Here is a 118,298-nt window from a genome sequence, read left to right as displayed (position 1 = left end):
GCCCAGCACCGCACAGTGCAGTCGCTCACCCAGCCCTGCACCGCACAGTGCAGTCGCTCACCCAGCCCAGCACCACACAGTGCAGTCACTCACCCAGCCCAGCACCGCACAGTGCAGTCGCTCACCCAGCCCAGCACCGCACAGAGCAGTCGCTCACCCAGCCCAGCACCACACAGTGCAGTCGCTCACCCAGCCCAGCACCACACAGTGCAGTCACTCACCCAGCCCAGCACCGCACAGTGCAGTCGCTCACCCAGCCCAGCACCGCACAGTGCAGTCACTCACCCAGCCCAGCACCGCACAGTGCAGTCACTCGCTCACCCAGCCCAGCACCACACAGTACAGTCGCTCACCCAGCCCAGCACCGCACAGTGCAGTCACTCGCTCACCCAGCCCAGCACCACACAGTGCAGTCGCTCACCCAGCCCAGCACCGCACAGTGCAGTCGCTCACCCAGCCCAGCACCACACAGTGCAGTCACTCACCCAGCCCAGCACCACACAGTGCAGTCACTCACCCAGCCCAGCACCACACAGTGCAGTCGCTCACCCAGCCCAGCACCACACAGTGCAGTCACTCACCCAGCCCAGCACCGCACAGTGCAGTCGCTCACCCAGCCCAGCACCGCACAGTGCAGTCACTCACCCAGCCCAGCACCACACAGTGCAGTCGCTCACCCAGCCCAGCACCGCACAGTGCAGTCACTCACCCAGCCCAGCACCGCACAGTGCAGTCACTCGCTCACCCAGCCCAGCACCGCACAGTGCAGTCACTCGCTCACCCAGCCCAGCACCACACAGTGCAGTCACTCACCCAGCCCAGCACCGCACAGTGCAGTCACTCGCTCACCCAGCCCAGCACCGCACAGTGCAGTCACTCACCCAGCCCAGCACCGCACAGTGCAGTCACTCACCCAGCCCAGCACCGCACAGTGCAGTCACTCACCCAGCCCAGCACCGCACAGTGCAGTCACTCACCCAGCCCAGCACCGCACAGTGCAGTCACTCACCCAGCCCAGCACCGCACAGTGCAGTCACTCACCCAGCCCAGCACCGCACAGTGCAGTCGCTCACCCAGCCCAGCACCGCACAGTGCAGTCACTCACCCAGCCCAGCACCGCACAGTGCAGTCACTCACCCAGCCCAGCACCACACAGTGCACTCGCTCACCCAGCCCAGCACCGCACAGTGCAGTCGCTCACCCAGCCCAGCACCGCACAGTGCAGTCGCTCACCCAGCCCAGCACCGCACAGTGCAGTCGCTCACCCAGCCCAGCACCGCACAGTGCAGTCACTCACCCAGCCCAGCACCGCACAGTGCAGTCGCTCACCCAGCCCAGCACCGCACAGTGCAGTCGCTCACCCAGCCCTGCACCGCACAGTGCAGTCGCTCACCCAGCCCAGCACCACACAGTGCAGTCGCTCACCCAGCCCAGCACCGCACAGTGCAGTCGCTCACCCAGCCCAGCACCGCACAGTGCAGTCACTCGCTCACCCAGCCCAGCACCGCACAGTGCAGTCACTCACCCAGCCCAGCACCACACAGTGCAGTCGCTCACCCAGCCCAGCACCGCACAGTGCAGTCGCTCACCCAGCCCAGCACCGCACAGTGCAGTCACTCACCCAGCCCAGCACCGCACAGTGCAGTCGCTCACCCAGCCCAGCACCACACAGTGCAGTCGCTCACCCAGCCCAGCACCGCACAGTGCAGTCGCTCACCCAGCCCCGCACCACACAGTGCAGTCACTCGCTCACCCAGCCCAGCACCGCACAGTGCAGTCACTCACCCAGCCCAGCACCACACAGTGCAGTCGCTCACCCAGCCCAGCACCGCACAGTGCAGTCGCTCACCCAGCCCAGCACCACACAGTGCAGTCGCTCACCCAGCCCAGCACCGCACAGTGCAGTCGCTCACCCAGCCCAGCACCACACAGTGCAGTCACTCGCTCACCCAGCCCAGCACCACACAGTGCAGTCGCTCACCCAGCCCAGCACCACACAGTGCAGTCGCTCACCCAGCCCAGCACCGCACAGTGCAGTCGCTCACCCAGCCCAGCACCACACAGTGCAGTCGCTCACCCAGCCCAGCACCACACAGTGCAGTCGCTCACCCAGCCCAGCACCACACAGTGCAGTCACTCACCCAGCCCAGCACCGCACAGTGCAGTCGCTCACCCAGCCCAGCACCGCACAGTGCAGTCGCTCACCCAGCCCAGCACCGCACAGTGCAGTCGCTCACCCAGCCCAGCACCACACAGTGCAGTCGCTCACCCAGCCCAGCACCACACAGTGCAGTCGCTCACCCAGCCCAGCACCGCACAGTGCAGTCGCTCACTCCTGCACCATACAATCTACATCAGGACACAGTGAAAGACAAAGAAATGTTTTTATCCTAGATCAGGATTTATTCCCATTCCTCGTTACCCTTCAGAAGGTGCTGGTGAGCTGCCTCCCTGAACCGCTGCCGTCCATGTGGTGTAGGTACACCCACTGTGCTGTCAGGAAGCTCCAGGATTTTGACCCAGTGACAGTGAAGGAACGGCGATATATTTCCAAGTCAGGATGGTGAGTGACTCGGAGGGGAACCTCCAGGTGGTGGTGTTCCCAGGTATCTGCTGCTCTTGTCCTTCTACCTGGCGGTGGTCGTGATTTTGGAAGGTGCTGTCGAAGGAGCCTTGGTGAGTTGCTGCAGTGCATCTTGTAGATGGTACACACGGCTGCCCCATGGAAGGAGTGGATGTTTGTGGATGGGGTGCCAATCAAGCGGGGCTGCTTTGTCCTGGATGGTGTCGAGCTTCTCGAGTGTTGTTGGAGCCGCACCATCCAGGCAAGTGGAGAGTATTCCATCACACTCCTGACAAATCAGAACAATATCAAAGTAAGCAAATTACTGCAGATGCTGGAATATGAAACAAAAACAGAAGATACTGGAAATAAACCAGGAGGTCTGGCAGCATCTGTAGAGAGAAAACAGAGTTAACATTTTGAGACTGTTTAACTCTTCATCAGAGCTAAAGACAGGGATAGTGTGTTGGTAATTCTGCACTGGGAGAGATTGCAACAAGATGTAGCAACCTTCAGAACAAGAGACAGATAGCTGTGTGTATGTGTGTGTGGGGGTGCTGGGGGAATGGGGGTGTGGGGAGAATGGGGGTACGGGGAGAATGGGGGTGCGGAGGGGATGGGGGTGCGGGAGGGATGGGGGTGCGGGAGGAATGGGGGTGTGGGGGGAATGGGGGTGCAGGGGGGAATGGGGGTGCAGGGGGGAATGGGGGTGCAGAGGGGAATGGGGGTGCTGGAGGAATGGGGGTGTGGGGGGAATGGGGGTGCAAGGGGGAATGGGGGTGCGGGGGGAATGGGGGTGGGGGGAATGGGGTATGGGGGGAATGGGAGTGCAGGGGGAATGGGGATGTGGGGGGAATGGGGGTGTAGGGGGAATGGGGATGTGGGGAGAATGGGGGTGCAAGGGTAATGGGGGTGCAGGGGGAATGGGGGTGTGGGGGGAATGGGGGTGCAGGAGGAATGGGAGTGCAGGGGGAATGGGGGTGCAGGGGGAATGGGGATGCAGGGGGAATGGGGGTGCAGGAGGAATGGGAGTGCAGGGGGAATAAGGGTGCAGGAGGAATGGGGGTGCAGGGGGAATGGGTGTGGGGGGAATGGGGGTGCAGGGGGAATGGGTGTGGGGGGAATGGGGATGCAAGGGTAATGGGGGTGCAGGCGGAATGGGTGTGGGGGGAATGGGGGTGCAGGGGGAATGGGGGTGCAGGGGGAATGGGTGTGGGGGGAATGGGGGTGCAAGGCTAATGGGGGTGCAGGGGGAATGGGGGTGCGGGGGAATGGGGGTGCAGGGGGAATGGGGGTGCAGAGGGAATGGGGGTGCAGGAGGAATGGGGGTGCAGGGGGAATGGGGGTGCAGGGGGAATGGGGATGCAGGGGAATGGGGGTGCAGGGGGAATGGGGGTGCAGGGGGAATGGGGGTGCAGGAGGAATGGGGGTGCGGGGGGAATGGGGGTGCAGAGGGAATGGGGGTGCAGGGGGAATGGGGGTGGGGGAATGGGGGTGCAGGGGGAATGGGGGTGCAGGGGGAATGGGAGTGCAGGGGGAATGGGTGTGCGGAGGGAATGGGGGTGCAGGGGGGATGGATGTGCGGGGGGAATGGGTGTGCGGGGGGAATGGGGGTGCGGGGGGAATGGGTGTGTGGGGGGAATGGGGGTGCAGGGGGAATGGGGGTGCGGAGGGAATGGGGGTGCGGGGGAATGGGGGTGCGGGAGGAATGGGGGTGCAGAGGGAATGGGTGTGTGGGGGGAATGGGGGTGCGGAGGGAATAGGGGTGCGGGGGGAATGGGGGTGCAGAGGGAATGGGTGTGCGGGGGGAATGGGGGTGCAGAGGGAATGGGGGTGCAGGGGGAATGGGGGTGCAGGGGGAATGGAGATGTGGGGGGAATAGGGGTGCGGGGGGAATGGGGATGCAGAGGGAGTGGGGGTGCGGGGGGAATGGGGGTGCAGAGGGAATGGGGGTGCAGGGGGAATGGGGGTGCAGGGGGAATGGCGATGCGGGGGAATGGGGGTGTGGGGGGAATGGGGGTGCGGGGGGAATGGGGGTGCGGGGGGAATGGGGGTGCAGGGGGAATGGGGGTGCAGGGGGAATGGGGATGCAGGGGGAATGGCGATGCGGGGGAATGGGGGTGCGGGGGAATGGGGGTGCGGGGGGAATGGGGGTGCGGGGGGAATGGGGGTGCGGGGGGAATGGGTGTGCAGGGGGAATGGGGGTGCGGGGGAATGGGGATGCAGGGGGAATGGGGATGCAGGGGGAATGGGGATGCAGGGGGAATGGGGATGCAGGGGGAATGGGGGTGCAGGGGGAATGGCGATGCGGGGGAATGGGGGTGCGGGGGGAATGGGGGTGCGGGGGGAATGGGGGTGCGGGGGGAATGGGTGTGCGGGGGGAATGGGGGTGCGGGGGGAATGGGGATGCAGGGGGAATGGGGATGCAGGGGGAATGGGGATGCGTGTGGTGAGGGTGCCGGGGATGGGGGGGGGCATCACATTGCTGATTGAAGAAGCAGTCACAGCTGTGAGGAGAGACAACCTGGAAGAAGAATCTTTAACCCAAGTGGTGCTGGTAATTCGATAGATCTCACCTGGTTTGAGAAAAGCACAAATCCATCAATAAAAGTTTGAAATGAGGGGAGAGCTGGTTTAGTGAAGGTTGATTCGTTCTGTGAAGGGAAATCAACATCTGAGTGTTTGAGGTGGAGATAGAGAGGGTTCAGAACTAATACATTCCTACAAAGTCAGAGTGGAGTTCCCAAATCTGGACCAGGCCTCCTCAACTCACCTCCCTCGCCCATCCCAGATGTGAAAGACATTCAGACCACCAACAACCTGTCCTGGTCCCTCCACACCTACACTCTAATGAAGAAAACCCACCAAGGCCTCCACTTTTCTAGAGGCTAAGGAAATTCAGCATATACACTGTGACTCTCACTAATTTTTGATCTATTAAGGAAGTAATCGCAGCATATTTGGAAAACCATAATCTAACCAAACAGAGTCAGAGCGGCTTCATGAAAGGGAAGTCGTGTCTGACTAATTTATTGAGTTTTTCGAGGCAGTCTCAACCAGAGTGGATACAAGGGAATCAGTCGATGTATTTGTATTTGAACTTGCAGAAGGCATTCGACAAGGTATGTCACAAAAGGTCTTAAGAGTCCATGGTGTTGGAGGTGGTATATTGGCATGGATAAAGAATCGGCTAATGGGCAGGAAACAGAGAGTGGGGATAAGGGGTTCTTTTCAGGTTGGCGACCTGTAACCAGTGGAGTTCCACAGGGACCAGTGCTGGGACCGCAACTGTTTACAATATATATCAATGACTTGGAGGAAGGAAGCAAATGTACTGTAGCCAAAAATAGGTGGAAAGGCAAGGTGTGGGAGAGATACAAACAGTTCACAGAGACGCGTTGATAGGTTCAGTAAGTGGGTAAAACATTGGCAACTGGAGTATGATGTGGGAAAGTGTGAAGTTGTTCATTTTGGAAAGGAGAACAAAAGAACAGAGTGTTATTTAAATAGAGAAAAACTGCAGAAAGCTGCAGCACAAAGGGACTCGGGGCGGCGGGGGGTGGGGGGGGGGGGGGGAGGGGGGGGGGACTTGTGCACAAAACACAGAAAGCTCGCACGCGGATACAGCAGGTAATCAGGAGGCTAGTGGAATGTTGGCCCTTATTTCAGGGGGGTTGGAGTATAAGGGTCAGGGAGTCTTGCTGCGACTGTACAAGGTGCTGGTGAGACCACATCTGGAGACTGAGAACAGATTGGTCCCTTTATTTCAGGAAAGGTATTTATTTCACTGGAGACAGTTCAGAGAAGGGTCACTGGGATGATCCCCAGGATGGAGGGATGGAGGGATGGAGGGATTGTCTTATGAGGAAAGGTTAAACAGGTTGGGACCCTACTGATTGGAATTTAGAAGAATGAGAGGAGATCCCATTGAAACATTGAGGATTCTGAAGGGGTTTGACAGGGTAAATGCTGAGGGGATGTTTCCCCCCATGGGAGAGTCCAGGACCAGAGGCAGAGTCTCAGAATAAAGGGGCACCAATTGAGGAGTTTCTTCTCTCAGAGGGTGAGAGTCTTTGGAACTCTTTGCCACAGAGAGCTGGGGGGGGGGGCAGAGTCCTCGTGTATATTTAAGGCCGAGATAGATTTTTGTTTAGTTAGGGAATCAAGGGTGACGGGGAAAGGGCAGGAAAGTGGACGTGAGGAATGTCGGATCAGCCACGATCCTATTGAATGGCGGGAAAGCCTACTCCGGTTCCTATTTTTTCTGGTGTTAAAATCTTTTTTGGAATTTGATTTGACTTATTATTGTCACATGTATTGGGGTACAGTGAAAAGTATTGTTTCTTGCGCACTATACAAAGCATACCGTTCATAGAGAGTGCAGAATGTAGTGTTACAGTTATAGCTAGGATGTGTGTGTTTAAAGCGCTTGTAACCCTCCCTCCTCACAACAGCCCATTGTGTGAGCGCAGCTCAGCAGCTTTGAGAGATTAGCAGCAGTGTGTCTCCTCAATTCTCATTGGCTGCTGTAGTTTCTCATCAATATGGTGATGACTGCTTCAGGTAAGTTGTCGCAGTGTTAACGTTGTGACTCACTTCACAGAGTGAACACATACAGAGGGCATTGCTGACCTTCTTGCAGATCATGGCCTGGTCAATCATGAGGCTAGTAGGTGCACGTGTAAATGCAGGACTCATCGTCACTGAGTGGTTGGACATCCCCTGAGATGGAAGGGAATGGCATTGAGGACTGGTAGAGATGTGGCCATGAGCCCTCACTTAACGTTACCCTTCCCGAAACTTGTCAGCTATTAAAGTATCACGGGCATGTCTCCCACACCTTCCTTCCTCCATGGCGACATCGAGATTCTGACCCTCAGCAGCCCCGAGCTCCCTGGGCATCCGGATCTTCATCCTCCGATGAGCTCTCATCCTCCTCCAATTCACTCTCCAGCAAGGCCTCACCTCTTTGCATTGCCAGGTTGTGAAGGGCACAGCGCACTGCGATGATGTGGAATCCCTATCCAGAGTTTATTGCAGAGAACCACCTGAGCGCTCCAAGCATCTGAAATGAATCTTCAGATTCCCTGTGGTCTGCTCGATTGGGGAGAATGAGGAGGTGTGAGCAGCCCCTCAATTCTCAGGCACCTGGAAGTGACTCAGAATGTAGGAGTCATGACAACTCCCAGGGTGCTGTGTTCCTGATGGTCTCACAGCAGTTGTACGTTGATGGAATGGTCGCCTTTATGGTTGATAAGAATTAGTGGCTGTTGCTATGAAGCCCTTACAGTCGAATTATACCTTGCATCGTGGGGAAGTCTGAGATAGCTGCAAAGCCATTGAATATCTGGCTATCTTCACTGAGGTGGGCAGAAAAGAGGCAAATGGAATTCAATCTGGAAAAGTGTGAGGTAGTATAAACAAGACAAGAGAACCCACAATAAATGGGATACTGAGAAGTGTTGAGGAACAGAGGGATCTTAGAGACTTTGTCCACAGATGCCAGAGATAGCAGGAAGGTAGAAAAGGTGGTTAAGAAAACATATGGAATACTTTCCTTTATTAACTGAGGTATAGAACTTAAGACTGATGGGACGGTAATTAACCGGGTTGGATTTGTCCTGCTTTTTGTGTACAGGACAGACCTGGGCAATTTTCCATATTGCTGGATAGATGCCAGTGTTGTAGCTGATCTGGAAGAGCTTGGCTAGGGGAGCAGCCAGTTCTGGAATACAAGTTTTCAGTACTATTGCTGGAATGTCAGAGCCCATAGCTGTATCCATGACCTTCAGATGTTTCTTGATATCATGTGGAGTGAATCAAATTGACTGAAGACTGGCATCTGTGATGCTGGGAAGCTCAGGAGGAAGCTGTGATGGATCATCTACTTGGTATTTCTGGCTGAAGATCGTTGTGAATATTTCAGCCTTATCTTTTGCGCTGATGTGCTGGGCTCCTCCTTCAGGGGATGGGATAATTTGAGGAGTCTCCTCCTCCAGTGAGTTTAACTGTCCGCCAGCATTCGTGACTGGATGTGGCAGGACTGCAGAGCTTCGAGCTGATCTGTTAGTTGCAGCATGGCGTCGCTGCTTACCTACATTGTTTATTTTGCATTTAGTCCAATATTGCAGCTTTGCTGGGCAGAGTATCTCAATTTTAGATATGGCCAGTGCTCTTCCTGGCAGCCTCTTGCACTCCTTACGACCGGGCCTGACAGTCCAGGACCAGCTTGCTCACTGGTGATAAATGAGTGATCTGCTGTCCTATGTACGCACAGTGCCATGGCTTCCCTCAACACTTCCTCCAAGAGCTGTGCAACATCTATGAGGATATAGAGGATTCTTCAGCTTGGGAGCAGAGTCAGTGAGAGATCAAATGCCCTTCACATTAACATAGGAAAAAACACCTCTCATCTGTCATGATGAGACATAATCATGTCCTCACATAATCATTCAAAATACTCTGAAAACTTTTCAGGTTTTTTCCTCAGTAACTGAAATTTCAATGTCCAAAAGGAGGTTTTTCTTAAATTACAATAATATTAAATATATAACATTGAATTTATTTTTTCTAGTATCTTTATTAAAATTTATAACAAAGACATCAGCCTCTGGCAAAAGCCTGTGTTTGGACTGAGTGATTTTAACTTTTCAAGTTATTAGGAATGGGAAGGATTGTGAAGCAGGGAGTTAAGCTGCTATCCCCAGGTTGCATTTACCCCCAGAGATACATCGCCAAGAATCAATCTCCAAATTCAACTTTTACAAAGATCCCTTTGAAAATGTAAATTTCTTCACTCAGAGGGTTGTGAACCTTGGGAATTCTCGACCCCAAAGGGTGTGGATGCTCCATCACTGAGAACATTTAAGACTGGGATAGAAAGATGTTTGCTCTCTATATGGGGAAGGGGCAGGAAAGTGGAGTTGAACCCAAGATCAGCCAGGATAGTATGAATGGCAGTGCAGGCGTGATAGGCCGTGTTCCTCTAGATATTTAAAGAAAAGCAGCGATTTAAACATGGCAAAAATGAGACGTTACTTTGGGCTGGTCAAACAATGGCTTTTAACTGGGGTCAAACAGTTCACAAATTCGGCTGACATCGGCTGAATGTATGAGAAATTTACCTGAGCAAATCCTGTCAGAAATGAGGGATATGAACAAGGCTTCTGAAAATCTGGGTCAGTCTGGCTGATTTACTGGAAGTCACTGGGTTGATGGATGAAGATTGCTCTGTAGTCTTTGCATAGTTGAACTTTCAAAAAAGCTGTTTATAAGATGCCAGATGTGGTCCTCGGGGATTAGACGGCAGATCCTGGGTTAAGTAAGAAACTCAAGAGATTTACAGGGTTGTCAGGAATTGGAGCAGACCCATACACTGACGAGTGGAGTTCTGCTGGGCTTATTTTGGAGACTGTTCCACCTCAATTTTCTGGCAAGGCACAGGGGAGACTACTCACTGTCCCTGGATTTCAGAAGACGCAAAAATCTGTGCTGGTGTCAGAATCCTTGAAGAGTATGAGATTAAAATGTGGTCTGTGATAGGAGTTAAAAGTACAGAAATGTAGTGTAATGCACGAGAGGGGATAACCCCAGGAATGCAGGGCTTTGAATGAAATTTTGTTGAGAGGGAATGAGGTAGGTGTTTTAGAGTCTATCACAGCGTTAACGTTCGGGGATACATTCTTCTTCTCATGTATCAATTTTAAATTGTATTTCATTTATAACTAGATAGGTGAGTGTATAACACAGGAGAAAGCAGAGAAGTAGAGTCAGTGAGAGTTTTGTCAGCATTCAAGCAGAGGAGCTGGAAAATGCATATCTGAATTATTATATCACTGCCACTGGTGGGAGGGTGTCATTACAGCGTGACAGGTTTACATAGCCAGTTTCCATTGTAAATGAAGAGGTTGGAATCTATTCAGATGTGAAATAAAAACCTGAAACAAGGTAAGATTTTGAAGATAGGTACTGGACAATTGATACAGATATTTCTGTACTATTACATTCCTGACATCTAATCGCATTTAGAAAAATGACTTTCCAACCCTGAGGCTTCCTCTGTTTGAAGAGGCAGACTCTCAGAGTCCAACCATCAATGGCTACACTCAGAGGAGCGATCGTGAGCCATGGCGGATGGGGAAGGGTAGGTGAGGTGTGGGCTAAAGTAGCAGGTTTCTTTTGGGGGTGGGGGTTGGAAATAAAGAGAACAATCTGTGTGGGGAAAGCTGAGTATGGACCCACCGGTTCCCAAACCAGTCGCTGGATGACGTAGAAACCACACGCACAACTGCCAGATATTTCATTTGTAGGTTTTTGTTTTATATATATATCACAGCTGTACAGTATTTATGTTCAACAAGTAACAATAAAGTTATTTCTTACAATATGGCCTATGCAGATGAATCATACACTATACATGAAAAGCTCGCACCTGTACATTTATACATCTGAGAAACTAAAAAAAGGAGCATTTTCTGATAAATATTTCAATAAAACCACTTCTTCCAAATTGTTTTGTTTTGTTCTGGTGGGGATGAAATGCTGATACTAAAGGAAAATGAACACTGACAGTTTGAGAATTTTCCCAGGAAGGTGTGTGTTATTTTTACAAAACAGAAACAGTCCATGCACTGGACGAGACTTAAAAACCAGGGCTCCTTTACCCCCCACCCCACCTCCCCCCTCACTACTTTGGAAAAAAAATAAAAGATAACTGGTGTCCGGAAGGAATGGTTCCTTCAAATACACTGTCACCATTCTTTCACCTCTCAATAATAAATATACATTAATTTGTGTTGCTGTACAGATAACAGAAAGGCTGCTGCTGCAACTACCTGGTGTAGGCCCTTTCCTTTTTGGATTTTTCCAGTGCTTTGTCCATGGTTTTCTCATTCTCTCCCCTGCATTTGGGACAGTACCATTTGCCCTTGGGCTTGTGGTTCAAACTCACACAGGAGAAGTGGAACCACTCGATGGGGCACTCCTCATTGTCGCAGCCAATCATCTCACCGTAGGAGACCTGGTTGCACAGGCAGTAAGTGGGCTCGTTGGGGTCAATGGGCAGGTCCGCCGGGGATGCTTCCCTCTCCGCCTTGGCTTTGGATCGCTTTTTCTTTTTGGAGGTCTTGGCTTTTTTCTCCTTTGGCATTCCGGCACTGGGCTCCTCGTGGTCGTGGTTGCTGGATGCGTTCTCTCGGTTCTCGTTGTTACGCTGCCTCCTGGATCTCTTGGCGCTGGGTTTCTCTGTTGGTGTGGTGCCCTCGTTCCTGGACCTGTCCAGCGAGGACTTGTTGTTGGCATCGTTGCTCTCTGCACAGTTTTCAAAGAGCTCCACATGGCTGTCCACCTGCCGGCTCCGGTTCTCCACCAGCTCCACCATCTGGTTAACAATCTGGATTTTCTCGTCACCAAGCTCTTGGCTCCGAATCAGAGCCCGCTGGATATAATGGAGAATCCGCCGGCGTTGAACCACATCCGTCTCTCTCTTGTGCTTCTCGTAATATTCATCCAGCTCCTTCAGGATGTCTGGAGAGAGAAGCAAAGACTTGCATTTATATAGCATCCCTCACATCGTTAAGAGACAACAAAACCTTTACAGACAATTAAATATTTGTGAAGTGTAACCACTGCAATATAGGAAAAAGAGCAGCTAATTTATACACAGCAAGATCCCACAAACAGCAATGTGATAATGATCAGATCATCTCTTTCACCGGTCAGTTAAGGTACAAACATTAGCCACAGGACAGCAGGGACAACTCGCCCAGATCTTCTTTGAAATACTGCCACCCAAGAGAGCAGATTGGACCATCTCATCTAAAATCAGCACATCTGTAAATGTGACACGCCCTCAGCGCTGACCCTCTGACAGTGTCGAGCTCCCTCAGCACTGACCCCAACCCTCTGACAGTACAGTGCTCCCTCAATACTGACCCTCCATCAATGCTAGCTGTGCTTGTAAATACTATCTGCCTTAGTACAAAATATTTTCCAAAGTAGGAACGTGTAACTCTGTATCTCAACCAAATGTTTATTATCCACTTTAACTGTTTTCTACATTGTGCTGACATCAGATTTTGATTCAAAATAGACCTTTCGTGTAAGGCACGTGGATTATTTACAAATATCCACAATTTGCAAACTAACTGGGGGCATAGTTTACGGTAAGGGGCAAGAGATTTAGAGGGGGTTTGAATCCAAAGGGTGACAGGAACTCACTGCCCTGAAAGTCTGGTAGAGGCGGGAATGGTGCAGCAGTTATGAAGCATTTAGATGAGCACTTGAAATGCCACAACGTACAGGGCTGTGGACCAAGCACTGGAAAGTGAGGTTAGAATAGATAGGCATTTGAATCATAGAATCCTTACAGTACAGAGGGAGGTCATTCAGGCCAGCAAGCCTGCACCGGCAACAATCCTATCCCCACAACGCCACGTATTTAACCTGCTAACCCCCCTGATACTAAGTGGCAATTTAGCATGGCCAATCCACCTAACCCACACATCTTTTGGACTGTGGGAGGAAACCAGAGCACCCGGGGAAACCCACACAGACACGAGGAGAACGTGCAGACTCCACACAATGACCCAAGCTGGGAATTGACCCCGGGTCCCTGGCGCTGTGAGGCAGCAGTGCTAACCACTGTGTGGCCCATTTGATGGGCAGCACAGACATGATGAGCTCAAGGGCCTGTTTGTGCGCTGTGACCCCACAGTCCAGCGCCCTGAAGCTTTCCTTCTCTGAGTGTTGAAGTTTGCAGTGGGCAGCCCTCCCTCTCGGCACCAGGAGACAGACAGCAGCCCCCCTGCTTCCCACGTAGCAGCTAGACCAGGCCCCGAGACACAGCGGGCCCCCATCCGGGCCTGGGGTGAGGGGATCCCGGCGCCCGCGGACTTCCCTCTTCCCACCGCCCGGCCCGAGTCCAAAATGGAGGCGGCGCCAGGAGGGGGCGGGGCCATCAGACAGGCACCGCCCACACCCGGGGTGACAGCTCGCCCAGCCAATCAGCATCTCAGACTCCCGCCTGGCTCAGCCAATCAGCGATCGAAGTCACGCCCCTCTCCCACGGTGATTGGCGGAGGCAGCGACCTATCAAGGAGCGCGCCTGTGAATCCGGAAGCAGGGATTGGCCAATGGGGGCGGAGAGGGGGCCGGGCTATGGTAATGAGGGAGGGGGCGGTATAAGTAGCGGCTCCAGCTTGGCCCTGCACACAGGGAGCTGGAGCCTCCGCCGGAGCGGATCGGGGCCGGCCAGAGCGCAGCGCCGCCCGGGCTGCAGCCCCCTCCCTCCCCGCACACACAGCTACACAACCCCGACTCCCTCTCCCTGGCACAGCCTGCCTTTACTCTCCCTCTGCTTTCCCCCCCTTTGAGGAGGCTCTAAACTCGGGCTGGGGGGAGAATCGCTGCCCGGGCTGGAACCCCTCACCCAGCCCGGGTGGAGGGAGGGTACTCCTGCCACCCTTTACCCGTCCCGCACAGCCGCCCGCCGGGTCCCCTCCTTTATTCCGCTTTCTGTCAAAATGGCTGTGTTGGGAAAGCTCATCTTTTGTTCCGCCCCGGCACCGAGGGCGCGCTGCCCCCCCGCCCTCCCCCCGCACACACACACAGGGGGGGGACGGAGCCGGGGCTCCCCCCGCGGATACACACACACAGGAAGGGGGGGGGGGGTATTAAATGTGTACCTTGGTATTTGGCATCGATTTCCCTCATCAGAGACACGTTCCTCTGGAGATCGAAAGGCAGCGACTCGATGGAATCCAGATAATCCTCCACATAGTTGGCCAGGTGGATGTGCTCTCCGTTCGCAGGGCTCAGCATCTTGGCCCAGCTACATTTGTTATTGCTTTGTGGCCGGGGGTGGGAGGGAGAGGGGGGGGGGGTAGAGGCTGACTTTCTGCCGGGGTGTCTGACTGTGAGAGGCGGCAGGGGGAGGAGGGTGAGGGTCCCTCCAGCCGCGGGGCTCCCGCTCCACACGGATCGCAGCCGCTGGTGTATTTTTCAGGGAAAGAGCGAGCGATGATTGAAGAAAAACAAGCGGCCGCCGCAGAGCTGCTGCTGGGGGTGTGTGTGTGTGTGGGGCGGAGGGGGGGATGGATGGGGAACCTCCTCCCGCTGCCCGGGCTGAGTGCGGGTGTTGCAGGGTGCACCCCCCTCTCTCTCTCTCGGGGCACAGTCCGATCCCAGTCTCTCTCTGCTCCAGCGTGGAAACCCGGAGCCCAGTTTGAAACACTTGGGAAAGACTGGCCGGCCACCGCGCATGCGTGCGCCCTCATTAGCATAGCCCCGACGTCACCGTTCCCGCCCCTCCCATTCAATTACTTTTTTTCTCCTTCTCCCCCTTCTCCTGCCGCCGGATTATCCGTCCGCCCGTCGCCCCCTGACGGAAAACTCCCTGGAAAAGTAATTTTAACCGCGCCGCCGCTCCGTCCTTCACTTTTCCTTGGTGATGGACGTGAGGCTCCGGCCAATCAGGCCTCGCGCCCGCCGAGTCCCGGCCAATTGTCACGGGCTCGGGGGGCGGGTTCTCCACGTCTCGGCCCCGCCCCCTCCGGACGGGTTGTCAACAGCCCGACCGCCCGCACTGCGCATGCGGGGGGCCGACGGGAGTTGTAGTTCCGCTGGCCGCCATGACAACCGCCGCCGGAAGGACTACAGCTCCCAGCGGGCTGCGCGCCAGCAGCTTGTCAAGTTTGAAATGAGCGGGTAAAAAGGCGGCTCGGGTCAAAGGTCAGCCCCAGTCGGGTTGGCGGTCAGGCTGTGGGGGAGGGGAGGTTGCTATGGAGCCGCCGGTTGCTAGGCTGCTCCCACATATCCCAGTCGGCAGCCACTTTATTCTCTCTCCGAGAGGTGGCCGTTCCCTCTCGGGCAGCCTCTCCCAACGCTCTGCCGGGCGGCGGCCACACCCGGGTTGTGCCTGAAAACGGAATAATGCGGACATTGCCAAAACCCAAATAAAAACAGACCATGCTGGATATCCCCAGCCTCTCAGGCAATGTCTGTAGAGAGAGAAACGGAATGAACGTTTCGATTCGAATCTGGGTCTTTGAACCGTTCACATTCGACTCCAAACCTTCACTGCTTTCCCTCTCAACAGGGAGCCGCGATGGACGGCCAGAGGGCGGGGCGGCCCGCGGCTGTGGGCGGGGTCTCAGAGAGGGCGGGGTCTCAGGGAAGGCGGAGACTCCGGCGGAGGCGGTTCCGTGGGGCGTGGCCTCTCTGGGGGCGGGCCCAGTCTGGCGATGGGCGGGGCTGATCCAGTACAAGCCCCCGCCCCTCGCGCTGCCTGGCAACCGCCGCCATTTCGAACCGGGGCCTATTTCGCATTCTGCAGCCGGCGGCGCTCGATTAACAGGCCGGCCAGGATGAGGGCGATGCTGGCGTGCCGCCGCGGTTGGAATTCCCGAGCCTGGCTCCCGGCCTGGCCGCGGAAGGTGTCCGGACGGTGCAGCAGCGATTGGCAGCAGCCGAGCGGCCACCCCGCCGGCCTGCGGGTCTACAACAGCCTGACACGGTGCAAAGAACCGCTGGTGCTCGCCAATCCGGCTACCGCCTCCTGGTATAGCACTGCTCACAATACCCTGAGAGCCAGGGCCTGGGGCACTGCCAGTCCCGGCTCAATGGGCAGCGCCGCACCCCACAAAACGACTGGGTTCAAAATAAGCCCACTCCCTGGATCCAAGACAAACCCTCTGACAGTGCGGCACTCCCTCAGTACTGACCCTCTGACAGTGCGGCACTCCCTCAGCACTGACCCTCTGACAGTGCGGCACTCCCTCAGCACTGACCCTCTGACAGTGCAGCACTCCCTCAGTACTGACCCTCTGACAGTGCGGCACTCCCTCAGCACTGACCCTCTGACAGTGCGGCACTCCCTCAGCACTGACCCTCTGACAGTGCAGCACTCCCTCAGCACTGACCCTCTGACAGTGCGGCACTCCCTCAGTACTGACCCTCTGACAGTGCGGCACTCCCTCAGTACTGACCCTCTGACAGTGCGGCACTCCCTCAGTACTGACCCTCTGACAGTGCGGCGCTCCCTCAATACTGACCCTCTGACAGTGCGGCACTCCCTCAGCACTGACCCTCTGACAGTGCGGCACTCCCTCAGCACTGACCCTCTGACAGTGCAGCACTCCCTCAGCACTGACCCTCTGACAGTGCGGCACTCCCTCAGTACTGACCCTCTGACAGTGCGGCACTCCCTCAGTACTGACCCTCTGACAGTGCGGCACTCCCTCAGTACTGACCCTCTGACAGTGCGGCGCTCCCTCAATACTGACCCTCTGACAGTGTGGCACTCCCTCAGTACTGACCCTCTGACAGTGCGGCACTCCCTCAGTACTGACCCTCTGACAGTGCGGCACTCCCTCAGTACTGACCCTCTGACAGTGCGGCACTCCCTCAGTACTGACCCTCTGACAGTGCGGCACTCCCTCAGTACTGACCCTCTGACAGTGCGGCACTCCCTCAGTACTGACTCTCTGACAGTGCGGCACTCCCTCAGTACTGACCCTCTGACAGTGCAGCACTCCCTCAATACTGACCCTCTGACAGTGCGGCACTCCCTCAGTACTGACCCTCTGACAGTGCGGCACTCCCTCAGTACCGACCCTCTGACAGTGCGGCACTCCCTCAGCACTGACCCTCTGACAGTGCAGCACTCCCTCAGTACTGACCCTCTGACAGTGCAGCACTCCCTCAGTACTGACTCTCTGACAGTGCGGCACTCCCTCAGTACTGACCCTCTGACAGTGCGGCACTCCCTCAGTACTGACCCTCTGACAGTGCGGCACTCCCTCAGTACTGACCCTCTGACAGTGCGGCACTCCCTCAGTACTGACCCTCTGACAGTGCAGCACTCCCTCAGCACTGACCCTCTGACAGTGCGGCACTCCCTCAGTACTGACCCTCTGACAGTGCGGCACTCCCTCAGTACTGACCCTCTGACAGTGCGGCACTCCCTCAGTACTGACTCTCTGACAGTGCGGCACTCCCTCAGTACTGACCCTCTGACAGTGCAGCACTCCCTCAATACTGACCCTCTGACAGTGCGGCACTCCCTCAGTACTGACCCTCTGACAGTGCGGCACTCCCTCAGTACCGATCCTCTGACAGTGCGGCACTCCCTCAGCACTGACCCTCTGACAGTGCAGCACTCCCTCAGTACTGACCCTCTGACAGTGCAGCACTCCCTCAGTACTGACTCTCTGACAGTGCGGCACTCCCTCAGTACTGACCCTCTGACAGTGCGGCACTCCCTCAGTACTGACCCTCTGACAGTGCGGCACTCCCTCAGTACCGAACCTCTGACAGTGCGGCACTCCCTCAGCACTGACCCTCTGACAGTGCAGCACTCCCTCAGTACTGACCCTCTGACAGTGCGGCACTCCCTCAGCACTGACCCCTCTGACAGTGCGGCACTCCCTCAGCACTGACCCCTCTGACAGTGCGGCACTCCCTCAGTACTGACCCTCTGACAGTGCGGCACTCCCTCAGTACTGACCCTCTGACTGTGCAGCACTCTCAGCACTGACCCTCTGACAGTGCAGCATTCCCTCAGCACTGACCATCTGACAGTGCGGCACTCCCTCAGCACTGACTCTCTGACAGTGCAGCACTCCCTCAGTACTGACCCTCTGACAGTGCAGCACTCTCAGCACTAACCATCTGACAGTGCAGCATTCCCTCAGCACTGACCCTCCGACAGTGCGGCACTCCCTCAGCACTGACCCTCTGACAGTGCGGCACACCCTCAGCACTGACTCTCTGACAGTACGGCACTCCCTCAATACTGACCCTCTGACAGTGCGGCACTCCCTCAGTATTGACCCTCTGACAGTGCGGCACTCCCTCAGTAGTGACCCTCTGACAGTGCGGCACTCCCTCAATACTGACCCTCTGACAGTGCGGCACTCCCTCAGTATTGACTCTCTGACAGTGCGGCACTCCCTCAGCACTGACCCTCTGACAGTGCAGCACTCCCTCAGTACTGACCCTCTGACAGTGCGGCACTCCCTCAATACTGACCCTCTGACAGTGCGGCACTCCCTCAATACTGACCCTCTGACAGTGCAACACTCCCTCAGTACTGACCCTCTGACAGTGCAGCACTCCCTCAGTACTGACCCTCTGACAGTGCGGCACTCCCTCAGTACTGACCCTCTGACAGTGCGGCACTCCCTCAGTACTGACCCTCTGACAGTGCAGCACTCCCTCAGTACTGACCCTCTGACAGTGCGGCACTCCCTCAATACTGACCCTCTGACAGTGCGGCACTCCCTCAATACTGACCCTCTGACAGTGCAACACTCCCTCAGTACTGACCCTCTGACAGTGCAGCACTCCCTCAGTACTGACCCTCTGACAGTGCGGCACTCCCTCAGTACTGACCCTCTGACAGTGCGGCACTCCCTCAGTACTGACCCTCTGACAGTGCAGCACTCCCTCAGTACTGACCCTCTGACAGTGCGGCACTCCCTCAATACTGACCCTCTGACAGTGCGGCACTCCCTCAATACTGACCCTCTGACAGTGCAGCACTCCCTCAGTACTGACCCTCTGACAGTGCAGCACTCCCTCAGTACTGACCCTCTGACAGTGCAGCACTCCCTCAGTACTGACCCTCTTACAGAGCGGCACTCCCTCAATACTGACCCTCTGACAGTGCGGCACTCCCTCAGTACTGACCCTCTGACAGTGCAGCACTCCCTCAGTACTGACCCCCAGACAGTGGAGCACTCCCTCAGTGCTGACCCTCTGACAGTGCAGCACTCCCTCAGTACTGACCCTCTGATAGTGCGGCACTCCCTCAGTACTGCCCCTTTGATGGTGCGGCACTCCATCAGTACTGCCCCTCTGACAGTGTGGCACTCCCTCAGTGCTGCCCCTCTGACTGTGTGGCACTCCCTCAGTGCTGACCCTCTGACAGTGCAGCACTCCCTCAGTACTGAGAGAGTGCCGCACTGACAGAGGGTCAGTACTGATGGTGCGGCACTCCCTCTCCATCGGGAGTGTTAGCTTATTTTACTGGATTGGGTCTCTGGTGTTGGTCTTGAAACCATGATCTCATATGAGGTCTACCCATTGAGCCACGATTGGTACTTGTCATAATTTATTTTGAGTAGATTTACATGTTGCTTTATTAAAGTTCATTTAGCCTTTTGTGAAATTTTATTTTGTTGTTTGGATCAAGGCAGTAGTTGTATACTTGTGCCATTGACGAACGCATCGGAAATACTTTCTTGTTTCAAAGCTAACGTGTGAAGGAGAGTGCAGTTTTGCTACTTGTTGAGATGACACTTTCTAGAAGCATCGGGAATGAATTGTTCAAATAGCATCACTTTTGTAGAGAATATTTCTACACTTTGTGTAATATCAAATAACTGTCTGCTTTGTCAGTTAATTTCTGTTCCAAATTATTCAGAGTGATTCGCTGGATTGTGTTACAGTTCTGCCTCATGGTCACAATTGCAATGATGATGAGGGTTAGGGAATAGAATGTTGCATCAACATTATCCAAGCTATCGACTAGGTTCTTTGAGGCTGTTTAGATGAGCACTTTTGAATAAAGTTAGAATAGTGAAAATGGTCTTGGGGCTATTTAGAGTTTTGTAGGTTAGGGATAATTGAAGTGTTGGTATGTCCAGGTAAAGCTGTTCCTGTGTCTTATTTTGTCTCTCTTTTGACAGGTATAGCTGTGGGCCTACTGTATATGACCACGCTCATATTGGGCATGCAAGGTAAATATGTTAAATTGCTGGCCAATAGACAATGTGATTGGAATTCGAGTATTGCGCTGTCAGGGGTATTGGTAAAGGACAGGCAGGAACATAAGTATTAGGAGCAGGAGTACTTTTTATGGCCCATTGAATCTCCACTACCAATCAGCAAGATCATGGCTGATGTTCTCCAACAAATCCAGTTTTCCCCAAAATCAAGTGATTTCCTTAGTGCCCAAAAACCAATCTTAGTCTTCAATTTACTCAGCAACTGAACAAAGAACAATACAGCACAGGAACAGGCCCTTCGGCCCTCCCTGGTCCAAACTAGACCATTCTTTTGTATCCCTCCATTCCTACTCCGAACATCTATAGCTCTCTGGTGTAGATGATACCAAAGATTCACAACCCTGTAGGTGATAAATGTTTCCATACCTCAGTCCTAACTGGCTCACTCCTTATTGTGAGCCTCTAGACTCTCCAGCCAGGGAAACAGCCTCTCACCTTCTACCCTGCCAAATCCTCTCAGAACTTTAAATGTTTCAAAGTGATAATCTCTCATTCTTCTAAACTCCAGAAAGGTTGGGCCTATTCTAAGTGATCTCTTCTGATTGGACAACCCTCTCATCCTAGGAATCAATCAAGTGAATCTTTGTTGCACCTCCATTCTTGGGTAAGGAAACTAAAACTGCTCAATATTCCAGGACGTGTACCCAATGGTGAGGTGAACTGTAAACTACAGCTGTAGTGGACGTAGCTCCTGCCTCAACTCATCTACTTCTCTCCACTCCTCCCACCACTTCTTCCCCTTCCTGCCGACAGCTTCTCCTTCACGACATCCTGCTGACTCTGAAATCTAGATTATTGGCCCAATGCCCGAACTGGAAGTTTATTCAGTGAATTGGGATTGTTGCAATTATGTATCAGCCTTTCATGTTTTCAGGACATGTATCACAACCAAATTGCTTTTGAATTGCAGGAAAGTGTATGTTGATATTTTGTGTGAGGAAGTTGTGTTTATTCCCTGTAGTTGAGAGCTCCCTGACTTCAGCCTAGCATTTCGCCCCCTGCCAGTTGGAACCTGTACTACTTTGCCTACCTTTTAATGTTAATTATTAGCTTGTGTTCTAATGCCCAGCCTCAGCATCTACCTGTAAATCCCTGGACAGGAAGACCGTGAATGTCTGATTCAGTGGGAGCACCCAGTGGGGGTGGGTTCAGGAAAATGTAGCAATTGCTGGAATTACAGAACCAGTTGGAGTAATTGTAACTGACAGACACACAAAGGGATAGAGTGACTGACACAGTATGTTTAATACACGGTAGGAGAGAGAATAAAGTACATGAGGGGAATAAGGTCAGAGAATTATGGAATTAGGTTCAGAAAGGAGAATTAATTACAGAGGGAAAGACAGTCTAGGTGTTGTTCTGATCCCATGGGATAAAATGAATCAGTAAACATTAAAATAGGCCAGAAGATTTGTATTTTTTATTCATCCTTTTGAATTTTCCAGGGGGTGCATTACCCCAAACACCTTAACAACAACTGACTATTTCAGCACAGTTTTTTTTAAAGCTAGTGTCACAAGTAGGCTTACATTAACACTGCAATGAAGTTACTGTGAAAATCCCCGAGTCGCCACACTCCGGCGCCTGTTCGGGTACACAGAGAGAATTTAGCATGGCCAATGCACCTAACCAGCACATCCTTCGGACTGTGGGAGGAAACAGGAGCAACCGGTGGAAACCCACGCAGACATGGGGAGAACATGCAAATTCCACACAGACAGTGACCCAAGCCGGGAATCGAACCCGGATCCCTGGCGCTGTGAGGCTGCAGCGCTATCCACTGTGCTGCCCACAGACTGGGTTTTAAGAGAGGAATGTGATGTATTTATCTTTGAGATCTCCTCATTACTAATTTTTAAGTGTGAATAGCCAAATACTTTCCAATCTTTCCTCAAAACCAAATACCCACTGCTAGACATGAACTTTGTTGGTTATTGTGTCCATTCCTGGAGCTGGAAAACCACCTTTGTGTTTTGGTGATTGCAATCTGTCAGTTGTGGTCTGATAATCCAAGGGACTATAGTATGGTTTAGACATTCATAAATTAAGGACTATCTCTTGCGATCACTACACACAGCTTCAACTGTCCGATGGGTGGACAGTTTTATACTCAGCATCTGCCAGTGTACCAGGGGCACACAATCAAATCACAATCACTTCCTAGCATTCAACAGAATCCATAGCACAGGAAAGGTCATTTGACCAAGTAGTCTGTGCTGGTGCGAGTGCATCACACATGACTCCTCCCATTCCGTCTGCCACATCTCATCTCTCTATTCCCTTTTCTTTCATTTACTCATCTTGTTTCCTTTTGAAAGCATTCAGGCTCTTTGCCTCAACCACTTCCTGAGGTAGTGAGTTCAACAAGAAGTTTCTCTGTTGGATTCATATTAGTAACTATCTGGTATTTATGACTCCTGGTTTTGGATTGCCTCACAGGACACAAGATTCTTTCCACGTCTGTCCTGTCCAACTCATTCTTCATTTTCAAAAGTTCCATCAGGATTCCTTGAAGACTTTTCTAAAGAAAATGCCCCAATTTGTTCAATCTTTTCTGATAGCTGCAGCTCTCAATTCTGGTACAGTCCCTGTGAATCTTTCATGACACTTTCTCCTGTGCTTCTATGCCCTTTCTATGGTATGAAGACAACAATTGTTCAGAGTACTCTGAGGCCTGACCAAGGTCCTCTACAAGTCTAATCTAACCTCACTACTTTTGAATTCCATGCTCCTAGAAATACATTTCAGAGTTTTGTTAACATTTTGAATTCCATTGCTAACTTGCAAAGCTGCTTTTAATTATTTGCCTCTATCCCTTTGCTCTTCTGCATCATAGCAAATAAATGAGGAAAATTATTCTATTTACTAAAGTGCGTCACCTCACCTTTATTAAGTTCATTTGCCACTGAACTACCACACAATCTGAGTTTTTAATACCTCCTTGTATTATGTTGCATATTATCCCTCAATTAATATTTCTCACCCCAGTCTTCTCAATGTTCTTGTGTTCAGTATATTGAAATCAGTAACGATGGATTCGGTTGAACTGTCAAACCACTTCACTGTCTCTTTTGTTTGAATCATTTTAATTTCTCATCCATCCACTGGATACATTAGAAACATAGAAAACTACAGCACAAAACAGGCCCTTCGGCCCCACAAATTGTGCCGAACCTATCCCTACCTTTTAGGCCTACCTATAACCCTCCATCCTATTAAGTCCCATGTACTCATCCAGGAGTCTCTTAAAAGACCCTATTGAGTTTGCCTCCACCACCACTGACGGCAGCCGATTCCACTCGCCTGTGTGAAAAACTTCCCCCTAACATTTCCCCTGTACTTACCCCCCAGCACCTTAAACCTGTGTCCTCTCGTAGCAGCCATTTTCACCCTGGGAAAAAGCCTCCGAGAGTCCACCTGATCTATGCCTCTCAACATCTTATACACCTCTATTAGGTCTCCTCTCATCTTAAGTCTCTCCAAGGAGAAAAGACCGAGCTCCCTCAGCCTATCCTCATAAGGCATGCCACTCAATCCAGGCAACATCCTTGTAAATCTCCTCTGCACCCTTTCAATCTTTTCCACATCCTTCCTGTAATGAGGCGACCAGAACTGAGCACAGTACTCCAAGTGGGGTCTGACGAGGGTCTTATATAGCTGCATCATTATCCCCGGACTCCTGAACTCAATCCCTCGATTGATAAAAGCCAGCCCACCATACGCCTTCTTAACCACCTCCTCCACCTGCGGGGCCGATTTTAGAGTCCTATGGACCCGGACCACAAGGTCCTTCTGATCCTCTACCGTACTGAGAGTCTTTCCCTTTATATTGTACTCCTTCATCCCATTTGACCTGCCAAAATGGACCACTACGCATTTATCTGGGTTGAAGTCCATCTGCCACTTCTCCGCCCAGTCTTGCATCCTATCTATGTCCCTCTTTAACTTCTGACATCCCTCCAGACTATCCACAACCCCACCAACCTTCGTGTCGTCGGCAAACTTACCAACCCATTCCTCCACTTCCTCATCCAGGTCATTTATGAAAATAACAAACAGCAAGGGTCCCAGAACAGATCCCTGGGGCACACCACTGGTGACTGACCTCCAATTAGAAAAAGACCCATCTATACACACTCTCTGCCTCCTTTGGGCAAGCTAGTTCTGGATCCACAGGGCAGCAGCCCCTTGGATCCCATGCCCTCTCACTTTTTCGAGAAGCCTTGCATGGGGGACCTTATCGAACGCCTTGCTAAAATCCATATAAACCACATCCACCGCTTTCCCTTCGTCAATGTGTTTAGTCACATTTTCGAAGAACTCCACCAGGCTCGTAAGGCACGATCTGCCTGTGATAAAGCCATACTGAGTATTCTTGAGCATGCTAAACCTCTCCAAATGCTCATAAATCTTGTCCCTTAGGATCTTCTCCATCAGCTTACCAACCACTGAGGTTAGACTCACCGGTCAGTAATTTCCTGGGCTATCCCTATTCCCCTTCTTGAAAATAGGAACCACATCTGCAATCCTCCAATCCTCCGGCACCTCTCCCATCTCCATCGACGATGCAAAGATCATCGCCAGAGGCTCTGCAATCTCTTCCCTCGCCTCCCACAGTAACCTGGGGTACATTCCATCCGGACCCGGCGACTTATCTATCTTGATGCCATTCAAAGATTCCAGCACAACCTCTTTGTTAAAGTCCACATACTCAATCTTTTCATTCCACCGCAAGCCCACAGTACATCCACCCATGTCCTTCTCCTCTGTGAAAACCGAGGCAAAATACTCATTAAGCACCTCTGCCATTTCTAATGGTTCCGTACTGATTTTCCCACCTTCACCTTTTATAGGCCCTATTACTTCACGTCTCATCCTTTTACTCTTCACATATTTATAGAACGCCATAGGGTTTTCCTTCATTCTACTTGCCAAGGCCTTCTCGTGACCCCTTCTGGCTCTCCTAATTTCCTTCTTTAGTCCCTTCCTACAAGCTGTATACTCATCTAGATCCCTATCTTCGCCAAGCTCTCTGAACCTTTTGTACGCTTTCCTTTTCTTCTCGACTAGGTCCTGCACGGCTTTCGTGCACCACGGTTCCTTTAACCTACCAACTCCTCCCTGTCTGCTCGGAACATTGTCCTGTAGAACCCTAGACAGACATACCCTGAAAAACTGCCACCTCTCTTCAGTAGATTTCCCCGAGAATACCTCCTTCCAATTTACTCCTCTAATTTGCTGCCTTATGTCTTCATATTTCCCCTTACTCCATATAAACGCTTTCCTAGCTTGCCTGATCCTCTCTTTTTCCAATGCAAGCATAAAGGAGATAGAGTTATGATCGCTATCCCCAAGATGCTCTCCCACTGAGAGATCTGACACCTGTCCAGGCTCATTGGTCAGTATCAGATCAAGTACAGCCTCTCCTCTTGTAGGCTTGTCCACATGCTGTGTCAGGAAACCCTCCTGAACACACCTAATGAACTCCTCCCCATCCAATCCTCTTACCCTAGGGATATTCCAATCTATGTTTGGGAAATTAAAGTCTCCCATCACAACAACTCTGCTATTATTGCAACTCTCCAGGATCTGTTTCCCTATCTGTTCCTCTACCTCCCTGTCACTATTGGGCGGCCTATAGAAAACTCCCGGCAAAGTGATCGACCCCTTCCCACTCCGAACTTCCTCCCACAGAGACTCTGTAGACAATCCCTCCAGAGCATACACCTTCTCTACAGCTGTGACACTATCCCTGATCAGCAGTGCCACTCCACCCCCTCTCTTGCCTCCCTCCCTGTCCTTCCTGAAACATCTGAATCCCGGCACCTGTAGTATCCAGTCCTGTCCCTGAGACATCCAAGTCTCCGTAATGGCCACCACATCACACTTCCAGGCATCGATCCACGCTCTGAGCTCATCCCCTTTATTCACTATGCTCCTGGCATTAAAGTAAACACATCTCAATCCTTTGGTCTGAGCTCTCCCCTTCTCTATCCCCGTCCATCCTCCCTCTTGCACCGTCTATAACCCTTCTCTGTTTGCGAGCTAACTTCCTCGCTCCCAGTCACCTCGTCTCGATCCCCTCCCCCCAACCTATCTAGTTTAAACTCTCCCCAGTAGCCTTAGCCAACCTTCCCGCCAGGATATTGGTCCCCCTGGGATTCAAGTGCCACCCGTTTATTGTGTACAGGTCACACCTGCCCCTAAAGAGGTCCCAATGGTCCAGGAACCTGAATCCCTGCCCCCTGCACCAGTCCCTCAGCCACACATTCATCCTCCACTTCACTCCATTCCTGCCCTCACCCTCCCGTGGCACAGGCAGCAATCCTGAGATTACTACCTTTGCTTTCCTCCTTCTCAGCAGCATCCCTAATTCCCTATACTCTCTTTTCATGACCGCTTCCCCCTTCCTTCCCACATCAGCGGTACCAATATGTACCGCTACCTCTGGCTCCTCTCCCTCCCCCCTCAGGATTTCTGGGAGTCGACCAGCGACATCCTGGATCCCAGCCCCAGGGAGGCAGACCACCATCCGAGACTCCCGCCTGCCTCCCCAAAAACGCCTGTCCGACCCCCTTACTGTCGAGCCCCCGATTAACACTGCCTTCCTCCCCTTTTCCTTAGCCCTCTGAGTGACAGGGCCGGACTCCACTCTGGAGACACGGCCACTGCTGCTTCCCCCAAGCGGGCTGTCCTCCCCAGCAGAACTCGGGCAGGAGTACTTGTTGTGTAGGGGCACTTGTGTAGGGGCACACCACATTCTTACATAATCAAATTTATAACTTAACTACATTAACTGATTTACAAAGAAACACTCCTGTCACTACAAGCGACGTATCTAACTCGCTGTTGTACTAAATTGATTAAAAATATATTTGTTTTAAAAACATGCTTGAAGTTTTTCACAAACCTGTGATGAAAAAACTGAAAAATATACAGGAAACCCATTGCTAAATGAACCTTAGGGTATGAATTAACTGACTGAAAAGACATATGAATTTGCAGCATTTATTAAAGCTGGTTTCAAGTGGCAAGCTATAAGTCTTGAAGCATTTTGCAATGTATGCATTAGAGCTGCATTTACATTAGCAGCTTAACATCAGTGGGAAGCACTGGCTCAAAGTTTGTTTAGTTGGAATTGACTAATAGGGCCCAAAGTGAGATTCTCCTGCAGATGGAGCACTGAAACTGCATTCTAACTGTATTGATGCTAACTGCTGCGGTTGTTGTGTATATCCACACGGCACACTGTAAAGCTGTGTCACAGTCTGCAATGCTGGCTTCAGCAAGTAAGTATGACATTTTCTTAAGCTGCTCTTTGATTTCTGGATGGTGGGAAAAAATATTTTCTAATGTGCAATCTTCTGACCACGTAACGCGAATGACAAGGGGAGGATATAAATCCCACACAAGCATGCGCAGACTATCTTAGGAAAGGCTTTAGAATTGCCAGATTCTAAGACAAGCAAGAGACCATGGTCGCACATGATGAGGTGAACTTGGCCATTCTACACAGTAGGTTGTCGTGAGTCAGGAATGTGCCATGTTCCTTAATAAAGAAATGTAAGTGCACACAATAGCTGCTTGCAGGTTCATGACTCATTGGGAAAATTGTTTCTTGGTATGGTCTCTGACTAGCCGTCTCCTTCCACCAACATTATTCATTTCAAAAATATTATCTAAACACACTACAGTCAAACCTATCATTTCAAAACTTCAGTCATATCTCTGCCCCTATCTACCACCATAAATAATACTCCTAAGGTTTGGAGCCTCTTATAAATAAATATTAAAAATGTTTAGTTTGAGGGACATCTTTGCACCCTAGTCTAGAGCCTCAGTATCAGATTCACAAATCATTAATGTCACAGTATAAGTCAATAATGTCATTAAAAAAACATCAAATACTTTTGTTCATTTATAAAGAGATGGAATTGAAAAGCAAAGGTCTTTCTAGGACCTTGATTAGACTGTGGTTGAAGCACTGTGATGATTCTGGTCTTCATACTATAAAAAGGGTATAGAGGGTACAGAAAAAATAATTATACAGGTGATCCGAGAACTGAGAGGTTATAACTATCAAGAAAGAATAGGCTAGGACCGTTTTCTCTCAGGATAAGGCTGAGAAGTGAGCCGATACAGGTTTTTAAAATCATGAAAGGGTTTGATAGGGTAGATTTACAGAAAGTATTTCCATTTGTGGGTGAAGCCAAGACTAGGAACCATAAATATAAGATTGGCACTAATAAATCCAACAGGGAATTCAGAGTTATTTACTCAGAGAGTGGTGAGAACGTGGAACTCACTACCACGAAGTATTGGAGGCGAATATTGATAAATTTAAGGGCACGATAGATAAATACTCCTGTCATTATAAGCAATATATCCTCCAACTGACTGTGAACAATGCCATTGGTGCACATAAATTGGTCAAATATAATTGTTTTAACAAATTTTATACAAGTTATATATTTAATATGTCAGGATAAAAGCCGAGGAGAAATGAGAAATGAACAATTGTTGAGATAGTTCTAACAAATGAAATCAGCCAGGCTTGGAGACAACATTATTTTGATGGCCCAATTTATGAGGAAGCTTTACCACAGTTCAACATAACTGATTGTTACTGATTTCAGTATAGAATCGTAGATATATAAGGATGAGAAGGATACGTTGATGGGGTTAGATGAAGAGGAATGGGAGGAGACTGGTGTGGAATATGAACATAAACACAGACAACTGAGGAAAATGGTGTAAAATTCTAATAGCCATCAGCAGTTTTGTCTTATTTTGACGATCTGCATTACTCAACTCCTTTATACAAATATGGTGTCTGTTAGCCTTGTACTTCATTGCCTAGCGATGTTCTCTGTAGTTGCCTCACCATTCAGTGAGTACTGTTTCATTTCTGTCTCACTTGGCAACTTGCAATGGGCATTTGAGCAAGGAGCAGACTAGCTAGGAGCTGCCCCGACACCGGGGGCTGTCCGGCTGTGGGAGCTGCCCTGACACTGGGGCTGTCCCGACACTGGGAGCTGCCCGGCTCTGTGTAGCAGCAGGACCCCCACAAAGAAAAGTACAGCACAGGAACAGGCCCTTCTGCCCTCCAAGCCTGTGCCGATCATGATGCCTGCCTAAACTAAAACTGTATGCACTCAGAGTCCATATCCTTCATTCCCATCCTATTCATGTATTTGTCTAGTTGCCCCTTAAATGTCGCTATTGTACCTACTCCCACCCCCTCCCCGCGTAGTGTGTTCCAGACGTTCAACACCCTCTGTAAAAAAAAAAAATTGCCTCGCACATCTCCTCTAAACTTTTCTCCACGGCACCTTATGCCCCAAGTACTTGACTTTTCTACTGTAGGAAAGAGCATCTGACTATCCACTCTGTCCATGCCCCTTGTAATCTTGTAAACCTCTATCAGGTCACCCCTCAGCCTCCGTCAATCCAGTGAGAACAAACTGAGTTTCTCCAACCTCTCCTCATAGCTAATACCCTCCAGTCCAGACAACATCCTGGTAAACCTCTTCTGTACTCTCTCTAATGCATCCACATCCTTCTGGTAGTGTGGCGAACAGAATTGTGCACAATATTCTAAATTCAGTGACATGAGCCTATTCACACACAATCAATTTTGTGATTATCTATTCTTGACATCCAGAAAAGGAAGTATTTTGATCAAAGCTGAGAAACTACAGAGATCTCTTCTAGGGAAAAGTGTGGGGGCAGCAGAAAGTGGGCAGGCCCCAGGTACAGTTGGGTGACATATGTCACCAAGCGGTTGCAGACAAGCTACAGTGAGTGTGTGAGGATGGAGAAAGATAGATGAGTGTGATGTACCGAGACAGCAGACTTCCTGGTAGGAGTGGCTGCAAGTAGTAACAGCAGAGAGTAAATATCATGTATGTTTGTAAATAGTACGCCTTTGTTTCTGTAGTCCTTTTTGCAAGAATTTGGTTAAATTGAAGTGGGAAATAGAATTGAAATTAATAAATAAGCCGATAGCAGTCTGGAATTAATAGTGGCCTTAGCAGAAAATTGGTATAAAATAAATCTAAATATCCCGTGACACAGTTTTACAAAATGGCCACCCCGCTCGACCCCCTGACCAGGCAAGCTGCAGTACTGCTTCTACAGTCACAATCTAAATGGGATTTACTCACATTTAAAAATACAGTGCCTTACCTTTCCTTTCATAAAGTGCACAGAATTTGAATTGTATCAGGCAATACTGAGCTTTTCCTCCTCGTTCTGGCTATGAAGCCCTTCATGTCATCGTCTGAGTCGAGAGCTCCTCATTGTCATACCACCTTCTACAAAATGCGCGCTATAGACAGAACATCCCGCTTTTCTTTTGAACAGGATCACAGAACATCTCGCAATGCTTTGAAAAGAACCACAACATCCCATGTCTTTAAAACAGGATACCTGGCGACCCATTTTCAGCATCCCCGTGACCAATGCATGGGTCACGATCCCCACTTTGAAAAACCCTGCATTAAATGACAGTGGCTGTTGTAGATATCTGGTTGTTGTATTTTTGTATCTTTGCATTCCTTCCACAGTGTGACATAGCGGAAGGAATCACAGGGAGATCATCAGTCTGACCGGCTGTTTGTGTGAATGCCCCTTCCAGAACCATCTACCAGCCCATAGAGGGTTAGTCTAGCATGGCAGGAAGGTTTTATGTGTTGCTACAAGCCTACATGATGAATTGATGGGAGTAGGAGGTTTATATCCAGACTCAGTGGACACGATGTAATGTAAATAAACTGCCAGTGCATAGGAAACGTTTGCCATGAGTCTGTTCTAGTTCAAAAAAATGTGGTGGAATTTTTAACAGCCACGTGAGCACATTGATGAGGCCTTAATTTAATGTCCCATCCAAATGAGCACACCTCCAACAGTGCGGCACTCCCTCAGTACTGACCCTCTGACAATGTGGCACTCCCTCAGTACTGACCCTCTGACAGTGCGGCACTCCCTCAGTACTGACCCTCTGACAGTGCGCCACTCCCTCAATACTGACCCTCTGACAGTGCGGCACTCCCTCAGTACTGTCCCTCTGGCAGTGCAGCACTCCCTCAATACTGACCCTCTGACAGTGCGGCACTCCCTCAGTACTGACCCTCTGACAATGCGGCACTCCCTCAGTACTGACCCTCTGACAGTGCGGCACTCCCTCAGTACTGACCCTCTGACAGTGCAGCACTCCCTCAGTACTGACCCTCTGACGGTGCAGCACTCCCTCAGTACTGACCCTCTGACAGTGCGGCACTCCCTCAGTACTGACCCTCTGACGGTGCAGCACTCCCTCAGTACTGACCCTCTGGCAGTGCGGCACTCCCTCAGTACTGACCCTCTGACAGTGCGGCACTCCCTCAGTACTGACCCTCTGACAGTGCAGCACTCCCTCAGTACTGACCCTCTGACGGTGCAGCACTCCCTCAGTACTGACCCTCTGACAGTGCGGCACTCCCTCAGTACTGACCCTCTGACGGTGCAGCACTCCCTCAGTACTGACCCTCTGGCAGTGCGGCACTCCCTCAGTACTGACCCTCTGACAGTGCGGCACTCCCTCAGTACTGACCCTCTGACAGTGCGGCACTCCCTCAGTACTGACCCTCTGACGGTGCAGCACTCCCTCAGTACTGATCCTCTGACAATGCGGCACTCCCTCAGTACTGACCCTCTGACGGTGCGGCACTCCCTCAGTACTGACCCTCTGACAGTGCGGCACTCCCTCAGCACTGACCCTCTGACAGTGCGGCACTCCCTCAGTACTGACCCTCTGACAGTGCGGCACTCCCTCAGTACTGACCCTCTGACAGTGCGGCACTCCCTCAGTACTGACCCTCTGACGGTGCAGCACTCCCTCAGTACTGATCCTCTGACAGTGCGGCACTCCCTCAGTACTGACCCTCTGACGGTGCAGCACTCCCTCAGTACTGATCCTCTGACAGTGCGGCACTCCCTCAGTACTGACCCTCTGACAGTGCGGCACTCCCTCAGCACTGATCCTCTGACAGTGCGGCACTCCCTCAGTACTGACCCTCTGACAGTGCAGCACTCCCTCAGTACTGACCCTCTGACAGTGCAGCACTCCCTCAGTACTGACCCTCTGACAGGGCACTACTCTATTGCCTTTGTACTGCTCCAATGATAGTGTTGCCTTTCTTCGGTAATGCACTGGGAGTGTCAGTATAGATGGTGTGTGTATGGATGAGTGGTTGGAATCTATGGCCTCCTGGTTCAGATGGTCAAAGCACAGCTGACACAGATTTATTAGTTATATACATTGCCATTTAGTATACCAGCTTCCTCCAACATTTTAAATTGAAAAACAGCAACCGTTTAGCCGATGGATTTCCCCCAGTATTAAATCCAGGGCAACTACTGTTATTTTTGGTAACCTGGTTTCCCCAGAACTAACTTATTAATAAAACAGAAACAGTTGTTTTGTCTGCATTCAGTTTGACCACCTTGAAGCAGTGGAAATAACCGGTAAATCAATTTATTAAAACACATAATTCAAAGCTGTCTCTGGTTTCTTTCCATGTTGAGTAAATAAAAAATCCAATGGGTTGCTTTTCCTGCAGATTTAATGCAATAAAAGTGCTTTTTGCTCCTTCAGACAAAGGTTAAAAGAATCCCAGAATTGGACAATAGAGAAAGAAGCCATTTGGCGTTGTGTGTCTTTGCAAGAGCTACTCAGCTCCTTCCTCTCCTCTGTCTTTTTGCCATATCCCTTCCAACCGCTTATCCAGTTCCATTCTGATATCCATGATTGAATCTGCCTCCCCCACACACTCTCGGACACGGCAGCCCTGATTCTAACCACTCGCTTTGTAAAAATGGTTCTCATCACATCACGGGTCAAAATCTGTGTCCTCAGCTTCCCAACCCTCCTGCCATTGGGAACAGCTTCTCCCTATCTCCTTTCTCAAATCTATTCATTCAAAAAAGGAATTATATTGAGATAGAATAGACCAATGAGAAGTTCCTGTAATGAAGGGGGTGTGTGGGGAAACTGCTGAAAATTGTCGAAGGTTGGCGAATGCGACTTCTAGGTGCAACCAAATGTAAATAAAACAAGTAGGAAGTGAGTACAAGGCACAAGACCTTTAATCCAGACCAGAGGCTCTTTTGTGATGTTGTACACAAGAATCTGGGTTAGCATGGTATACAGATCATCGGGAATAGAGCATGGAGGATAACTGAATCCAGGAGAGGATGTGGAAGGAATAAGGCAGGGAGAAAGACGAGTAAGGAGCAGAGCGGGACAGGAGGGTGTGAGAGGCTGAGAGAAACACAGAAATTGTCTTTTCCCATTACCTCCCCTCAGGCTCTGAGCTTTAACGGGGGTGCAGTGACAGGGGTGTCGACTGGAGTGCACCAGACCCCGTTTCCTCACAGTACAAGCTGGTGTTGGCACACTTTGCTGCAGTATAGGTTGGGAATGGGCCTTGGAATGCAGCCCTCAATCCATCACACAAACTACTGTATAAACATACAGTCACAATGGAGTCACTTTTTTAATAAATATTCTGACATTGGCCATGCATTCTGTCAAAAACATTTCTTTACAGAGCATTCTATATTCAGATATCCACACTTGCATTTCCTTGTGCTATCCAGTCATGGCATTGTGATCGCTACTTTCATGTAATTTTCACACTTTGTCCTACAGCCTTGTGGCTTCTCTAGAGCTCCATCTGCTGGATTGTTGTAATTCATTCTCAAATTTAAATTTTAATAAATTGCTTGGGGTTTTCGAACATTTAATTTTTGCTCCTCTTTCTCACAGCCAGCTGTGCTAGTTGTGTAGTTGTTACCGCTGCCCTGACCATCCCTGCTCCGTGCGTGTCCGCTGCCCTGACCAGCCTTGCTCCCTGTGTCTGCTGCCCTGACCAGCCCTGCTCTGTGTGTGTCCGCTGCCCTGACCAGCCCTGCTCTGTGTGTGTCCGCTGCCCTGACCAGCCCTGCTCTGTGTGTGTCCGCTGCCCTGACCAGCCCTGCTCTGTGTGTGTCCGCTGCCCTGACCAGCCCTGCTCTGTGTGTGTCCGCTGCCCTGACCATCCCTGCTCCGTGCGTGTCCGCTGCCCTGACCAGCCTTGCTCCCTGTGTCTGCTGCCCTGACCAGCCCTGCTCCTTGTGTCCGCTGCCCTGACCAGCCTTGCTCCCTGTGTCTGCTGCCCTGACCAGCCTTGCTCCCTGTGTCTGCTGCCCTGACCAGCCCTGCTCTGTGTGTGTCCGCTGCCCTGACCAGCCCTGCTTCGTCTGTGACCGCTGCCCTGACCATCCCTGTTCCATGTGTGTCCGCTGCCCTGACCAGCCTTGCTCCCTGTGTCTGCTGCCCTGACCATCCCTGCTCCATGTGTGTCCGCTGCCCTGACCAGCCCTGCTCCGTCTGTGACCGCTGCCCTGGCCATCCCTGCTCCATGTGTGTCCGCTGCCCTGACCAGCCCTGCTCCGTCTGTGACCGCTGCCCTGGCCATCCCTGCTCCATGTGTGTCCGCTGCCCTGACCAGCCGTGCTCCGTGTGTGTCCGCTGCCCTGACCAGCCCTGCTCCCTGTGTCCGCTGCCCTGACCAGCCGTGCTCCGTGTGTGTCCGCTGCCCTGACCAGCCCTGCTCTGTGTGTGTCCGCTGCCCTGACCAGCCCTGCTCCTTGTGCAATCTGTGTAGTCATTACCCTGAAACATTTAGATGGAATCTGGACAAGAGAGTCTGGCAATCCCAGCCAACCGTGTGGAATCCTTCACTTCACAACATCTGTGGACTGGTGCCAAAATTTGGGTGAGCTGTCCCACCCTTTGCCCTATTCCCATGCTCCCCAAGGCTAATCCACCTAACCAACACATCTTTAGATACTGAAGGGCAATTTAGCATGGCCAATCTGTCCTACCTGCACATCTTTGGACTGTGGGAGGAAACCAGAGCATCCAAAGGAAGCCCACGCAGACACGGGGAGAACGTGCAAACTCCACACAACAGTGACCCAAGACCAGAATCGAACCTGGGTCCTTGGTGTCATTCTCTTCAATTCTAAATTTGTCCAAATGTACCCTTAGTTTTCAGATTCTTCGTCTTTAACCAGGATTTGTCCTGTTTGGAACATAAAATGCCATTACATTTGTACATTCTCAGCTACACTCTAGCATTCTTCTTATTAAAGATATGTACACAATCATGGAATTGGAGCCTGCAGTCTTCACCAATCAGACCATGATATCTCTAGTAAAAACTCGGCTTGACTTATTCCAGTCCTGTCTGAAGCACTTTGGAAGTCTGGAATCCTGATCAGAACACTTCAAGGGAATTCATACTTGTCTTTGTTTTGGAAGTTGATTGTAATTGAAGCATCTTCAAGTATTAGTAACAGAATAGGGAATTCACAAGATTAAGGAGGTTACGCTGAATTTATACAAGACACTAGTTAGGAATAGGAACCTCAGCTGGAATATTGTGGACAGTTCTTGGAGCCACACTGAAGGATGGGAACATATTGGAGAGAATGCAGAGAAGGTTTACAAGAATGATTACAGGAGTGAGAAACTTTAGTGATGAGGATAGATTGGAGAGGTTGGGACTGTTCTCCTTGGAGAGAAGAAGGCTAAGAGGAGATTTGATAGAGATGTTCAAAATCATAAGAGGGCTGGACAGAGTAAACAGAGAGAAACTGTTCCTGCTCGGAAAAGGATCAAGAACCAGAGGCACAGATTTAAAATGATTTGCAAAAGAAGCAAATGTGATGTGAGAAAAAACATTTTCATACGATGAGTGGCTGGGCTCTAGAATGCACTGCCTGGAAGTGTGGTGGAGGCAGGTTCAATTAAGGCATTCAAGAGGGCATTGGAAGATTATTTGAATAGAAACAATATGCAGGAGTACGAGGAAGAGGGAAGGGAATGGAGCTAAGCAATGATGCTCCTTTGGAGAGCCAGTGCAGACACAATGGGCTGAATGGCCTCCTTCTGCACTGTAACAATTCTGTGAAATGTAGAAACAGTACTGGAAGAATAAAGGAGAAGGTTAGTAGGATTTTTTTTACACAAAGGGGTATTAAGATATGTTATCCTTTAAGTGGCTACTGGATTTGAGCCAATTGTGATATTTATGAAAGGGCTTTCATTTATGTAACACTTTTCGCAACTCAAAACGCCTCCAGCCAATTGTGTAAGTTTGAAGCTTCCGTATTGTTGTACTGTAGGGAAGCATGCCAGCTGATTTGTGGACAACAAGATCACACAAGTAGCTATGCGCCAATGCCCAGATAATCTGTTTTGGTTGTGGGATAAATAGATTGTTGAGCAAGACCCTACACTGGTACCCAGACTCAGAGCCAGGGTGCGACCCTGCACCCAGAAACAATTGACCCCACACATACTGCACACACCTTAAATTGGAAATATTACTAACTGCTTTCTCATTCACTCCTTTTTATTTTGTTTTCTAGCTCCTATGTTAGATTTGACATCTTAAGAAGAATATTGACCAAGATCTTTGGCATTGATGTCATTATGGTGATGGTTATCACAGATATTGATGATAAAATAATCCAAAGAGCCACTGAGGTAAATTACATGATCGTCTATCAGCAAGCATTTAAATCAAAACCACAAAACTGATATTTGGTAACTATTATTTTCTGGGTTTCAGTATAATATTTCGACTACAATGCTTTCTCGCATGTATGAAGAAGATTTCAAGCAAGATATGGCAAGCTTAAAGGTACAATTAATATTTCCTTGCAATTATAACGAGGAAGATATGTTTGTGTAACTTCAAACCATTCATAACGTTTTAATTCAGCTTTAGTTATGTGGAGAGACTGGAGAAGCTCCTTAGAGCAGTGAAGATTGAGGGAATACTTAATAGAGGTGTTAAAATCATGAATGGTGTTGCTAAAGTTTTTTAAAGTTTATTTATCAGTCACAAGTAAGGCTTACATTAACACTGCAATGAAGTTACTGTGAAATTCCCCTTGTCGCCACATTCCGGTGCCTGTTCAGGTCAATGCATCTAACCTAGTAGAGTGTAAATAAGGAGCATTCCTTTCCACTGGGAGAAGGGTGGGTAACCATTGGTGGGCATTCATTTTGGATCATTGGCAAAGAATCCGAGAGGAGATGGGGAGATTTCTTTTACACGGCGAGTTGCCGTGATCTGGAAGTGGTTGTCTGAAAGGGCGGGAAGCAGGTTCAGTGGTAGCTTTCAAAAGGGGAATTGGATAAAGTTGACAGAAAATTGCAGGACTATGGAAAAGGACAGGAGCGTGGGACTAATTGGCGAGCTCTTTCAAAGAGTGGGTTGAATTGCCTGCTTCTGTGCTGTACAATTCAATGATATGTTATATGATTAAAATTTACAATTGGGTTGCAAAGTTTTCTTGGTTAGTGGAGTAGTCACATTGAAATGATTTACCAATCATTTTGGTAAAAATGGGCTGACGAATGGCAGATGGAGTTTAATTTAGACAAATGCAAGGTGATGCATTTTGGTAGATTGAACCAGGGCAGGACTTACTCAGTTAATGGTAGGGCGTTGGGGAGAGTTACAGAACAAAGAGATCTAGGGGTACAGGTTCATAGCTCCTTGAAAGTGGAGTCACAAGTGGACAGAGTGGTGAAGAAGGCATTCGGCATGCTTGGTTTCATCGGTCAGTACATTGAATAGAGGAGTTGGAATGTCTTGTTGAAGCTGTACAAGACATTGGTAAGGCCACACTTGGAATACTGTGTGCAATTCTGGTCACCCTATTATAGAAAGGATATTATTAAACTAGAAAGAGTGCAGAAAAGATTTACTAGGATGCTACTGGAACTTGATGGATTGAGTTATAAGGAGAGGTTGGATAGACTGGGACTTTTTTCTCTGGAACGTAGGAGGCTGAGGGGTGACCTTATAGAGGTCTATAAAATAATGAGGTGCACAGATCAGCTCGATAGTCAATATCTTTTCCCAAAGGTAGGGGAGTCTAAAACTAGAGGGCATAGGTTTAAGGTGAGAGGGGAGAGATACAAAAGTGTTCAGAGTGAGCAATTTTTTCACACAGAGGGTGGTGAGTGTCTGGAACAAGCTGCCAGAGGTAGTAGTAGAGGCGGGTACAATTTTGTCTTTTGAAAAGCATTTAGATTGTAACATGGGTGCGATGGGTATAGAGGGATATGGGCCAAACACGGGCAATTGGGATTAGCTTAGGGGTTTAAAAAAAAAAATGGGCGGCAAGGACAAGTTGGGCTGAAGGGCCTGTTTCCATGCTGTAAACCTCTATGACTACTGTGATTGTTTCGTAACAAATACAACAACCCAGCTACGGTAATTGCATCCTGGCACTGGAGGAGATGAATTGGGAGAAGATGATTGCCAGCAAGAGCAGGAGACATAGAATAATATATCACAGGCCATTCGGGCCCTCAAGCCTCTTCTGTCATTTGGTTAGATCATGGATTTTAAAAATGTGTTCGTGGGATGTGGGCGTCACTGGCTGGGCCAGTATTTATTGCCCATCTCTGATTGCCCTTGAGAACGAAGTGCTGAGCTGCCTTCTTGAACTGCTGCAGTCAGTGTGGTGTAGGTACATCCGCTGTGCTGTAAGGGAGGGAATTCCAGGATCTTGATCCAGTGACAGTGAAGGAACAGTGGTATATTTCCAAGTCAGAATGGTGGGTGGTTTAGAGGGGAATTTCCAGGTGGTTGTATTCCCATGTATATGCTACCCTTGTCCCTCTATATCAGTGGTTCCCAAACTTTTTTCACTGGGCCGCACTTTCGGAATAAAAATTTGCTCGTGCCACACCAAATTTTTTATTGATAAGAAATACATTCAAAAACAAAAAAAAACTCCTAGCAGTGCTTGATTCATAACATCGAACGCAACTACTTTATAATATGATCGTGGGACATCCAGAAAGTATAAAACAATCACTTTGGAAAAATATCTAATCCTTGTTTAAATGTTTCTTTGATTGTCCTTGAATCTTCCCGCCACACTTGCCATCCTCTCTTGCCGCACCAGTGTGGCGTGCCGCACCATTTGGGAACCACTGCTCTATATGGTGGTGGTCTGTAGGTTTGGAAGGTGCTGTCTGAGGAGCCTTGGTGAGTTCTTGCAGTGCATCTTGTATTCTGCTGCAACCAGTGGAAGGAGTGACCGTTTGCTAATCAAGCGGGTTGCTTTGTCCTAATGGTGTCAAACGTCTTGAGTGTTGTTCAAGCTGCATTCATCTAGGCTAGTGGAGAGTTTTCCACCACATTCCTGACCTGTGCCTTGTAGATGCTGGTCAGGCTTTGGGGAGTAAGGAGGTGAGTTACTCTCCGCAGTATTCTTTTCTTCTGACTTGCTCTTGTAACCACAGTATTTACATGGCTGTTCCAGATTAGTTTCTGGTCACTGGTATTCCCCAGGATGTTGATAGTGGGGGATTCAGCAATGGTAATGCCATTGAATGTCAAGGGGCGATATTTAGATTCTCTCGCTGGAAATGGTCATTGCCTGGCACTTGTGTGGCACAATTGTTAATTGCCATTTGTCAGCCCAAACCTGAATATTGTTCAGGTCTTGCTGCTTCAGTATCTGAGGAGTCGCGAATGGTGCTGAACATTGTGCAGTCATCAGTGAACATCCTCACTTCTGACCTTATGGTGGAAGGAAGGTCATTGCTGAATGAAGCGGCTGAAGATGGTTGGGTCGAGGACACTCCCCTGAGGGACTCCTGTAGTGATGTCCTTGAACTGAGATGATTGACCTACAACAACCACAACCATAGAAATCATAGAATCCCTACAGTACAGAAAGAGGCCATTTAGCCCATCGAGTCTGCACCGACCACAATCCCACCCAGGCCCTAGCCCCATATCCCTACATAGTTACCCACTAATCCCTCTAACCTACACATCTCAGGACACTAAGGGCAATTTAGAATGGCCAATCAACCTAACCCGCACATCTTTGGACTGTGGGAGGAAACCGGAGCACCCGGAGAAAACCCACGCAGACACGAGGAGAATGTGCAAACTCCACACAGACAGTGACCCAAGCCGGGAATCGAACCCAGGTCCCTGAAGCTGTGAAGCAGCAGTGCTAACCACTGTGCTACCGTGCCGCCCCATCTTCCTTTGTGCCATGTATGACTCCAACCAGTGGAGAGAGTTCCCCCTGATTCAATTGACTCCAGTTTTGCTGGGGCTCCTTGATGCCACACTCGGTCAAATGCTGCATTGATGTCAGGGGCTGTCACTCTCACCTCACCTCTGGAATTCAGCTCTTTTGTCCATGTTTGTACTAAGGCTGTAATGAGGTCAGGAGCTGAGTGACCCTGGCAGAACCCAAACTGGGCGTCACTGAGCAGGTTATTGCTAAGCAGATGCCACTTGATAGCTCTGTTAATGGCCCCATCACTTCACTGATGATTGAGAGTAGACTGATGGGGAGGGGTAATTGGCTGGTTTGGATTTATCCTGTTTTGTTTGTACAGGACATACCTGGGCAATTTTCCACATTGCTGATAGATGCCAGTTGTAGCTGCATTGGAACAGCTTGGCTAGGGCACAGCAAGTTTTGGAGCACAGGTCTTCAGTACTATTGCCAGAATACTGTCAGGGCCCACAGTCTTTGCAGGATCCCTGACAAGGCTGATTGATCTGAATCTTAACTCCAGCTGCCTGCCTTGTTTCCATAAGTCTCAACACTTTTGCCTAACAGAAATCTAACAATCCAAGTCTTGAAATTTTCAGTTGGCCTCCAGCCTTATTAAAGCTTAGCAGCTGGCATATTGACTGAAAAGGGAGGGAATGAACCCAAGCCTTGACTCAGATAGGAGTTAGGAAAGATTTGTGCTGTGAATCGTTAGAAGTGTTAGGTTTAAAGAAAAAATTAACTTCCATTTCTGGAACACCTTTCACAACCTCAGGATGTCCCAAAGCCATTGCAGCCAATGAAGCAATTTTAAACTGATGTAATGTAGGAAATATGGCAACCAGTTTGTGCACAGCAAGCTCCCACACAGAGCAGTGAGATAATGAACGAACAAAGAAATTACAGCACAGGAACAGGCCCTTCAGCCCTCCAAGCCTGCATCGACCATGCTGCCCGACTTAACTAAAACCCCCTACCCTTCCGGGGACCATATCCCTCTATTCCCATCCGATTCACGTACTTGTCAAGGCGCCCCTTAAAAGTCATTACCGTATCCGCTTCCACTACCTCCCCCAGCAACGAGTTCCAGGCACCCACTACTCTCTGTGTAAAAAAATCTGCCTTGTATATCTCCTTTAAACCTTGCACCTTAAACCTATGCCCCCTAGTAATTGACTCTTCCATCCTGGGAAAAAGCTTCTGACTATCCACTCTGTCCATGCCTCTCATAATCTTGTAGACTTCTATCAGGTCTCCCCTCAACCTCCGTCGCTCCAGTGAGAACAAACCAAGTTTCTCCAACCTCTCCTCATAGCTAATGCCCTCCATACCAGGCAACATCCTGGTAAATCTTTTCTGTACCCTCTCCAAAGCCTCCACATCCTTCTGGTAGTGTGGCGACCAGAATTGAACACTATATTCCAGGTGCGGCCTAACTAAGGTTCTATAAAGCTGCAACATGACTTGCCAATTTTTAAACTCAATACCCTGGTCGATGAAGGCAAGCATGCCGTATGCCTTCTTGACTACCTTCTCCACCTGTATTGCCACTTAGTGACCTGTGTACCTGTACACCCAGATCCCTTTGCCTTTCAATACTCTTAAGGGTTCTGCCATTTACTGTATATTTCCTATCTGTATTAGACCTTCCAAAATGCATTACCTCACATTTGTCCGGATTAAACTCCATCTGCCATCTCTCCGCCCAAGTCTCCAACTGATCTATATCCTGCTGTATCCTCTGATGGTCCTCATTGCTATCCGCAAATCCATCAACCTTTGTGTCGTCCGCAAACTTACTAATCAATCCAGTTACATTTTTCTCCAAATCATTTGTATATGTTACAAACAGCAAAGGTCCTAGCACTGATCCCTGAGGAACACCACTTGTCATGGCCCTCCATTAAGAAACACACCCTTCCACTGCTACCCTCTGTCTTCTTTGACCGAGCTAGTTTTGTATCCAATGATCAGATATTCTGAAGCATAAATATTGGCCACAATAGGGTAAGGGACTTCTTTGCTCTTTTTTGAAATCTTTTGTGGGATCTTTAAAACTCACCTAAGGGGGCATGAGGCCTCAGTTCAGCACCTTTCCTAAAAGACGGCACTTCCTTGCCTTCTTTGCATGCTTGCCTTCATCGGCCGGGATATTGAGTTTAAAAATTTGCAAGTCATGTTGCAGTTTTATAGAACCTTAGTTAGGCCGCACTTGGAATATAGTGTTCAATACTGGTCGCCACACTACCAGAAGGATGTGGAGGCTTTGGAGAGGGTACAGAAAAGATTTACCAGGATGTTGCCTGGTATGGAGGGCATTAGCTATGAGGAGAGGTTGGAGAGACTTGGTTTGTTCTCACTGGAGCAACGGAGGTTGAGGGGCGACCTGATAGAAGTCTACAAGATTATGAGGGGCATGGACAGAGTAGATAGTCAGAAGCTTTTTCCCAGGGTGGTAGAGTCAATTACTAGGGGGCACAGGTTTAAGGTGCGAGGGGCAAGGTTTAAAGGAGATGTACGAGGCAGATTTTTTACACAGAGAGTAGTGGGTGCCTGGAACTCGTTGCCGGGGGAGGTAGTGGAAGCGGATGCGGGAGTGACTTTTAAGGGGCGTCTTGACAAGTACATGAATAGAGGGATATGGTCCCCGGAAGGATAGGGGGTTTAGTTAAGTCGGGCAGCATGGTCGGTGCAGGCGTAGAGGGCCGAAGGGCCTGTTCCTGTGCTGTAATTTTCTTTGTTCTTTGTTCCAACAATGCAGTACTCTTGGTACTGCCCCTCCGAGAGTTCACTTTCAATGTCATTTGCTGCTTTTCCTGACAGTCGTGGGGTTCAAACTAAGCAGAATCAAGTGCTTTCAAGGGAAAGGTTTTAGGACACCTATGCTAGAAAATTTCAAAATCAAAAGTAAGTACTGAAAAGTGCTATCCACAGAAATGAGTGAGGGCAGTAGCCATAGCTGCCGACAGCAACTGAACTTTTACAGTGCTTTTTTAAAAAAAGTCGTAGAATCAATGAATCATTAAAGGACAAAAGAATAGCTTTTCGACTTATGGTGTCCGTTTTGGTTCCCTGTCACAGCAGCTCAGCTAGGCCAGTCTCCCACCTCTTTCCAATATCTCTGCAGATGTTTTCTCTTCAGATAATTACCCAATTCCCTTTCAAAACCCTGATTTTTATCTTTCTCTGTCTCATTCTTAGCGCATTTCAAATCCTAACCACTTCCTGCACAGAAAGAAAAATTCCTCATTTGCCATTGGTTCTTTTGCCAAATACATTAAACCTGTGTTCTCTGATTCTCCACCTCTTCACCAGTGGAAACAGTTTCTCCCCAGTTAATCTGCTTAGTCCCCTTGTGATTTTGAATGTTTGATCAAATCTCTCCTCAACTTTCTCTGCGCTAAGGAGAACATCCTCAGTTTTGGCAATCTATCCTCATAACTAACCCTCCTCCCTGGAACCATTCTCGTATAGCATTTCTGAACCCTCTCCAATGCCTTCCCATCCTTCCTAAAACACGGTGCAGTGGCACAGTGGTTAGCACTGCTGCCTCACAGTATTAGGGACCCAGGTTCGATTCTCAGCTTGGGTCACTGTGTGTGTGTGGAATTTGCATGTTCTCCCCGTGTCTGCGTGGGTTTCCTCCGGGTGCTCCGGTTTCCTCCTACAGTCCAAAAGATGTGCGGGTTAGGTGCATTGGCCATGCTAAATTGCCCCTTAGTGTCTTGGAATGCGTAGGTTAGAGGGATTAGCAGGGTAAATATGTTGGTTTATGGGGATAGGGCCTGGGTAGGATTGTTGTCAGAGCAGACTCGATGGGCTGAATGGTCTTTTTCTGCACTGTAGGGATTCTATGGTTCAGACATAATCCAGCAGTTAAAGCGGAACCTGTGTTTCATAAAGGTTCATTATAACTCCCTTGCTTTTGTGCTCTTGCCTCTATTTATAAAGCCCAGGATCCACTTTCTCAAACTGCCCTGTTACCTCAACAATTTATGCAGATATTCCCCAGGGTGTCTCTGTTCCTGTACCCAATTAGCATCATATACTTTTGTTTAGATTGTTTCTCCCTGTTTTTCCTACCAAAATATATCACATCACACACTTCCATACATTGTTATTTGGACATTGCGAAGACCCCATATTTTGGGAGAATAGAAATTTCCTGTCAATGTTTATAGGAGGGGTAATATCATTCTGCCATCCTGATGGTCTTCATCTATTTTGAGCCCTCCGATAGCCCAGATACTCTATCCTGTGTATTGGTGGGCAGTGATTCTGCCATCGAATGTAATACTGAGGACACAAGCCTCATGTCCTCCATAAGGCAGGATGATTGTGACTCTGTGATGGCAACCCTGTTTTATACCTCTCCTGTTTTTATTTCCATTGCCAATTTGCTGTCACCTAGCTTCTACTATTGCAGAAAGTCAATATCTATCCCACTGAGTTCAACAATTACTTTTTATTTTTAAAGAAAGCTTGTTGGACTTGTTAGAAGGGCTCGTGTCATAGATGATTGTAAAGGTTTTCAAAATTGTAGATTTGATGTAATCTGGTCTATTTTGGAGTTGTTTTCAGCTCGAGTACCTGTAATATTTAATTACATACCCTGTACTTCTGTTATGCAGACAGAACACAAGAGAGGGCAGTAATTTATTGTAGAAAGTCATAGAAATTATACTGCAGAGATATTTCTGAACCTGCCTCTGCATTAAGCTATTTAAATATGTGAAAAAGTTAATTTTGGGTTTGAATGATCCTTTGGTGTCTAATTATTCCCCTCCCCAAAACATCATAGTTTTATTTGTGAGTCAAAGTAGGAACTTGGGTTCATCAAATCCTGAATAGTGTTTTCATTGTTGTTTCTGTAGGTTCTTCCACCTACAGTTTACATGCGAGTGACCGATAACATTCCTCAGATTGTGGCATTTATAGAAAGAATCATTCACAATGGTCATGCCTATTCTACTTCGACAGGTGAGTTTGTGCAGTCCCATCAGAGAGTGTCAGCTGTGCTTTTATTAATAAAAGGAATTTTTAACCTTATGGAGACAAAATGTTCATTTTAGTTCATGGAAATACAACTTTAGTCAACTCACAGCCCATCCTTAAATTAATCCTGGACCTTTTAGACTGACTGGCAATCTTATTTGATGTCTATTAAAATAAAATTTTGCATGTGACTATGATGAGCCAGGTGCTGGGTCCCTTTCAGACAAAAGTTGTATTCTAAAAGAGGGTTCATTGGTTTTTTGATTGCAATATAATTAGGTTCCAAGAAGTGCCTCTGTGACTTGGGGGATGGTAAGGGGATGAACAGCTAAGAGGCAAAGAGTAAATAAGAAAGAAAATTCCAGTGGGATTGGGTTTTAGCCTGAGATTTCTGTTTGGGAGTTAAGAACACACTGAGAATTTGTGTAAAGAGGAAGGAAGCAAAGTTCTCTCTGAATGGAGCGTTTTTTTTTGTTTGACAGATCAGACCACACTGAGAATTTGGATGAGAAAAAAGAAGCAAAATGCTCTCCTATTTGAATGGAAGTATTTTCTGAGTGAACAGCATTGAAGCAAGCCTCTGAGAATAGTGCAGATACTGTGTGTTATACAGTTAGAAAGAGCAGAGGGCTGAAGACTGGAAGGACAAAGGATTGTGGATTGGACAAGACCCATGGCTGCTGGTTCAGTGTTCCAATAACCCACTGGACCATTTAAAGGGTTCAGAGAAAGCAGCGTCTGGGGATTCTGCACCATCAGCTCTGTCATGATAGGGAGTTTGGAGATGTACGACTTGTCAATGTCAGGGACTTTGGATGGAATACAGCTATGGTGGATGTGACTAATAGAGTGGGCAATGAGAGATTCTACATGGTGGAGACCGAGTTGGAAAGCCTATGAGAATTCTCCTGGTCTGACATTAAAGTAAAGTAAAGAGTAAAGTTTATTTATTAGTCACAAGTAGGCTTACATTCACACTGTAATGAAGTTACTGTGAAAATCCCCTAGACATTTGTGCAGGAAGTAATGCAAGTACTTTATTATGTGAAGCATGATAACTACGTGAGGTATATCTTTCTTATATCAACTATTTAAAATTAAATTTACTTTTTATTTGAAATATCCTTTGCTTTTAATTAGTTCTTTGAATTAAGTTGATTCTAAGTTGGTTTGTCACAGTAAACGTTATAAAAAGTGTAATCTTGTCCAGCAATTTTCTTTCTCTTGGTGTTGTGGGCATAACTTTCTTTTTAAAATATTATTGGTTTCCAATGGGACCGTAACAGACGCGTTGGTGCGACTGTGTGGTTTAAGTGGGGCGGTGGGGGAGCTTATTCCAGGACCATTTCACCATGTGGAAGTAGCCTGTTTTGAAAATAAATACAATTTAACATTTCAGTGTTACTCAGAAAATTGAAGCCAAGTTAGTTTAATTTGTTCCAAAGAATATAGTAACAATAACTCTCATTTTTGAGGGGAGATTTAATAGAAGTAAATAATGAAAGTTTTAATAGAGGGGGAGAAACTGTTTCCATTGGCAGGATGGTTAGTAATAGGAGGATATAGATTTAGAATAATTTGCAAAAAACCAGGGGGACGTTAGAATTATTTTAATACAGTGATTGTTATGATTAAGAATGTGTTGGCGACAGGGACAGTGGCAAAAGATTCAATTGTAACTCTTAGAAAGGAATTGGACTTTCTATACTAGAGGAAGAAAAATATTGCAGGGTTATGGGGAAAGAGTAAGGGGAATGGAACTAATATGATAACTATTTCAAAGAGCTAGCCAGTGGGCTGACGAATGGCAGATGGAGTTTATTTTAGACAAATGCGAGGTGATGCATTTTGGTAGATTGAACCAGGGCAGGATTTACTCAGTTAATGGTAGGGTGTTGGGGAGAGTTACAGAACAAAGAGATCTAGGGGTACATGTTCATAGCTCCTTGAAAGTGGAGTCACAGGTGGACAGAGTGGTGAAGAAGGCATTCAGCATGCTTGGTTTCATTGGTCAGAACATTGAATACAGGAGTTGGGGCGTCTTGTTAAAGTTGTCCAAGACATTGGTAAGGCCAGACTTGGAATACTGTGTGCAATTCTGGTCACCCTATTATAGAAAGGATATTATTAAACTAGAAAGAGTGCAGAAAATATTTACTAGGATGCTACCGGGACTTGATGGTTTGAGTTATAAGGAGAGGCTGGATAGACTGGGACTTTTTTCTCTGGAGCGTCGGAGGCTGAGGGGTGACCTTATAGAGGTCTATAAAATAATGAGGGGCATAGACAAGGTAGATAGTCAATATCTTTTCCCAAAGGTAGGGGAGTCTAAAACTAGAGGGCATAGGTTTAAGGTGAGAGGAGAGAGATACAAAAGTGTCCAGAGGGGCAATTTTTTCACACAGAGGATGACGAGTGTCTGGAACAAGCTGCCAGAGGTAGTAGTAGAGGTGGGTACAATTTTATCTTTTAAAAAGCATTTAGATAGTTACATGGGTACGATGGGTATAGAGGGATATGGGACAAATGCGGGCAATTGGGATTAGCTTGGGGGTTTAAAAAATAAGGGCGGCATGGACAAGTTGGGCCGAAGGGCCTGTTTCCATGCTGTAAACCTCTATGACTCTATGATGGGCCAAATGGCCTCCACATGTGCTATATCATTCTGTGATTCACAGTGATTTCAGCAACTGTATGTAGTTCAGTATCACTTAGTCCTGGTATAAATGAGGTATTAATCTTACGACTTACAAATAAATTCTTATGCAAACCTGGTTTGATTTCAGAACATAGGTTTTTATTTATTAAGCAAAACACTTGCTTTTTCTGAAACTTTTCAGGAAATGTATATTTTGACATCCAGTCTATTGGTGGTCGGTATGGGAAATTCGTTGGGATGTGTGCTGACCGTGTTGGAGAAACAAGTATGTATTTACAGTTTTATTAACTACTTCACTGTTTGGGTTGTTACCATTAACATTTTTCTGGAGGTCATGGCCTGAGTTTCTGTGGGTAGACTGGGTCTCAGGCTGGAAGCTATGCCTTTAATCCCTGCAACGTAAGGGTCAGTGTCAGTCAGTTCGACAATTGTCCCTAAATTGTGGTAATGTGCTGTCCCCATTCTCCCTGGTCATCTCAGAAAATGACAAAATAACACGTGGTTAAATGGCCAAACAGGTATATTTAAAATAAAGATAAAATAAATGTTTCAGTTCAGTGGTGGTGGTTGGGAGGCGGGATGCTGTGGAGATTGGGTATAAGTAAACTATTTGGGAGAAATCCCCCTCCATAATATTTTGATGTGTTAAAACGCAAAAGTATTTCAAATGTTTGATTTGCTAATCCTTTATTGCTAGATGCTGGTGATAAAAGGCATGTCAGAGACTTTGCCCTGTGGAAAGCGTCAAAACTACATGAGCCATCTTGGGTGTCCCCCTGGGGTAAGGGTCGACCTGGTTGGCACATTGAGTGTTCAACAGTCGCAAGGTTCGTGGCTTGTATTTCTTGTTGAACTGTACGTAACTTGACAGAAGTTGACCTGGGACTTGCACTGTTCTGAAAGCAGAATCACATTAATGAGGACCTATTTAACTATAATGCTCAGCTGATCTGATAACAATAGCATTTTCTCTGATAGTTCTTTGACCATATATTCCTGTATGGAGAGTCCTCGTGCTGGTATTAAAGGAGTGAAGGTGGAATAATTTTGTTGCCATGGGTTGATTTTTGGCCAAAACCAGTTTTTTTTTGCCTTTCTGCACCTGTGTTTTTGCATGCTGTCACTCAACAACAGCAGCTTGCATTTATAAAGCACCTTTAATATAGTAAAATATCCCAAGGAGTGGTATCCAAAATGATTTTTTGAAGAGGTGACCAGGTGTGTAGATGAGAGTAGTGCAGTCGATGTAGTTTATATGGATTTCAGCAAAGTCTTTGACAAGGTTCCACATGGAAGACTTGTAAAGAAGGTAAGTTCACATGGGATACAGGGTGATTTGATAAAGTGGATTCAAAATTGGCTCACTTATAGGAGACAGAAGGTTGCTTTAGTGACTGGAAGCCAGTGTCCAGTGACGTACCACTGGGATCTGTGTTGGGCCCCCTTATTATTTCGAATTTATGTAAATGACATTGATGACTATGTGGGGGGTAGGATTAGTAAGTTTGTGGATGACACAAAGATTGGCTGGGTGGTTAACAGTGAGGCGGAGTGTCTTGGGCTACAAGAAGATATAGATGGAATGGTCAAATGGGCGGATAAGTGGCAGATGGAATTTATCCCTGAGAAGTGTGAGGTGATACACTTTGAAGGAGTAATTTAACAAAAAAGTATTCAATGAATGGTAGGACACTCAGAAGTTCTGTGGAACAAAGGGACCTTGGCGCGTTTGTCCACAGATCTCTGAAAGCAGAAGGGCATGTTAGTAGGGTGGTGAAAAAGGCATGTGGGACGCTTGCCTTTATCAATCGAGGCATAGATTACAAAAGCAGGAAAGTCATGTTGGAGTTGTATAGAACTTTAGTGAGTACTGGAGTACTGTGTGCAGTTCTGGTCGCCACATTATAGGAAGGATGTGATTGCACTGGAGGGAGTGCAGAGGAGATTCACCAGGATGCTGCCTGGGATGGAACATTTAAGTTATGAAGAGAGGTTGGATAGGCTTGGGTTGTTTTTGTTGGAGCAGAGAGGACTGAGGGGCGACCTGATCGAGGTGTACAAGATTATGAGAGACATGGACAGAGTGAATAGGGAGCAGCTGTTCCCCTTAGTTGAAGGGTCAGTCACGAGGGGCATAGGTTCAAGGTGAGGGGCAGGAGGTTTAGGGGAAATATGAAGAAAAGCTTTTTTACCCAGAGGGTGGTGACGGTCTGGAATGTGCTGTCTGGGAGGGTGGTGGAGGTGGGTTGCCTCACATCCTTTAAAAAGTATCTGGATGAGCACTTGGCACATCATAACATTCAGGGCTATGGGCCAAGGGCTGGCAGATGGGATCAGGTGGGCATTCAGATGTTTCTAATGTGTTGGTGTGGACTCGATGGGCCGGAGGGCCTCTTCTGCACTATATGATTCTATGATTTGACATGGGACCACAGAAAGAAACATTAGGAAAGGTGACCTAAAGCTTAGTCAATGAGCTACGTTTCAAGAAGCATTTTAAAGAAAGAGAGAGATGTAGAGAGATTTAGGAAGAGAATTCCAGAGCTTAAGGTCCAGACAGCTGAAGGCACGGCCGTCAGTGGTGGAGTGATAGAAATCATGGATGCGCAAGATGTTTGGATTGGAGGAGTGTTGAGATCTTGAAAGGTTATCAGGCTTTTAAGATGGTGGTTGGGGGGGTGGGGGGGGGCAGGGCAATGGAGGACAAAGGTGGGAATTTTAAAATTAAGATGTTGCCAGACTGAGTCACCATCCCATCTATTTTTGATTATTACATATTTTATTTTATTTCTAGTTAACTCCCTGGTAGACACTAGTATTGCTCACTCGTAGGCTTGTCCAAAACCCTTTATTATTGCAGTGTGCTGATTTGACGAAGAAGATAGTTTTACACTTTGCATTGTAACAAATGGCGAGCTTAACTGTGTGCCATTTCCAGCTCTGTTTTTGGAAATAAACTGGACATCCATTCGGGTGGAATAGACCTGGCCTTTCCCCATCACGAGAACGAGATTGCTCAATGTGAGTCTTACCACAAGTGTGAACAATGGGGCAACTACTTTTTACACTCAGGTATGTATTTGTTGGGCATTGGAGAAAGGACAGCTGGAATTCAAAGTAAGACAGTAACCAATGTTAGATAGTATTAATGAGTTGTTGATACTTGAGTGTTTAGTAGTAAAATATAGTGTAATTTTTCTATTGCGAGGGATGATCTATCTGGTAATCTATGTAATTTTCTGATCATCAATTTTTATTATGCAGTTTCGTAGTATGTCCTCTGGAGGGAAAGATGCAAAACACAGAGTATGTAATTGGAAATCTTCTCCATTATGTTTCTAAATGATTTGTAAACAGAGACATCATAATAACCAACTTCCAGTCTGGATCAAAATCCCTGTGTAGTTTGGATGTTCGCTTGTTCAGTTCTCCTCCAAGTCTCTCGATTGTAAAAGATGAAGTGTATACAGTGGCCATTTATTAATTGGCCTCATTGGGAAACGAGCTTTCAGCCTCGCGATGAGGAAAGTTGTTTTGTGGTTTAGTAATGAGCAGAATGAATGTAATTGACTGCAAGCCCTGCAGTGCATCGTAACCCCTGTTAAGATGGTGTTACGTTTTTTGAGAGCATTTCATCAACAACAGCGAATTGTTTGCTGGCAGAGGGATTTGTTTAGCTGCTTAAACTGTCAGCATGTTGAGTCTCTTGATTTGAGTTTGTAATTCTTGAATTTCCATTAAGAGGCAACAATCCAAGCTTTTTAGTTTTTGATTTGTGAAATTGGAATTCTGTAGGCCGAAGGTTTTTAGTTCCAGTAGTTCTGCTAACTCATTGCGCAGTAGTGGAACCATTAATATGAAGCTTTAAAACACTTATTTTGTTTAGCTAGATTTATGTCTCTGCTATCATTTATTTGTATTTAACCAGGGAATCTAGACATTTTTAACTAATCTGTTCCCTCTTCCCTGTCCTTAACTTTGGCCTTTCATGAGATGACCTGTCCCATACCCCTGCTTTCTCTCCAGACCGTTTATTCTACATTATACGTGTCAATTACAAGGGGGCACAGGTTCAAGGTGAGAGGAGGAAAGTTTAAGGGTGATGTGCGGGGGAGGTTCTTTACGCAGAGTGGTCGGTGCCTGGAACGCGCTGCCAGAGGAGGTGGTGGAAGCAGGCACATTAGCAACATTTAAGAGGCATCTGGATGGGTGTGTCCTGAGAGAGGAAATAGAGGGATACGGTCCAAGTAGGGACAGAAGGCTTTTAGTTTAGTTAGGGCATCGTGCTCGGCACAGGCTTGGAGGGCCGAGGGGCCTGTTCCTGTGTTGTACTTCTTTCTGTTTTTATTCTTTCAGTAATTATCTATACTTACTGAATGCGGCCTTTAATTTTCATCATTTGTGGCCATGCATTCCACATCCCAATGACCTTTTCTGAAAGTGTTTCTTCTATCTTCCCCTTTTTCTGTTGAGTGATTACACAGAGATCAGGGCCAGTGGCTGGGGGTTTGAAATTGGTCTTTGACAGTAACAGGAAGCAGGTGCTATTGAACTGGCTGCCTCTTTTACATTCAGGCTGGTCTTTTCTATGAAAGGTGAAGGTAAAGGAAAGGGCTGCAGTGTAAAATGGATGGCAGATCTATCATCGCCCATTTCACACTACCTCCAAAGACTAACTTCAGCCCTGCTTGACTTCAGCAGTGGAGAAAGCACATCTTTATCTTGTATGCAAACATATGAAATAGAAGAAGGCCATTCGGCCCCTCATGGCTGCTTTACCATTCAATAAGATCATGGCTGATCTGTTTATGTTGAGTTCCACATTCCCCAGCTACCCCAGTGACCTTTGATTCCCTTACATGGCATTACATAAAATCATGGATTTTAGTAAGGCGTTTGATAAGGTCCCCCATGGTCGGCTCATGAAGAAAGTAAGGAGGTGTGGGATAGAGGGAAAGTTGGCCGATTGGATAAGTAACTGGCTATCTCATAGAACACAGTAAGAGTTTAAACAACACCAGGTTAAAGTCCAACAGGTTTATTTGGTAGCAAATACCGTTCGCTTTCGGAGCGCTGCTCCTTCGTCAGATAGAGTGGAAATGTGCTCTCAAACAGGGCACAGAGACACAAAAATCAAGTTGCAGAATACTGATTAGAATGTGAATCCCTACAACCAGCCAGATCTTAAAGATACAGATAATGTGGGTGGAGGGAGCATTAAGCACAGGTGCTCCCTCCACCCACATTGCTCCCTCCACCCACATTGTCTGTATCTTTAAGATCTGGCTGGTTGTAGGGATTCGTATTCTAATCAGTATTCTGTAACTTGATGTTGTGTCTCTGTGCACTGTTTGAGAGCACATTTCCACTCCATCTGACGAAGGAGCAGCGCTCTGAAAGCTAATGGTATTTGCGACCAAATAAACCTGTTGGACTTTAACCTGGTGTTGTTTAAACTCTTACTGTGTTCACCCCAGTTCAACGCCGGCATCTCCACATCATATCTCATAGAAGACAGAGGGTGGTGGTGGATGGAAAATTTTCAGACTGGAGACCAGTTACCAGCGGTGTACCACAGGGATCAGTGCTGGGTCCTCTGCTATTTGTGATTTTTATCAATGACTTGGAGGAGGGGGCTGAAGGGTGGGTCAGTAAATTTTCTGATGACACCAAGATTGGTGGAGTAGTGGATGAGGTGGAGGGCTGTTGTAGGCTGCAAAGAGAATTGATAGGATGCAGAGCTGGGCCGAAAAATGGCAGATGGAGTTTAACCCTGATAAGTGCGAGGTGATTCATTTTGGTAGGACAAATTTGAATGCGGATTACAGGGTCAACGGTAGGGTTCTGAGGAATGTGGAGGGACAGAGAGATCTTGGGGTTCATATCCACAGATCTCTGAAGGTTGCCACTCAAGTGGATAGAGCCGTGAAGAAGGCCTACAGTGTGTTAGCGTTTATTAACAGGGGGATTGAGTTTAAGAGCTGTGGGGTTATGTTGCAACTGTACAGGACCTTGGTGAGACCACATTTGGAATATTGTGTGCAGTTCTGGTCACCTCACTATAAGAAGGATGTGGAAGCGCTGGAAAGAGTGCAGAGGAGATTTACCAGGATGCTGCCTGGTTTGGAGGGTAGGTCTTATGAGGAAAGGTTGAGGGAGCTAGGGCTTTTCTCTTTAGAGCGGAGGAGGTTGAGAGGCGACTTAATAGAGGTTTATAAAATGATGAGGGGGATAGATAGAGTGGACGATCAGAGACTATTTCCTCGGGTGGATGTAGATGTTACTAGGGGCATAACTATATGGTTCATGGTGGGAGATATAGGAGGGATGTCCGAGGTAGGTTCTTTACTCAGAGAGTGGTTGGGGTGTGGAATGGACTGCCTGCTGTGATACTGGAGTCGGACACTTTATGGACTTTCAAGCGGTTATTGGATAGGCACATGGAGCACACCAGGATGATAGGGAGTGGGATAGCTTGATCTTGGTTTCGGACAAAGCTCAGCACAACATCGAGTGCCGAAGGGCCTGTACTGTGCTGTACTGTTCTACGTTTCTATGTTACCCAACCTCTGCCTTAAAAATATTCAGTGACCCGCTCCCACATCATTCTGAGGCAAAGAGTTCCAAATTCATACAACCATCTGAAGAAAAAATTCTCCTCATCTCTGTCAGGTAAGGGTGACCCCTAATGTGAAAATACTGCCCCCCTAGTTCCATATTGATAGAATTATACAGCACAAAAAGCTGCCCTTCATGTCTGTGCCAACCATCAAGAACTTATCTATTCTAATCGCATTTTCCATAGCCTTATTTGCTGTGGCCTTTCAAGTGCTCATTTAAATGCTGCTTAAATGTGAGGGTTCTCGCTGCTCCCATTCTTCCAGGCAGTGAGTTCCAGATTCTCAACACCCGCTGGGTGAAAAAGATTTTCCTCAAATCCCCTCTAAATCTCCTGCCCCTTACCTTAAATCTATGCCCCCTAGTTTTTGGCCCCTCTATTAAGGGGAAAAGTTCCTTCCTATCCGCCCTATCTGTGTTTCCCATAATTTTGTTCACCTCTATCAGGTCCCCTTCAGCCTTCTCTGTCCGAAGGAAAACAGCTCCAGCCTATCCGGTCTCAATGCTCCAGCCCAGGCAGCATGAGGTGCTGTGCAATCTCATCTTTCCTGCAATGTGGCAACCAGAATGGCGCACAGTACTTTAGCTGTGGCCTAACAGTTATATACAGCTCCACCATAGCCGCCTCCTTCTGATATTCTGTGCCTCAGCCAATAAAGACAAGTATCCCATATGTTTTCTTAACCACCTTATCTATCTGTCCTGCTGTCTTCAGAGATCTATGGACATGCACCCCAAGGTCTCTTTGGTCCTCTATACTTCCTAGCGTCCGATTGTTCACTGTGTATTCCCTTGTCTTATTAGCCCCCCATTTCTCAGGGTTAGAATCCATTTGCTACTGTTCGATCTATCTGACCTATTTATGCATGCTCTCCCTTTTCTGCCAGCCAGACAATCTTCAATGCAGGCTAATATGTTACCCCCTACACCATGAGCTTTTATCTTGTTAGCATTTCTTTTCTTCAGGGCATTTGCATTTGAAAGGAAGTGAAGAAAAAATGTCAAAATCTTTGAAAAATTACATCACAATTAAGGTAACTATCCACTTGTATCCCACCTGCTTACTGTTCCCACTGTTCCTTTAAAAAACATTTTTTCCAATGAAAGCTGTTAGGCTGCCATAAAAATCTAACAGGTTCACTAAAGCTTGGCAGGAAGAGTACCTGCACCCTTACTCAGAACTATGGGTGAGTGTCGTTCTTTACCAATTGATTAGCTCATATTAGCTTTGGGGCAGTTAGGACCAGCAATGCAGGTTGTCCACATTCCAACAGGAAAAGCTCTTGTGGCCTTGTGTTTCCCATTTGGATGTCCTTCAGACATTCCCTACTGGAATATAGTTTTCAGAGTATCTGGAGCACAGGCGAAGAATACATTTGACCAGGGTCTTCCATCACCAACTGTTAACTGGATGAAGGAAACCAATATACTTATTCTAACCTGGGACTGAAAGATTGCAGGTTATTTTGTACAGTGGGCTGCAGGTGTGGTGGCTGAATGAGTTTAGTCTTGACTCTCCAACTCACTCTTGTTTCAAGCAAACAGCTTTACACAATAACCTCTGGTAGACTTGCTGAAGAGCAATGCAGCCAGTCTCCTACTGTTCGGACCAATTGATAAATAAACAGTGCTATCCAATGTGCTGATGCCATCAAGCTTTCAGATCAGTCTGACCAATTTGAGAAAAAGAAGCTTCCTGGAATCTAGCTGAGTAACTCTTACAGTGAGTTGGCATGGACACAATGGGTGGAATGATCTCCTCCTATGCTGTAACCATTCTATGATTCTATAAATGTTGACTGCATCTGTACAAGTATGTTATTGCCCAAAGGTCACAGCGGTAATAAAGTGCACTAAAATTTCAAAAGATTATAGCTTAGAGCCATTGTATGAAATAAATTCTGTGACCCTGGGTGATGGTTACTCCGTGAGCTTTTAATAGCTGTTCCTTCAGTATTGGAAAATAACAGCATTACTGCTGAAAGCTGACATGTATGCTGTGTTCATCCTCCACAGGACAGAAGAAATCATGAGAGAGACTGAACAGCCTGGGGTTTTTATTCTAGAACAGAGAAGGCTGAGGGCTAACCTCAGAATTGTCTTTAAAATTCTGAAGAGGATTTAGTCATAGAGGTTTACAGCTTGGAAACAGACCCTTCGGCCCAACCTGTCCATGCTGCCCTTTTAAAAAAAAAAAATCCCTAAACTAATCCCAATTGCCCGCATTTGGCCCATATCCCTCTGTACACATTGTACCCATGTAACTATCTAAATGCTTTTTAAAAGACAAAATTGTACCCGCCTCTACTACTACCTCTGGCAGCTTGTTCCAGACACTCGCAACCCCCTGTGTGAAAAAAATTGCCCCTCTGGATACTTTTGTATCTCTCCCCTCTCACCTTAAACCTATGCCCTCTAGTTTTAGACTCCCCTACCTTTGGGAAAAGATGTTGACTATCTCGCTGATCTGTGCCCCTCACTATTTTATATCTCTATAAGATCACCCCTCAGCCTCCTATGCTCCAGAGAAAAAAGTCCCAGTCTATCCAGCCTCTCCTTATAACTCAATCCATCAAGTCCCAGTAGCATCCCAGTAAATCTTTTCTGCACTCTTTCTAGTTTAATAATATCCTTTCTATAATAGGGTGACCAGAATTGCACACAGTATTCCAAGTGTGGCCTTACCAATGTCTTGTACAACTTCAACAAGACGTCCCAACTCCTGTATTCAATGTTCTCACCGATGAAACCAAGCATGCCAAATGCCTTCTTCACCACTCTGTCCACCTGTGACTCCACTTTCAAGGAGCTATGAACATGTACCCCTAGATCTCTTTGTTCTGTAACTCTCCCCAACGCCCTACCATTAACTGAGTAAGTCCTGCCCTGGTTCAATCTACGAAAATGCATCACCTCGCATTTGTTTAAATTAAACTCCATCTGCCATTCGTCAGCCCACTGGCCCAATTGATCAAGATCCCATTGCAATTGGAGATAACTTTCTTCACTGTCCGCTATGCCACCAATCTTAGTGTCATCTGCAAACTTACGAACCATGCCTCCTATATTCCCATCCAAATCATTAATATAAATGACAAATAACAGTGGATCCAGCACTGATCCCTGAGGCACACCGCTGGTGAGGCCTCCAGTTTGAAAAACAATTCTCTACAACCACCATCTGGCTTCTGTCAAGAAGCCAATTTTGTATCCATTTAGATACCTCACCCTGGATCCCGTGAGATTTAACCTTATGCAACAACCTACCATGCGGTACCTTGTCAAAGGCCTTGCTAAAGTCCATGTTGACAACATCAACTGCACTGCCCTCATCTACCTTCTTGGTTACCCCTTCAAAAAACTCAATCAAATTTGTGAGACATGATTTTCCACTGACAAAGCCATGCTGACTGTCCCTAATCAGTCTTTGCGTCTCTAAATGCCTGTAGATCCTGTCTCTCAAAATACCTTCCAACAATTTACCCACCACAGATGTGAGGCTCACTGGCCTGTAATTCCCAGGCTTTTTCCTGCAGCCCTTTTTAAACAAAGGCACAACATTTGCCACCCTCCAATCTTCAGGCACCTCGCCCGTGACTATCAATGATTCAAATATCTCTGCTAGGGGACCCGCAATTTCCTCCCTAGCCTCCCACAATGTCCTGGGATACACTTCATCAGGTCCCGGGGATTTATCTACCTTGATGTGCTTTAAGGCTTCCAGCACCACCACCTCTGTAATATGTACACTCCTCAAGACATCACTATTTTTTTCCCCAAGTTCCCTAACATCCATGATTTGATGATGTAGACATAGAGAAGAAGAGATCAAAACAAATGTCTTAAATGTACTGAAACTTGTACAGACGGTGCCAGAAATTATCACTTGCTGACAGTCCCAAATAACTTGCATTATCATGAATAGAAACTGCCCCTTGAAATCGCAGACACTTACAAATTCCAAACTAATCTCACCCAGTGTGTCACCAAATCCATTTGTAACTGAAAACATGGGATATGCAGTTAAATACAAGGCAGTGAAAGGTGAAAGAAATGGTTTTTGTGAAATGGAGAGAACTTGGGAGCCAGTGGATGTGGTTTATTTGGACTTTCAGAAAGCTTTCGACAAGATCCCATACAAGAGATAAGCGTGTAAAATTAAAGGCGCATGGGATATGGGGTAATGTATTGAGATGGATAGAACACTGAATGGCAGAAGGAAACAAAGAGTAGGAATAAACGGCTATTTTACCACGTGTCAGGCAGTGACTGATGAGGTACTGCACAGATCAGTGCTCGGACCCCAGCTATTCACAATATAAGTGATTTAGATAAGGGAACTAAATATAATATCTCCACATTCACAGATGACACAAAGCTAGCTTGGAAAGTAAGCTGTGAGGAGGATGCAGAGATGCCTCAGTGTGATTTGGGCATATTGAGTGACTGGGTATATGAATGGCAGCTGCAGTATAATTTGGATAAATGTGAGGTTATTGCAAAAACAGAAAGCTTATCATTGTGGTACATATATAATGCAAAAATTATAACATTTTACTTTATCTGATTGTTAACCAGAGTCTCTTGGAAAACTTTTCTGCAAATCATTTTCGAATGTTTTGTCTTCTATCAAAATACAGATCAGGTATGAAAGCTTTAGCAGTTTGAAAAAAGAGTTGATGTGATGGGAAGAGCTTGCTGAATGTGTATTCTCTTTGAACTGCAGCAGTGGAATACAGTGATACAAGCATGGCAGAAGCTGGAAACCTTCTCCACTCCATTTCAGCTTTCATCAATGATGCGTCTGCCTACATGAGAGGACAGTTGATCTGCCCATCGATCGATGAAACTTTGTTATGGGAAAGGTACGGTAGAAAAATAGAAATACTGGCATTTCTATAACATCTTTCACAATCTTCGGTTATCCCAAAGTGCTTTACAACCAATAAAGGAGTTTTGAAGCGTAATTATTTTAGGGATTGCAGTGTCAGTTTGCACAAAGCAAGCTTCTACAAAGGGAGATCCTGTGGTGCAGTGGGTAGCGTCCCTGCCTCTGAGCCAGACGTTTTGGGTTCGAGTCCCACCCCAGGACTTGATAGCCAAGGAAGGTGCGTTCATAACAGACCGACAGGTTGAGTATCAAGCCATGAACCTCTGGCGACAAGTTAGCGACCTGTTCTGGGAAAAGATACCTCGCACTGGGAACTAATGAAAGTCTGCCTTATCGCACCACTACGTAAGGGAAGAGAAACAACAACAAACTCCTACAAATAACAATGTGATAATGACCTGATAATGACCTGCACGGTAGCACAGTGGTTAGCACTGCTGCTTCACAGCTCCAGGGACCTGGGTTCGATTCCTGGCTTGGGTCACTGTCGGTGTGGAGTTTGCACATTCTCCTCGTGTCTGCGTGGGTTTCCTCCGGGTGCTCCGGATTCCTCCCACAGTCCAAAGATGTGCGGGTTAGGTTGATTGGCCATGCTGAATTGCCCCTTAGTGTCCTGAGATGCGTAGGTTGGAGGGATTAGTGGGTAAATATGTAGGGATATGGGGGGATTGCGGTCGGTGCAGACTCGATGGGCCGAATGGCCTCTTTCTGTACTGTAGGGTTTCGATGATTTCGATTCGATGATTTCTATAATCTGTTTGAGGTGCGGTTAAGGGATAAATATTGGCTATGAAACTGGGGAAACCTGCCACCTGCTCTTTGAGATAGATTTCATCCAAAAACTAACCCCTCCTGCAATACCATGCACTCTCTGTACAACCTTGATTTGTCTGCTCAGCTGTCAAGTGAGAATGACCTGCTGACTTTAGGATGAGAGTGCTACCCACTGAGTCAAGGCTAACATTTGTTTGACTTGTAAACACTGTTGTGTGCTGCTACTCTCAAATTGTGACCCCCTCAGACTTTTAAAAATCATGTTATCAGGAAATAGGCTTGTCAAATGGCTAGAAATTCTCCTTGTCACCATTCTGCTGGTGTACATTGCACGCTGTCTCACAAAGCTGAGTTGTTGCAGCAGACAGCAACATTTTCTAAAAAGAATAATTTTCTGCAAATGCCTTATGATGTAATGATGAGCCGGTATAAATTGGCTGGCATATTGATCAGAAAGTAGCCATGGTGAGGGTTTGACTGTGTGATTCAGTGCTGTCGAGTGGGGAAGTGGGTTCTCTGAGAGCACCTGCAATTTTCCATTTCAATCAAAACAAAAGCCATTGGCAGCAGTGCCCAGTTTCCCTGAGAGCTGTGTACCCTGCTGGGAGTGCAGGATCACACAATTATCCCTCTGGTTTCATTCTTTAGGCCGCAACTGCATCAGCTGCTTCCAATAACAATCATTTTATGGTGCCTTTATTGTTGTGACTCAAAAAATGTATAGGGTTTTTCTTCCTTTATTTTTAAAGTGTAAATCCTGTGTTCTCTGCTCTTTTGTTTTGTATCCAGGTTAAATGCAACTAAAGTCAATGTGCAGGCTGCCTTTGCTGATGATTTTGACACCCCAGGGGCTACTGATTCAATTATGAACCTCATTCACCATGGCAACAGACAGCTTCAAGCAGTTACCAAGGTAACCCATTAGGATTTCACAATCCCTCTGAAGGTAGTGCATTATTCAGGGTAAAGCCACGATGAGTGCGGTAGATTTTTCAAGACCATCATTAGGTTCGTTGAGGTGAGGTGGGGGTTTGCACTGTGCTTTGATAGTTCATGTTGCAGCTCTCTTGGGAAGGAGTGAGAAAGATGAGAGACTCGGGAACATTAAGTCTCATTATGTTTACTAATCGGAAACAAACTCTTGTTTTTCAGCTTAAGATCTCATTTGGTGCAAAACATAACTTTGCTACGCTGGTGAAAGGGATTGCTGGTCTTTTCGAAGGCACCACATGCCATGGTTTGAGTGAATAGTATAGCTGCATTAAAGGGGAAGCTATATAACTCATGATTGACAGTCTGGGTCTCTTCTCTCCAGAGAAGGCAGAGGGTGAAACGTTTTAATAGAGCCGATACAGAGATAATGGTTTCCCTTGTGGGGAAGAGCATAACTAGGAGCCATCAATGTAAGATAGTGACCGAGAATTCCAGTAGGGTATTCAGAAGAAGCTTCTTTACCCAAATAGATTTTGGAAGATTGAACCAGGGCAGGACTTAGTCAGTTAATGGTAGGGCGTTGGGGAGAGTTACAGAACAAAGAGATCTAGGGGTACATGTTCATAGCTCCTTGAAAGTGGAGTCACAGGTGGACAGAGTGGTGAAGAAGGCATTCGGCATGCTTGGTTTCATCGGTCAGAACATTGAATACAGGAGTTGGGACGTCTTGTTGAAGTTGTACAAGACATTGGTAAGGCCACACTTGGAATACTGTGTGCAATTCTGGTCACCCTATTATAGAAAGGATATTATTAAACTAGAAAGAGTGCAGAAGAGATTTACTAGGATGCTACCGGGACTTGATGGTTTGAGTTATAAGGAGAGGCTGGATAGACTGGGACTTTTTTCTCTGGAGCGTAGAAGGCTGAGGGGTGATCTTATAGAGGTCTATAAAATCATGAGGGGCACAGATCAGCGAGATAGTCAATATCTTTTCCCAAATGTAGGGGAGTCTAAAACTAAAGGGCATAGGTTTAAGGTGAGAGGGGAGAGATACAAAAGTGTCCAGGGGGGCAATGTTTCCACACAGAGGGTGGTGAGTGTCTGGAACAAGCTGCTGGTAGTAGTAGAGGCGGGTGCAATTTTATGTTTTAAAAAGCATTTAGATAGTTTCATGGGCACGATGGGGTTAGAGGGATATGGGCCAAATGTGGGAAATTAGGATTAATTTAGGGGTTTTAAAAAAAAGGGTGGCATGGTCACGTTGGGCCGAAGGGCCTGTTTCCATGCTGTAAACCTCTATGACTCTATGAGTGGTGAGGCTGTGGAACTTGCTACCTCACATAGTGGTTGAAGCATATTGTATAGATACACTGAAGGGGAAACTAGGCAAGCATTAGAGGCAGAAGGGAACGGAGTGCCGCACTGTCAGAGGGTCACTACTGAGGGAGTGCCACACTGTCAGAGTGTCAGTACCGAGGGAGTGCCGCACTGTCAGAGGGTCAGTACTGAGGGAGTGCCGCACTGTCAGAGGGTCAGTACTGAGGGAGTGCCGCACTGTCAGAGGGTCAGTACTGAGGGAGTGCCACACTGTCAGAGGGTCAGTACCGTGGGAGTGCTGCACTGTCAGAGAGTCAGTACTGAGGGAGTGCTGCACTGTCAGAGGGTCAGTACTGAGGGAGTGCCGCACTGTCAGAGGGTCAGTACTGAGGGAGTGCCACACTGTCAGAGGGTCAGTACTAAGGGAGTGCCGCACTGTCAGAGGGTCAGTACTGAGGGAGTGCCGCACTGTCAGAGGGTCAGTACTGAGGGAGTGCCGCACTGTCAGAGTGTCAGTACCGAGGGAGTGCCGCACAGTCAGAGGGTCAGTACTGAGGGAGTGCCACACTGTCAGAGGGTCAGTACTGAGGGAGTGCCGCACTGTCAGAGGGTCAGTACTGAGGGAGTGCCGCACTGTCAGAGGGTCAGTACTGAGGGAGTGCCACACTGTCAGAGGGTCAGTACTGAGGGAGTGCCGCACTGTCAGAGGGTCAGTACTGAGGGAGTGCCGCACTTTCAGAGGGTCAGTACTGAGGGAGTGCCACACTGTCAGAGGGTCAGTACCGTGGGAGTGCTGCACTGTCAGAGAGTCAGTACTGAGGGAGTGCTGCACTGTCAGAGGGTCAGTACTGAGGGAGTGCTGCACTGTCAGAGAGTCAGTATTGAGGGAGTGCTGCACTGTCAGAGGGTCAGTACTGAGGGAGTGCCGCACTGTAAGAGGGGCAGTACTGAGGGAGTGCTGCACTGTCAGAGGGTCAGTACTGAGGGAGTGCCACACTGTCAGAGGGTCAGTACCGTGGGAGTGCCGCACTGTCAGAGGGTCAGTACTGAGGGAGTGCCGCACTGTCAGAGGGTCAGTACTGAGGGAGTGCCGCACTGTCAGAGGGTCAGTACTGAGGGAGTGCCGCACTGTCAGTGGGTCCGTACTGAGGGAGTGCTGCACTGTCAGAGGGTCAGTACTGAGGGAGTGCCGCACTGTCAGAGGGTCAGTACTGAGGGAATGCTGCAGTGTCAGAGGGTCAGCACTGAGGGAGTGCTGCAGTGTCAGAGGGTCAGTACTGAGGGAGTGCTGCACTGTCAGAGCGTCAGCACTGAGGGAGTGCCGCACTGTCAGAGGGTCAGTAGTGAGGGAGTGCTCCATTGTCAGAGGGTCAGTACTGAGGGAGCGCCGCACTGTCAGAGGGTCCGTACTGAGGGAGTGCTGCACTGTCAGAGGGTCAGTACTGAGGGAGTGCCGCACTGTCAGAGGGTCAATACTGAGGGAATGCTGCAGTGTCAGAGGGTCAGCACTGAGGGAGTGCTGCAGTGTCAGAGGGTCAGCACTGAGGGAGTGCCGCACTGTCAGAGCGTCAGCACTGAGGGAGTGCCGCACTGTCAGAGGGTCAGTAGTGAGGGAGTGCTCCATTGTCAGAGGGTCAGTACTGAGGGAGTGCCACACTGTCAGAGGGTCAGTACTGAGGGAGTGCCGCACTGTCAGAGGGTCAGTACTGAGGGAGTGCCGCACTGTCAGTGGGTCACTACTGAGGGAGTGCCGCACTGTCAGAGGGTCAGTACTGAGGGAGTGCTGCACTGTCAGAGGGTCAGTACTGAGGGAGTGCTGCACTGTCAGAGAGTCAGTATTGTGGGAGTGCCGCACTGTCAGAGGGTCAGTACTGAGGGAGTGCCGCACTGTCAGAGGGGCAGTACTGAGGGAGTGCTGCACTGTCGGAGGGTCAGTACTGAGGGAATGCCGCACTGTCAGAGGGTCAGTACTGAGGGAGTGCCGCACTGTCAGAGGGTCAGTACTGAGGGAGTGCCACACTGTCAGAGGGTCAGTACTGAGGGAGTGCCGCACTGTCAGAGGGTCAGTACTGAGGGAGTGCCGCACTGTCAGAGGGTCCGTACTGAGGGAGTGCCGCACTGTCAGAGGGTCAGTACTGAGGGAGTGCTGCACTGTCAGAGGGTCAGTACTGAGGGAGTGCCGCACTGTCAGAGGGTCAGTACTGAGGGAGTGCTGCAGTGTCAGAGGGTCAGCACTGAGGGAGTGCTGCAGTGTCAGAGGGTCAGTACTGAGGGAGTGCCGCACTGTCAGAGGGTCAGCACTGAGGGAGTGCCGCACTGTCAGAGGGTCAGTAGTGAGGGAGTGCTCCATTGTCAGAGGGTCAGTAGTGAGGGAGCGCTGCACTGTCAGAGGGTCAGTCCTGAGGGAGCGCCGCACTGTCAGAGGGTCAGTACTGAGGGAGTGCCGCACTGTCAGAGGGTCAGTACTGAGGGAGTGCTGCACTGTCAGTGGGCCAGTACTGAGGGAGTGCCGCATGTCAGAGGGTCAGCACTGAGGGAGTGATCAATTGGACCAGTGGGCTGACGAATGGCAGAAGGAGTGTAATTTAGATAAGTGCGAGGTGATGCATTTTGGTGGATTGAACCAGGGCAGGACTTACTCCGTTAATGGTAGGGCATTGGGGAGAGTTACAGAACAGAGACATCCTGGGGTACATGTTCATAGCTCCTTGAAAGTGGAGTCACAGGTGGACAGAGTGGTTGAGAAGGCATTCGGCATGCTTGGTTTCATCGGTCAGAACACTGAATACAGGAGTTGGAATGTCTTGTTGAAGTTGTCCATTACATTGGGAAGGCCACACTTGGAATACTGTGTACAGTTCTGGTCACCCTATTATAGAAAGGATATTATTATCTAGAAAGAGTGCAGAAGAGATTTACTAGCTGGCTACCGGGACTTGATGGTTTGAGTTATAAGGAGAGGCTGGATAGACTGGGACTTTTTTCTCTGGTGCGTAGGAGGCTGAGGGGTGAACTTATAGAGATCTATAAAATAATGAGGGGCACAGATCAGCTCGATAGTCAATATCTTTTCCCAAAGGTAGGGGAGTCTAAAACTAGAGGGCATAGGTTTAAGGTGCGAGGGGAGAGATACAAAAGTGTCTCGAGGGGCAATTTTTTCACACAGAGGGTGGTGAGTGTCAGGAACAAGCTGTCAGAGGTAGTAGTAGAGGCAGGTACAGTTTTATCTTTTAAAAAGCATTTAGATAGTTACATGGGTAAGATGGGTATAGAGGGATATGGGTCAAATGTGGGCAATTGGGGCTAACTTAGGGGTTTTAATAAAAGGGTGGCATGGACAAGATGGGCCGAAGGGCCTGTTTCCATGCTGTAAACCTCTCTGACTCTATGAGTGCCGCACTGTCAGAGAGTCAGCACTGAGGGTGTGCTACAGGTATTCATGATGTGGAGATGCCGGCGTTGGACTGGGGTAAACACAGTAAGAAGTCTAACAACACCAGGTTAAAGTCCAACAGGTTTATTTGGTAGCAAAAGCCACTTTTGCTACCAAATAAACCTGTTGGACTTTAACCTGGTGTTGTTAGACTTCTTACTGTGTGCTACAGTGTCGGGGTGCTGTTGGATGACATCCTGAACCGAGGCACAATCTGTCCTCGGGTGGACATAAAATATCCTATTGGACAATTCAGAGAAAGCTGATTTCAAAAGCTGAGACGATTGGTGTTCATTCTGCGATCAGTGAGCAATGAGAATGAATTTTGCTGAAATTTGAGCAGTGCAGCGAACCTAACAATCAGTGTTTTATGTTTATGGCAGGAGGGAGGCTACCCTCGGAGTCCTGTTGTGTTTGGGGCGATAATCTCCTACATCGAGCGGTTCCTGAATGTTGTTGGTATTTCTCTTGGCGAAAGTCAGGTGAGGAACTGCAGTGCAGAAAGTCTTGCACACTTTCCATGTGTTGCAAAGTCGGTTTCGTCTTTGCATAAAGTCTGAGTCGACTGAGGCAGTCTCTTGTATAGGTCCGCATATTGGCTTCCAGGAGAACGATATTCCATCAGCATTTACTCCAGGCTATGCCTGAGGCAGCCACAATTTTCAATTATTTTTCAGCTGATGAGGATTTTCAATCTGAGTTCTAGGTGATCTTCACTGCCATGTATTATACCTGTTAGCAGATTGAATCCAATGGGCAAGGCAGTGCCTTTGTCTGCTTCATAATGCTGATGTCAATGTTCTCCACACCCGGTATTTACCATTTGCTCAAGTGGAGGTTAAATGCTAGCAGGAACTGGATGGGCAGAGTGACCTGTTTCCATGTTGTAGGTTTTGTTTACAAGGTGGCTGGATTGACAGTGGATCCACAGAGAGAGAATGATGGAGGAAAGCACAGCGCTGAGTGATGGCTGTTCGAGCACACAATTCTTTGAAGTTTCCACATTGCAACTGTGACTAAACTGCAAAAGGACTTCATTGACTGCAAAGTGATTTGAGACAGCTTGAGCTTGTGAAAGGCGCTATATTAATGCAAGTTTGTCCATCTTTACGAACACAAAGAATATCTGAAATTATTAAACCCACTGGGAATTGATGGGATTTTTATTAATCCACCTGAACCTCTGTAATCTTTGATAATGCAGCACTCCCTCAGTACTGACCCTCTGACAGTGCAGCACTCCCTCAGTACTGACCCTCTGACAGTGCGGCACTCCCTCAGTACTGACCCTCTGACAGTGTGGTACTCCCTCAGTACTGACCCTCTGACAGTGCAACACTCTCTCAGGACCGACTCTCTGACAGTGCAGTACCCCCTCAATACTGACCCTCCGACAGTGCGGCACTCTCTCAATACTGACACTCTGACAGTGCGGCACTCCCTCAGTACTGACCCTCTGACAGTGCAGCACTCCCTCAGTACTGACCCTCTGACAGTGCAGCACTCCCTCAGTGCTGACCTCCTGACAGTGCAGCACTCACTCAGTACGGACCCTCTGACAGTGCAGCACTCCCTCAGTACTAACTCTCTGACAGTGCAACACTCCCTCAGCACGGACCCTCTGACAGTGCAGCACTCCCTCAGTACTGACCCTCTGATAGTGCAGCACTGCCTCAGTACTGATGCTCTGACAGTGCGGCACTCCCTCAGTACTGATCGTCTGACAGTGCGGCACTCCCTCAGTACTGATTTTTTTTTTAATTTCAAAAATATACTTTATTCAAAAAAAACTCACAGATAAAACATTACAAACGACAGATCCAAAAGTTACAAACAGTGCAAAAAAAAGAATCATTTTTACAGTACAATACAGTGCTTATTTACAAAAACATTACATTCATTACATTTCATTACTTAAAACTATGTACACACATCAGAGTTTACTGTGTGCCGTTATTTTTCAGGTTGGCACACAGTTACGCAGGCCGAGGGTATTCTGCAGTTACCCGGCCCTCGGTCTGCCTCGGTTGAGACGCTTTACACGGTGGCCTTTCCCCATTGTGCCTTGGCGGCGGCTGCCCCAAGCTTGAGCGCGTCCCTGAGCACGTAGTCCTGGACCTTGGAATGTGCCAGTCTGCAACACTCGGTCGAGGACAATTCTTTCAGCTGGAAGATCAGCAAGTTTCGGGCGGACCAAAGCGCGTCCTTCACTGAGTTGATGACCCTCCAGCAGCAGTTGATATTTGTCTCGGTGTGCGTCCCCGGAAACAGCCCGTAGAGCACAGAGTCCTGCGTCACCGAGCTGCTCGGGATGAACCGCGACAAATACCACTGCATCTCCCTCAGTACTGATGCTCTGACAGTGCAGACTCCCTCAGATGAACTCACAACTGAGAATTTAATTTGTTTTGCTTAGAGCAAGCTTTAGCTAGTCACATTCTGGTGCAGGATTTAACTAATCGGATATTAGAATGTCGCTCAAAATTACACGAGTGTGCTGCTGTGCTTTGTCAGTTGAGTACCCAAAGAACCTTGGCATAATCTGTAATCATGTTATTGGTACTTGGTTTTAAAAACATCCTTTTCTTAATTTGACAACTGCAGGTACAAGCATGCTGCTGCAAAATGTCCAGTTGCAGGGAGTGTGTAAGATTCCATTTATATGGTGCCTGTCATGACCCCAGGATGTTCCCAAGTGCTTGACCATCAATAAAGTACTTCTGAAGTGTAGTCACTGTTTTCCTGTTGGAAACAAGGTGGCAAATCTGTGCACAGAAAGATCCCACAAATGGATATGAGATATTGGCCGCATAATCTGTTATTGGTGATAATTGAGGAATTTGTATTCCCTGGGATAATGGAGAGATTTCAACTGATGTTCTTCAAAATAGTGGCTGTGGGATCTTTGACATCGTCTTGGGAACGCAACGAGGCCTCGGGTTAACACTTAAAGACATAGTTTCCTGTTTCTAATTTGACATTTCTTTGACACTTTAATGAACAAGGATGATAATTTAATTCCTACAGTACAATTTGTCTATATGTTTTGAATTCATAGGAAGGAGGAGTAGTTAGGAGGAGTAGGCCATTCAGCCCCTTCAGCCTACTCTGCCATTCAATGTGATCATGGCTGATAATCTACCTCGATGCCGTTTTCGTGCACTATCCCCGGATCCCTCGATATCTTTAATAAATCTGTCAATCTCTGTCTCGAACATACTCGACGACTGAGCCTGCCCAGCCCTTGGGAGTAGAGAATTTTAAAGATTCATCACCCTCCTTGTAAAGAAATGTTTCCTCATCTCAGCCCTAAATGACTCAGCCTTATTCTCAGACTGTGTCCCCTGGTTCTAGGCCACTGCCCCCACACAAGCCAGGGGAAACATCCTGCTTCCATCCTGTTGAGCCCTGTAAGAATGTTGTTTATTTCAATGAGATCACCTCTAATTTTCCTCAACTCTAGACAATACAGGCTCAGTTTTCCCAATCTCTCCTCATAAGACCATCATGCTTTCTCAGGAATTAGTCTGGTGAACGTTTGTTACACTCCCTCCTTCCAGGGGCGGCACAGTGGGTTAGCACTGCTGCCTCACAGCGACATGGTGGCACAGTGGTTAGCACTGCTGCCTCACAGCGACATGGTGGCACAGTGGTTAGCACTGCTGCCTCACAGCGACATGGTGGCACAGTGGTTAGCACTGCTGCCTCACAGCGACATGGTGGCACAGTGGTTAGCACTGCTGCCTCACAGCGACATGGTGGCACAGTGGTTAGCACTGCTGCCTCACAGTGACACGGTGACACAGTGGGTTAACACTGCTGCCTCACAGCGACATGGTGGCACAGTGGTTAACACTGCTGCCTCACAGTGACACGGTGACACAGTGGGTTAACACTGCTGCCTCACAGCGACATGGTGGCACAGTGGTTAACACTGCTGCCTCACAGTGACACGGTGACACAGTGGGTTAACACTGCTGCCTCACAGTGACACGGTGACACAGTGGTTAACACTGCTGCCTCACAGCGACATGGTGGCACAGTGGTTAGCACTGCTGCCTCACAGTGACACGGTGGCACAGTGGTTAGCACTGCTGCCTCACAGTGACACGGTGGCACAGTGGTTAGCACTGCTGCCTCACAGCGACATGGTGGCACAGTGGTTAGCACTGCTGCCTCACAGCGACATGGTGGCACAGTGGTTAGCACTGCTGCCTCACAGCGACATGGTGGCACAGTGGTTAGCACTGCTGCCTCACAGCGACATGGTGGCACAGTGGTTAGCACTGCTGCCTCACAGCGACATGGTGGCACAGTGGTTAGCACTGCTGCCTCACAGCGACATGGTGGCACAGTGGTTAGCACTGCTGCCTCACAGCGACATGGTGGCACAGTGGTTAGCACTGCTGCCTCACAGCGACATGGTGGCACAGTGGTTAGCACTGCTGCCTCAGCGCCAGGGACGGGTTCAATTCCTGGCTTGGGTCACTGTCTGTGCCAAGTGTGCACATTCTCCCTGTGTCTGCGTGGGTTTTCTCCAGGTGCTCCGGTTTCCTCCCATAGTCTGAAAGACATGCTGGTTAGGTGCATTGGCCATGCTAAATTCTCCCTTAGTGTACCCGAACAGGCGCCAGAGTTGACAACTAGGGGATTTTCACAGTAACTTCATTGCAGTATTAATGTAAACCTACTTGTGACCCTGATAAATAAACTTTAAACCATGGCATGTATGTCCTTCCTTCGGTCAGGAGACCAAAATTGTTCGCAATACTCCGAGTACAATCTCAGCAAAGTTCTCTACAATTACAGCAGGATCTCTTCATTCCTCTTAAAGTTTAAAGTTTATTTATTAGTGTCATAAATACGCTTACATTAACACTGCAATGAAGTTACTGTGAAAATGCCCTTACCATAGAGGCCAACTCACCATTTGCCTTCTGATTTGCTTGTTGTACCGTGAGCTTTCAGTGACTCATGAACAGGGCATTCCGGTCCCTTTGGAAATTCACACTTCCCAATCTCTCCCATTTAAGAAATACCCTGCATTTCTGCTTTTCCTCGCAAAGTGAATAACTTCACATTTTTCCACATTATGTTCCATCTGCTATGTTCTTGCTCATGCACTGAGCCTGTCTAAATCCCCCTGACGCCTTTTAATATCCTTCTCACAACTCAGGAGAACCTGTTTCCAGTGGCAGAGGGTTATCGGTAAGACACAGATAAAGATGGTAAAGACACAGATTTCAGGTGGTTTACAAAAGGATCAGAGGTGACAAGAAGGAACAAATTTTGAAGCAGCGAGTTGTGATCTGAAATGCATGAAAAGGCATTGGAAAGAGATTCAATTATAACGTTAAAAGTGAATTGGATAAATGCCAGTAGGATGAAATTTTACATTGTATTGGGGAAAAAGCAAGGAGTGGGATTAATTGAACAGCTCTTTCAAAGGGCCAGTACAGGCACGATGGGCTGAATGGTCTCCTTTGGTGCAGTAATATATAGTTCTATATATGCCTCCTGCCTGCTCCCCAATTTTCTAGTTTTGATTTTCCTCCTGTTCTCCCATCTCTGGTCTGGTTTTAATTCCCTTGCTTTGATTTAGTAATGAGATTGTGATTCTGGTGCGATTGTTTCAGCTGGGCTAGAACCAGCTGACTGACAGCAAGTTCCTAACACTGCAGTTGTGATTCCGGGTTTGGATGTTTTGGTGCTATCAGTTTGCATGGGGAGGCTGGACTAACTGGAATTTCGTATGCTGTGCAGATAATCTATCTCTCCATCCAGCAGAAGCGTAACATCTCTTTCAGTGTTCCCATTGTAGTAATCATTTGACAATGATTCGACAGGCAAACATTTCAAAATTTAGTTTATAGAGTGGAGAAATTGCTTGCTTTGTTCTATGTTTCTATTCTGCTGACCCTCTGGTCCTCAGTCAGGGTGAAAGTTGAACAGACACTTGAGGGAAATAAACTTGAAGGGCTTCAGGGGACTGGGGCTGACTGGATTGCTCTACAGAGAGCTTGCATGGATTCAATAGACTGAATGGCCTTTTTCTGTGCGTATTAATTGTATGACTGGGCAACACAGGAATGGTGTCCAACATCCCGGACACACCTCCCACTGGTGGATTGTAAATAAGAGGGAACCTTCTGCTGAGACTATTGCTTCAATTGCAGACCCAAGCTGAAATGTGAATGGAACAACGTATTAATGCCCTCTTTGGCTTGGACTCCAGTTAAAACAGAAAGTGCTAGAAATCTGCAGCAGAATCAGTTTGTTGCGCTTGTATTTTTATGAAAGGCTCTCCCAACCAGAATGTTGGCCTTTTGTTCTCCTTCAAGCATTGAGCTATCTGTTGAATGTTTCGAACAGATTCTGCTTCCACCTCAGATTTTTACCACTTCCTTTTTGTTATGTATTCCTTTAACATATTTTTGATGTCATTGTTCTACAACAACCTCTTGCTTTTGGCCACCCACTCTTACAAGCAGGCCAGTGAGGCCCTTTGCAGGTTGGGCAAGACAATTTGTGATATTCTCTGTGTCTTGAGGAGCCTGGACTCCTTCAGTGTGTGGAGTTTGAGGCTTTCTGAGGCCAGCAATACAGTCAGATTGTTTGCATGGTTTACGGTTCTGTTGCTGGGGGTCTTGCTCACAAGTACTTTCTCAGTTAAACTGCAGAGAACTTTCAACTGAATAAGTTGGCTCCTGGTGTTCCAGACTTGGCAATTCTGACAGACAGGATCACATGAGATTCCACTGTGAGGCAGACACAGCTAATTATATTTTACTAAATATTAGATTTTGCATGTTTTGTGGTGTGCATAGTTGACTGGAATTGAGACAGGGATTGGTTTGCTTTCCCTCTTGTTGGCACAGCTTGCGAATTGCTCCTACTTTATTCAGAACATTTGCATGTCCTCCTTGTTGGCATTTTCCGAAATTCCTTTCTCTGTTTTCTAAAACAGATGTTGTCCTAACTGCTAATTTATTGCTTTCTAACTGAGACATTGTGCTTTATATAAGGAGCACCTCATATGTGTGTTTGCGTGTGTCATATTGTGCAGCATGATGTCTATCTACTGGATCAACTATTATAATGTTAGTGTGGCAAGGCGGTGGGGGTTTCGGAGCTATGGGATTTTGGGATGGGTGGGTTAGGGGTGTTCGGTTGTGGCAGGAGGGCAGAGACACGCAAATTCAAAGACAGCATTTGTAAATAAATATCTCAGTCTTTTTGACTGGTTCCTGGAAAATTAACAACTGTCCCTTATCAATTGTGATTGGATAAAAAAGTAGTTAGCTGACCTGCAATGAGGAAATCTTTCTGTGAACAATCTATTATTTCACACTCAGTCTAAGGAAGGTAGAATAGAATCCTTACAGTGCAGAATGAAGCCATTCAGCCCATCAAATCTGCACAGACTCTCTGATAGAGTATCTTACCCAGGCCCTGTCCCCTGTCCTATCTCCATAACTCTGCACATTCACCATGGCTAATCCATCTAACATACACATCTTTGGAGTGTGGGAGGAAACCGGAGCACCGGAGGAAATCCACGCCGAGGAAATCCACGCCTAACCACTGTGCTGTAACAGGTAGTTGCTCAAATCACCAGCAGCATTCGGGTGGCACGGTGACACAGTGGTTAGCACTGCTGCCTCACAGCGCCAAGGTCCGAGTTCGATTCCAGGCTTGGGTCACTGCCTGTATGGAATCGGCACGTTCTCCCCGTGTCTGCGTGGGTTTCCTCCGGGTGCTCCGGTTTCCTCCCACAGTCCAAAGATGTGCGGGTTAGGTTGATTGGCTATGCTAAATTAACCCAGCTCCAGGGGGATTAGCAGGGTAAATATGTGGGGTTACGGGGATAGGGCCTGGGTGGGATTGTTGTTCTGCACTGTAGGGATTCTATGTTTCTCGTAACTGAAAAACAAGCTTTAATCAGTTATCGAAGGTCAATTTTATATAATTTGGAAAAATAAACTCATGAATGCTGTTGTTGCTCAAGGAATGATTCAGATTTTGATGTGTGAAAAGTAAATAATTCTTTAAACAATGAATGTCTTTAAATCCATGAAGCAAAACCAAGCATGTGTCTTCCAAATATTCTCATTATTTTCTTTTTAAAAAAAAACTACCAAAATATTCTTCCTCTGAAAAGGTTCTGAAATTGATGGTGCTGCTTCTGTTTGTTATTTTGAAATTAAGTAAATGTAAAACTGTTCTAGCCTGAGGAGAGACATGTATGGAGCTGAGCTATCCTATTGATTTATAATGGCAATTCTCCAGGCCTCAGACAGCAACACAGAAAGAACAGGTTTCTAGATGACTAATCTTGCTGTTGTGAAATGTGGGATTTTTAATCTCTCTCCGCCTGTTAGAAATCTTACTTTGAGCCCAGGATATTTGAGTTTGTGGATTTGAGAAGGCAAACAGAAAGGAAGTAGGGGAAAGAAAAGAATTTGGAGGATTTTTCCTGTTTTAGAGTAGTTCTCCATTAGTTTTCCTCTGTAAGGTTCTGATTTGCAAAGATTTGAATCAATCAGTGGTACAGCATTGTGTACAAAAAGGATGATGTTGGAATGTGATGAGAACACACACAGTGGTACCATTTATAACTCATTGTCATTTGGTATATTTAATCTCCCATAGCAGGACACTATATGGAGAAAAATCATCTATTCCTGTAATACACTCAGCTTGTCCAGGCTCAGATTTCTTCTTTCAAGTCATATTTTCTTCCTTTCTCATTTTCTTTCTTCTCACTTATGTCTTTTATCCCTGGGTGTGTTTCAGATTCCCTTGCGTTTGCTGTGCAGGGTCTCTATTGACTTTCCTGCTCATTTTATGTGGCTGGCCTCTAATTTCTAGCAGTCTTGTACGATCTTTCTCCGAAGGTATCTTTCTTTTGTTGTTTCTGTACCTCTGTTATTGTTGTCCCTCTTGTACCTTTTTCTATGCATCACCAGAGCACTGGGAAAGATTGTGACATTGTGGGGACTTGGGCAGAATGCATTGCAAACATGGCGTGCTCTTCTGGTCCCTCAGGCATTTGAGTTTTCATAAAAGTCAGAAGTTTGGTTGGTTGTTAGTTTTGCTGAGTGAGGATATTGAAGGATTTGGAACCAAGGTGAACACAGGGCATTCAGTCACAGACTAACCAGATTTAGAGTCTGTCAACTTCAGCCACTCAGTATGGTTGGCAGATACAACTGGTTTAACCTTTGTTAGTGTTTATTCTGTTGGCATGTGTGATGCCTCCATAATCTGATACAACAGATGTCTGACTTTTTAAACTCTCTAATAACAAGGCGTCTTTAGGATAAAAGGGATAAATTTATTTGTGCATGTCATACAGTTGAGAGTACACTGGCTTATTAAAGTACTCAGTTGGTTCTTTAATTCACCCGTCCCCCTCCCCAACTTTTATCCATCAGTTCTACCATGAAAGATGTGCTAATTGTGTGATAAATTTTGAGTGTTACTTCACAGACTGCATTCCGAGACAGGATAAACTTAACTTCTGTTCACTAAAAATGCAAGTGTATAATGGCTAGAGAAAATGGCACGTGTTAATGTCTGTCTTCCTGACCATTTTAACCTGCCTTTAGTTTCCTTTAGTCGTATCTCTTAGTGACTTAGTAATGTGGATATTGTCCAGCCTCTGTTTTACAATATTAAACTTAGTTCAAGCATCAAGCTAAAAGTCTTTTTAAAAAATGACCAACATTTTAACAAACCTTTGAATAAATTATGCTGCAATTTGTTTCCAAGTTACTACTGAACAATACTCACTGATACCTATCAACTATTGTTTTATTGATCAAACTGGGGCAATGAGTTGAGTGTGCCTCAGTTTTCCACTTATTATTTGAAGTCAAAGAAAATAAACAGAAAATATGTCAGCTTTGAATGCTGAACATGTTTCTGAAAGTGATCATTTTTTAAATAGCAAGTTAAATTGCCTTGGTAAAATTGAGGTCAGAAATATTGGGGTAAGATGAGAGAGGGTGGGAAGAGAATCGTAAACTGGCATGGACCTGTAGGGCTGAATGGCCTTTATCTGTCCAGTACATTGTACGTAACTCTGAGCCCTCCTCTCTCTGCTCCTTGTACCGTCATCCTCCCATCGACCCCCTCTTCACACTCGCTGTTCAAGTCTCCCATTTGCTTTCTATGTGTCGCATCTTGCTCCACTATTCTAAGAGAGAGGCAGTGATTACTCACTATCTCCAGAGTGCCCACAAATGGAGCTTAAACGAACTCCTCCCCTCTTCTCGCCACTGATTCAGTTTCCACTTTTCCTTCCAATGTAATTCTGCTTTAATGTACACCAATATATCGAGGATTCCTCAAAGCTGTATCTTGCAAAGCCAGCGGTTTAGCTGATAGGATGAACATTGCAGGCAGACTGAAGACTCATTTGGGTGATACCAGGAACCAGAGGTTGTAGTTAGGAAGAAAGTGGGGCTTTTTCTCACTGGTCAAGGGAGAATTTAATAGAAAATTTCAGAATTTTGAGAGGGTAAGAGAGTGACGTACTCTTGATGGGAATCAGTAACTTGAAAAGACACTGAGGCTGATCACCGAGATAATCAAACACGCACAGTTTAAGAAATATTTTCACATTAAGGGTTCCTAGAGCATGGGTACTTTGCCACAAGGGTAATTGAGAGATTGTGACAGCATTTCCAGAGGGATTAGATCAGTATCTGAAAAGAAAGAGTATAAAAGAATCCTGGGAATGATAACAGTTGACAGACCAAGTTTCAGCTCCATCATTGGTTCGATAGGCTGAATGGCCACCCCCTATAGCTTCAATGGTCAGTTTTTGTTTTTGTCTGGTTTTCTCAACTAGCGGGCACAAATAATTAATCTCAGTGATTATTAATGGCTGAAGTTAAGCTTGCCATGTGCTGAGTATATAGAGCATTGGGTAGCCTCGCTATTGTTATCCGGGCTGTGGTGTTTTGTTTGACAGGTTTATTTTTGTTTGTTTTCCAGGTACTGGCAGTAGACCAATCTGCAGCCACCCTTCGCAGTGTTTCTGAACAGCTGGTTAGTTTTCGGCAGGAAGTACGAAAGTATGCCCTGGCAGTGGATGACCAGGGGCTGGTGGCGAGTGAAGGCACGGAGCTGTCCAAGGAAGAGAAACAGCAGCTGAGGGAGAGGCGTAGGCAGCTGCTGAGAGAGCGGCAGCCTCTTCTCCAGGCCTGTGACTCGCTGCGGCAGAATCTCAGCGCTGTAGGAATAAATATAAAGGTTAGTGGCAGATGTGTGATCGATGCAGAGAGATTTGGAAAAGGATGCATAAAAACTCGCTGGTATATACAGTCCTGGTGTAACTGCTACACAGAATTATCCACAACCTCTTGCCATGTTTCCCATTAATTACACCCCTTGAGGATAGGATAAACCAGAAATAAAGTAACTCATCCTAAAACTGAAGTTGATGATGAAAGGGATATATGCTGAGGGCAGCTTGCATAGACTGGGCTTGTATTCCCCTGAATATCGACAATAAATGGGTGAGATGATTTAGGTGGTTACAGAATTTGATAGGGTTGGTAGTGGAGGGGTGGGGGGGAGGGGGGGGGGCGGTGCGCGCAGGGAGCACTTCCTCACACAGGGGAGAGTGGAAATCTGGAACTCTCTCCCCAATAAAAAAGCTGCTGAGGCTGAGAGTCAGTTAGAGATTTCAAAACGGAGATTGCTGGATATTTGTTACCAAGGTATTAAGGGATATGAGGAAAAGATGTGGTCACAAATCAGCCACAGACTAATTAAATGGGGGAACATAAAGGTCTTCCTATTCCTATGACAGGTTATGTTAAATAGTTCCATAAATAGGCTAAAAACCTCAGAGGAGGAAGATGGCCGGGCAGGAAAGGGTTTAGGAGAGGGAGAGAGAGACAGACTAAATTATTTAAACTGGGAAACTGGGTTTAGTTGAAGCATAAGGCATTGACACTCTGCATGCAATACAATGCATGAAGCCTCCACAATGTTTAGTGATTAACAAGTCACAGTGTCATGTAATACACAATGCACAGGCATTAAATACTAACAAAGAACAATACAGCACAGGAACAGGCCCTTCGGCCCTCCAAGCCCGCGCCGCTCCCTGGTCCAAACTGGACCATTCTTTTGTATCCCTCCATTCCCACTCCGTTCATGTGGCTATCTAGATAAGTCTTAAACATTCCCAGTGTGTCCGCCTCCACCACCTTGCCCGGCAGCGCATTCCAGGCCCCCATCACCCTCTGTGTAAAATACGTCCTTCTGATATCCGTGTAAACCTCCCCCCCCCCTCACCTTGAACCTATGACCCCTCGTGAACGTCACCACCGATCTGGGAAAAAGCTTCCCACCGTTCACCCTATCTATGCCTTTTATAATTTTATACATCTCTATTAGGTTACCCCTCATCCTCCGTCTTTCCAGTGAGAACAACCCCAGTTTACCCAATCTCTCCTCATAACTAAGCCCCTCCATACCAGGCAACATCCTGGTAAACCTTCTCTGTACTCTCTTCAAAGCCTTCACGTCCTTCTGGTAGTGTGGCGACCAGAACTGGACGCAGTATTCCAAATGTGGCCTAACCATTGTTCTATACAGCTGCAACATCATATGCCAACTTTTATATTCTATGCCCCGTCCAATAAAGGCAAGCATGCCATATGCCTTCTTCACCACCCTCTCCACCTGTGCTGCCACCTTTAAGGATCTGTGGACTTGTACACCTAGGTCCCTCTGTGTGTCTATACTCCTGATGGTTCTGCCATTTATTGTATAGCTCCCCCTTTACATTAGATCTACCGAAATGCATCACTTCGCATTTATCTGGATTAAATTCCATCTGCCATTTCTCCGCCCAATGTTCCAGCCAATCTATATCCTGCTGTATTCTCTGACAATGTTCATCACTATTCACAACTCCAGCAATCTTCGTGTCGTCCGCAAACTTACTGATCACACCAGTTACATCTTCCTCCAAATCATTTATATATTATCACACACAGCAGAGGTCCCAGTACAGAGCCCTGCGGAACACCACTAGTCACAGACCTCCAACCGGAAAAAGACCCCTCCACTGCTACCCTCTGTCTTCTATGGCTAAGCCAGTTCTCCACCCATCTAGCTAGCTCACCTTTTATCCCGTGAGATTTAACCTTTTGCACCAGCCTACCATGAGGGACCTTGTCAAACACTTTACTAAAATCCATACAGACGACATCCACAGCCCTTCCCTCGTCAATCGTTTTTGTCACCTCCTCAAAAAACTCAACCAAATTTGTGAGGCATGACCTCCCTCGTACAAAACCATGCTGTCTATCGCTAATGAGATTATTCAGTTCTAAATGTGCATATATCCTATCTTTAAGAATCTTCTCCAACAACTTCCCTACCACGGACGTCAAGCTCACCGACCTATAATTACCCAGGTTACCCTTGCTACCCTTCTTAAATAACGGGACCACATTTGCTATCCTCCAATCCTCTGGGACCTCACCTGTATCCAGTGAAGAGACACAGATTTCTGTTAGAGGCCCAGCAATTGCATCTCTTGCCTCCCTGAGCAGTCTAGGATAGATGCCATCCGGCCCTGGGGATTTGTCTGTCTTAATGTTTCCTAAAAAACCTAACACTTCCTCCCTTATAATTGAGATTTTTTCTAACGGGTCAACACATCTCTCTAAGACAATACCAGTCAACATGTCCCTCTCCTTTGTGAATACTGATGCAAAGTATTCGTTTAGGATCTCACCTACTTCCTTTGGTTCTAAGCATAATTCCCCTCCTTTGTCCCTGAGAGGTCCAATTCTTTCCCTAACAACCCTCTTGTTCCTAACGTATGTATAAAATGTCTTCGGATTCTCCTTAATCCTGTCTGCCAAGGACATTTCGTGACCCCTTTTTGCCCTTCTAAGTCCCTGTTTGAGTTCTTTTCTACTTTCTCTGTATTCCTCCAGTGCTCCATCTGTTTTTAGCTGCATGGACCTCATGTATGCCTCTTTTTTCTTTTTGATTAGACCCACAATTTCACTGGTTATCCACAGCTCTCGAATCCTACCTTTCCTATCCTTCCTCTTCCCAGGCACATGCCTGTCCTGCAGTCCTATCAACTGCTCCTTAAAAGACTCCCACATGCCAGATGTGGATTTACCCTCGAACAGCCTCTCCCAATCACCAGCCACCAAATCCTGCCTAATCGGCTGTAGTTAGCCTTCCCCCAATTCAGCACCTTACCCATAGGACAACACTCATCTTTTTCCATTACTATCCTAAAGTTTACAGAATTGTGGTCACTATTTGCCACATGTTCCCCTACTGCAACTTTGATGACCTGACCGGGCTCATTCCCCAGTACTAGGTCCAGTATAGCCCCCTCTCTAGTTGGACTGTCAACATATTGTGCCAAAGAGCCTTCCTGTACGCATTTTATAAATTCTTCCCCGTCCAGGCCCCCAGCCCTAAGCGATTTCCAGTCTATGTGAGGGAAATTAAAGTCTCCCACTGCAACAACACTATTTTTTCTGCACCTGTCCAGAATCTCCTTACATATCCGTTCCTCAACTTCCCGTGGGCTGTTGGGAGGCCTGTAGTATACCCCCAACATAGTGACTGCGCCCTTCCTGTTTCTGAGCTGCACCCACAGTGACTCGTTACCTGACCCTTCCATATTGTCCACCCTCTGTACCGCTGTAATATGCTCCCTAACCAGCATTGCTACTCCCCCACCTCTCCTCGCCTCTCCTCTGTCTCGCCTAAAACACTTATACCCCGGAATATTCAGCTGCCAGTCCTGTCCTTCTTTTAACCAAGTCTCTGTCACTGTAACCACATCCAAGTTCCGCGCAAGCATTAAGGCTCTAAGCTCGTCTGTCTTGCCCGTGACGCTCCTTGCATTGAAGCAGATGCACTCCTGACCTCCAGGCCCACTGAGGTCATCCTCGCCCAGAATGCTCTTCCTCTTAGATAGCCTTGTCTTGGCCCCAACCTCGTCCCCAGCCTCTATGCTTATTGACGTATTGTTCTGATCCCCACCCCCCTGCCGCATTAGTTTAAACCCACCCGAATCACACTAGCAAAACTCCCAGCTAGGATATTTGTACCCCTCCAGTTTAGGTGCAACCCGTCCTTCTCGTACAGGTGCCATCCTCTCTTGAAGACTTCCCAGTGATCCACGAATTCGAAACCCTCCCTCCTGCACCAGTCCTTTAGCCACGCGTTCAGCTGTGCAGTCTCCCTGTTCCTAGCCTCACTAGTTTGTGGCACTGGGAGTAGTCCAGAGATCGCTACCCTAGAGGCCCTGCTTTTTAGCCAATACCCAACTCCCTGAATTGCTCTCGCAGGAGCTCCCTGCTCTTTCTGCCTACGTCATTTGCACCAATGTGGACAATGACGTCTGTCTGGTTACCTGTCTTTTTTAGGATGCTTCCTACCCGCTCAGAGACATCCAGGACCCCGGCACCAGGGAGGCAGACTACCATCCTGGAGTCTCGTTCATGCCCACAGAACTGCCTGTCTGTGCCTCTAACCATTTCATCCCCCACTACTATTGCTCTCCTGGTTCCCCTCTTTCCCTTCTGAGCCACAGAGCCCGATTCCATGCCAGTGACCTGGTCACCGTGGCTTACCCCTGGAGGGTCATTCCCCCCCCACAATATCCAAAATGGTATACTTATTTTGGAGAGGGACAACCACAGGGGATCCCATCACTGACTGCTCTCTCCCCTCCTCTCTCCTGTCTGTCACCCATCCCTTACTGTTAAGGGGGACAACCACCGGGGTACTCTCTGGTACGTGACCTTTACCCTTCCTAACCGTGACCCACGTGCCTTCCTCCCGTGGCCCTGGTGTGATGACCTGCCTGTAACTTCTCTCTATTAACCTCTCATTTTCCCTGACTAGACTAAGGTCATCGAGGCGCAGCTCCAGTTCCCTAACGCAGTCTCTCAGGAGCTGCAGTTCGACACACCTGGTGCAGATATGGACTTCCGGGAGGCTAGGCGACTCCATCAACTCCCACATCCGACACAGACAGCAACAAACTGGCCTCCCACTCATAATTACCCCTTTATTTAAATTACTGGATGAACGAGGAACAGAACCTACCCTGCCTCTGCCTGTTTACGCCGAAGCCCGATGAGCCAAAGCCCTTTAGCTCTCACTCTGCTCCCTGCTCACTCCACTGCCCGCTAACGACGCTGCCCGCTGGATAGTGCGGCCTGCTTTTAAACCTCCCGCGCGCTTAAAAAATAACAAATTTTCTTCCCAGGTCGCCCCGCGGTCGGCCTACTTCCGTTTTTCCCTTAAACTACTAGACTAAGAAACCTCGCAAAAAAGTAAGTAAAATAAAGGCAATCTCTTACCCTTTCACTCTCACCACCAGTCGCTCCTCTCTGCTCGGGTTGAACAATGAACAGGCTGTCACTTCCCTCTGCTGCCCAAAGTAGAGATTACACCACAGCCTTGCTGCATTGCACCCTGCACTGTTTATCAGCAGAATGTCCTTGTTGAATCAGGGCTTTCCAGGACAACATTCAATCTTCCTGTGGGATCCTTGGTCAGGACTGGGTCATGGCTGTATCAGCTGCTTCGATTCATTTGACTTTAGCGCTATCCCTTTCAGAAAAGCTTTAATACTTAGAGAAAGTTACATTAGTTTTGAGAAGTAAGCAAGTCATCCACAACCCTGAGGGGACTGCCTCAGAAGAAGAAAAATAAATCGGTGAAAGAAAATGCAGAATACCCCATAAAGAATCATACACAGTCTCGGGAATGTATAAACAACTCATTAAAAAATTAGCTCCTGGAAGTAGCTTTTAACAACAAATCGCTTGTGGTTGCGGGTTTATTCATGAAATGAAACTTTCCGCTCTGTCGCACCTTTCACGATCACCGAATGTCCCAAAGCACTTTACAGCCAGTGAAGTATTTTTCAACTGTAGTCATTATTGTAATGTAGAAATGCAGCAGCCAGTTTATGAACAGCAAGATCCCACAGGCAGCAGTGTGATGACGATCAGATAATCTGTTTTTGTGATGCTGGTTGAGGTATAAATATTAGCACAGTAGACCCAGCAGAATTCCCCCACTCTTTGTCAAAACACTGCTATAGGATCTTTACATTCACCACAGATGAGGTGCCTGAATATTGGAGGGTGGTAAATGTTGTGCCTTTGTTTAAGAAGGGCTGCAGGGAAAAGCCTGGGAACTACAGACCAGTGAGCCCCACATCTGTAGTGGGTAAATTGTTGGAAGGTATTCTGGGAGACAGGATCTACCGGCATTCAGAGACGCAAGGACTGATTAGGGACAGTCAGCATGGCTTTGTGAGTAGAAAATCATGTCTCACAAATTTGATTTGAGTTTTTTGAAGGGGTAATCAAGAAGGTAGTTGAGGGCAGTGCAGTTGATGTTGTCTACATGGACTTTCGCAAGGCTTTTGATAAGGTACCGCATGGTAGATTGTTGCATAATGTTTAAATACACGGGATTCAGGGTGAGGTAGCCAATTGGATACAAAATTGGCCTGATGACAGAAGACAAGAGGGTGGTTGTAGAGGGTTATTTTTCAAGCTGGAGGCCTGTGACCAGTGGTGTGCCTCAGGGATCAGTGCTGGGTCCACTGTTATTTGTCATTTATATTAATGATTTGGATGAGAATTTAGGAGGCATGGTTAGCGAGTTTGCAGATGACACCAAGATTGGTGGCATAGTGGACCATGAAGAAGGTTATCTAGGATTGCAGTGGGATCTTGATCAATTGGACAAGTGGGCTGACGAATGGCAGATGGAGTTTAATTTAGATAAATGCGAGGTGATGCATTTTGGTAGATCGAACCAAGGCAGGATTTACTCAGTTATTGCTAGGGCGTTGAGGAGAGTTACAAAACAAAGAGATTTAGGGATACAGGTTCATAGCTCCTTGAAAGTGGAGTCACAGGTGGACAGAGTGGTGAAGAAGGCATTCGGCATTCTTGGTTTCATTGGTCAGAACATTGAATACAGGAGTTGGGACGTCTAGTTGAAGTTGTACAAGACATTGGTAAGGTCACACTTGGAATACTGTGTGCAATTCGGGTCATCCTATTGTAGAAAGGATATTATTAAAATAGAAAGAGTGCAGAAAAGATTTACTAGGGTGCTACCAGGACTTGATGGATTGAGTTATAAGGAGAGGCTGGATAGACTGGGACTTTTTTCTTTGGAGCGTAGGAGGCTGAGGGGTGACCTTATAGAGGTCTATAAAATAATGAGGGGCATAGATCAGACAGATAGTCAATATCTTTTCCCAAAGGTAGGGGAGTCTAAAACTAGAGGGCATAGGTTTAAGGTGAGAGGGGAGAGATATAAAAGTGTCCAGAGGGGCAACGTTTTCCACACACAGCGTGGTGAGTGTCTGGAACAAGCTGCCAGAGATAGTCGTAGAGGCGGGTACAATTTTGTCTTTTAAAAAGCATTTAGACAGTTACATGGGTAAGATGGGCACAGAGGAATATGGGCCAAATGCGGGCAATGGGACTAGCTTAATGGTAAAAAGTGGACGGCATGGACAAATTGGGCCGAAGGGCCTGTTTCCATGCTGTAGAGGACTGAGAGGGCCTCAGTTTAATGTCTCATCCAAATGATGGCCTTCTTAACCTGCATCAGTACTTTGTGATTTCTGTGTCTGTACTTCCAGATTCCTCAGGTTTACTGGTTATTGAGGCATTTTTGTTGTTGATGATTTTTGGAGAAACTATCTAAGCTCGTTAGTATTCACCACCTTTCATCCTAATGCTTTTGTTAACTTACCTCAAAGACAATAAACGGAAAAGTAACCACTTGGCTTATCCCTGCTGTTCTATCACAGGGACAATAGATCAAAACAACCTCATTGGCTTTAAAGTGCAGTATGGGATTGCAACTCTTTCCTTAACTGTCCAATTTTAAAAATTCTTTGATGGGATGTGAGCGGCAGTAGCTCAGCCAGTATTTATTGCCCATCTCTAATCGTCCTAGAGAACTTTGCTGAGATGCCTCCTGAATAATCTGTCACACACTGATCATCTGGAACTGCTTAAGTAAATGTTCCTTTTAAGTGAATTGCCGTGGACCTTTCTAACCCATTGGGTTTCTCTAGCTAACTATAACAATCAGATATCCTACAGTTCTGCGACTAGATCTTTGTACGTTCCACTCAGTGTTTTCTGTTGCTGGTTAAGTATTTATGTGTGCGCTTCTGGCTTTAGGTCCCAAGCTGCAAAAACAGCAAAGATTTCCAATGAGTGTCCTATCTATTCAGTCCATGTGTGAAAATGCCAAGAGGGTGCTACAAGTCATTCCAGCCAACTTCTCTGTTCTACCATACCTGACCAATAATCACCACCCCTGCAAATGTTTAGTTTCAGCTGGCTTTAACAGAATTCTCCTGTGCCAAGTTACGGACTAGAGGACCCCAGTCCCATCCTGTTTGGCAGCAACCTTTCTCCGCCAGTCCCTGCTCCTATTTCTCCTGTCTTGTGCCATCACTGATTCTCCCTTTTCTCTCCTTCCAACTCACAATGGCCGTGCATCGACTGATCGGCTTCCTCGTCCTTTACCAAATTTTGACAATCCTTCAACTGAATTCAGCATCAGCGACTGCTCCCGAAGCCCCCCACCCCCGTTCCTCCCGCCCCCCCAACGTAAACTGCATGCATCCATATACATTGTCAAGGTAAATGTAGTGAGACTCCAGGATTGAACTCGAGCACAACTCACCTCAGACTGACTCAGATACATTAGAACATAGAACATTACAGCGCAGTACAGGCCCTTCGGCCCTCGATGTTGCGCCGACCAGTTGAACCAATCTAAAGCCCCTCTAATCTACACTATTCCAATATCATCCATATGTTTATCCAATAACCATTTGAATGCTCTTAATGTTGATGAGTCCACTGCTGCTGCAGGCAGGGCATTCCACGCCCTTACTACTCTCTGAGTAAAGAACCTACCTCTAACATCTGTCCTATATCTCTCACCCCTCAATTTAAAGCTATGTCCCCTCGTGCTAGCCAACACCATCCGAGGAAAAAGGCTCTCACTATCCACCCTATCTAATCCTCTGATCAGGAGGATTATTCAACATCCTTTTAAAGATAGCCAGAAACACAGCTTTCAACAGCTGCAACTCTCATAACTACCTAAGAACAGCAGCCATTTATAACACTGGCTATTTGTCCACACCAATAAGTTTACCACTGCAGCATTTTAAAGCACAAATTCAACAGAACGACATCTAAAGCAGGAAGGCTTGGATGGAGCGGTCCGTTGGAGTCAGCCTGTGATGTAACATACAGAAAGGCTGAGCAGGAACAAAGGTGTGTCTTTGGTTCAATGACTCTCATTTTCCCTGTAAACAGACTCCATCTGGCTTATTTGAACAACAATAATGTGCATTTATATAGCCTCTTCAGTTTAGAAAAAGGTCCCAAGGCACTTTATAGGAGCATTATCAAACAAAATTTGACACAGACATATAGGTAATATCAGAACAGGTGAGCAAAAACTTGGTGGAAGAGTTAGGTTTCAAAAAGCATCCTAAAGGAGGCAGGAGAGAGAGGCGGAGAGACAAAAGTGTTTAGAGGGGGAATTCCAGAGCTTAACAGCTGAAAATTGAAATTCATCCAGACTCAAAATGTTGGCTCTATTCTCTCTCCACAGATGCTGTCAGACTTGCTGAGATTTTCCAGCATTTTCTGTTTTGAAATTTGTGAGTTGCCTGCACTGCCGAATGGACTATTGTGTAATCTGGGGCCCTCTTGTGATCTGACCAGCATGTTGTGTATTCTGAAGAGGCCTCACTGGAGTCCTGCTCTGTTTAAGTAGATGGATTAATGGTGTTTTAGTGAGTCGAGGCCAGATACAAGGCAGCACAGCGGCACAGTGGTTAGCACTGCTGCTTCACAGCATCAGGGACCCAGGTTTGATTCCTGGCTTGGGTCACTGTCTGTGCGGAGTCAGCACGTTCTCCCCGTGTCTGCATGGGTTTCCTCCGGGTGCTCCAGTTTCTTCCCACAGTCCAAAAGACGTGCAGGTTAGGTGCATTGGCCATGTTAAATTCGCCCTCAGTGTACCCAAACAGGCAGCGGACTGTGGCGACTAGGGGATTTTCACAGTAATTTCATTGCAGTGTTAATGTAAGTCTTACTTGTGACTAATAAACTTTAAATCATTAAGCTGCTTTAATTTACAAACAGTAAGAGAATTTACAGAGTAACAGACATGTTCAAACCCCACTGTACTTCATTACAAGAATTTCCTTATGAACGGGACAAATGAATACACATCACCCACACAGGGTTTGAGTTTTGGCTAATAGTTGAAGCAATGCATCTCCTGCAAGTAGATCATCAACGGTGGCATTTTCCACAGGTTGAACTGACAGCCCACGCTTTGGTCATGGGTTCATCTGTGATGGTTCCATCCACCAGGGCAGCTTGAGATTGAAGATCTGTTGGAGAGATTCTGAAGATTTCTAGTGAAGGGTTTGAATGATGGTTGTACAGGTCACAGGATTAATTTTGCATTGTTTGATGTCATGATTCCCCAGAATCTGTGTGCAAATCTCCTACGTTTTACTCTTTGCAGGATCGAGGGGCAACTTCATCGTGGGAGCTGACAGAGCAACTTACCAAGGAAAACAAAAGTGAACCCTGATCGTCCACTTCAGTTTTACAGACACCAATATTGGGGAGTTGGGGAACCCACTGATAGTCACGGAGAAGTATGTGTTATCTTTGGGTTGAATTGTTCATTGGTATCACAAATTGAAGGGATCCAATATTAGCTGCAGCGGCAATGCTGGACTCAGAGGGCTCGGGTTCAGAGTTCATGTTCCAGCCTGGACTGGCATAGCTGAGACCTCTCCGTGTGTAACACTGGCCAGAGGATTAGTGACATGCAGCGTGTCCTTTGGATCAGGCCTGTCAATGTCCGCTTCTGCTGGTCAGTCACAGTTACACCAAGTGACGGTGAGAGAAACTGACGGAGACCATTCCAGCCAAAGGATGAATCAGGATCACCAACAACAAATTATAAATGATCATGGATTAGATAACTAATTTACACCTTGTTCATTGTTCATTGTTTCTCGTATATCATCAATTAAACAAAATGACTCTTGCTGCATTCAACAAGTTGCGGAAAGTTTTGAAAACTAAGAGTTTGCATTCAGTGAAGTAACAGCTGGTCACATCCTCAGACTGGGCGGACATTTTGGAATAAGCTGTTCAAGCAGCAGTGAGCACTTGGTCTGTTTCTGACAGGATTGGTGTGTGGAGGGGAGAGCGGTGAGGAACGAGGAGAGTGGAGGTGGGATAGGAGATAGTGTGGGAATGAAGGGGAAAGGGACTGACAAGGAGAAGTGAATGTGGGGAACCTGGGCTCAGACCATTGAAGAATATCGCTCTATTAAATTAGCACCATCCATAAAAACGCATTAGGACACGTTTCAAACTGATTGCCCAAAGTTGCAAAGTTCCACGATGGGTGCAACTTTGCAGTGAGCAATGTTTTGTTTTCCATGTTGTAAACAGTTTATGAATACATGGAGCCTGTGTTCAGGATGAGGTTACTAATTGTGGTAACATTCTGCAGCAAGACATTGACTCCCCACATAGTATTTGGGTCTGATTATTCCCTGTTCATTAGACCATAAGACATAGGAGCAGAATTAGGCCACTCGGCCCATCAAGTCTGCTCCGCCATTCAATCATGGCTGATATTTTTCTCATCCCCATTCTCCTGCCTTTCCCCCATAACCCCTGATCCCCTTATTAATCAAGAACGTATCTATCTCTGTCTTAAAGACACTCAGTGACCCGGCCTCCACAGCCTTCTGCGGTAAAGAGTTCCACACATTCACCACTCTCTGGCTGAAGAAATTCCTCTCATCTCTTTAGCCTGAGGTTGTGCCCTCTGGTTCTATGTTTTCCTGGTAGTGGAAACATCCTCTCCACGTCCACTCTATCCCGGCCTCGCAGTGTCCTGATGGTAATTTACAGTTTACTAGTGTGTACAGTTCTGGTGACCCTATTTTTTTTTTATTGATTCATGGAACATGGGCGTCACTGGCTGGCCAGCATTTATTGCCCCTCCCTCGTCTTAAAGACACTTGAACTGAGTGGCTTGCTAGACCATTTCAGAGGGGCAGTTGAGAGTCAACTACATTGCTGTGTCTCTGGATCACATGTAGGCCAGACCAGGAAAGGACAGCAGATTTCCTTCCATAGAACCATAGAAAATTACAGCTCAGAAACAGGCCTTTTGGCCCTTCTTGTCTGTGCCGAACCATTTTTTGCCTAGTCCCACTGACCTGCACTTGGACCATATCCCTCCACACCCCTCTCATCCATGAACCCGTCCAGGTTTTTCTTAAATGTTAAAAGTGACCCCGCATTTACCACTTTATCCAGCAGCTCATTCCACACTCCCACCACTCTCTGCGTGAAGAAGCCCCCACCTAATATTCCCTTTAAACTTTTCTCCTTTCACCCTTAACCCATGCCCTCTGGTTTTTTTCTCCCCTAGCCTCTGTGGAAAAAGCCTGCTTGCATTCACTCTATCTATACCCATCAAAATCTTATACACCTCTATCAAATCTCCCCTCATTCTTCTACGCTCCAGGGAATAAAGTCCCAACCTATTCAATCTCTCTCTGTAACTCAGCTTCTCAAGTCCCAGCAACATCCTTGTGAACCTTCTTTGCACTCTTTCAACCTTATTTACATCCTTCCTGTAACTAGGTGACCAAAACTGTACACAATACTCTAAATTCGGCCTCACCAATGCCTTATATAACCTTACCATAACACTCCAACTTTTATACAATTTTTTTTGAGGAAGAGAAGGTGTTACAAGCTAATAGGCTGGAAGAAATAAATGTTTGGAGGGAGGATGTACTGGCAGTTTTGAATAAACTGAAGGTCAATAAGTCCCCTGGGCCTGATGAAATATATCCTAGGATTCTTTGGGAGGCAAGGGATGAGATTGCAGAGGCTTTGATCTTTGGGTCCTCACTGTCCACGGGGATGGTGCCAGAGGACTGGAGAGTGGCGAATGTTGTTCCTCTGTTTAAGAAAGGGAATAGAAATGACCCTGGTAATTATAGACCGGTTAGTCTTACTTCGGTGGTTGGTAAATTGATGGAAAAGGTCCTTAGGGATGGGATTTACGACCATTTAGAAAGATGCGGATTAATCCGGGATAGTCAGCACGGATTTGTGAAGGGCAAGTCGTGCCTCACAAATTTGATAGAATTTTTTGAGGAAGTAGCTAAGTGTGTTGATGAAGGTAGGGCAGTTGATGTCATATACATGGATTTTAGTAAGGCATTTGATAAGGTCCCCATGGTCGGCTTATGATGAAAGTAAGGAGGTGTGGGATAGAGGGAAAGTTGGCCGATTAGATAGGTAACTGGCTATCTGATCGAAGACAGAGGGTGGTGATGGATGGAAAATTTTCGGACTGGAGGCAGGTTGCTAGCGGAGTGCCACAGGGATCAGTGCTTGGTCCTCTGCTCTTTGTGATTTTTATTAATGACTTAGAGGAGGGGGCTGAAGGGTGGATCAGTAAATTTGCTGATGACACCAAGATTGGTGGAGTAGTGGATGAGGTGGAGGGCTGTTGTAGGCTGCAAAGAGACATAGATAGGATGCAAAGCTGGGCTGAAAAATGGCAAATGGAGTTTAACCCTGATAAATGTGAGGTGATTCATTTTGGTAGGACCAATTTAAATGTGGATTACAGGGTCAAAGGTAGGGTTCTGAAGACTGTGGAGGAACAGAGAGATCTTGGGGTCCATATCCACAGATCTCTAAAGGTTGCCACTCAAGTGGATAGAGCTGTGAAGAAGGCCTATGGTGTGTTGGCTTTTATTAACAGGGGGTTGGAGTTTAGGAGCCGTGGGGTTATGCTGCAACTGTACAGGACCTTGGTGAGACCACATTTGGAATATTGTGTGCAGTTCTGGTCACCTCACTATAAGAAGGATGTGGAAGCGCTGGAAAGAGTGCAGAGGAGATTTACCAGGATGCTGCCTGGTTTGGAGGGTAGGTCTTATGAGGAAAGGTTGAGGGAGCTAGGGCTGTTCTCTCTGGAGCGGAGGAGGCTGAGGGGAGACTTAATAGAGGTTTATAAAATGATGAAGGGGATAGATAGAGTGAACGTTCAAAGACTATTTCCTCGGGTGGATGGAGCTATTACAAGGGGGCATAACTATAGGGTTCATGGTGGGAGATATAGGAAGGATATCAGAGGTAGGGTCTTAACGCAGAGAGTGGTTGGGGTGTGGAATGGACTGCCTTCAGTGATAGTGGAGTCAGACACTTTAGGAACATTTAAGCGGTTATTGGATAGGCACATGGAGCACACCAGGATGATAGGGAGTGGGATAGCTTGATCTTGGTTTCAGATAAAGCTCGGCACAACATCGTGAACCGAAGGGCCTGTTGTGTGCTGTACTGTTCTATGTTCTATGTTCTATACTCAATACTCCGATTTATTAAGGCCAATGTACCAAAGGCACTCTTTACGACCCTATCCACCTGTGATGTCACTTTTAGGGAATTCTGTACCTGTATTCCCAGATCCCTCTGTTCAACTGCACTCTTCAGAGTCCTACCATTTACCGAGTACGTTCTACTTTGGTTTGTCCTTCCAAAGTGCAATATCTCACACTTGTCTGCGTTAAATTCCATTTGCCATTTTTCAGCCCATTTTTCTAGTTGGTTCAAATCCCTCTGCAAGCTTTGAAAACCTTCCCCACTGTCCACTACACCTCCAATCTTTGTATCATCAGCAAATTTGCTGATCCAATTTACCACATTATCATCCAGATCATTGATATAGATGACAAACAGCAATGGACCCAACGTCGATCCCTGCGGCACACCACTAGTCACAGGCCTCCACTCAGAGAAGCAATCCTCCACAACCACTCTCTGGCTTTTCCCATTGAGCCAGTGTCTAATCCAATTTACTACCTTCCCATGTATACCCAGCGACTGAACCTTCCTAACTAACCTCCCATGAGGGACCTTGTCAAAGGCCTTGCTGAAATCCAGGTAGACAACATCCACCTCCTTCCCTTCATCCACTTTCCTGGTAACCTCCTCGAAAAACTCTAATAGATTGGTCAGACATGACCTACCACGCACAAAGCCATGTTGACTCTCCCTAATAAGTCCCTGTCTATCCAAATATTTGTAGATCCTGTCTCTTATCACACCTTCCAATAACTTGCCCACCACCGACGTCAAACTTACTGGCCTATAATTTCCCGCATTTCTTTTGGAACCTTTTTTAAACAACGGAACAACATGAGCCACCCTCCAATCATCCGGCACCTCCCCTGTGAATACTGACATTTTAAATATGTCTGCCAGGCCCCTGCAAGTTCAACACTCGGTTCCCTCAAGGTCCGTGGGAATACCCCGTCTGGTCCTTGGAATTTATCCACTCTGATTTGCCTCAAGACAGCGAGCACCTCCTCCCCTTTAATCTGTAAAGGTTCCATGACCTCCCTACCAGTTTGCCCTATTTCCGTAGACTCCATGCCCGTTTCCTCAGTAAATACGGATGCAAAAAAACCATTTAGTATCTCCCCCATCTCTTTTGGTTCCATACACAGTCTGCCACTCTGGTCTTCAAGAGGACCAATTTTGTCCCTCACTATCCTTTTGCTCCTAAGATACCTGTAGAAGCTCTTTAGATTTTCCTTCACTCTGTCTGCCAAAGCAACCTCATGTCTTCTTTTAGCCCTCCTGATTTCCCTCTTAAGTAGCTTCTTGCACTTTTCATACTCCTCGAGCATCTGATCTGTTCCTTGCTGCCTGTACATTTCATACAACTCTCTCTTCCTCTTAATCAGTGTTACAATCTCCCTCGAGAACCAAGGTTCCTTATTCCTATTTACTTTGCCTTTAATCCTGACAGGAACATACAAACTCTGCACTCTCAATATTTCTCCTTTGAAGGCCTCCCACTTTCCATTTACATCCTTACCAGAGAACAGCCTGTGCCAATCCACACTTCCCAGATCCCTTCTCATTTCATCAAATTTGGCCTTTTTCCAGTTCAGAACTTCAACCCGAGGACCACATCTATCCTTATCCATGATCAGGTTGAAACTAATGGCATTATGATCACTGGATCCAAAGTGTTCCCTCACACTCACATCCATCATTCCCTAAAGGACATTAGTGAACCAGATGGGTTTTTCCGACAATCGACAATGGTTTCATGGTCATCCGTAGATTCTTAGTTCCAGAAATTTTTTTATTGAATTCAAATTCCACCATCTGCTGTGTTGGGATTCAAACCCGGGTCCCCAGAACATTAGTTGAGTTTCTGGATTAATAGTCCAGTGATGATACCACTAGGCCATCATCTCCCCCTATTATAGAAAGGATATTATTAAACTAGAAAGAGTGCAGAAAAGATTTACTAGGATGCTACCGGGACTTGATGGATTGAGTTATAAGGAGAGGCTGGATAGACTGGGACTTTTTTCTCTGGAGCATAGGAGGCTTAGGGGTGATCTTATAGAGGTCTATCAAATAATGAGGGGCATAGATTAGTTAGATAGTCAACATCTTTTCCCAAAGGTAGGGGAGTCTAAAACTAGAGGGCATAGGTTTAAGGTGAGAGGGGAGAGATACAAAAGGGTCCAGAGGGCAATTTTTTCACACAGAGGGTGCTGAGTGTCTGGAACAAGCTGCCAGAGGTAGTAGTAGAGGCGGGTACAATTTTATCTTTTAAAAAGCATTTAGACAGTTGCATGGTTTAGATGGGTATAGACGGATATGGGCCAAATGTGGACAATTGGGACAAGCTCAGTGGTTAAAAACTGGACAAGTTGGGCCAAAGGGCCTGTTTCCATGCTGTAAACCTCTATGACTCAATGTTAACTCTATTTCTCTCCCCATAGATGCTGCCTGACCTACTGAGTGCTTTCAGCATTCTCTGTTTCTATTGCTAGTGGCAACTGTGTTTTAAAAGCAATTGAAGGTTGAATTCAATCCTTCATTTACTCATCGGTTGAGAGGAACCTTTTGCTTTTAATTTAGCATTACTGATAAAAATAATTCCTTGCACACAGCTCAGCCTTATTTCCCTAGAAATGAGTGGTATCGAAACAACTACAGATTTCTCACTCATTTCTGCTGAGACGGAACTGACCTTATCCCATCATCATTTTAAAATAAATTGTAAATTCTCCTGGTAGAATATTCATCACAACCCATCGGTCGGACGCAGCACTAACAGTTAGTTCCACTTTGCATGCTGAGTCTTCATCCATTCACTCTTAATGTTTTGTGCTAGTAACACATTTTAAGGCTTATAAGATCTCTATGTATAATTATCATAATCTTACCAGTTTGGTTTAATCCTTACTTTTCCCTTGCTGAGTTTTCAAATGTCTGGCTTGTGTTTGGATACTGTAAGTTAGAACATAGAACATAGAACATTACAGCGCAGAACAGGCCCTTCGGCCCACGATGTTGCACCGACCAGTTAAAAAAAAAAACTGTGACCCTCCAACCTAAACCAATTTCTTTTCGTCCATGAACCTATCTACGGATCTCTTAAACGCCCCCAAACTAGGCGCATTTACTACTGATGCTGGCAGGGCATTCCAATCCCTCACCACCCTCTGGGTAAAGAACCTACCCCTGACATCGGTTCTATAACTACCCCCCCTCAATTTAAAGCCATGCCCCCTCGTGCTGGATTTCTCCATCAGAGGAAAAAGGCTATCACTATCCACCCTATCTAAACCTCTAATCATCTTATATGTTTCAATAAGATCCCCTCTTAGCCGCCGCCTTTCCAGCGAAAACAATCCCAAATCCCTCAGCCTCTCCTCATAGGATCTCCCCTCCATACCAGGCAACATCCTGGTAAACCTCCTCTGCACCCTCTCCAAAGCCTCCACATCCTTCCTGTAATGTGGGGACCAGAACTGCACACAGTACTCCAAGTGCGGCCGCACCAGAGTTGTGTACAGTTGCAACATAACGCTACGACTCCTAAATTCAATCCCCCTACCAATAAACGCCAAGACACCATATGCCTTCTTAACAACCTTATCTACTTGATTCCCAACTTTCAGGGATCTATGCACACATACACCTAGATCCCTCTGCTCCTCCACACTATTCAAAGTCCTCCCGTTAGCCCTATACTCAACACATCTGTTATTCCTACCAAAGTGAATTACCTCACACTTCTCCGCATTAAACTCCATCCGCCACCTCTCGGCCCAACTTTGCAACCTGTCTAAGTCTTCCTGCAAACTACGACACCCTTCCTCACTGTCTACCACACCACCGACTTTGGTGTCATCAGCAAATTTGCTAATCCACCCAACTATACCCTCATCCAGATCATTAATAAATATTACAAACAGCAGTGGCCCCAAAACAGATCCTTGAGGTACACCACTTGTAACCGCACTCCATGATGAATATTTACTATCAACCACCACCCTCTGTTTCCTATCCGCTAGCCAATTCCTGATCCAATTTCCTAGATCACCCCCAATCCCATACATCTGCATTTTCTGCAGAAGCCTACCATGGTGAACCTTATCAAACGCCTTACTAAAATCCATATATACCACGTCCACTGCCTTGCCCCCATCCACCTCCTTGGTCACTTTCTCAAAAAACTCAATAAGGTTAGTAAGGCACGACCTACCTGCCACAAAACCATGCTGACTATCACCTATCAATTCATTACTCTCCAAATAACTATAAATCCTATCCCTTATAATTTTTTCCAACATCTTGCCGACAACAGAAGTGAGACTCACCGGTCTATAATTCCCGGGGAAGTCTCTGTTCCCCTCCTTAAACAATGGGACAACATTCGCTAACCTCCAATCTTCTGGTACTATACCAGAGGCCAACGACGACCTGAAGATCAGAGCCAGAGGCTCTGCAATCACTTCTCTTGCCTCCCAGAGAATCCTTGGATAAATCCCATCCGGACCAGGGGATTTATCTATTTTCAGACCCTCCAGAATATCCTGCACATCCTCCTTATCAACTGTAATACTGTCTATTCTACTCCCTTGCAACCCAGTGTCCTCCTCAGCTATATTCATGTCCCCTTGCGTGAACACCGAAGAGAAATATTGGTTCAATGCTTCACCAATCTCCTCCGGTTCCACACATAACTTCCCTCTGCCATCTATAACTGGCCCTAAACTTGCCCTAACCAACCTTCTGTTCTTGACATACCTATAGAACGCCTTAGGATTCTCTTTAACCCTATCCGCCAAAGTTGAATACAGGTTTCTCCGTGAACATTGTTAACAGCCTTTGAGAGGGACAGGACTGACTTTGTGTAAAAATACCTGCTCTCACAGCTATGTGCATCCAAGTGCTGAAAGCTTTGAAAACACAACTTTCATCAGATAATAACATAAGAAGCAGGAGTAGGCCATCTGGCCCCTCGGGCCTGCTCCGCCATTCAATAAGATCATGGCTGATCTTTTTGAGGACTCAGCTCCACTTACCCACCCGCTCACCATAACCCTTAATTCCTTTACTGTTCAAAAATTTATCTATCATAGAATCCCTACAGTGCAGAAAGAGGCCATTCGGCCCATCGAGTCTGCACCGACCACAATCCCACCCAGGCCCTACCCCCATATCCCTATATATTTTACCCTCTAATCTACGCATCTCAGGACACTAAGGGGCAATTTTAGCATAGCCAATCAACCTAACCCACACATCTTTGGACTGTGGGAGGAAACCAGAGCACCCAGAGAAACCCCACACAGACACGAGGAGAATGTGCAAACTCCACACAGACAGTGACCCAAGCCAGGAATTGAATCCAGGTCCCTGGAGCTGTGAAGCAGCAGTGCTAACCACTGTGCTACCGTGCCGCCCTCCCTTGCCTTAAAAACATTCAGTTAAGTAGCCTCAACTGCTTCACTGGACAGGAAATTCCACAGATTCACAACCCTTTGTGTGAAGAAATTCCTCCTCAACTTAGTCCTAAATCTGTTCCCCCTTATTTTGAGGCCATGCCCCCTAGTTCTAGTTTCACCCGCCAGTGGAAACAATTTCCCTACTGGAGTTCAATGCGAAAAAGTGTGAGGTGATTCACTTTGGAAGGAGTAACAGGATTACAGAGTACTGGGCTAATGGTAAGATACTTGGTAGTGTGGATGAACAGGGGGATCTCGGTGTCCATGTGCATAGATCCCTGAAAGTTGGCACCCAGGTTGATAGGGTTGTTAAGAAGGCGTACGGTGTGTTAGCTTTTATTGGTAGAGGGATTGAGTTTCGGAGCCAGGAGGTCATGCTGCAACTGTACAAAACTCTGGTGCGGCCGCATTTGGAGTATTGCGTACAGTTCTGGTCGCCGTATTATAGGAAAGATGTGGAAGTGTTGGAAAGGGCACAGAGGAGATTTCCCAGGATGTTGCCTGGTATGGTGGGAAAATCGTATGAGGAAAGGCTGAGGGGCTTGAGGTTGTTTTCGTTAGAGAGAAGGTTAAGAGGTGACTTAATAGAGGCATACAAGATGATCAGAGGATTAGACAGGGTGGATAGTGAGAGCCTTTTTCCTCGGATGGTGATAGCTAGCACGAGGGGACATAGCTTTAAATTGAGGGGTGATAGATATAGGACAGATGTCAGAGGTAGGTTCTTCACTCATAGTAGTAAGGGTGTGGAATGCCCTGCCTGCAGCAATAGTGGACTCACCAACATTAAGGGCATTTAAATGGTCATTGGATAAACATATGGATGATATTGGAATAGTGTAGGTTAGATGGGCTTTAGCTTGGTTTCACTGGTCAGCGCAACATCGAGGGCCGAAGGGCCTGTACTGCGCTGTAATGTTCTATCTATGTTCTAACTCAAGTCCCTTTCCGTGAATGCTTATTGTTTAATTAGAAAAAAAAAACACAAGTCAAATCACTGCAAATCTGTCAGGAAATTCTGATTCCAGTTCTTGCATATACATTCCAATCTCCAATGTGTCTGTAGCTGTTTTATACGTTGGAAATAGAAAGTTGAAGTTTGAATGTCCTGAGGAAAAAACAGCTAGTTCATCAACAAATACCTTCTAGGTTTTAGGCAATCAAGTTCTTCTCAGATTTCATTAGAAGCATAATATCTTGCAACTAATGTCAAATGTAGTCTCATTTATTTTCATTCTCATGGTGTGCCACGCTAACCACTGCTGTGATTGTAATGTGGTTGTTTGCTTTTCATTATTGTCATTTCACTTGTGCCTCTCGATGGTTCTGGCACAGACAGGCAGTTCTTTTACTGCAGATACGATCATGTCTTTATTTGGTCAGTCATTGAACACAACCTGTGAATTGCTGAGGAAAGTTTCTTTTATATATTCGCTTTCTGTTTATTGCAATGCACTGTGTAATTTTATAACTTCGTTCTGTGGCTTGATTTTTACTTCACCTCAGCATTTAAAAATATTGCTTTGCTTCTCATATCTTGCTACTGCCTTTGAAATCGATTCAATCTTGTCTGCTTCATCAAGAAATGTTTGAAAATGTTGTTGAACACTTTCACAGCAGAAAGCAGACAGACAGCACCGTCCATCTTTTGACTAAATCCAAATCTCTCTGGAAGAAGGCAGAGGTGAATCGGCATCTAACCGCTTTCTTAGGAGCTGATATTTTGTCAGACGTACCCCTCAGTTTACCCTGCTGCAGTCTGACCTAGTGTGTACCAGATGAGCTGCGCCCAAGTGGCACAAAATAAGCAATCTCACTCATAAGGTATTATGACGCTGTGATGAAAAATAGAAAAGATTAGTTCAGACATGGGTGATCTTTCTGCAGCTGTGATTGAAGTGCATTGTTGGGCTAATGGTGCCAGAACTGGGAAACCAGTTCCAATCCCCAGCATGTTAACATTAGCACAAATATTAACTCAAAATAAAACCACCTCCAGCCCTGGTCCATAGCTCTGAAAGCGCATTGCAGTGCTGATAATTTAAATGCTTGAATTGGGATCTGTGATAGTTGAAGGAAACGAATATCCCACTTTACTGTGGATTGCACATCTTGCTCTCATTTACTTGCATTGCTTTGACTGTTTTGTGTGTTCTGGGGGTGGCCTTTGTGCTTTAGTAGAGAGTTTGGGTGGGGAACGGCCGAGAGCCTCCAACGTGGTTTAGTTTATTTTAGCATCACAAGTAGGCTTGCATTAATCCCTTAGTCGCCACACTCGGAGCCTGTTCAGGTACACTGAGGTAGAATTTAGCATGGCCAATGCACCTAACCAGCACGTCTTTTGGACTGTGGGAGGAACGGGAGCATCCTGAGGAAACCCACGCAGACACGGGGAGAATGCGCAAACTCTGCACAGATAGTGACCCAAGCCCGGAGTCAAACCCAGGTCCCTGGCGCTGTGAGGCAGCAGTGCTGACCACTGTGCTGCCTATGTCTGTGGTCCTCAGCCTCTCTCTAACTGACCTCTTCTCTAAATCCTGGAGTCCTCTCTCAAAGCAGGTATTTGCACTGCCTTTTCCACCTCTCAACCTTTCCCCACCACCTGTCCTGCTCCCCAGCCCTCAATCCTCAACTTCCTCCCAACCACTCACCACCTCCTGCCCTGGTGGTTCTACAATTGCAGGGGTTTCACCTATTTGTCACAGAGCTGGCTTGTGATGGTTGCCACCTGGTGCTGACCTTTGGGCAGCTTTGGCTTTCTGGCAGGCTTTAAAACAAAACCGTTCGGTTAAGTGAGTGAGCAAAAAATTGACAGACGGGAGTATAATGTGGGAAGAATAGAGAAGTATATTATCTAAATGGAAAGAGATTGCAAAACTCAGCTGTACAGAGGAATCCGAGTGTCTTGCTACATGAATGACAAAAAGTTAGCCTGCAGGTACAGCAAGTCATTAAAAAGGCAAATGGAACGTTGCAGTGTATTGCAAGGGGAATGGAATATAAATATAGGGAAGTTTTACTCAGACCAAATCTAGCGAACTGTGTACAGTTTTGGTCTATTACATTAGAAGCAAATCAGAGAAGATTCACAACTTATTGCTGGGATGGGGAGTTACCTTATGAGAAAAGGTTGGACAAGTTGGGGCTGTATCCATTGGAGTTTAGAAGATTGAGAGGTGATCATGCTGAAACATGTACGGTTAAGGGGGTTTAATTGGGTGGATGCTGAAATGTGTTTCCCCTTGTGGGAGAGACCAGAACTAGAGAGAGACACCTTTTAAAAATAGGGGTCTTCCATTAAGACAGAGAATTTCTTTCTCTGAAGGTCATGAAGGCATTCCCTCAGTACAGCCCCTCTGACAGTGCAACACTCCTCCACTCCGTCTGTGCTACCCCACCTATAGCACTGCATTCCCTTGGTACAGCCCCTATGATGGCACAATTCTTCCTCAGTACCACTCATCCAGTACAGCCCCTCCAACGTCATGCCGCTCTCTGGGTACTGTGCTGGAATTATCATCCTGGATGATGGGCTCAAGTCTCTCGAGTGAGGTTTGAACCCATGATCGTCTGATTCAGAGGCACGAGTGCTACCTGCTGAACCATAGCTGGCACTCAACAGCCTTTTAATTAAATGTACCCTGTGCCTCCTGATCCCTACACTGGACTCATGTCCAGGAGATCAGCATCAATCTTAAATCTTATCATGTGTCAAACACTCACTGCACTGATCAGTGAGTCGGGTAAATTGCTCCCAAATTGAAATACTCAGCTGGTAAAACAAGGAGATTTAGACACCAGTATTGAAAAAGCAATCTGTTTAATACAATGTTTTTATTTAGATCAGGGAGTGGAAATAACTTCAAATCGACACTTTACCAACTTATCCAACATAAAGGATTGAAGCACTGGTAACTTGGAGCATTGGGTTTTAGAATATTGAACTTGCTGTCCCGTCCCTCGCTCCAACAGTTCCATTATATTTCCATTATTTGAATGTTTTCTTTCGAAGATAGAAATTCAGCCCATCAAAACTGCAGCTTCCTGTTCTTTAACTATAGCTGGCCTATTGGACTTGTATATTGTTGAAAAATATCAGAAACACTAAGTTACTTCATGGGAAGTGCCAGCAGACAGTACAATCCACAAACTCTGCCTCCTCAGTACAGTATTCATCACACCTTTCCCTGCCAACTGCCTATTTAACCCTTTAGCTTTCAAAGAGTTTGTTAAAAGCCGTACTAATCTCTGCAATCATGTCGGAGGTTGTCATTGAGCGCTGATGATTTTGGAAAGCTTGGTAGTTGCACTGTCTCGTCAAGACACAGGCTCCAAAAGCAGCAACAAGAGTGGGATTTAATCTGGAAGGAGAACAGAGAATGCTATGAGACACCCGCATCTTAGAATCATACATTGCAGCTTCATGGCTGTGATAGATATACCCAAGTTAGTCCCACTCCTCTGCTCCTTCTCCAGAACTCTGAACATTTCTCCCATTCAAGTATTTACCCAATTCCCTTTTGAAACGTGTAACATCTCAAAGTTTGCAGATGAAACCAAATTGGGTGGGAGGGTGAACTGTGACGAGGATGCAGAGATCTGGACAGGTTGGGTGAGTGGACAAATCAATGGCAGATGCAGTATAATTTGGATAAATATGAGGTTATTCACTTTGGAAGCAAAGACAGGAAGGCAGATTACTACCTGAATGGCTGTAAATTGGGAGAGGGGAGTGTGCAGTGGGACCTGGGTGTCCTTGTGCACCAGTCACTGAAGGTAAGCATGCAGGTGCAGCATGCGGTAAAGAAGGCAAATGGTATGTTGGCCTTCATAGCGAGAGGTTTTGAGTACAGGAGCAGGGATGTGTTGTTGCAATTATACAGGGCCTTGGTGAGGCCACACCTTGAGTATTGTGTGCAGTTTTGGTCTCCTTTTCTGAGGAAGGATGTTCTTGCTCTTGAGGGAGCGCAGCGAAGGTTTACCAGGCTGATTCCGGGGACGGCGGGACTGATGTATGAGGAGAGATTGACTAGGTTAGGATTGTTTTCGCTGGAGTTCAGATGAATGAGGGGGGATCTCATAGAGACTTATAAAATTCTAACAGGACTTGACAGGGTAGATGCAGGGAGGATGTTCCCGATGGTGGGGGAATCCAGAACCAGGGGTCACAATCTGAGGATTTGGGGTAGACCATTTAGGACAGAGGTGAGGAGACATTTCTTCACCCAAAGAGTGGTGAGCCTGTGGAATTCATTACCACAGGAAGTAGTTGATCCCAAAACATTGAATGTATTCAAGAGGCGGCTGGATATCGCACTTGGGGTGAATGGGATCAAAGGTTATGGGGGGAAAGCAGGATTAGGCTATTGAGTTGGACGATCAGCCATGATCGTGATGAATGGCGGAGCAGGCTCGAAGGGCCGAATGGCCTCCTCCTGCTCCTATCTTCTATGTTTCTGTGAAAGTTATTATTGAAGAACGAAACAATCTCATTAGTGACAGACAGCATGGTTTTGTAAGAGGGAGGTCGTGCCTTACAAATTTGGTGGAGTTTTTTGAGGAAGTGACAAAAACGGTTGACGAAGGAAGGGCCGTGGATGTCGTCTATATGGATTTCAGTAAGGCATTTGACAAAGTCCCACATGGCAGGTTGGTTAAGAAGGTTAAGGCTCATGGGATACAAGGAGAAGTGGCTAGATGGGTGGAGAACTGGCTTGGCCATAGGAGACAGAGGGTAGTGGTCGAAGGGTCTTTTTCCGGCTGGAGGTCTGTGACCAGTGGTGTTCCGCAGGGCTCTGTACTGGGACTTCTGCTATTTGTGATATATATAAATGATTTGGAAGAAGGTGTAACTGGTGTAATCAGCAAGTTTGCGGATGACACGAAGATGGCTGGAATTGCGGATAGCGAAGAGCATTGTCGGGCAATACAGCAGGATATAGATAGGCTGGAAAATTGGGCGGAGAGGTGGCTGATGGAGTTTAGTCCGGATAAATGCGAAGTGATGCATTTTGGAAGAAATAACGTAGGGAGGAGTTATACAATAAATGGCAGAGTCATCAGGAGTATAGAAACACAGAGGGACCTAGGTGTGCAAGTCCACAAATCCTTGAAGGTGGCAACACAGGTGGAGAAGGTGGTGAAGAAGGCATATGGTATGCTTGCCTTTATAGGACGGGGTATAGAGTATAAAAGCTGGAGTCTGATGATGCAGCTGTATAGAACGCTGGTTAGGCCACATTTGGAGTACTGTGTCCAGTTCTGGTCGCCGCACTACCAGAAGGACGTGGAGGCATTGGAGAGAGTGCAGAGAAGGTTTACCAGGATGTTGCCTGGTATGGAGGGTCTTAGCTATGAGGAGAGATTGGGTAGACTGGGGTTGTTCTCCTTGGAAAGACGGAGAATGAGGGGAGATCTAATAGAGGTATACAAGATTATGAAGGGTATAGATAGGGTGAACAGTGGGAAGCTTTTTCCCAGGTCGGAGGTGACGATCACGAGGGGTCACAGGCTCAAGCTGAGAGGGGCGAAGTATAACTCAGACATCAGAGGGACTTTTTTTACACAGAGGGTGGTGGGGGCCTGGAATGCGCTGCCAAGTAGGGTGGTGGAGGCAGGCACGCTGACATCGTTTAAGACTTACCTGGATAGTCACATGAGCAGCCTGGGAATGGAGGGATACAAACGATTGGTCTAGTTGGACCAAGGAGCGGCACAGGCTTGGAGGGCCGAAGGGCCTGTTTCCTGTGCTGTACTGTTCTTTGTTCTTTGCTCCCACCGCCCTTTCAGGCAGCGCCTTCCAGATCACAACAACTCACCGTGTACAGTGAATTATCCTCATCTTCTCCTCTGGTTCTTTTATCAATTACCTTAATTACTGACCCTCTTGACAGTGAAAACAGTTTCTCTTTATCAAAACCCTTTGTAATTTTGAGCATCTCAAATCTTTCCTGTAGCACAAATCAGGAAAGAAATCGTCTCTCTGAAGCAGAACTGGTTAGTGTTTTACATCCTTGATTCGCTGCTGACATGATTAAACCGTGCGCCACTGCACTAGAGTGTGGGAAGATGCACCTTCAATCTTTATGTTTTACACGCAGCCTCTCCATTCCAGCCAGAGGGCAGAAGGAGTCTAGCCAGGATGTTAAACACTGACAGCTTGTTCCAGCCTGGCCTCAAACAGCAAGAGGAATAGGGAGCCTCAGTGCAGAGTTTCAGCGGAGAACCTTATGCAGAGGCTGGGGAAGTCCAGGCAGCCCAGGGCACATGGCTCTGGATCTTTGGCAGTTAGGCATATCCACATTCTGGAGGGATTTGTTAACTAACCATCCTGTTTAACCTGGATATTTTCTTGGTAACGTGGCGATTAACATTCTAACCAGTTGCTACATGAAAACTGCTCCCATGACCAAAGCCATATTTATGCCAAGCAATAGGGAGTTAGTCCGACAGTCCATTACCCTATATAACGTGTATGTGGGGAGATGGAGTGAGGGAGGGAAGAGATGTATACACGCACTAGACTTGAGTATTCCACTGGATGTCAGAGACGGCACTTCAGCCTGCCTGGTACTGACTGAAGCTTCAGCTTCGTCGACCCGGCACCGTCTAGATCTCTGGTGTTGTCTCGAGTGGGGGTTGAACCCAGAGCACAGAAGTGGGAGTTTCCAGCACTATTCCAGACGCGGCTCACTCCTGTGTAAGCAGGTAGAGGCTCATTAGCATCAGAAACAAAACAAAACCTATTTGCACCGCGCAGAGAGACCCCAGCGGCCATTCTCACCCATCTGTTTTCTCCTTCCCAGCGGTGAAAGCCCAGTGTGCGAGGACCCCCAGGGATCCAGACAGCAGGTCTCCCTGACCCCCACACCTCCGACCACTGCCTTGCTGTGAGCAGATCAGCACTAAACACAAACAGGTATTCTGTTAGCTTAACCTGAACCAGAAATGCTTGTTAAATTATCCACTTACTAATACATTTTAAAAAGGAGAAAGATTTTTAATCTGTTTAATCATTAAGTACTTGTACCAATAGTATAAATTATTCATATCATCAGTGTTGATTATCCCAGTGTCTGAAACACTTTATTACATTGGTCTATCCAAAACCGATTACTGAAAGTAAATGATGATTCAATGTGGAAACATTTGTATTTAGCGCCATCTGGGGGAGGGTGTCAGCGCCGAGGGAGCGCCGCACGGTCGGTCAGCGGGTCAGTGCTGTCCTATTTCCTACATTACAACAGTGTATACTCCTCAATAGGACAGCATCAGCTGTGAAACACTTTGGGATGTTCCCATGTCATCAAAGGTGCTATAGGAATGCAAGTTTGTTCTTTCTCTGTTCTGTGGTGTGTGTTTCATTGCTAATTCAAGCTTGAATCTTATTTATGAAATACCAAACTGTGATGCACGTGAATTGTGGCACACAATTTTTTTTGTTAAGCTTTTTGTGGCTGTTTTACTTTCTTGGTTATTGGCTAAAACGTTGTGTAGCACGGGGAAATGCCAGTAGCGTGTGGGGCTTGTGGTCAGCCCAGCAAACTCTCCACCACTCAGTGGAAAGTCCCAATCTTGTATTAGATAATCTTGTTGAATTAAGGGAGACTTTGAATATAGCCAGTGTAGTGGCAGCACAGCAGAGTGCGATACACGCTGGTATAGCGCGAGTTTGGGAACTCTGAGCAGTGTTGGAGCATGGGGCCAAGAGCGTGGAGCGGCAGCTGGACACGGGTCCAGACTCACATCGTGACCGTTGAAGGGCTGGAGATTGGCGGTTGAGCTCGGTAATAGACCAGACCTCTATGCCCGGTCATAAAGGCAGGCATTTTAAGGAGAGTCTTAAAGAAAGAGACACGGAGGTTTAGGGGGGGAATTCTGAGCTTAGGGTTCAGGCAGCTGTGACCAGTGGTGCAGGGATGGACATCGGGATTGTGCAAGAGGCAAGAAGTAGAGGAGAGCAGACATCTGGGAGGGTTCCTGCAGTCTGGGTGACTGAGCTGCCAGAGGAAGCATTTCAGTCACAACATTCACATTAGTAAAACTCACCCGTGGTTCCGTCTGAAATTAGATCTTTCTGTCCCTTCTGAACAATAGTCACGTTCCCCAGTGCCTGGGTGAGTTGAAGCAAGTTGCCTTGGTGATCACACTCATCCAAAGGGTCCTTGAGCTAAGTACAGAGAATCCATTTCACTTCTAATCTACCCGAATGCCTATAACAAACAGTGTGCAAAGCATAGTACAGAAGGAGGCCATTCAGCCCACTGTGTCAGCTTTCTGAAAGTTTTTTCCAATTATTCCTGTTTCCCTGCTCTTTTTCCATTGCCCTGGAAATGTATCCTGGTCAACTGACTTTTTGGAAGTCTGCAAAGGGGAGATATTTGGGTGAAGTGAATGAGCAGAAATTTGGCAGTTGCTGCATTGTGGAAAATGAGAAGTTGTGACCTTTGGCAGGAAGAACAGAAAAGCAGCAGATTATTGAAATGGGGAGAGACTGTAGAATGCTGCAGTGCAGAGGGATCTGGGTGTCCTTGTATATGAATCACAAAAGAAAATCAGCGCACGGGTACAGCAGGTAATTACAAAGGTGAGAGGAATGCTGACTTCTATTGCAAGGCGGGTAGAGTGTTAAAGTAGGGAAGTCTTGCTACAACCGTACAGAGCATTGCTGAGACCATACTAGCAGTACTGTGTACAGCTTTGATGTCCTTACTTAAGGAGGGATAATCTTGTATTGGAAGCAGAAAAGATACATGGGATGAGGGGGTTGCTTTATGAGAAAAGATTGAGCAGGTTGGGCCTATACTCGTTGATGTTTGGAAGAATGAGAGGTGACCTTATTGAAACATATAGCATTCAGAGGGGGCTCAGAGTGAATACTGAGAGGATGGTTCCCCTCATGGGGGAATCTGAACTGGGGGTACAGTTTCTAAATAAGTGCTCTCCTATTTAAGACTGAGATGAGGAGGAATTTCTTCTCTCAAAGGGTGGTTAGTCTCTGGAATTTTCTTCCACAAACAGCGGTGGAGACTGGGTCATTCAGTAAACACAGTAAGAAGTTTAACAACACCAGGTTAAAGTCCAACAAGATACAAACAATGTGAGTGGAGAGAGCATCAAGACAGGCTAAAGAGATGTGTATTGTCTCCAGACAAGACAGCCAGTGAGACTCTGCAGGTCAAGCTGTGGGGATTATAGATAGTGTGACATGAACCCAATATCCCGGTTGAGGCCATCCTCGTGTGTGCGGAACTTGGCTATCAGTTTCTGCTCAGCGACTCTGCGCCGCCGTGTGTCGTGAAGGCCGCCTTGGAGAACGCTTACCCGAATATCAGAGGCCGAATGCCCGTGACCGCTGAAGTGCTCCCCAACAGGAAGAGAACAGTCTTGCCTGGTGATTGTCGAGCGGTGTCGAAATTTTAAATTGACAAAGGACTCAACGGTTATGGGGGACAGACAGGAAAATGGAGTTAAAACCTCAGTCATATCAGCCATGATCTTATTAAATGGTGCAGCAGCCAACGGCCTACTCCTTATGATCTCATTAATGTTATTGTCGAATCTGCGTAACACATTTTCGGACAGTGCATTCCAGATACTTGCTGCATCAATTAACAATCCTAAATTGCTGCCAGGCTCTTGTGCCAGATACCTCATTTGTGTGTCCCTCTGCTTACCAACCTTCCTTTCAATGTAACAGTTTCTCAAAGGGACACAGAAACACGAAACGACCCTGAGAGACTCACACCCGAGCTGCCAATGCAAATCAGCCAATTCCGAGCAACTGTCACTCAACTAACTGGTTGTTAAGATATCATTGACACACCAAACTCGGAGGTGCCTAACAACTCCCACTGAGCAGGTTGGAAAGTCCCATTGCCTATCCTGCACAAAGACTCACCACCGCCTTGTAGAGTCTGGCAAATTCCACAACATTTGGTGTAAGGATGGCTTTACTGTATCCCTGGATCACAGAGGGTTCCTGGACAATCACCCATAAACCATCCTGATGAAGGAAACGATACGAACAGTCAGGGTTCCTGATTCTCAGAATGTCCAGAACACAAGAAAGGGAAAATCAACACTTCCCACTTTCGTAAAAATTCAAAATTCTTCTGTACACCCAAAAGATGCTTGGAATTAGATTCATTTAATTGAATGATTAGATTCTCCAAATCTAGGATGACATTCCCAGTGCATCACAGAGGGAGTGCCGCACTGTCAGAGGGTCAGTACTGAGGGAGTGCCGCACTGTCAGAGGATCAGTACTGAGGGAGTGCCGCACTGTCAGAGGGTCAGTACTGAGGGAGTGCCGCACTGTCAGAGGGTCAGTACTGAGGGAGTGCCGCACTGTCAGAGGGTCAGTACTGAGGGAGTGCCGCACTGTCAGAGGGTCAGTAGCGAGGGAACGCCACACTGTCAGAGGGTCAGTAGCGAGGGAGTGCCGCACTGTCAGAGGATCAGTAGTGAGGGAACGCTGCACTGCCAGAGGGTCAGTACTGAGGGAGTGCCGCACTGTCAGAGGGTCAGTACTGAGGGAGTGCTGCACTGTCAGAGGGTCAGTAGCGAGGGAGTGCCGCACTGTCAGAGGGTCAGTACTGAGGGAGTGCTGCACTGTCAGAGGGTCAGTACTGAGGGAGTGCCGCACTGTCAGAGGGTCAGTAGCGAGGGAACGCCGCATTGTCGGGAGATGCCATCTCAGATGGATGTAAAAGTTCCCATTGGCATGAATTCTCCCTGGTGTTCTGGTCACCCTTCATCCTGCAACTAATGGAACACGTTGCTGTTTATGGGCTCTTGTTGTGTCCAAACTGACTGCCCTGTTTTCACATTGCAACAATGATTACACTTCAAAAGTAGCTCACTGGTTGGAAAGTGCTTGGGGTGTCCTGGGATCATAAAAGATGCCATTGGAATCCCAATGGGTGGCACAGTGATTATTGCTGCTGCCTCACAGTGCCGGGGATTTGGGTTCAATTCCCGGCTTGGGTCACTGTCTGTGCGGAGTCTGCACGTTCTCCCCACGTCTGTGTGGGTTTCTGCCGGGTGCTCCGGTTTCCTCCCACAGTCTGAAAGACGTGCTGGTTAGGTGCATTGGCTGTGCTAAATTCTCCTTCAGAACTGGCGCCGGAGTGTGGCAACTAGGGGATTTTCACAGTAATTTCATTAGTGTTAATGTAAGCCTACTTGTGACACTAAATAAATAAATTTGGATTCTACAGTTAGCATATAATCCAAGCAGGGGGAGATGCAGAGTTTAGAATAAGGTGAGATGTGTGTGACTGAGGTACTCACTGCATCGATGACAATGGGAATCCCTCGCTGCTGACATTTCTTCATGATAACCTGTTGTGAAGGAAATCCGCAGTCAGTCAACAAAAGGAAATCCGAATCCTCCAACTCGAGAGGATTTAAGAGGCTGACCACATTTCAGAATTTACAGCACAGAAACAGGCCACTTGGCCCAGCTAATCCATGCTGCAATGAAACCTCCTCCACCCTATCAGCATCTCCTTCCATTCCTTTCCCTCTAAATGTATCCACACTATTCATCTCAACCACTCCCCGTACGAGCGAGTCCCTCGCTCCCCCCACTCTCTCTGGGTAAAGACATTTCTTCTGAATTCCCCATTGGATTTATTAGTGACTGTCACATATTGATGACATTACACTTTAAAAACTAATTTTGAATTTTCCTTGGAGCAGAGATGCCAAAGGAATTGCACTGTGTACAATTCTGGTCACCCTATTATAGAAAGGATATTATTAAACTAGAGAGTGCAGAAAAGATTTACTAGGATGCTACTGGGACTTGATGGATTGAGTTATAAGGAGAGGCTGAATAGATTGGGATTTTTTTCTCTGGAGCGTAGGAGGCTGAGGGGTGATCTTATAGAGGTCTATAAAATAATGAGGGGCACAGATCAGCTAGATAGTCAATATCTTTTCCCAAAGGTAAGGGAGTCTAAAACTAGAGGGCATAGGTTTAAGGTGAGAGGGGAGAGATACAAAAGGGTCCAGAGGGGCAATTTTTTCACACAGAGGGTGGTGAGTGTCTGGAACAAGCTGCCAGAGGTAGTAGTAGAGGCGGGTACAATTTTATCTTTTAAAAAGCATTTAGATAGTTACATGGGTACGATGGGTATAGAGGGATATGGGCCAAATACGGGCAGTCAGGATTAGCTTAGGGGTTTTTAAAAAAAAGGGCAGGTATGGACAAGTTGGGCTGAAGGGCCTGTTTCCATGCTGTAAACCTCTATGACTCTGAGTGTCAACGGGTTCAGATCTACAAGGCACAAGTCAGGAGTGTGATGGAATACTCCCCACTTGTCTGGATGGGTGCAGCTCCAACAACACAAGAAGCTCAACACCATCCAGGACAAAGCAGCCTTGATTGGCACCACATCTACAAACATCCACACCCTCCACCACCGACGCTCAGTAGCAGCAGTGTGTACTATCTACAAGATACACTGCAGCAACTCACCAAAGATCCTTAGGCAGCACCTTCCAAACCCACGACCACTTCCATCTAGAAGGACAAGGGCAGCAGATACATGGGAACACCACCACCTGGAGGTTCCCCTCCAAGTCATTCACCATCCTGACGTGGAAATATATCGGCCATTTCTTCACTGTCATTGGGTCAAAATCCTGGAACTCCCTCCCTAACAGCACTGTGGGTGTACCTACACCACATGGACTGCAGCGGTTCAAGGCAGCAGCTCACCACCACCTTCCCGAGGGACAATTGGGCATCCACATCCCATAAATGAATTTTAAAAAACAGAATGATACAGCGGCTGAAAAAGTTCAATTATAACAACTGGTTGCGAAGACTTGGTTTGGATTCCCTGACATTCAGGAGATTAAGAGGTGATCACACTCAGATTTTGAAGATGACTTAAGGATTTGATAGGGTGGACAGAGGGAAACAATTTCCTCTGCTGGGAGGGGGGGGGGGGGGGGGTGGGGAGAGGAGGGGGGCGAGAGGGAGAGTCCAGAACTAGAGGACAAAACCTTCAAACTAGAGCCAGGCTGTTGAGGGGGTTACATCAGGAATCATTTCCTCACACAGAGGGGGTGCAAACCTGGAATTCTCTCACCACAGAGGCAGAAGGTCAATTGGAAATTTAAAAACAGAGTTTGATAGAACCACATCTAATCTAAGGTGGGGAGATGGGAGTTAAGATACAGATCAGCCATGATTGAATGGAATGGTGGAACAGGCTTGAGCGGCTGAATAGCCTCCTCCTGTTCCTGTGGGATGTAGGAGCAGCCAGGGAGGAATGTTGTCCGCATTGTCTGGTTATGGAGTTCCGATTCCTGTCTCTCCCAGCTTCATACTCAACTGAGTTTAGTCCAAACTTGAAGCTTACAGCCAGCTGTCTAATGGCTGTGGATCTGTCTGCCTAATGGTGAGCCAATCTTGCTGAAACCTTAGACAGGCAGTGCTCTCACACACTATTCACCCCTCCTTGCCCCAAGTCCCCCATCTCACCCCCTATCCCGGCCCCTCTCCATCATCAGCCCCTACCTGTCCATTCCCATCATTTGTTCTGCTCCCTCCCTCTCTCTCTTACCCTCCAAGCCCCTCAATCCCCCTCATCCCTGGCCTCTGAGCTCAGTATGGAGGAAGAAGGGTAGCACTATGTAATGGCTGTCTGTTTCTAACCACCCAAACTACCCCCGAATTGGCCTCTCTCCAGGCACTGTACCACAGACCGTGATCCTCACCTTGGTGTTCTCTAAGACTTTCTCATCTCTTCCTAAGCCCGGCCCAATAACCATGGTGTGCAGAGCAGGAAACCACTTCTCCACTTCGTCCACACCACTGGAACTGTCTCTGAAAAAACAAAACCACATTTCCAAACAGATCGCAGTGTAATGACCACAGCCCTGCACCCGAGATCTGGATTTCAGACAGGGTCAGTGTGTCTGCTCACTGTCACACTGACCCGTATGGATGCCAGCCACCCCCTCCCCTCCCTCCAGCCACCCCCTCCCCTCCCTCCGGCCCCCCCCTCCCCTCCCTCCGGCCCCCTCCCCCGCCGGCCACCTCCCCCCTCCTCCGGCCACCCCCCCTCCTCCGGCCACCCCACCCCCCCTCCGGCCACCCCACCCCCCTCCCTCCGGCCACCACCCCCTTCCCTCCAGCCACCCCCCCTCCCCCCTCCCTCCCTCCGTCCACCCCCCCCTCCCCCCTCCCCTCCCTCCGGCCACCCCCCCTCCCCCCCTCCCCCCTCCGGCCACCTCCCCCCTCCCCCCCTCCGGCCACCTCCCCCTCCCCCCTCCGGCCACCTCCCCCCTCCGGCCACCTCCCCCCTCCCTCGCTCCGGCCACCTCCCCCCTCCCTCCCTCCGGCCACCCCCCCCCCCCCCTCCGGCCAACCCCCCTCCCCCCTCCCTCCCTCCGGCCACCCCCCTCCCCCCCCTCCGGCCACCCCCTCTCCCCCCCCCTCCGGCCACCCCCTCTCCCCCCCCCTCCGGCCACCCCCTCTTCCCCCCCCTCCGGCCACCCCCTCTTCCCCCCCCTCCGGCCACCCCCTCTTCCCCCCCCCCCTCCCTCCCTCCCTCCGGCCACCCACCCCCCTCCCCTTCCTCCGGCCACCACCCCCCTCCCCTCCCTCCGGCCACCCCCCCCCCCCCCTTCCCTCCGGCCACCCACCCCCCTCCCTTCCCTCCGGCCACCCACCCCCCTCCCTTCCTCCGGCCACCCACCCCCCTCCCTTCCCTCCGGCCACCCACCCCCCCTCCCTTCCCTCCGGCCACCCACCCCCCTCCCTTCCCTCCGGCCACCCACCCCCCTCCCCTCCCTCCGGCCACCCACCCCCCTCCCCTCCCTCCGGCCACCCCACCCCCCTCCCCTCCCTCCGGCCACCCACCCCCCTCCCCTCCCTCCGGCCACCCACCCCCCTCCCCTCCCTCCGGCCACCCACCCCCCCTCCCCTCCCTCCGGCCACCCACCCCCCTCCCCTCCCTCCGGCCACCCACCCCCCTCCCCTCCCTCCGGCCAACCACCTCCCCCTCCCCTCCCTCCCTCCGGCCACCCCCCCGCCCTCCCCTCCGGCCACCCCCGCCCCTCCCTCCGGCCACCCCCCCGCCGGCCACCCCCCCACCGGCCACCCCCCCCCCCTCCATCTCTCCCTCCGGCCACCCCCCCCCCTCCCTCCCTCCCTCCCTCCCTCCGGCCACCCCCCCCCTCCCTCCCTACGGCCACCCCCCCCCTCCTCCCTCCCTACGGCCACCCCCCCCCTCCCTCCCTCCCTCCACCCCCCCCCCTCCCTCCCTCCGGCCACCCCCCCCTCCCTCCCTCCCTCCGGCCACCCCCCCCCTCCCTCCCTCCCTCCCTCTGGCCACCCCCCCCTCCCTCCCTCCCTCCCTCTGGCCACCCCCCCCCCTCCCTCCCTCCCTCCCTCTGGCCACCCCCCCCCCTCCCTCCCTCCCTCTGGCCACCCCCCCCCCTCCCTCCCTCCCTCTGGCCACAACCCCCCCCTCCCTCCCTCCCTCCGGCCACCCCCCCCCCTCCCTCCCTCTGGCCACCGCCCCCCCCCCTCCCTCCCTCTGGCCACCCCCCCCCCCTCCCTCCCTCTGGCCACCCCCCCCCCCTCCCTCCCTCTGGCCACCCCCCCCCCCCTCCCTCCCTCTGGCCACCCCCCCCCCCTCCCTCCCTCCCTCCCTCTGGCCACCCCCCCCCTCCCTCCCTCCCTCCCTCTGGCCACCCCCCCCCCCCCCTCCCTCCCTCTGGCCACCCCCCCCCCCCTCCCTCCCTCTGGCCACCCCCTCCCCCCTGCCTCCCTCTGGCCAGCCCCCCCCCCCTCCCTCCCTCTGGCCACCCCCCCCCCCTCCCTCCCTCTGGCCACCCCCCCCCTCCCTCCCTCTGGCCACCCCCCCCCCCCCTCCCTCCCTCTGGCCACCCCCCCCCCCCCTCCCTCCCTCTGGCCACCCCCCCCCCCTCCCTCCCTCCTCTGGCCACAACCCCCCCCTCCCTCCCTCCCTCCGGCCACCCCCCCCCCCCTCCCTCCCTCCGGCCACCGCCCCCCCCCCTCCCTCCCTCTGGCCACCCCCCCCCCCCTCCCTCCCTCTGGCCACCCCCCCCTTCCCTCCCCCTCTGGCCACCCCCCCCCCCCTCCCTCCCTCTGGCCACCCCCCCCCCCTCCCTCCCTCCCTCCCTCTGGCCACCCCCCCCCCCCCTCCCTCCCTCTGGCCACCCCCCCCCCCCCTCCCTCCCTCTGGCCACCCCCCCCCCCCTCCCTCCCTCTGGCCAGCCCCCCCCCCCTCCCTCCCTCTGGCCACCCCCCCCCCCTCCCTCCCTCTGGCCCACCCCCCCCCCCCTCCCTCCCTCTGGCCACCCCCCCCCCCCTCCCTCCCCTCTGGCCACCCCCCCCCCCCCTCCCTCCCTCTGGCCACCCCCCCCCCTCCCTCCCTCTGGCCACCCCCCCCTCCTCCCTCTGGCCACCCCCCCCCCCCCTCCCTCCCTCTGGCCACCCCCCCCCCCCTCCCTCCCTCTGGCCACCCCCCCCCCCCTCCCTCCCTCTGGCCACCCCCCCCCCCCCTCCCTCCCTCTGGCCACCCCCCCCCCCCCTCCCTCCCTCTGGCCACCCCCCCCCCCTCCCTCTGGCCACCCCCCCCCCCTCCCTCTGGCCACCCCCCCCCCCCTCCCTCCCTCCCTCTCGGCCACCCCCCCCCCCCCCTCCCTCCCTCTGGCCACCCCCCCCCCTCCCCCTGGCCACCCCCCCCCCCCCTCCCCCCTCCCTCTGGCCACCCCCCCCCCCTCCCCCCTCCTCTGGCCACCCCCCCCCCCTCCCCCCTCCCTCTGGCCACCCCCCTCCCTCCCTCCCTCCCTCCCTCTGGCACCCCCCCCCTCCCTGCCTCCCTCCCTCTGGCCACCCCCTCCCCCCTCCACCCCCTCCCCCCCTCCCTCTGGCCACCCCCTCGCCCCCTCCCTCCCTCTGGCCACCCCCTCCCCCCCTCCCTCCCTCTGGCCACCCCCTCCCCCCCTCCCTCCCTCTGGCCACCCCCCTCCCTCCCTCTGGCCACCCCCCCTCCCCTCCCTCTGGCCACCCCCACCCCCCTCCCTCCCTCCGGCCACCCCCCCCCCTCCCTCCCTCTGGCCACCCCCCCCCTCCCTCCCTCCCTCTGGCCACCCCCCCCCTCCCTCCCTCCCTCTGGCCAACCCCCCCCCTCCCTCCCTCTGGCCACCCCCCCCCTCCCTCCCTCCCTCTGGCCACCCCCCCCCTCCCTCCCTCCCTCTGGCCACCCCACCCCCCTCCCTCCTCCCTCTGGCCACCCCCTCCCCCCCTCCCTCCCTCCCTCTGGCCACCCCCTCCCCCCCTCCCTCCCTCCCTCTAGCCCCCCCCTCCCCCCTCCCTCCCTCCCTCTGGCCACCCCCTCCCCCCCTCCCTCCCTCCCTCTGGCCACCCCCTCCCCCCCTCCCTCCCTCCCTCTGGCCACCCCCTCCCCCCCTCCCTCCCTCCCTCTGGCCACCCGCCGCCCCCCTCCCTCCCTCCCTCTGGCCACCCCCTCCCCCCTCCCTCCCTCCCTCTGGCCACCCCTCCCCCCCTCCCTCCCTCCTCCCTCTGGCCACCCCCTCCCCCCCTCCCTCCCTCCCTCTGGCCACCCCCTCCCCCCTCCTCCCCTCCCTCTGGCCACCCCCTCCCCCCCTCCCTCCCTTCCCTCTGGCCACCCCCTCCCCCCCTCCCTCCCTCCCTCCCTCTGGCCACCCCCTCCCCCCCTCCCTCCCTCCCTCTGGCCACCCCCTCCCCCCCTCCCTCCCTCCCTCTGGCCACCCCCTCCCCCCTCCCTCCCTCCCTCTGGCCACCCCCTCCCCCCCTCCCTCCCTCCCTCCCTCTGGCCACCCCCTCCCCCCTCCCCCCCTCCCTCCCCCCTCCCCCCCCCTCCCTCTGGCCACCCCCTCCCCCCCTCCCTCCCTCCCTTCTGGCCACCCCCTCCCCCCCTCCCTCCTCCCTCTGGCCACCCCCTCCCCCCTCCCTCCCTCCCTCTGGCCACCCCCTCCCCCCCTCCCTTCCTCCCTCTGGCCACCCCCTCCCCCTCTCCCTCCCTCCCTCTGGCCACCCCCTCCCCCCCTCCCTCCCTCCCTCTGGCCACCCCCTCCCCCCTCCCTCCCTCCCTCTGGCCACCCCCTCCCCCCCCTCCCTCTGGCCACCCCCCCCCCCCCTCCCTCCCTCCCTCTGGCCACCCCCTCCCCCCCTCCCTCCCTCCCTCTGGCCACCCCCTCCCCCCTCCCTCCCTCTGGCCACCCCCCCCCCCTCCCTCTGGCCACCCACCCCCTCCCTCCCTCTGGCCACCCCACCCCCTCCCTCCCTCTGGCCACCCCCCCCCCCTCCCCTCCCCCTGGCCACCCCCCCCCCCCTCCCTCCCTCCCTCTGGCCACCCCCCCCTCCCTCCCTCCCTCTGGGCACCCCCCCCCTCCCTCCCTCCCTCTGGGCACCCCCCCCCTCCCTCCCTCCCTCTGGCCACCCCCCCCCTCCCCCCCTCCCTCTGGCCACCCCCCCCCTCCCTCCCCCCTCCCTCCCTCTGGCCACCCCCCCCCCCCTCCCTCCCTCCCTCTGGCCACCCCCCCCCCTCCCTCCCTCTGGGCCACCCCACCCCCCCCCCTCCCTCCCTCCCTCTGGCCACCCCACCCCTCCCTCCCTCTGGCCACCCCCCCCCCCTCCCCCCCTCCCTCCCTCTGGCCACCCCCCCCCCCCCTCCCTCCCTCCCTCTGGCCACCCCCCCCTCCCTCCCTCCCTCCCTCTGGCCACCCCCCCCCCCCCCCCGGCCACCCCCCCCCTCCCTCTGGCCACCCCCCCCCCCCCTCCCTCCCCTCTGGCCACCCGCCCCCCTCCCCCTCCCTCTGGCCACCCCCCCCCTCCCCCTCCCTCTGGCCACCCCCCCCCCCCTCCCTCCGGCCACCCCCCCCTCCCTCCCTCTGGCCACCCCCCCTCCCTCCCCCTCCCTCCCTCTGGCCACCCCCCCCCCCTCCCTCCATCCCTCCACCCACCCCCCCCTCTCCTCCCTCCCTCCACCCCCCCCCCTCTCCCTCCCTCCGGCCACCCCCCCCCTCCCTCCCTCCCTCCCTCTGGCCACCCACCCTCCTCCTTCCCTCTGGCCACCCCCCCCCCTCCCTCCCTCCCTCCCTCCCTCCCTCTGCCACCCCTCCCTCCCTCTGGCCACCCCCTCCCTCCCTCCCTCTGCCCACCCCTCCCCTCCCTCCCTCTGGCCCCCCTCCCCCCCCCCCTCCCTCCCTCCCTCTGCCCACCCCCCTCCCTCCCTCCCTCCCTCTGCCCCCCCCCCTCCCTCCTCCCTCCCTCTGGCCACCACCCCCCTCCCTCCCTCCCTCTGGCCACCACCCCCCCTCCCTCCCTCCCTCTGGCCACCACCCCCTCCCTCCCTCCCTCCCTCCCTCCCTCTGGCCACCACCCCCCCTCCCTCCCTCCCTCTGGCCACCACCCCCCTCCCTCCCTCCCTCCCTCTGGCCACCACCCCCCCTCCCTCCCTCCCTCCCTCTGGCCACCACCCTCCCTCCCTCCCTCCCTCTGGCCACCACCCCCCTCCCTCCCCCTCTGGCCACCACCCCCCCTCCCTCCCTCTGGCCACCACCCCCCCTCCCTCCCTCCCTCCCTCCGGCCACACCCCCCTCCCTCCCTCCGGCCACCCTCCCCCCCCCCCTCCCGGCCACCCCCCCCCCCTCCCTCCCTCCTCCCGGCCACCCCCCCTCCCTCCCTCCCTCCCTCCCTCCCTCCCTCCCTCCCTCCAGCCACCCCCCCCTCCCTCCCTCCAGCCACCCCCCCTCCTCCTCCCTCCCTCCGGCCACCCCCCCCCCTCCCTCCCTCCAGCCACCCCCCCCTCCCTCCCTCCAGCCACCCCCCCCTCCCTCCCCCACGCCCCCCCCCCTCCCTCCCTCCGGCACCCCCCCCCCCCTCCCTCCCTCCGGGCCACCCCCCCCCCCCTCCCTCCCTCCGGCCACCCCCCCCTCCCTCCCTCCAGCCACCCCCCCCCTCCCTCCCTCCAGCCACCCCCCCCCTCCCTCCCTCCCTCCCTCCGGCCACCCCCCCCTCCTCCCTCCCTCCCGCCACCCCCCCCCTCCCTCCCTCCCTCCCTCCTGCCACCCCCCCCCCCCCCCCCCCCCCCCTCCCTCCCTCCCTCCCTCCCTCCGGCAGTTGTATAGAACGTTGGTTCGGGCCGCATTTGGAATACTG

At 48.8% G+C, this 118,298-nt stretch overlaps 3 protein-coding genes across 3 annotated transcripts; 1 reads left to right on the top strand and 2 right to left on the bottom strand.

The window, feature by feature from the left end:
• Window positions 1–10,863: 10,863 nt before the first annotated feature.
• On the bottom strand, window positions 10,864–14,809 carry LOC144487193 (inhibitor of growth protein 1-like). Its single transcript, XM_078205247.1, has 2 exons — window positions 14,248–14,809; window positions 10,864–12,088 (listed from the first exon to the last, which is right to left on the bottom strand). Exons 1-2 carry the CDS (start codon window positions 14,381–14,383, stop codon window positions 11,394–11,396), a joined length of 831 nt encoding a protein of 276 aa, XP_078061373.1. The 5' UTR covers window positions 14,384–14,809; the 3' UTR covers window positions 10,864–11,393.
• Window positions 14,810–15,862: 1,053 nt separating this feature from the next.
• Window positions 15,863–88,303, top strand: cars2 (cysteinyl-tRNA synthetase 2, mitochondrial). The gene is made up of 15 exons (XM_078205249.1): window positions 15,863–16,121; window positions 20,254–20,304; window positions 36,814–36,931; window positions 37,017–37,088; window positions 45,369–45,474; window positions 48,330–48,413; window positions 48,846–48,975; window positions 51,087–51,220; window positions 55,733–55,800; window positions 59,345–59,411; window positions 59,493–59,631; window positions 61,221–61,344; window positions 66,501–66,599; window positions 77,122–77,379; window positions 87,742–88,303. The coding sequence occupies exons 1-15, from the start codon at window positions 15,928–15,930 to the stop codon at window positions 87,808–87,810; spliced, it is 1,713 nt and encodes a 570-aa protein (XP_078061375.1). The 5' UTR covers window positions 15,863–15,927; the 3' UTR covers window positions 87,811–88,303.
• Window positions 88,304–100,902: 12,599 nt separating this feature from the next.
• On the bottom strand, window positions 100,903–111,939 carry naxd (NAD(P)HX dehydratase). The gene is made up of 6 exons (XM_078205248.1): window positions 111,836–111,939; window positions 109,394–109,444; window positions 108,000–108,104; window positions 106,148–106,268; window positions 104,883–105,003; window positions 100,903–101,460 (listed from the first exon to the last, which is right to left on the bottom strand). Exons 1-6 carry the CDS (start codon window positions 111,887–111,889, stop codon window positions 101,310–101,312), a joined length of 603 nt encoding a protein of 200 aa, XP_078061374.1. The 5' UTR covers window positions 111,890–111,939; the 3' UTR covers window positions 100,903–101,309.
• Window positions 111,940–118,298: the final 6,359 nt, after the last annotated feature.

The sequence above is a fragment of the Mustelus asterias genome, unplaced genomic scaffold, assembly GCF_964213995.1.
Source record: "Mustelus asterias unplaced genomic scaffold, sMusAst1.hap1.1 HAP1_SCAFFOLD_639, whole genome shotgun sequence".
NCBI classification, from domain to species: domain Eukaryota; kingdom Metazoa; phylum Chordata; class Chondrichthyes; order Carcharhiniformes; family Triakidae; genus Mustelus; species Mustelus asterias.
Note: the sequence above shows the minus strand (reverse complement) of the source record. Positions and strands in the feature narration are given on the sequence as shown.

Excerpts from the sequence above, each read along its gene's own strand:
- naxd (XM_078205248.1), bottom strand. The coding sequence starts at position 111,889 with ATGGTTATTGGGCCGGGCTTAGGAAGAGATGAGAAAGTCTTAGAGAAC. Across the intron at positions 106,269-107,999 it reads CCAGACTCTACAAGGCGGTG|CTCAAGGACCCTTTGGATGA; the intron begins GTGAGTCTTTGT and ends CTCTGTACTTAG. Across the intron at positions 105,004-106,147 it reads AATTTCAGACGGAACCACGG|TGCTGATCTGCTCACAGCAA; the intron begins GTGAGTTTTACT and ends GTTTGTGTTTAG.
- LOC144487193 (XM_078205247.1), bottom strand. The coding sequence starts at position 14,383 with ATGCTGAGCCCTGCGAACGGAGAGCACATCCACCTGGCCAACTATGTG. Across the intron at positions 12,089-14,247 it reads AATCGATGCCAAATACCAAG|ACATCCTGAAGGAGCTGGAT; the intron begins GTACACATTTAA and ends TTCTCTCTCCAG.
- cars2 (XM_078205249.1), top strand. The coding sequence starts at position 15,928 with ATGAGGGCGATGCTGGCGTGCCGCCGCGGTTGGAATTCCCGAGCCTGG. Across the intron at positions 51,221-55,732 it reads CAACTACTTTTTACACTCAG|GGCATTTGCATTTGAAAGGA; the intron begins GTATGTATTTGT and ends TCTTTTCTTCAG. Across the intron at positions 66,600-77,121 it reads TTTCTCTTGGCGAAAGTCAG|GTACTGGCAGTAGACCAATC; the intron begins GTGAGGAACTGC and ends TTTGTTTTCCAG.